This window comes from Apus apus, chromosome 26 (genome assembly GCF_020740795.1).
Source record: "Apus apus isolate bApuApu2 chromosome 26, bApuApu2.pri.cur, whole genome shotgun sequence".
NCBI classification, from domain to species: domain Eukaryota; kingdom Metazoa; phylum Chordata; class Aves; order Apodiformes; family Apodidae; genus Apus; species Apus apus.
The window spans coordinates 2,016,222-2,152,066 of record NC_067307.1 but is presented as its reverse complement, the minus strand read 5'-3'; the positions used below and the strand labels follow the sequence as shown (position 1 = coordinate 2,152,066).

At 53.4% G+C, this 135,845-nt stretch overlaps 7 protein-coding genes across 12 annotated transcripts in view; 3 read left to right on the top strand and 4 right to left on the bottom strand.

Moving 5' to 3' along the window:
• LOC127394760 (ectonucleoside triphosphate diphosphohydrolase 4-like) overlaps nt 1-2,338 on the top strand; it is a 3,000-nt gene extending 662 nt beyond the window's left edge. Inside the window, exons 1-3 of the mRNA XM_051640943.1 lie at nt 1-77; nt 288-449; nt 1,269-2,338. The exon at nt 1-77 is cut by the window's left edge and continues 662 nt beyond it. Coding sequence (XP_051496903.1) covers nt 1-77; nt 288-449; nt 1,269-1,494 — 465 coding nt within the window. The 3' untranslated portion in view covers nt 1,495-2,338. The remainder of the gene's footprint in view (nt 78-287; nt 450-1,268) is intronic.
• An 11,828-nt stretch (nt 2,339-14,166) lies between these two features.
• LOXL2 (lysyl oxidase like 2) lies at nt 14,167-68,252 on the top strand. Of its 2 annotated transcripts, XM_051640891.1 has the most exons (14): nt 14,167-14,275; nt 19,804-20,225; nt 22,921-23,096; nt 41,156-41,367; nt 47,336-47,558; nt 50,885-51,068; nt 54,100-54,251; nt 55,308-55,475; nt 59,272-59,437; nt 60,103-60,346; nt 63,901-64,016; nt 64,463-64,599; nt 65,253-65,364; nt 66,439-68,252. In XM_051640891.1, the coding sequence occupies exons 2-14, from the start codon at nt 19,883-19,885 to the stop codon at nt 66,516-66,518; spliced, it is 2,313 nt and encodes a 770-aa protein (XP_051496851.1). In that variant the 5' UTR covers nt 14,167-14,275; nt 19,804-19,882; the 3' UTR covers nt 66,519-68,252. The 2 variants fall into 2 exon arrangements, with proteins under 2 accessions (XP_051496851.1, XP_051496852.1); XM_051640892.1 differs by lacking the exons at nt 14,167-14,275; nt 19,804-20,225; nt 22,921-23,096; nt 41,156-41,367 and adding an exon at nt 44,943-44,974.
• On the bottom strand, nt 68,232-78,160 carry R3HCC1 (R3H domain and coiled-coil containing 1). Of its 2 annotated transcripts, none has more exons than XM_051640898.1 (8): nt 78,099-78,160; nt 76,324-76,453; nt 75,277-75,414; nt 73,428-74,631; nt 73,039-73,211; nt 71,741-71,811; nt 70,891-70,986; nt 68,232-68,726 (listed from the first exon to the last, which is right to left on the bottom strand). In XM_051640898.1, the coding sequence occupies exons 2-8, from the start codon at nt 76,416-76,418 to the stop codon at nt 68,578-68,580; spliced, it is 1,926 nt and encodes a 641-aa protein (XP_051496858.1). In that variant the 5' UTR covers nt 76,419-76,453; nt 78,099-78,160; the 3' UTR covers nt 68,232-68,577. The 2 variants fall into 2 exon arrangements, with proteins under 2 accessions (XP_051496858.1, XP_051496859.1); XM_051640899.1 differs by lacking the exon at nt 78,099-78,160 and adding an exon at nt 77,751-77,829.
• Nucleotides 78,161-81,640: 3,480 nt separating this feature from the next.
• On the bottom strand, nt 81,641-83,006 carry LOC127394748 (D(1) dopamine receptor-like). Its single transcript, XM_051640922.1, has one exon. The coding sequence runs from the start codon at nt 83,000-83,002 to the stop codon at nt 81,641-81,643; it is 1,362 nt and encodes a 453-aa protein (XP_051496882.1). The 5' UTR covers nt 83,003-83,006.
• Nucleotides 83,007-87,647: 4,641 nt separating this feature from the next.
• CHMP7 (charged multivesicular body protein 7) lies at nt 87,648-97,844 on the bottom strand. Its single transcript, XM_051640923.1, has 10 exons — nt 97,511-97,844; nt 96,561-96,735; nt 94,508-94,693; nt 93,374-93,507; nt 92,960-93,008; nt 92,153-92,272; nt 91,803-91,901; nt 90,907-90,967; nt 90,092-90,253; nt 87,648-89,462 (listed from the first exon to the last, which is right to left on the bottom strand). Exons 1-10 carry the CDS (start codon nt 97,798-97,800, stop codon nt 89,398-89,400), a joined length of 1,341 nt encoding a protein of 446 aa, XP_051496883.1. The 5' UTR covers nt 97,801-97,844; the 3' UTR covers nt 87,648-89,397.
• Nucleotides 97,845-100,687: 2,843 nt separating this feature from the next.
• LOC127394752 (tumor necrosis factor receptor superfamily member 10B-like) lies at nt 100,688-115,119 on the top strand. 3 transcript variants are annotated; one of them, XM_051640927.1, is made up of 11 exons: nt 100,688-101,034; nt 105,250-106,209; nt 109,936-110,068; nt 110,608-110,736; nt 111,286-111,400; nt 111,486-111,574; nt 111,685-111,777; nt 111,907-111,947; nt 112,300-112,440; nt 112,961-113,037; nt 113,513-113,691. In XM_051640927.1, the coding sequence occupies exons 2-11, from the start codon at nt 106,150-106,152 to the stop codon at nt 113,586-113,588; spliced, it is 954 nt and encodes a 317-aa protein (XP_051496887.1). In that variant the 5' UTR covers nt 100,688-101,034; nt 105,250-106,149; the 3' UTR covers nt 113,589-113,691. The 3 variants fall into 3 exon arrangements, with proteins under 3 accessions (XP_051496887.1, XP_051496885.1, XP_051496886.1); XM_051640925.1 differs by having other exon boundaries at nt 100,690-101,034; nt 112,953-113,037; nt 113,513-115,119; XM_051640926.1 differs by lacking the exon at nt 112,300-112,440 and having other exon boundaries at nt 100,691-101,034; nt 112,953-113,037; nt 113,513-115,119.
• Nucleotides 115,120-115,155: 36 nt separating this feature from the next.
• RHOBTB2 (Rho related BTB domain containing 2) lies at nt 115,156-126,675 on the bottom strand. 2 transcript variants are annotated; one of them, XM_051640893.1, is made up of 10 exons: nt 126,351-126,675; nt 121,221-121,422; nt 120,976-121,079; nt 120,674-120,859; nt 119,538-120,562; nt 118,512-118,630; nt 118,275-118,425; nt 118,071-118,159; nt 117,681-117,786; nt 115,156-117,602 (listed from the first exon to the last, which is right to left on the bottom strand). In XM_051640893.1, exons 1-10 carry the CDS (start codon nt 126,380-126,382, stop codon nt 117,364-117,366), a joined length of 2,253 nt encoding a protein of 750 aa, XP_051496853.1. In that variant the 5' UTR covers nt 126,383-126,675; the 3' UTR covers nt 115,156-117,363. The 2 variants fall into 2 exon arrangements, with proteins under 2 accessions (XP_051496853.1, XP_051496854.1); XM_051640894.1 differs by lacking the exon at nt 126,351-126,675 and adding an exon at nt 124,781-124,872.
• Nucleotides 126,676-135,845: the final 9,170 nt, after the last annotated feature.

Genomic DNA, 135,845 nt, shown 5'->3' with positions numbered 1-135,845 from the left:
GCCACCAAGTGGTCTGTCCTACGGGAACGTTTTGACCGTGGGCTTTATGCCTCACATGCTGATCTCCACAGGCTGAAGTGAGTGTTTTTGTCCAGCAAATCCCTTCATGCACAGCTGCCAGGGAGAGGTGACATCCACATGATCTATATAAATCATGGAAGGTGTGAATATAACCAGAAATATTCCACCAGCCATCAGAAAGCACTGATCATTGTGTCTAATCGTGCTCTTCAGTCCTCTGGGATTCTCCAACCTGCTGGCCTGACTTGATGCCACTCTTTCTGTAGGTACCAGTGTTTCAAGTCTGCCTGGATGTATGAAGTATTTCACAGTGGCTTCTCTTTTCCTGTGAGTTACAGCAATTTGAAAACAGCTCTGCAGGTTTATGACAAGGAGGTGCAGTGGACCCTGGGAGCCATTCTCTACCGGACCCGGTTTTTACCTTTAAGGTACCAGTTGGTCACTCCAACCTGTGGAAAGAGGTTCCCACCCAACCTTGGGTGGGAAGTCTGGGGTTTGAGAAAGGGAAGACTCAAAGGGTTGGAAGGGAGCTCTGGAGATCAGCCAGTCCAACCCCTCTGCTAGAGCAGGATCCCCTAGAGCAGATCCCACAGGAACACGTCCAGGAGGGGCTGGAATGTCTCCAGGGATGGAGACTCCACAACCTCCCTGGGCAGCCTGTCCCAGGGCTCTGTCACCCTCAGAGTCAAGCAGGATTTTCTCCTCTTCAGGTCAAACCTCCTGTGCTCCAGTTTGTGCCCATGCCCCTTGTCCTGCCCTGGACACCCTGAGCAGAGTCTGGTCCCCCCTCCTGCCACCCCCTGGAGATACTGATCAGCACTGAGGAGATCCCCCCTCAGGCTCCTCTTCTGCAGCTGAGCAGCCCCAGCTCTCCCAGCCTTTCCTCCCAGGCAGATGCTCCATCCCCTCAGCATCTCAGTGCCCTGTGCTGGCCTCTCTCCAGCAGCTCCTTGGCCTTGAGGAACTGGGGAGCCCAGAACTAGGCATGCTTTTCCAGCTGGGGCCTCATCAGGACAGAGCAAAGAGGGAGAACTTGGGAATGGTGCTAGCAAAGCATCTGACAGGCAGGGGGAGACATCAAGTCGTTTCTGGAGCATTATGTAAAGCCTGAGTCCATATTTCAGGTACTTCCAGTCATGCTTCATAAAAGTGTTCAGCCAAACTGGGCTGTGTGTCTTGTCCTGAGATAGTTTGCAGGCCAGGTTTGGTTTGCAGCTGATGCCTCTCATCCCTCTGATTCTTTTCAGAGACATCCAACAAGAAAACTTCCGGGCAAGTCACTCCCATTGGAGGAGCTTCTCCTTTGTTTACAACCACTACTTGTTCTCAGTGTGTTTCCTGGTTGTGCTGCTCTCCATCCTGCTCTACCTGCTGAGGCTCAGGAGGATCCACAGGCGGATGCTCCGCAACGGCTCCTCTGCTTCCCTCTGGATTGAGGAAGGTCTCCCCCCACAGAAGATCCCAGGACCCTGATGAGATGCTGTGCTGGGGAGCTTTTAGTGGACATGCAACTCAAAAAAAAAAGCCATTTTTGCCTCAGGGTTCCTCCTTTTTGTCCCTTGAAAGCATTGGAGAAGATGGCTTGGAGGGTGTCCTGCAGCTGGCTTTGGAGTCGAAGGAAAATGGGGTCAACTTGGCTTAGTCTCATTAGACAAAATCTGCCAAAAATGACTTTTCTTTAAAATCTTGCACTTTTGTGTGTCATGGGGTGAGCAAAGACTCATCAGTAAGTGAGCAGCAGCAGCTTAAGCTGGGTATGGTAAGAGAATGAGTGTGAGTTCTCATCCTTTGGGTGAGATTGTGGACTTCTGTCAGCTAGGATGAATGAGGACTGGTTTTTATTTCCTTTTCCAGGTTCCAGGATGGGTATCACTTGAATTCTTAAATTCTGAGTCTCTTCAAAGAAAAGGAAGTGCAGGGTTTTCAAAAGCAGTAAGGAAACAACCTCTTAGGAGCTTCATCCGAGTTAATAATCTGGGATAAATTCTGTGCTGGAGAAGGAAAATCTATTGCACCCAATGCTGTGCTTCCATAGAACTGCTTGAATCAGTTTATTTGTGAATTTCCCCTTTTTGTCTTGGAATCTCTAGCCTCCTGGTGGCAAAAGTTGCTACTTTTTAATCCTTTGTTTCTGGTTTATGATCATTCAGATCTCTCTGGAGCTCCAGAGAACTGGAATAGACCTTTGTTCCTGCTAGAGTAGCCATGCACAGTGTCTCTGTTTTTGAGTCCTCTGATTTAATTTATATTTTATTTAAAACGGTTGATTTTACTTGAAAGTCAATTTGTCCATGATTAAAAGTGGGATTTATATGAACCTTTTGGTGTGTGGGTATTTTATTGCACAGTAGCACTTGGCACTGGATCCAACTGGCAGGACTTGCTTCTCTTCTAGTACGTGTGAACATGTTGGAAAACTGGAGCCTGTTGGAGAAGTAGACACATGGATCCCATTTCTATCATACTGAAGGTGCAGTTTTAGTTAAAAATCTAGCTAGTCTGGATTGTTGTTTCATTTTGATAAGCTTGCTTTTGCCTTTGGATAGGAAATTTAGGTTTGAACTAAATTTAGGTGCTCAACATCCTGCTCCTTCCATCCAGTGTCTGGTAGGTGACTGGAGGGATTAACTGGGTAAGTGGTGACATGTGGGAAGGGCAGTGGGGTCTTGAACTGAATGTTCAGGAGTAACTAATAGCTTCTTCCTTTGTAAAGCTGAATTTTATATCTATTTTTCATGTATTATTTTATCTCCTACCCCACTGATCCAAGCCCTTCACCAGCTGAGTCTCTTTGGCACTGGGCAATTTTTGGAGCAGCATCTGAGTGAGTGATGAGATAATGAACCTCTGACTTGTGATGTCTGGAACTGAGCTCCAAACTTGTTGCACTTGGAGGCTGATAAAGACTTATCAGGCAAGTGACACTGGCAGTTGGTGCAGAGCCTGTGCTTCCCCTGGCAATTAGAGCAGGGCCTCTAATTGCATGTTTAGATAGAGCAGTCCCCTTTGGACAAGAGCTGATGTGAGGGGAGAAGTGGAGAGGAATTATCATCCAGGCACCTCTTAGCAGAAGAGATAGTGTCTCAAATGCAGCAAAGAAAAAACAAACAACCCCAACCAACACAAAAAATGCCAGGAAGAAACACAGGAAGATCATAAAAGCATTAAGTTGTAGGAAAAATGTTTCAAACCTACAAGAGTTTCCTTTTAGATGCTGCAGTTTTTTTCTCTTAGTGAAGCTCTTAACTTGTAACAATGCCAAAAAAATCTTAGTTGAGCTTCACAATTGAGTCTTAAATGAAGCAGGATTTAATTTTGATGAATTGATGGCCAGTTCCCCTGGAGTTGATTGGTATTAAATGCTGGACAGTTGTGCAAAGAAACCTGTTGTGGCCTTGCCTGGGGTGGTATAAACATTTCTGAAAGGAAAACCAATTCTCTGAGGATCCCCACAAGATTTCAGTGTTGCTGTTTTTATCTTGTAGGATGGACTGTGCACATGGAAGTGTGTGGGTTTGAGAAGGTGTTGGTGGGAGAAGGTGCAGCCAGCAGCTTGGTGGTGGCACTAGGGACAGACAGGTACAGCTTCTGGGGGACAATAGCACAGACTGAGCTTGTGCTGGAGAGTTTCCACACATTTCCTTGAAAGCACAGACTGGGGGGTGAAGATACCAAGTTGTGTGGAACATGAAGGAAGAGAAGATGAGGGTGAGAAAGTGATCAGGGGAAATGGGACATGACTGGGAAGGAAACTTCCTCATCCCCTGCCTGCTCTGAACTGTACACTGTCTTTTTTTTCCCATTGATTATTTTGTCTCCTCCAGGATCCTAGCCTTATTTTCCTGCTTTTTCTGGTGCTTTGGTTCAGGAAGGGCAGAATAAAGATGACCCACCACCCCACCTCCTCCTAGAATGGTAAGAAGGCACTGGCAGCAGAGATGGGTTGTGGGAGCAGCTCCTGTTCATGATGAAAATGTGTGAAGAACCAAATTCAGACAAGTCTAGAGCTAAGAGTTTCAACAAGCTCTTCTAATTTATGCAAAATAGTGCAGAGAGGTCTGGTTTGTATTAATTTTTCCCCTTCTTTCAGGTATCAGGTGGTAAATTGATAAGTTGAGCAGGTGTTAGGGTGCTTGAGGGTGACATGGAGGTGAACACTTATCTCCAAAGCTAAAAGCAGCTGCCTCTTATCTCCCTGGGCACTTGCTTTCCTTTTTTGCTGCTGCTTTTATGTCTTGCCTGGTGTGGTGTTGATCTAAGAATTATGGGGAAGGGGCTGATTCACTGAACCTTTGCCCCTCAGCTGTTCCATCCATGGAGATGTGGAACATTCTGTGAGCTTTTGGGAGCTGAGCACTGTGCAAAAGCAGCACTGGGACCCAGTTTCCTTCCAGCAAGGTGGGAGTTAAGTCCCTTCATCTCACACAGAGGCAGCTGAATTAATTAAGTGTCCTAAAAGTGCACAGGAGAAAACCATCTTACTAATTAGAGGCAAGAACCTGTAAGGGCTGGGAGAGGAGAATGCTGAGGAGGAACAGGTGGTGCTGTGCTCTCACCTGGTGCTTTTTGGCAACATTTCTGCTTCTCTGAGGTCTTTAAGCTTCCAAGTCAAGTTTTTGGGGCCCTGTTGGAGAAGGGATGGGATTTTCATGGCTGTGGAACCACAGGAAGGTGCAGTAGAAGAGTGGTGGGATGCTGTGGAGGGGAGCTAAGTGGCTGGCAGTGAGGAGCTGAACTGGAAAATGAAGCCCAAAGCCAACTGGTGGCTTTGGATGCAGTTGGCAGCAGCCCTGGGGTGCTTTGCTTGGAGAAAAGTGAGTGGATTTCAGCTGATTTTTAGATCTAAAAAGCTTGATGATGTTTTACTCTGTGCCTTTGGAAGAGTAGAGCACCCATGACTTGGAGCTTCTGGTTTTGTCTGTGTGAGGTCCATCCTGTGCCAGCTTTGGCTGAGTTTGTCACGTTGCTCTTTGCTGTGGAATGGTGGGGAGATGCAGGAGAAGTGGGGTTGGGAGGCTGTGGAGGGGAGCCAAGTGTGCAGAGTGGTTTCTAGTGAGCAACTCCAGTAGAAAATGAAGCCTAAAACTGGGGGGTTTGGATTGATTTGGCAGCAGCCCTGGGCTGGGCTGGTGTTGCCTGAGGAGAAGTGAGTGGGCTTGATGAGACCTGAGTCTGGACTTGATGATATTCAAGGTCTTTTCCAGCCTTGGTGATGCTGGGAGTGTGTTGAGAGGGGTTTCAGCAGCTTTTTGGATTTCAAAGGTTGATTGGCCTTTTGCCTTGGGGAAGAGAAGAGACTTTTGGAGCCTGGCTTTATCTGCATGAGGCCCATCCTGTGCCAGCTTGGGGTGAGCTCCCTGCCTGCTCCTCTCTGCTGAGCCTGACAGGACCCTGGGTGCCTTGAATTGCTGTGAGAGCTTAAAGCCCACAAGGCCCAGGGAGGAAACACTGATTTTTTTTTTTTTTTTTTTTTTTCCCAAGCAATCAGCTAAGTGCCAGACCCTGCATGCCTGGATTTACAAGTCTGCTGTGCTTTTTGGTGCTTGGACTATCCTGTGTTTGCACATCCAGCTCTCAGCTTCTTGGAAAATCTGCCTGCAGTGACCCAATCATTAGACTTAGTGTGTGTGTGTGGTGGGTTTTTTGGTTTCATTTTCCCTTCTCCTCCTCACCCCCTCCAGGGTTTGCAGGATGGAGCTCTGGAAGAGGAAGTTTGTGATGTCTCCTGAAAAGCCTACTTATTCTTCTTGCAGCTCCAGATGAAGCCTTTCCATCCCACCCCTGGACAAACCTGCTCTAAAGAAGCTGCACTGACCCCACCAGGGAAACATGATTCCTTGGAGAGACTGAGCAATACCTGTTGTCACTCAGCACCTGCTCCTGGGCTCAGATTCCCAGTTACAATGGTAATGTTGATCTGTTTAGGTTTCTTTCTGCATTAACATGCTTTCTTTTCTTTGTTCTGCTTCTCCTATTCACCTTGTCCTTTCTCCAGGTCCATTAAGGCCAGGGAAGGCATGTAGGAGAGCAGAGAGGGGAGGGAAGGGCACTGCTCTTTGACCTGTCCCAGTGACCTGAAATGGACAGGGAGTGATCCTGAAGCTTTTTGGCTTCATGGCCTCTTAAATGCATCACTCTTCTTTTTGTTGGTGTGTGGGGAAAATGTCTCAAGCAAGAAAGGCCCAAATGTGGCCCCTCATGGAAGAAGGGGTTGGGAGACAAAAGTCTATTCAGGAGAGAGGCTGAGTGTGATGGGGAGTGTGGGGAAGGGAGGAAGCACATGGCTCCTCCAGGAACACCAGCCCTGGGGAGCAGCTTGTGGAAACAAAAGGGTTTTCTGTCCCTGCAGCCACTTAGTGAAGGGGACAGTCAATAGTGGTGACTTGATAGCTGAGCAGGGGCACCTTGTTCTTGCTTGTCCCATTGTTTCTGCCATTGTTGCTACTAAATAAGGCATGAAGCTCATTGAGAGCCAAAATGAGCCTGGTGAGGACTTGCTGTGTCCTTCTCCCTGGGCACCAGCTTCTTTCTGGGCAGTGTTCAGGGGACCTGGTCCTGGCAGGTGTTTTTCAGGTCACCCTCCCTTTTGAAGAATGGGAGAATGACAGTGACTTTCTCACCTGCTTGTGTCTAAAGGTCTTTGGATTGGTGGGAAGTGGCTTGGGACTGGGTTGGTGGTGTCCTCCTGGATGGTGGGTGCTTTGTGCTGCTGGAGATAGGTTTTTAGAGTCCTGATCTTACAATCATGAGATGGTTTGGGTGGGAAAGGACCTGAAAGAGCATCCAGATCCAACCCCCTGCATGGGCAGGGACACCTCCCACCAGCCCAGGCTGCTCCAAGCCCCATCCAACCTGCCCTTCAACACTGCCAGGGCTGGGGCAGCCACAGGTTCCCTGGGCAGCCTGGGCCAGAGTCTCACCACCCTCACAGCACAGAATTTCCTCCTCATGTCCAACCTCCATCTCCCTCTCCCAGTTCTTAATCCTCAGAAGGGAGTGCTCAGCACCCTGGTACCAGGCAACACAAATGCACTGAATTCACAGATGTGATGTCCAGGTTTTCCTGAGCTCCAAATGCTTTCCAGGGTCCTGGAAGTTCATAGCTTCGTGGTCCCTGCTACAGGTAATGTGCAGAGAAGGGCAGAATGTGAACCTAGAGATTGCAGATGTTTTCTATTCCAACATCCTGTGTGTATGGCACTTGCCCAGCAGTTCTGTGCTGGTGGCTCCAGTGGTGACTTGCAAACAGGATTCCAACAGTGCCAAGTTGCTTCCCTGTTAGGTGAGCACTCTGGGATGCCCTGGCTGAATTCTGGCAGGCAGTGATTTTGGAATAACTCTTAGGGCATCACCTGCATTGAAAGCTGGGTGTCCTAAGCACCTTGTTGGTCACACAGACATGAAGGGTGTTAATGAAATGGTGGGATCAGACCCAAGGGGGTTGAATCCATCTCCTTCCCAGCTGTTCCCTTCTGGATCCCATGTCCTGCCCTTGCAGGGAGCCCTTTGCACCCTCAGCAGCTGGAGTCTCTGTCCTTGAACTAATTGAGCTTCTGCAGAAGAGCAGAGACTGTCCTTGTTAGGACATGTTCTTTGGCCTGTCACAGTGAATCAGCACAAAAGATGTTCCAGCAGATGTTTCCTTCCTGCCTTTAAAGGCTGAGGAGGGATTTGCTGCATTTGCCTGGGAAGAATGGAGACAAGACACTGTTCTTGAGCATCCCCCCCTTTCACAACCAAAAAGGCTTTGTTCTGTCCAGTTCCTCCCCTCTTCTCCCTTGCTCCTGGACAGAGCTTTCCAATCACAGCAGGATGAATCCCCACAGACTGGATGGGAGGGCAGTTCTGTCTGCTCAGGGCACTCCAGGGCTAGAAATCCCTTCTCTGCCTCTTGACCCCTGGACACGAGTCTGTGCCTTGCTGGTAGGAGGGGAACTCTTGCCCTCTAGCGGGAGGGGATGGGAAGATTCCAGCACCTCTGTCATTCCTCAGGATAAGAAGTAATTAAGTGCAGCTCCTTCCCAGACATTCAGTATGTGGATCAGTTCACTGCACGGGTGGGATCAGCTCCCCACGGTGTTGCCACTGCCTGGAATGGGTGAAGCTGGGCTTCTCAAACTCTTCCTTTCTAGAAATCTCAGTCTTTACATTTTTTAGGAGCAGAACTTTTTGTTTGGAGCCTTTTATACTCATCTCCCTGATGGCTGAGTTGCATGGAGGGGGCCATGGAGATGGTCTGAGAGCTGGAGCCCCTCTCCTCAGGGGACAGGCTGGGAGAGTTGGGGTGTTCAGCCTGGAGAAGAGAAGGCTCCAGGGAGACCTTAGAGCAGCTTCCAGTGCCTGAAGGGGCTCCAGGAAAGCTGGGGAGGGGCTTGGGACAAGGGCAGGGAGGGAGAGGACAAGGGGGCAGGGATGGAAACTGGGAGAGGGAGATGGAGGTTGGAGATGAGGAGGGAATTCTTTGCTGTGAGGGTGGGGAGAGCCTGGCCCCAGGTGCCCAGGGAAGCTGTGGCTGCCCCATCCCTGGCAGTGTTGAAGGGCAGGTTGGATGGGGCTTGGAGCAGCCTGGGCTGGTGGGAGGTGTCCCTGCCCATGCAGGGGGTTGGATCTGGATGACCTTTCAGGTCCTTTCCCACCCAAACCAGTCTGTAGGCATGGGGAAGGATACTGGTGTTGCTTGTCAGGCCACCTGTGTGTTGTCAGGAGGTTCCTGAGGGGAAGTTGCCTTTCAGCAGCTGACTCCTTGGATCAGTGCTCAGAGACAGGCAGGATCTGTGAGTAATTGCTCTTACAGATGGAGAATGAGAAGTGCTTGCCAAGTATCCTGCTTGGGAAGCTTCCTTAGTCTAGGAAAATCGGAAGTTCACATTCCAGTTGGGACATTTCAGGACTAAGTGGCCTCTTCCCCACCCCTACTGTGAAAGGTTAAGGAGAGAAATGTGAGGAAGATGTATGTGCTGCTCTGCTGTCCACACTGCCTGGGACTGAGCAGGAGCAGCTGCTCTTGTCTGCAAGGACAAGCAGCACCTCTGAGCCCCTGTGGCTGCTCCAGAAGTGTCTCTGGAGGTATTTCACTGGGCATTAGGTTTTCACCCCCCTTGGTGTGTGAGCCCTTTGCTCAGAGCCATGTCTAGTGAGTGGGTGGTGGAGGTGTCACCCTCTAGATGGTGCCTCAAACAGAGCTGAAGGACATGGGTCAGTCACAGATCATAGAATCAGGGAGTGGTTTGGGTGGGAAGGGACCTGAAAGATCATCTAGATCCAACCCCCTGCATGGGCAGGGACACCTCCCACCAGCCCAGGCTGCTCCAAGCCCCATCCAACCTGCCCTTCAACACTGCCAGGGATGGGGCAGCCACAGCTTCCCTGGGCAACCTGGGCCAGGGTCTCACCACCCTCACAGCCCAGAATTCCCTCCTCATCTCCAACCTCCATCTCCCTCTCCCAGTTTTCATCCATCCCCCTCATCCCATCCCTCCCTGCCCTTGTCCCAAGCCCCTCCCCAGCTATTCTGTAGGAGGCTGAGCTGTGCTTCAGTTCACATGTTGCTCAGATTCTGGTTCTCAGCAGAGGTCTTGGTTTGCAGTGTTCCTGTAGAGCAGTCAGCTCATGTGAATGGCAAGACTGAGGCTGAGACCTGCAGGTTTGAGGGGGTGACTCTGCAAAGTGTGGAAAATCAGGTGGGTGATGAGAAGGAAGCTGTGGTGTGGTCATGGTCTGCAAGGCATGGGCCAGGGGGCTGGAACACATGCAGAGGAGGAGGACTTGAATCCTTTTGAGGTTTCTCTTAGGGAATGGTTTTCATTCTTCCAGCTTTGGCTGCAGACAAGCTGGGTCATGCATGGGTCCCTCCCTGGGTGGAAGCCACCCAATTTGACAGACCCTTCAGCAGCAACCCTGCAGTGACCCAATGGCAGGGAATGGAGTCTGGGAGGTCAGTTCAGCCACTGCCAAGCTCCTGGTGTGGAAGTCCTAGTAATTCCAGCAGGGATTCAACACATATGCCTCTTTTGAAGGCGATGTTGACACACTTCTCCAGAGTTGCTGGTGTTTCAGCCATCCTGCAAGCTGGAAAGCAAGATCTTGCTTTCCAATCACTCACAGCAGGAACTTCCCATCAGGGCCAATTGCTGTGAAAACTGCCACGTGTCATTAACACCCCTGCAGAGCAGCCAGGTCCTCCAGTTGTGTAGCTATCACCTAGATCATCTCTGTGTGGAGCAACTTTCAGGAGCTCAGTGTGTCTGCTTTGTGAAGTTTTGAAAGGTCAAGTCAACCTGTGGCTCCAGAGAGTCTACAGGGTGAAAACAGAAGGTCTGGGGAGGCAATGAGCCTTCCCTTTTTAAAAGAACTGAAAATTGGAGAAGAGAGATTACAGAACCTAATAGTGTGTGCCTAATTTTTGGGAGCATAGACCATGACTGATGACTTGGTCAAAACCAGTCTTGACTTGTCCATGTGGAAAGGTGTGTTCTTCAGGCCACGTGCAGAAGAGAAAATATGTAGGCAAGGGATGTGGAGCTGAAATGGTGGCTGGGAGAGATTCAGGGGTAGTTGGTGCTTGTAGAAGTGTTTTGTGTTCAAAGATTGATGTGTGGGGTAGCTCCTTGTCCTGGTTTGACACTCCTCAACACAGCAGCACTTGCTGGGCCCCACACAACTGAGGAGATGCTGCTGCTGCCTGCTTAAATCATACCTCCTGTTCCCAAGACATCCTGTGGATAGACTGGGGTAAGATCCAGATGTCCTAGGGTCAGTTCTGGAGGCTGAAGCAATGCCTTCAAGTTCCAACTAGCAGAGAGGAAATAAATGAAGCTCCCAGCTGGATGGGGCCAGCTCAGCAGTGGTGGGTCCTGCAGATTCACATGGAGTTTACCTGTGGCATCATGAAATCCAGCCCCTCCTGACAGTAATTAAGTGATGTCAGTGAGTTTAATAGGATGCTTTGGATGCCAGAAGTTGGGCTACCTTCAGAAATTCATGGTAGAAAAGCCTGTTGAGGACTTTTAAACAAAGATCATGGGATGGTTTGGGTTGGAAGGGACCTGAAAGATCATCCGGATCCAACCCCCTGCATGGGCAGGGACACCTCCCACCAGCCCAGGCTGCTCCAAGCCCCATCCAACCTGCCCTTCAACACTGCCAGGGATGGGGCAGCCACAGCTTCCCTGGGCAACCTGGCCAGGCTCTCACCACCCTCACAGCCAAGAATTCCCTCCTCATCTCCAACCTCCATCTCCCTCTTCAGTTTCAATCCATTTCCTCCTTGTTCTCTCCCTCCCTGCCCTTGTCCCAAGCCCCTCCCCAGCTTTCCTGGAGCCCCTTCAGGCACTGGAAGGTGCTCTAAGGTCTCTCTGGAGCCTTCTCTTCTCCAGGTTGAAGATGCAGGTGAAACCAGCTGCTTGAGGCAGAGTGATGGCTTGGAGAGGTTTTCTGATTCTTTTTTCCTAGGTGCTTTTCTTTTGGTCTTAACCAGCTGCAATATGAAGGGGGCAGCAAATTCCCAGAATCTAGGCTGTTATCTGGGAAGAGCTTTGCTGCATTCCTGTGGAATGTTTCTCTTGCTGCAGCCAGGAAGCTCTTCCACCAGCTGGAAGCCTGCATGGCATTTGCTGCTTGTATCCTTACCCGACCTGGGCACTGGGCAAAGTTCCTCCTGCAGGCTGTGATGTTTCTCCATGCTCTGCTCAGCAGATACTCACACATTCCTTCCTCTGGCCAAACTGCTCCCAGACTCCTGCCACTCTGAAATAGCTCTGCTCTGTGGAGCTGCTGCTGGGACATGTTTCTCTCCTGATGTCCCCAAGACCTCACGAGGTGAGTTCAGCCAGGTTGGCCTCACCTGGTGGGTGGTGCTCTGCTGATGGCTGTGGTGCTGGGCACAGTTTGCAGCATTTCAATGGAACAGGTTGCCCAGGGAAGCTGTGGCTGCCCCATCCCTGGAGGTGTTGAAGGGCAGGTTGGATGGGGCTTGGAGCCACCTGGGCTGGTGGGAGGTGTCTCTGCCCTGCTCATAGCAGGGATGTTGGAACCTGTTGATCTTTAAGGTCCCTTCCAAACCATTCCATGACCTTGTGAACTTCTAGGAATGTGTTCTTTTTGTCCCAAACAAGATTATCAGTTGGGGTAGCCTCCTCTAGGTGAGGATCACCTTAGAAGCCATGAAGTAATGGGTCTGTTCTTGCCTTGTGCTGAACCCTCCATTCTGGACTAGACTTCTCTATGTCCAGAGCTTCTGAAACAGCAGGAGACTGTGCTGAACAATTTCCAGTCTCTTGTAATCATCATAGAATCATGGAATGGTTTGGGTGGGAAGGGGCCTTCAAGATCATCCAGATCCAACTCCCCTGCATGGGCAGGGACACCTCCCACCAGCCCAGGTTGGAAGCAGGGCAGAACTTCTCTGGTATTGTCAGTTTGGTCAGTAAAGAGCCATGACCTTGCTGAAATGATGCAGGGCTGCATCCCCCTGCCAAACTAGCTTCCTTGGTTTCCAGCACCTGGGAGTCTCCTCCAATGTTGGTCCCTAATTCAGTGCAATATCCTTTCCTGATCAAAGGTGGCATCAGAGAATGGGGAAGCTCAACACACCAGTGCCAGAGCAGCTGGGACTGGGAAGAAGTGCTGCTTTTCCTGTGGTTGGGGTGGAGGTCATGGAGTTGAGCTCTGAGCAGGAAGCAGGGAGCCCTTTCTTGGGGGGGGGGGGGGGGAAATTGTGTTTAGGAAGTGATGAAAAGCCTGGGAACAGGGAGAAGTCTCCTGACAGACACCTTCTTGTAGGGCTTGGTGTTACATTCCTGGAAATGTATCCAAAAGTAGGGATTAAGCACTTGAACTTTTCACATTCAGTCCATTCATTATTTTGAAAGGACTAACCTGGAAGGATATGCTGGAGGCAGCATTCCTGTGCTTGGGAAGGGCTTGCTAGAAAGTCCTTTAAAAGATGGATATACTGGGGAAAAAATGGGGACTATCCCTTCAAAAGCAGCTTTTGGGAATACCTGCCCTTCCTTCTGTGCCTGTTTGAAACACCCATGGAACTCAGACTTAAATCCCCCAGGTCAAAGCTGGTGGAAAAACTCACCTTCTACTCTTGGGGAAATGCTGACACTTCAGGATGTGTTGCTGTCAAAAAACTGGGGCAGAAGACACCCTTTCAGGGACCAGAGATTTGAAGGCCACTGGTTTTTTTTTCTTGTCACTGTCACCCTTCCAGAAAACAGGAGTGAGTAGAATTGTTAGGATGCATGAAAAGCCTGAATGAGGGGAGGGTGAGAAATGAGGCTGTCTTAAAAACAGCCTTCCCTCTGGGTGAGAAGCTTGCAGGAGTTCTACAGTGACCTCAGAATGATGTTTAATTGTTTCTTAATTTGAAATTTAATGGATTGAGCAGCTACTTGTTGATAGGAGAAGTGTTCCAGCTAGCTCAGAGCAGTGTTGCTGTTTCCCTGCTGGCCCCACAGATGCTCTGGATGTTCTGACCCAGCCTAGGTCAGGTTTTTGTGGGGTGTTTTTTTTTTTAATGAATAACTGATTTTTTGGGGATCTGGTGGGTCCTCCAGGAGTATTTCTTGCTGCAGCCTGGGTGGTTTTTAAAGGTGGGCTTTGGTGTGAGCTGCTGTGTTTGCAGCTTGGAGGGGTTTTGGGCTGCTGGAGGGGTTTTGGGCTGCTGGAGGGGTTTTGGGCTGCTGGAGGGTTAAGGGGTTCTAGGAGCTTGGAGAGCTGCAGACTTCACCAGCTCTGGAGAGGGGGGGGAGTGATTTGGGAGCTCTAAAACCCTGCACCCCTCTGGACTTGGAGAGTGCTCAGCTCTGGGAGGCTCTGAATCAACCTGGGGGGCTCAAAACCTGCCAGGATCACCCTGTGCTGTTCAACACTGATGGGATTCTCTGCGTTTTGTTCTCCAGGAACGGCCCGACGAAGCGTTTGTTCCCAACCCACCTCCTTCCTGGCGACTCCCTCTACATTTTCACCCCTTCCCTTCCATCCCTGCGTGCAGTCCCGCTGCTCAGATTACAAGGCAAGCCCATGATATCACCCGTTAGGGGCTGGGGCTGAAGGGGCTGGGTCTTGGGAGGGGTTTGCTGGACTAACTCGAGTGAAATCTGCCAGGAAGCAGCAGCTTCTTGCCGGTATTTCCCCGGCTGCCGAGTATTTTCCAGCGCAGAGAGGAGCCCTCAGCTGAGAAGAAAGAGCTTCATGAAGCAGGACAAGACAGAGGTCACCCCCTGCCCAGCCTACCACTAATTTCAAGGTAAAACCGAGCCAGAATAGTGGCATTATTGTTAAGAGATGAAGGGGCTTGAGAAACTAGTTTCAAGACTTCTAACCCTCTCTTGCTGAGGGGCTTAAGTTTGATTTCACTCCCCCCCCCCCCCCCCCTCTCATTTTCTTTCCCTCTCTCATCTGTTTGTTGGAAAGTAGACATGGATTTGTTACATTTCTTGAGGCTGGGAGGGAGGTAGATGTTCCTTCTAACTCCTGTCCCCTGAGACTTGACTTGGCAGGCGTGGGACAAGAGAAATATTCAGTGTCACTTTGCAAAGATGTTGTGACCCAGTGAAGGGTTTTGCTCTCCTTTCTTGCTCCCAGGCAGGCAGGAATGAAGGGAAAAAGGCATGTTGCATGTCTTCCAGGTTCAGGCAAAGCAGATGTTGGGCTTTTTATTCAAATCTGCTTGAATTGGGCCAGAAGGTGACACACATGCCACCAACCCAGTGTCAGTGGCACCAGTTAGACTTCAGCAGCAGCTTGAATCCTCCTCTGTGGATTTTTTCAGAGGAAAAGGCTTCAAGGCAGATGTTTCCTTCCCATTGGCACCAAGTGCAAAATAGCTGTGAGTTGAGAAACTTTTCTGTGGTCACTGCTTGGCTTTCACAGCCCCTTGCAAAGCAGCCCTCAGCCCCACCAGTAGTTTGCAGGATGACTCCAGGACGTGCAGTGGGGGGGATCCACCTGAAAAGCTGCAGCACAGGAAAAGGGGGATGTTTGTCTGGGTTTGACACAGCCCAGGTTGAGTTCTGATTCTTCCCCGTGCACACAAATAGCTTGGCCTTCTTTTAGAGTCATTTTTGTTGTTTAAATTAAACAGATGTTACTGTGTGGGAGGTAAAGAAAAGATCTAAAGGCTGTGATAGTTTAGAAGACTGTAGAGAAAGATCCTTCATCTCTACAAGCAGCTCATAAAGATGACATTGCAGTGCTTTAAATCTGTGCTGAATAGGGGCTGGAAAGAATTGCTTGAGGGCTCCTACTTGAATATTCATCTGTACAACCACCCACAGTGGTGGAGTTTCCTTGGTTGGAGCTGGAGAAGAGTTAAAAAGTGAAATATTAGCAAAGCCTGACAGGGAGAAACCACTTCTTCCAAGGTCATGTGCTGAGTCCTTGTTGCTGCAGGAGTGGATTTCTTGGGATCTTAGGTGTAAGTGCAGGATGGTATTGGAAAGCAACCCCCCAGAATGGGTTAAAATATGAAGTTGAATCCTTCAGCCAGGTGGTAAGAGAGCTCAGATTGTCTGCTCTCCAGTCTGATCCAGTGTGGTGCTTTGTGAGTGCTGGGGCAGGAGGGCAGGGATGAGGTCTTTGGGGGAAAAACCTCCAGGAATGTTTTTAGCAGCTTGGAAAAAGCACCAGGATTGAAGGGGAATGTTGATGATGTAGGGAGGACAATGCCTGTGTCTTCAGCAGGGTGATTGAATAAGGACACCATCCAGTTTGCTGGAATTGCAGGATGTAGGATCCAGGCTGTACCACTTCAAGTGGCTGAAGAGCAAATGTTGGGCTCTCCTGGCTGAGAGCCAGGCCTGCTGCAGTGCTCAGAGTGCTAAGTGACTCTTCCTCCTGAAGCAAGCAGGGCATTGCTGCATCTCCAGTCACAACAGACTCAAGTCAATCATTGGAGAGTTTCCTTTTGGTGTCTGGATAAGGATGGGAGCAGGAAAGCTGGTGTTCCTGGGTTGGTCTGAGCTGATCTCTCCTTAGGATGATTGGGTGAAATTAAAGGGGTCCTTGCTGGTAGGAGCAAGCTTTTGGTTTGGGGAGAAGACCAGCCTGTTAGTTTCACCTGGTCAAGTCTCTGAAGCTCGGTGTGGTTTTGTAATGACACTTGCACATTTCCTCAAGCCTGCCTTCCATCTCTTCCTTTCCAGACTTAAAGCTGGAGTTGTGAAAAAGGGCTGAGTCAGCAGCCAGCAGGAGCATGCCTTGAAGCCTTAAATTATATGTTAATGTGGTGATGGAGAGTCATCTCATGGCCTGAAGTAAGGATGGGAAGCCAGGAGACCTGGAGTGTTTTCCTGGCTTTTCCACTGACTTGATTCAATAGGTTTTTAATCTTCTGTCTTGGATTCTTGTGAATGGAGAGACCAAAATATAGACTTGGAGGATGACATCACTATTAATAAGTCTGGAGGCAATTAAAGAGAGGATGAGGGGAGGATGGATCCCTACAGTCAAGGGAGTAGCCAACACAAACCTCATGTCTCACAAATCTAAGGCTTGTTCAGCATGTGCAGCTTTTGAGACTAGAGGAAAAAGTGTGTTCAGATCCTGGTCAAAGCAGCAGATGAGTGGGTTTACTTCAGTATTTTCCTTAGTAAATCTTGGGTTTGTGGCTTATAATGAAGGTGCCCAAAATGTGTATGTGCAGTGACCAGTGACCTCCTGTCTGATACTGTCCCTGCTTCCTTCTTTAAATGCTCTTTAAGTGACTGCATAGAATCATGGAAGGGTTTGGGTTGGAAGGGACCTTGAAGATCATCCAAACCCAACCCCCTGCATGGGCAGGGACACCTCCCACCAGCCCAGGTTGCTCCAAGCCCCATCCAACCTGCCCTTCAACACTGCCAGGGATGGGGCAGCCACAGCTTCCCTGGGCAACCTGGGCCAGGCTCTCACCACCCTCACAGCCAAGAATTCCCTCCTCATCTCCAACCTCCATGTCCCTCTCCCAGTTTTCATCCATTCCCCCTTGTCCTCTCACAACACTGTCCTCACTGAGGAGGAGTCAGTTGGCTCTGTTTACAGATGCAGTACAACTAACATCTTGGAGCTAAGGGAGGGATTTCAGGAGGAGCCAGGAAAGAATAAACCCAGCAGTCAGGTGGCTGTGGTGCTGTGGAGTGAAAGAACTGGTGTAAGATCTTCTGTGCTGCTTTATCCATCCTCTAGACTGGTCTTGTCTTGCCTCCCAGTGAAAACTGGCCCAGATCACACAGCTGGATGCCTGAGCCTCTCCAGTGCCACAGCTTCCAGTGCCACAGCTCCCTGCTGTCCCTCCTGACTAAGGAGATCTGGCTTTGTCTCCTTGGATCCCTTTTCAGTACTGCAGTGCTGGGTGGGCTCCCTGGGCACACTGGCCTCCTGAAGTTCCCCCATTGTACCTGAGCTGCTGTTTCTTGTGGAAATACCATGTTGAAATTCCACTGGATGCTGCTTTTCCTGACATGGTGACTTCAGTCTGAATAGTTTCTCTTAAGCACCTCAATAAACAAGAGCTCTGAGTATGGAAGGTTTTCTTCCTGGGGCTGTGCAGACACTGTGAGAGCTTTGTCCCTTAATGCCTGAATGTGTCAGTATTTTGAAGGGGATGGTAACATGACCTGAAGGAAAAGCAGACTGTGGTTGGCAGTGCACACTGCAGGGTTGTCTCCTGAAGCCTTGCTGCTCTTCTGATCTTAGGGGGAATTCCTCTGGGATTCACTTCTGCAGGTGGAATTGGGACTAAAAGGGAGGTGGCTGAAGGTTTTTGCAGTTCTTTCCCCTCGAGGAGCCCCTCCTGATCCTTCCAGGATCCTGACAGAGATGAGGGAATGGATTGAAGCTGAAAGAGGGGAGATTTAAGCAGATATTGGTAGGAAATTCTGGGCTGTGAGGGTGGTGAGAGCCTGGCCCAGGTTGCCCAGGGAAGCTGTGGCTGCCCCATCCCTGGCAGTGTTGAAGGGCAGGTTGGATGGGGCTTGGAGCAGCCTGGGCTGGTGGGAGGTGTCCCTGCCCGTGCACAGGGGGTTGGATCTGGATGATCTTTCAGGTCCCTTCCAAACCATTCCATGATCCTCTGAGAAATGATGCTCTGTGACCTCAGCACAGAACATGTGTGCCCTGAGTGATTTTCCTGAGCAAAGATCTGGGACTGTGTTCACACAGGCTTATTAAGTTTCCTTTTTGCTAGTCCAGTTTCACTCTGGGGCAGAGGCAACTCCCCCTCCCTCACCAGGTTTTTCTCACTTCTCTGGTAAATGGTGGAGCTTTTCCTTAGTCTTACTTGACTCCAAAAGTCTCTGAGCTTTTAGGGAACAAAACCCAACCCTTTTTCAGTTGGCTTTTGAGGCTCCTGGAGTGTCTGATTCAGGAAAGCTTTGCCAGGAGTGAAAATAACACCTATTGTATTAATAAAATTAAAGTAGCATCTCCCCCACGAATCTTGGTATCAATTCAAGTGACCAGGAAGTCTGTTGTGACCCTCCCCTCCCCTCCAGATGCTCCTGGACCATGAGGTCTCCCAGTGCTGTGACTTTTTGAAAGGCTCTGGCATATTTTAGTGGTGTCTGCTTGATTAGTTCCCCCTTCAGGGAGCAGGACCACTCTTAGCTGGTAACTCTTACATCCTGCCTCGCAATGGTTTCCCCAAATGGTTGTGTCTTTTGGCTGAATTCCTTCAGTGAAATGACTCGTGGGCTTGAGTTTGAATAGAAAGCAGTCCTGGAAACTGGATTGTGCAGCTTGTTAGTTATTCCTTGGCTTCTGGTCCCCAAAGCCCCCTGTGAACCTGAGTGCAGAGCTGGCTGCTGCTCCCTGTTTGCCTTGGCACAGGAGGGATGAGTCAAACATGCTGACCTGCTGGTTACACACTTGGTCCATCCTTTTCTCCTGTGAAATATTTAAATTGCTGTTGAGCTTTCTGGAGTATCATGAGAGGATAAAAGCCTATGCTAGAGGGGGAATGGGGCATGTTGTGTTCATTAGGCTGACCTGCCTTCACTCTTGGGAGCTAGAGGTCCTTCAGGGCAGGACTGCAAGGCTGCTCACCACACTCCATCTGCCTCTGCCTTCCCAAAGAGCCTTCATGTGGCTGCCTGCTGCACAGCAAGACCATCCAGATGCTTCAGAAGGTCTCAGCAATATATAGACTCAGTGTTCTTGTGCCTGTGGGACAGCCAAGGGGAGTTGGAATGACTTCAGAAACCTGTGTGGCTTTAAGCAAGTCAGAGAATCGTGGGATGGTTTGGGTGGGAAGGGACCTGAAAGATCATCCTGCTCCAACCCCCTGCATGGGCAGGGACACCTCCCACCAGCCCAGGCTGCTCCAAGCCCCATCCAACCTGCCCTTCAACACTGCCAGGGATGGGGCAGCCACAGCTTCCCTGGGCAACCTGGGCCAGGGTCTCACCACCCTCACAGCCCAGAATTCCCTCCTCATCTCCAACCTCCATCTCCCTCTCCCAGTTTTCATCCATTCCCCTCATCCCATCCCTCCCTGCCCTTGTCCCAAGTCCCTCCCCAGCTTTCCTGGAGCCCCTTCAGCTAACTTGATTTTCCAGATTTTACCCTGGGAAGGTTTTCCTGCTACAACTATTTAGCAAGATGCCCAGAGCTTAGAGCTGGTTTTCATGGATGTTTTTCTTTACAGTTTGTTCTTCCACCCCTGAAGAAATAACTTCCTTTGGTTTTTACAGGCATCATGGGCCATAGTCTGTTCCATAGCTCTGTCCCCTGCTGAAGAAGAGGATAGCAAGTCCAGGTTGTTCCCAAGGCCTGACTCAACCTTCCCTTTCCTTCCAGGACAGCCACAGGGTACCTACCTGCACTGACTGGCAGCTGCCACCAGCGACCTTGCCTCTGAGAACTGGGAGCACTGAAAATGGCACCATTCCTGGTTTTCACCCAGAACCACTGTTGGATCCTGCTGTTGTTCATCTCCCTGAGCCTTGCCCAGTATGAACACTGGCCCTACCTCCCCGAGCCACCCCCACAAGTGTACCAGCCCCCTCAGAGAGCAGCAAATGTCCCCAAGATCCAGCTGCGCCTGGCGGGGCAGAAGAGGAAGCACAACGAGGGCAGGGTGGAGGTTTTCTACAGTGGGGAGTGGGGCACCATCTGTGATGATGACTTCTCCATCCATGCTGCACATGTGGTCTGCAGGGAGCTGGGCTACGTGGAGGCAGTGTCCTGGCTGCCAAGCTCCAAGTATGGGAAAGGAGAAGGTAAGGAGACCCTCAGAGCAGCTGTAGGAGCTGTCTCTGCATCCCCAATAGTTCTTGGCCTGGCAGTCCAATTTAGGATGGAGATGTTTAGATGTTTTCCTGCAAATGTAACTGAAGTAGCCTCCAGGTAAAGCAGTGGCTCTTGAAATCAGGGTCCCATTAGGTTAAACAGCTTAAATAATAGTCAGAGTCATCCGGGTTGGAAGGGAGCTCTGGAGAGCAGCAAGTCCAATCCCCTTGCTAGAGCAGGGTCACCTACAGCAGATCCCTGCAGGAACACATCCAGGTGGATTTGGAATGTCTCCAGGGATGGAGACTCCACAGCTTTTGTGGGCAGCTTGTTCCTGTGCTCTCTTACCCTCACAGTAAAGCCTTCCATTATGTGTAGTTTGAACCTCCTGTGCTGCAAGTTGTGGTTTGTAGTGAGAGGACAAGGGGGAATGGATTAAAAGTGGAAAAGGGGAGATTGAGGTTGGGCATGAGGAGGAAATTCTTGGCTGTGAGGGTGGTGAGACCCTGGAACAGGGAACCTGTGGCTGCCCCATCCCTGGCAGTGTTGAAGGGCAGGTTGGATGGGGCTGGGAGCAACCTGGGCTGGTGGGAGTTGTCCCTGCCCACGCAGGGGGTTGGATCTGGATGAGCACTTCCAGGGAACAACTTCCCAGGTGACCTGTTCTAGTGTCTCATGATTGTTCCCATCATGTTAATGGCACTGCCAGAGCTTGGAACTCCAGCATCCATACGAAGTTGTTCTATTTACAGTAACTTACAAACAGTGGGTTGCTTCATTCTGATCCTGAACATCTGAACATGGGTTTTCTGTCCATTCTTCAGCTGTCTAGGCATGCTGTGAGCTCAGTGTTGTCCACAGAGGGTTGTTTCTGCAGCCACGAAGCCTGGCAGACTGAGAGATCATTTCCACTGCAGCAGGGATAAACCTGCTGTGTCTCTAAACTCCACTCATTAATGCTCACACCTCTAAACTTGCCCTTAAAACAGCCAGCAGACCTTAGCAGTGCTTGGCCTGAAATGTGAAACCTTGAATGTTCCAAGCTGTGGATTTTTGGCTCTTGTGGGAGAGGAGATTTCCGAGCGAGAAAGAGGTTGTGACATTTGAAAACAAACCAGAAACTGATTCCCAAGTGATGTAACAGGAGGGAATGTTCTCTGGGCTGGGTAAATCCTGATGCAGAGGAACCTGGGCAGGGGGATTTGTACCCTCCTCAAACCTCAAGGCCTTGTAGGAGCTCTTCCTGGTTGGGGAGCAATGAGAAGACTGGCAGATCCATCTGGAGTGTGGCCAGCAGGTCAGGGAGGTTCTCCTGAGGCCCCTTCTGGAGCTCTGTGAGCAGTTCTGGGCTCCCCAGTTCCAGGAGGACAAGGAGCTGCTGGAGAGAGGCCAGCACAGGGACACTGAGATGCTGAGGGGATGGAGCATCTGCCTGTGAGGAAAGGCTGGGAGAGCTGGGGCTGCTCAGCTGCAGAAGAGGAGCCTGAGGGGGGATCTCCTCAGTGCTGATCAGTATCTCCAGGGGGTGGCAGGAGGGGGGACCAGACTCTGCTCAGGGGTGTCCAGGGCCAGGACAAGGGGCAATGGGCACAAACTGGAGCACAGGAGCTTTGACCTGAATGTGAGAAAATCCTTCTTGACTCTGAGGGTGACAGAGCCCTGGGACAGGCTGCCCAGGGAGGTTGTGGAGTCTCCATCCCTGGAGACATCCCAGCCCCTCCTGGCTGTGTTCCTGTGGGATCTGCTCTAGGGGATCCTGCTCTAGCAGGGGGTTGGACTGGCTGATCTCCAGAGCTCCCTTCCAGCCCCAACCATTCTGTGAATTTTATCTTCTGGTGATGAACCAAATGAACCTCTTGAGCCTCCTGGAACAAAGCTGGGACATGCAAGGGAAACAGCTACAGGATCTCCTGGTGGCTCTAAAGGTCAGGCAGTCCTGTTTGTCCAATGGACATCTTGTTCTCCAGACAAGCAAAGCATCTGGGATCCTAAAATATGGGAATTGCTTGTTGGCCTTTGCTCCTTGCACTTGAGGGGACAAATTGCAGGGAGCAGCATGTGCCCAGCACATAGAAAGGGAGAATGGGCACTTGGTCAAGGTGAATCTCAGGGATGTTGTTGGGTCTTCTGCCCTCAGCTGCTTCCAGGAAGCCATGACTTAAAGTTTGGAGGTGGCACCTATTGATTCCTGTCTGTTTATCTTAGGAGTGAGGTCTGAGGGGTCTGATTTTGTTTTTTAAGTATCATATATATGGACACACAGATGCTCATGTGCATATGGACACGTTTTTTGCTGGGGGGGGAAAGTGGTAATTAGAGTTTGGGAAGTGGTAATTGGAGTTTGGAAACTGGATCTGCCAGCCCAGTAACAGGAGGTTCCAACCAGAGGTGGGTTGTTTAAGCTTTTGTGAAAAATCTGCTTTTAAAAAGTTCAAGGATTTAAGCAGAACTCAGAGCTGTCACCTGCCAAAGGTTTAGTGAGGGTTTGAGAAATGATGTCAAGAGCCTGAAATGCAGAAGGAATGATTTCCTGACTGTTCAAAGAAGCTGTGGATTCCAGCTCACTCTTAGCAGTGATCTCTCCCCTTGATACAAGAGTCCAGCAGCTGAACTTGCTTTCCTAGCAATCCAATCTCGATTCCTCCTCCTCTTTCTGAGTCTCAGTCCTGTTTTTTTCCCCTTCAGGGAAAATTTGGATGGACAATGTCCACTGCAATGGCAAGGAGAGCACCCTGGCAGCATGTACTTCCAATGGCTGGGGAGTAAGTGACTGCAAACACACGGAGGACGTGGGAGTGGTCTGCAGTGAGAAGAGAATCCCTGGCTTCAAGTTTGACAACTCCTTGCTTAACCAGATAGAGGTAAAGACACTTCAAACTACAAGCTGCTGATCAGGAGCTTTCTGTGGGCAGGGGTGGCTGCTGCTGCTGCTGCACATGATATCCCAGCTGAACACTAGGATAAACTCTTGAGGTTGCTTCTAGGTGCTGGTTAAAGATCACAGAAGCACAGGATTAGCTTGGCTGGAAAAGACCTTAAAGATCACTTGAGTCCAACCATCCAAACCAAGGTGCAACTCTGAGATTTGAATTTCAGCTGTGGGGAGCATTGTATGTGTAGTGAGAATTGGAAAGGGGTTTTTCTAGCAGAAGTGTGGAGAAAATGATATACTTGTTCCACAGGCTTTAGATTTGGAAGAAATATTTGCTGTGAGGGTGGTGAGAGCCTGGCCCAGGTTGCCCAGGGAAGCTGTGGCTGCCCCATCCCTGGCAGTGTTGAAGGGCAGGTTGGATGGGGCTTGGAGCAGCCTGGGCTGGTGGGAGGTGTCCCTGCCCATGCAGGGGGTTGGATCTGGATGATCTTTCAGGTCCCTTCCAACCCAAACCAGTCTGTGATTCTATGAAAATTAACTTCATATCTGAAGGGGCAGGATGTGCTGCACTCCTTGACCTTACCCCTGGGTGCCTTTGTTCACAGTACTGCTCAGTTGTCTTTCCCTGCTGCCTCCCCTGGGGTCCTGGAGCAGCTTTGGAGGTCTCTGGTGTATCAGTGGGATCAGGAGGCAGGCTGGGATCTGGAGGTGAATCCAACCATGACTTCAGAGGGGTGGATTTCTAAGGAAAGATATCAAGAGACTTTTGCACACTTGGGCTGAGCAATGATACCTCTATGGAAATATGTGTGGGGATGGGGGGTTAGTACTGGAAGTGATGGGAGGAAAATGTGGGCTGGTCCCTGGGGAAAAGGTACTGGGTTAGACTGGTGGGCTGGAGTTTGACACTTGAGAAATGAGAGAAACAAAATGCTTGAATCACCTTCCAGGGATTTCTGCAGGATAAAGAGCCAGGGGAATGTTGGGCTGGAAAGAAGTTGAGCCCTTGCTTTGCCTTGAAATCTCCTTTCTTGAAAGAAAAAAAAAAAAGGACTTATTTTTGTCTCCTTTAGCTTCTCAAGTTGGAAAGTATTTGTGGGGACTGGGCTGACATCTCCCTTGTTTGGGATGCTCTGGTGTTTCAGGATGTGAATTCAGTGGTTGCTCTTGGTCAAAATTGATACCCCAGAGCTTACCCAGTAACCACAGACAGATCTCACTTGGAGCAGGCAGGGAATCCAGGATGTGCCACATCCCACAGGGTGGTTTCCCTGGCTGAATCGTGGCTTTGTTCATGATTGGAAACAAGGGATCCAGCTGCCTTTGTAACTTGAAAACAAAATGATTCTAGCAGCTCCTTCAGAGCTGCTGATTCAGAAAGGGTCTCCCAGCTTTTTGTTCCACCAGCTTGCTCCATTGGAGGCTAATGCAGTGCAGGATTTTGGAGAGAGGGAAGACAATGTGCTCAGCCAAACCTTTTGTGGTCCTGCTGAGGCTTTAGGAAGGACAGTGGATGGGTGAGCAGGCAGCATCCCACCCTCCCATGGGAGGCTCCTCTTGCAGAGGGGCAAATACAGACACTGGAACAGGGAAGCTGTGGCTGCCCCATCCCTGGCAGTGTTGAAGGGCAGGTTGGATGGGGCTTGGAGCAGCCTGGGCTGGTGGGAGATGTCCCTGCCCATGCAGGGGGTTGGATCTGGATGATCTTTCAGGTCCCTTCCAACCCATTCTATGGAATGACAGCTGAACCTCTCTTCCTTGCCATGACCTCACTTTGCTTGGCTAAGGAGGGAAATGAGGATTTCCAGAGGGCTCCCAGGTTTCCTTTCTCAATGACACTGTTGTTCCTCAGGGAATGAGACGAGCTCATGGAACAGCAGTGATGGCTTTGGCAGATGTGGCTTCCCCAAAGCCACAGTGAATCCTTAAAACACAGCCCTGGAAGAAAAGCTGCTGTAGAGTCTAGACAGAGGTCACTTCACTCTGAGATGCTTCAGATGTGAATCATAAAAGCTTTGGAGGGCTCTGCTTTTCCATTAGCTAAGCACTGGAGGCTGACTAATGAGTTGAACACGTTGGGTAATTGAGGGCTGGTTGGTGCTGTGTGGGGGCTTCAGCTCCACATGTGGTTAGTGACATGAACTGGGAGGCTGAAGGAATTAATGTACCAGGAGCCTGACTCAACAGGCTTAGGATAAATGGGTGTAAAAAGTCAGTTTCCCAGTCTCCTGGCAGCTCTTGGGAGTGATGTATGGATGAAGGCATGGACTGGATGATGGGAGGGCTGGAGCAGCTCTGCTCTGGAGCCAGGCTGGGAGAGTTGGGGTGTTCAGCCTGGAGAAGAGAAGGCTCCAGGGAGACCTTAGAGCAGCTTCCAGTGCCTGAAGGGGCTCCAGGAAAGCTGGGGAGGGGCTTGGGACAAGAGCAGGGAGGGATGGGAGCAGGGGGGTGGGAGAGGGAGATGGAGGTTGGAGATGAGGAGGGAATTCTGGGCTGTGAGGGTGGTGAGACCCTGGCCCAGGTTGCCCAGGGAAGCTGTGGCTGCCCCATCCCCATCCAACAGCCTTCCTGCAGTGTTGAAGGGCAGGTTGGATGGGGCTTGGAGCAACCTGGGCTGTCCCTGCCCATGCAGGGGGTTGGAACTGGATGATCTTTCAGGTCCCTTCCAACCCAAACCACTCCATGCTTCAGTGGTGACTGACGTGACAAGTAACATTCTCAGCCATTGCTGAGGGGCACTGGGGACTAAAGACCCTGAACTGATAAGGGGGGGAAAGGAAAACAGAACAATAAGTGTATTTCTAAGTACCTGCAGGAAGCTGGGAGCTGTCATCCTGCCTGTCCCTGGGACTTTGTCCTGGTGTTGCATTTTTCTGGGCAGTGGTGCTGTCCCCCTCAGCTCTGTGTCCCTGCTTCTCCCTATCCCTGCCTGTATTTTATTCCCAACTTATTCCCAGACTGTTGCTTCTCCCCTGCCAAACAAGCTGATTTTTCTTACATCCCTAGAAGATCCCTGGCAGCTGGAGGCTTCTTTGTCCCCTGCTTTCATTGCAGCAGGGTTAGGGCTGGAGGTGATGTGCTGAAAATGTTTCAGATGCCTTTGTGGAAGCACTTTTCAGTCACAACTTGCTGTCAAAACTCTTTCCCCCCCTCTCTCAGCTTTCCTTCTCCTCTTAATCTTGGTTTTATCCCATCAGCAGCTGGTGTGACATAGTTTGAGTCAGAGATGATGAGCAGGGTTAGTCAGAGGGTCAGAAACTCCAAAATAAGGGAGGTTAAAAGCCTTGTGTGAATGCAAGTTGAAAGTCTTTGCCCTCTGTAACATGCCTGGGAACTCTGCACATCATACCTCACATTCATCAGAGGAAACATCACTGGTTTACAAGCTGCTGGGTTCTTCAGTCTGCAGCCCATAACTTGTCCAAGTGATGCTTTATTTTTGGGGTGAGATCAGAGGTTGAGGGGCTTGGAATTGTTCTGCTGAGCTGCAATGCTGTGGTCAAGTCTCTTCCCCAGTCCCACTGGCTTAAGCTGATTGCACTCATTGAGCTAAACCAGTTAAAACCCCAAACCAGTTCAATCCAGCTAAACTAGTTCTGGAGCCCTCAACTTAAAGAGAACATGGAGCTCCTGGAAAGAGTCCAGAGGTGATCTGTGATGATCATCTGAGGGCTGGAGCAGCTCTGCTCTGGAGCCAGGCTGGGAGAGTTGGGGTGTTCAGCCTGGAGAAGAGAAGGCTCCAGGGAGACCTTAGAGCAGCTTCCAGTGCCTGAAGGGGCTCCAGGAAAGCTGGGGAGGGGCTTGGGACAAGGGCAGGGAGGGAGAGAACAAGGGGGAATGGATTGAAACTGGAAGAGGGAGATGAGGGTTGGAGATGAGGAGGGAATTCTTGGCTGTGAGGGTGGTGAGAGCCTGGCCCAGGCTGCCCAGGGAAGCTGTGGCTGCCCCATCCCTGGCAGTGTTGAAGGGCAGGTTGGATGGGGCTTGGAGCAGCCTGGGCTGGTGGGAGGTGTCCCTGCCCATGCAGGGGGTTGGATCTGGATGATCTTTCAGATCCCTTCCCACCCAAACCATTCCCTGATTCTATGACATGTCCCAGTGAGCTTTTCAATGGAGGGTATTTCAGTTTGCCCTGGAGCTGCTTTCCCAGCCAGGCTGTGCTCACAACAGACCTGCTTTAGGATGATCCCCAGAGCTTATGGATGAAGTGGCTCCTTCTGTTGATGCTTCCCCACAGCAGTTAGTAACAGCTTCCATGATTCCCATATGGATCTGACTCTGCAGACTGGTTTTACAGCCAGCAGATGCACAGGAGCAAGCAGTGTGTTCATTCATCTGCCGGGGTGGAGACTGGGATGGACCAGAAGCAGTTCCTTTCTGCTTGCCTCTTGCCAGTTGGGCAGGGGAAACGTGTGCCTTCAGCAGCCTGGTTAACCCATCACCAAACCCCTGCCATTAGTTTTCCCTAACAGGGAGCTCTGTGTTCCCACTGCCAGGGACAGCCAGACCAGCTCAAATCCATCATTTAGAGAGTGTCTTAGAGCCCCTTTAGTGCTCAGCCCTCTGGGGCTGCCAAGTGCTGCTAAGATTTAAGGTGGAAAACCAGCAGGTATAAGACAACATCTGACTTCATTTTGACAGGGCTCCAGCTCAGAGGGGCTGTGCACATGGACTTGTGCTCAGATCTCCTCTTGCTTCCTAAAATCTGGCAGGCAGGGAGTTCAAACTCTTATAAAAGCAACATGATAGCCCTTGAGCAGAGTTTATTTTTATTGGACAACATACATCCCTCCATTCCCCAGTTTGGAAATGCTGCAGATAAGTAGTATAGGATGAAATTTTCCATCACCATAAACCACTTGGCTTATATATCTGCTCAGACAGAACCTTTTCCTGTCACAGCTCATATTTGGAGGGGTATGTCATATCTCTTCCTGTCCTTGAGCTTTTCCATTCCCTGGTGGGAAGGGGTAGTGCCTGATCCTTTCTTCTCTTGGGCAAGTGGTCACAGGTCACAGTGAAAGGTTTCAGGCTGGGGTGAGGGATGGAAGATCTGTGGTCAGATCAGGATCAGGTCTGTGAGGTCAGGTCTGGGGGGTGAGAGGAGAAGGTGAGGGTCAGGTCTGGGGGGTGAGAGGAGAAGGTGAGGGTCAGGCCTGGGGGGTGAGAGGAGAAGGTGAGGGTCAGGCCTGGGGGGTGAGAGGAGAAGGTGAGGGTCAGGTCTGGGGGGTGAGAAGAGAAGGTGAGGGTCAGGTCTGGGGGGTGAGAAGAGAAGGTGAGGGTCAGGTCTGGGGGGTGAGAAGAGAAGGTGAGGGTCAGGTCTGGGGGGTGAGAGGAGAAGGTGAGGGTCAGGTCTGGGGGGTGAGAGGAGAAGGTGAGGGTCAGGTCTGGGGGGTGAGAGGAGAAGGTGAGGGTCAGGTCTGGGGGGTGAGAAGAGAAGGTGAGGGTCAGGTCTGGGGGGTGAGAAGAGAAGGTGAGGGTCAGGTCTGGGGGGTGAGAAGGTCTGGGAAAAGATGATCAGGGTTAGGTCTGGGAGAAGACAGGAAGAGGTTAAGTCTTCTAGCAGGAGCAAGGCTGGGCAGGGCTGAAACCCATCAGTCTCTTGCTAAAGGGCAGAGAAACTCCCATCATTTTTGCTGCTGTTTTCCACAGCCACTGCAGCGTTTAGCCTTGGGGCTTGTTCAGAGGATTATTTCTTGGAGGGTGATGAATGTGCACAGCAGGACAGCCCTGCCACGGGCTGCTGCCTGGCCAGAATTAGCCTGATAGCCCCTTAGCTCAGTGGCTGCCTCAACCTGGAAAACTGTTCCCCTCCTCAGAGCCAGGAGAGAAGTGTGACATGGATGGGCCACCTTACACAGGGGCTTCTGCTCCTCCTCTCTAAAGTGTGCAGATTAAATACAGACTAAGTTAGTGGAGAGAGGAGAGTTTGTGTTTGGTTTGGTTTCTTGTTATTACCTGTTTGCCTCTTGGAGCATCAGGAGGGGGAAAAGCAGGGACATCTTGCTGGTATCCCATCATCTCTCTTCCCACAGAGCCCAGCTCTGGAGGAATAAGCCACACACCTTGAAAGGATTAAAAAAAAAAAACCCAGTAGCTGCTTCTTAGGAGCCTGCAAGTGTGGATTGGATGTGTGATTGTGGATGTGAAGGCTGCCCACAGCCCTGGGGGTGGTTGGGAGCTCCAAACTGGTGCTGAACTGCTTGGTTTGATCTTGTGGAGGCACAGAATTATGGGATGGCTTGGGTTGGAAGGGACCTGAAAGATCATCCAGATCCAACCCCCTGCATGGGCAGGGACACCTCCCACCAGCCCAGGCTGCTCCAAGCCCCATCCAACCTGCCCTTCAACACTGCCAGGGATGGGGCAGCCACAGCTTCCCTGGGCAACCTGTTGAATCCTGTCTGATGGGACCAAGGTTGTTAAAATAACCCTCTTGTTTGACTGGGAGCTTGATTTTGTTTGCATTCCTTCTTTTTTAGCTACATCCTGGAGTTCCAACTGTTTTTCATACTCAAATTCACATTAGGGGCTTGATGGATGACTCGGGTCTAACCATGAGGGCAGAGTTACCCACTTGATTCAGAATAACAGCTCTTGTAGGCATTAAATGTGGCAGGCAAATAGAGAGTGGCTTTTTGGGAGCTCAAAGGGCAAGGGAAGGTTCATCATGTTGTTTTGAAGTGCTCAGAGTGAGAACTCAGAGCTGCTTGGTGCCTCTGCTGGGCTCTGGGAGGGCCAGCGAGTGCTGCAGATAGACACACTGAGCTGCAATGATTCAAGCTTTGTAAAACACAAACAGTGACTCCTCCTGCAGAGGTGTCGTGGCCAAGGGTGCAAAGATGAGGGTCAAGTGGATGCAGAAGGTGCAGCACAACTGGGGGTTGTCTCTTGGCTGGCAGTTCACAAGTGTCTGGAAGTGTTGGGTGGGCTGCAGGGACCTGCTTCAAGGTTCCTTCATGCAGTGCCAAAGCCTGCAGTGTGAAATGTCTGCACAGCCTGCAGTGTTTTCCTAAGTCTTTGCAGGATGCCAGAAGCTCTGAAATCAACATAATTTAGTGTGTGTTCTCCAAACCATGAGCAGGGAATGCAGGATTTGCTTTCTCAAACACTCCATGGAGCCCCTTGGTGTGCCCACCTGTGACTGCCCTACTGGTCATTTCAAAACCACAGTAACTGACTCCTACTTTTAATATATTTCTTAAATAAATGCACTGTAGGTATTTTATTTTAACCTATCCCCCAAAACATCCTTAACAAAATATTTGTTGTCCACCCTCTTCCTCTCTTTGCACACAGAGGCTTCAAAGGGGACATACTCTAAATATATCCAATTTCTGCAGCTCACAAATAGACCTGGGACCTGAGACTAGACCTTAACTTTGGCCAGACAGTGGGCAGACAAGGTCTGGCTAAACATACCAGGCTGTGCTGCTATTTCTGTCCTCCTTTTCCCTTCTGGGCCTATGTGAAGCAGAAAGATCTCACTTCAAAGCCCAGGGATGATGATGGCAGGTGAAAAGTGGGTTGAACTCTCTTGTCTGGGCTTGTTCACCAGTGGGGAAGGGAATTGCTGAGTCCTTGCAGTTGACTTGGGCTTTCTGGATGAGGCCTTGGATGAGGGGTAAGGAAGGGAGCAGGACAGGGACATGGTGGCTTGGCACACAGATAAATCTTCTTCTTCTCTCACTGGGTCCCTTGGAGCCTCTCTCTGCACCTTGGGGAGTTGTAACTGAGGCCACCACCATGTGAGGCTTCAGCTCTGTCTCCACTGCCCAGTTCTCAAGAGTGTGTGACAACATGAGGTTGATTTGCCTGTTTGTTATGACAACTGCACTTGAATTTCTTACTGCTTGGTGTACCTGTTTACTTCTCTGCCAAAAGCCCATGTGGAAGAAATGCTGGTGCTTTGTGTGTCTAGAAGGAGTCTCAGCATCTCTTTTGGTGTTAACTCCAGGCAAATAGTAATTAAGCTGCTGTTGGAGTGAGCCACTCTCTTACTTTGGTGCTATTATTTTAAAGGATGTGTGACCAGCAGGTCAGGGAGGTTCTCCTGCCTCTCTCCTCTGACCTGATGGGGCCCCATCTGGAGCTCTGTGAGCAGTTCTGGGCTCCCCAGTTCCAGGAGGACAAGGAGCTGCTGGAGAGAGGCCAGCACAGGGCACTGAGATGCTGAGGGGCTGGAGCATCTGCCTGTGAGGAAAGGCTGGGAGAGCTGGGGCTGCTCAGCTGCAGAAGAGGAGCCTGAGGGGGGATCTCCTCAGTGCTGATCAGTATCTCCAGGGGGTGGCAGGAGGGGGGACCAGACTCTGCTCAGGGGTGTCCAGGGCCAGGACAAGGGGCCATGGGCACAAACTGGAGCACAGGAGGTTTGACCTGAAGAGGAGAAAATCCTTCTTGACTCTGAGGGTGACAGAGCCCTGGGACAGGCTGCCCAGGGAGGCTGTGGAGTCTCCATCCCTGGAGACATTCCAGCCCCTCCTGGCTGTGTTCCTGTGGGATCTGCTCTAGGGGATCCTGCTCTAGCAGGGAGTTGGACTGGCTGATCTCCAGAGCTCCCTTCCAGCCCCAACCACTCTGTGATTCTGTGATAGTTCCTCACTGCTTCCCTCTGTGGTTCCTTTGTGATGGTCAGTGGCAGGTCAGGGGGCTGGACGTGCTGGGCAGAGAGCTGGTGGTGTCATCTGGCAAGAGGTAGGAGCTCTAGAGCTGTTTGGGCTGAGGAAGCACAGAGGGTAGCCCTGGTTTGCTGCAGGCCCTGGGGGGGCAGAGTTAACTTGTTTGTCTCCTTGCACTGACTGTGTCCAGGGCTTGAGCACCCGACAGTCCTGCTGGATTCATGGGATCATAGCAAGCCAGGTTGGAAAGGATCTCAAGGATCATCTGGCCCAACCTTCAATCCAGCAAACACAGAAGGGGTGATTTTTCACTCTTGGCAAAGCTTTGCTCAGTCAGACCCTCCAGGAGCCCCCACACTTCCCAGGCTACTGCAGAGGGGTTGGGTTTTGTGGTGCTCTTTGGTTTCTCTGTTACTCAAGACAGCGTTGAAGCCTGAGAACAGAGAATGGTCTTGCTCTGCTTTGCAGTGTGGAGTTCAGGTACTCACCTTGGCCAGCTTCTGATCCAGCTTGGCTTTCAAGTAGCTCAGCAGAAAGGAAAGGGAGAATGTCAAAAGCTTTGCTCATCATGCAACCCTCAGGCCCCAGAGCAGCATCTCCTCAGCTGAGCCTCCCACCCGTGCCAAAGTATCTCCAGGGTTCAGTGCTCCTGCTTTCTCTGCCTTTCTTTGGTGCTTTTCATGAGCCTGTTTTGCACTGGCAACCAGGAGGTTGCTGCCAAGGCCTTTCATGGCTCAGCAGAGACCCAGCCTTTTGTCATGTAGAGTCTGCACTGCTCCTGCCCCTCATCCTGGGCTGCCCTCCCCTCCCTCCCCCTTTTGTCCTGCACAAACCCAGAACAAAAAGTGCTTGCAGCCCAGTGCAGAGTGATGTTCCCAGGGCACTGCTTTTCCCCCCCTGATGTCCTGCAGCATCTAGCCCACCATGTTTATTTAGTGACTCAGAGACACAGCTCCAGATGTTGAAATCAAAACAGATTCCACCCATTCCTGTGTCTGTGAAGGGATGGCTTCCTAAAAAGTCATCTTCAGGAGGAAAGGCTGAGACTTCAGTGGGAGGGAGTGAAGGGTTGAAATGCAGGAGAGAAGATGCTGCTGGGAGGAGGAAATTCTGTGTGGAAAGACTTTATGTTCTTAATGGAAAAAAGACAATCAAGTCATTTCTTGTCCTAGTGGCAGCCTTTAGTGTCTTGGTGTCTGGGGAGCCAAGAAGGGCTGCAGCTCCACTGGCAAGGAAGAATGTTGTGGGTGGGTTTGTGCCTCCAAGGGGCAGGGGGATAGGTCAGGAAAGGGGAGGAAAGAGCAGCTGGAGTGGATGATGGGGAATCTTCCAGCAGAAGAGCAATGACTGTGGGCTGGCAGAGGCAGCACCCAGGCTCCTGGTGTCTGGGACATCAAGGATGTGTGACAAGAAGTGCAGCCCTGCCCAAGCTGTCTGCTGGGACAAGCACCTGGTGAGCAGAGAGCTGCCAGAGCCAGGCTTGACCACCTCTGTTCTGCTGCTCTGCCAGCTGGAGCATTGCTCATGGTGATGGGTTTTAAAAGCCAGTAAAATACAGAGCAGCAACTCTTCATTCTGGTTCCCTTTCTGCCTGATGTGACTAGTTTCTCAGGCCACAGGGGAGGCCCACAGAGCCAGGGCTGTCCAGATCCTCCTGCCCCATCACAGCCTCTGGCTGGTTTCTGTGTTGTCACTGAGGGTGTGGGTGTGTTTAAAGTGAGTGTTGAGATGCTCTTCTGAAAGACCCCTCTGAAATGTACCTGGAATATTGTGTCCAGTTCTGGAGCCCCCAACATCAGAAGGACATGGAGCTCCTGGAGAGAGTCCAGAGGTGATCTGTGATGATCATCTGAGGGCTGGAGCAGCTCTGCTGTGGAGACAGGCTGGAAGAGTTGGGGTGTTCAGCCTGGAGAAGAGAAGGCTCCAGGGAGACCTTAGAGCAGCTTCCAGTGCCTGAAGGGGCTCCAGGAAAGCTGGGGAGGGGCTTGGGACAAGGGCAGGGAGGGATGGGATGAGGGGGATGGATGAAAACTGGGAGAGAGAGATGGAGTTGGGAGATGAGGAGGGAATTCTTGGCTGTGAGGGTGGTGAGAGCCTGGCCCAGGTTGCCCAGGGAAGCTGTGGCTGCCCCATCCCTGGCAGTGTTGAAGGGCAGGTTGGATGGGGCTTGGAGCAGCCTGGGCTGGTGGGAGGTGTCCCTGCCCATGCAGGGGGTTGGAGCAGGATGATCTTTCAGGTCCCTTCCCACCCAAACCATCCCATGATTCTGTGAATCCCAGCAGCTGTGTCTTGCCTTCAGCCAGGACTCAGTGATCCAGAACCAGGGCAGTATCTGCAGTTGGGTTTCTAGGAATGGGATCTCCTCCTTCTGTTGGTTACTGTGCATCCTCAGGGCTCTTGCCAGAAGAAGGGCTATCACTGAGCTTGGGATGTGGAGGAAGACTCAGACATCCTGTCCTGGGCCTGATTATTCTGCCAACAGAAAACAGATGGCAAAAGGTAAAAGGAAATGTTATGAAAGTGGTGTCAGTTTTTGCAGTCAGATCTGAAGCTGGGGTGGGGGGGGAGGAGTGTTTGGTTCAGAGGGTGGAAACAAAAGGGACTGAGGCTCATGTGAAAACTTTCAGAGCCAGGAATCCTTTTGTGAAAGCTCAAAAACAAACCCCTTTTTTTCCCCTGTCTCCGGGCAGGCCCCAGCTTTCTGAGGCTGAGATTCATGGGTTTTGTAACAGAGCTCAGCATGTTGGCTTGGGCTGGGATGTTGTGTCCAGGACTGAAGAGGAGCAGCAGTGCAGGGCTTGGATGTGGCTCTTTGGCTGGGAGAGGAGCAGGGTGGAGGGGAACAGGACCCAACCAGAAGAGTTGGACCCTTTTCCCCTTCATTCTTGTGCTCATTTGTTCTGTAGCCACATAGTTGTGTTGGGCAAATAGATGTTCCAGCCTGGGTGCTGAGGCTGGTCAGAGCAGGTGAGATGGGTTTTGTTGCCTTCCTTTTCCAGAAGGAGTGAGGAGGTGTGAGCAAGAGACCAGAGGTAACAAGGAGGAGAAGGTCGGGGTATCAACTTGGGTTGAAAATACCAGGGAGATCTGTGGCAGAACTGAGCAGGATCTCTTCAGCCTCACACCCCCCTGTTATTTTAAGCTTTGGTCTGATGTTTATATCACTGTATGCAGGGAAAAGCAGGTTGGTGTGGAAGCTTGGGTTGCATGCAGGAATAGATGGCCTACACTTCCTCCCCCTGCCCTCCATACCCAGCTTGATCTTGCTGTTCCTTCACACCTTTCAAGGCTAAGGAGGCTTAACTCAAGCAGAAGAAAAATGCCATAGGATTTGTTGTTGCTTGTTCCCTTCCTGGTGTTTGTCTGGGCCAGAATGGATGTCTTTGATTAAAGCAAAGCTGCAGCTCGATGAATTAATCCAGCATGATGGAGCAGACCTGCCAACCTGCACAGGGTCAGCAATGCAAGACTTGGTGTCCTCTGAACAAGCAGCTTTTTGGAGAGCAGGGAGCAAGGAGCTGATTCAGCCTCAAGTATGTGGGTGGGATTGTTTCAGAAGCAAAGGAGAGGCTGGAGATCTGGGTCTGAGTTGTGCTACTAGCTGAATTCCAGGACTTGGAGTTTAGGGGAGGAAAAGAAAAGAAGGAACAGGGCTGGCACATCCATCTCCACAGCTGTTGGCCTGAAGGGGTGGAAACTGCACAAAGCTAGCTGAGATGAGGAGGGCTGCCAGGCCTGAGCCAGGACTTAACACTTTCTGGGCTTGGTTTCTTCTCTTTGTGGCTAGAAATCCTCAGCAGCATTTTTCCCTGGTGTTTGAAGGAGCTGAGCTGTGAGTTTGGTTTTGTCCCTCAGAGCAAACAGTGTCCCATCAGCTTTGGGGCCTGGGCCTCTCTTATCCTTCCTCTAACCTGAGGTGCTGTCTACCCAGTTTTACTTCCTAGAGGCAGCATTGCTGTGTGCTGAAGAGCTGTGGGGCTCTTCAAATTCAGTGGAGGGCTCTACTTAAGGGTTGGTGGCTGAGATGGGAGCTTGGCAGAGGTGCTTTCAGCTTTGGAGTTGCTTGCAGGTACCTTCTTAGTGATCCTCAGGTGTCCTTCAGAGGATTTACCAGCTCTGCCTGGGAGTTTGTGTGTGGCTCTCATGTGAGCTTCAGTGAAGTCTTCAGAGATCATAGTCATTGCAGAATCATGGGATGGTTTGGGTGGGAAGGGACCTTGAAGGTCATCTAGATCCAACCCCTTGCATGGGCAGGGACACCTCCCACCAGCCCAGGCTGCTCCAAGCCCCATCCAACCTGCCCTTCAACACTGCCAGGGATGGGGCAGCCACAGCTTCCCTGGGCAACCTGGGCCAGGCTCTCACCACCCTCACAGCCAAGAATTCCCTCCTCATCTCCAACCTCCATCTCCCTCTCCCAGTTTTCATCCATCCCCCTCATCCCATCCCTCCCTGCCCTTGTCCCAAGCCCCTCCCCAGCTTTCCTGGAGCCCCTTCAGGCACTGGAAGGTGCTCTCAGGTCTCCCTGGAGCCTTCTCCTCTCCAGACTGGCTTTCCCTTGCTGATGGGACAGCTTGCTGTAGGCGTTTGTCTCCATGTGTATATAAACTACAGAGAGGGTGATTTTCAGACATCTGCTCTAGTTATTAAGTGTAGTTTGCTTCTGGTTTTTATGTGGAATCTGTTTTCACCATTAGCCCAGCTCTGCACATTGGTGCTGGGAGATATTTAAAGTCTGCCTGGATTTGCATTATTGAATAATCCCAGAGTAGCACAACTCTGCAGTGACAGGAAACCATTCCAATCTGTAAAAAGTTACCAGGAGAAAGCTCTTAGCAGCCCTTTCTCCTTGAGAAACCTGCAGGGTGCTGCTTTTGATCCTTTGTTTCTTTAATCTTTCCATCTAAAGCTGAAGTCTCCAACACTCTGGGTTCTGGATGGTTTGTTCAGGCTCAGAGCAAACCCTGGAGTTGCTCTATCAAGGATTCTCTGCTCCCAGCCCTCCTGGCTGAGCAGAAAGGGACGTGGGTTGGTTTTGCTCTCAGACAGATGATGAAAATGTCACTGTGTGCTGGTCTGCTACAGCTATCTGCAGCTGAAATACCCTCCAGGGACTGCAGGCAGGCCTTATTTCCTGCTAGTTTGCTCCATTTTTAAGGTTTTTATCCCCCCCCTTCCTTGGCAAATACTGGCAAAAATACCACAATAAAAGTGTTGGATTCCCTGAACTGCAGCCCCAGCTCCAAGCAGGATTTGTCTTTGTGTGGATGTCAGCATCTCTGGGGGAAGAGAGATGTGTCATGGGACCTTGGGGCTGGAGCCTGCAGCACCATGCTGGCTCTGCCAGTGTTTTCTCAAGTCCAAGAGCAAGCCAGGCAAGTCTGCATCTTACTTCTCTCTTGTGTGAAATGGCCAGCGAGGACAACTCAACCCCTGGCAGGCCCAAACACCCAGCCTGGCATAGGGAATGTGGGAATCTTGAGTCCTAGACTGGGTCACAGGTGCCACACTAGGTCAGGGTCCTTGACAGGGAGCCCAGCATCCCCAGCCCTGCAGTGCTCAGAGCTCTGTTGGAAGCTGATGGAGCAACTTGTTTTTAATTGCTGAGCTGCTGAACTAATTGCAAAACCAACAGGCAAATCATAAGGTAGGTACCTCACAGCATTCCCAGGCTTTCCTTTTTTTAGGAGTTCTTATTTCCTCTCACCCTTGTGTCTTTCCTCTCCCCTCCTCTGACTCAGTGGGCTGGTTTCTTTCTTTGCCTGTTGCTCTGGTACCATAAATCCTGGTAAGGGATTTTCAAACCTATCCAGGGTTTTGGAATATTAAAGTATTCCCTCTGGCTTGAAGAGTCTGAGATCAGATGCTTGGAAGCTGCAGGAAAAGAGCAGGAGGAAGTTGTTTGCCCTGTCCAGGTACTCTTTGCTCAGCAGCTGCTGGAGACAGGCTGGATGTCTTTGGGAGTGTGTGACACAGCTCCTGCCAGGCTGGTGGGGTGGGAAAGGCAAAAAAAAAACCCAAATGTGCATGGTCAGAATGTGCTTCAAGTCTGGGGGTTCAGCTGGTGTTCCCTGCTGGAGGAGGGGTCTTGGTGTGAAGTTGGAGTTGGGGCCTCAGGACACTTGGATGTGGTTCCCTGCCCTTGTGGTCCCCGGAGAAGTGGTTTGGTCTCTCTGCACCTTGTTTCTCAGCCTGGGAAAGGAGGCTGGGAATCATTGGTTCTTCCATCCTTGGAGTGTTGTGTTTGATCTTCGAGGCTTTTCAGGTTTGTCACCATCTGTGGCAGGTGCAGACCTGGTTGGTGCAGTGGGGAGAGGAGCGAGGGATGAAGGAGGAGCAACAGGGACAAGGCGGGAATAACCATCCCGCTGCTTCTCTGCCACCAGGCAGCTGGTTCACACCTGGCATGGCACTCTGCACCTCTCACCTGGGGCCAGCAACTGCTCTTGTGCAGCTTCCCCACAGAACAGCCATTCCTGAATGTGAAATCCCAGCTGGATTCCCAACTTGGTTCCTCCTCCCCGTGGCGCCCAGGACCGGCTGCAGCCTCCGGCCGCGATGGGAGTGGGTGTCAACTCAACTCCAGGGCTGGATTTGAGCACGTTGCTGATGTCAGGTCTAGTCAGGGAAAAATGTTCCATTTCAGCTGGTTTAACACACAGCAGGGCTGGGACTGACACAGCCATGTGCAGCAAATGCACTTAGGGCTTTAGATCAGGTACCTCCTGCAGCCACAGAGGGACTCGCCCACCTTCTCGGCTGTGCAATCTCAGCTTCTCAGTGCAAATTTCCTCCTTAGTTATTAGCTTTTCAGGTGCTCTCCCACTGCAGCTTTAAGCTTTGGCTTTCTGGCCTTTGGGTTAATTCTTGTGAAGAGGCTTTTCGTTAAAAAAGCTAAGATCTTCATATCATAGAATGGTTTGGGTGGGAAGGGACCTGAAAGATCATCCAGATCCAACCCCCTGCATGGGCAGGGACACCTCCCACCAGCCCAGGCTGCTCCAAGCCCCATCCAACCTGCCCTTCAACACTGCCAGGGATGGGGCAGCCACAGCTTCCCTGGGCAACCTGGGCCAGGCTCTCACCACCCTCACAGCCCAGAATTCCCTCCTCATCTCCAACCTCCATCTCCCTCTCCCAGTTTTCATCCATCCCCCTCATCCCATCCCTCCCTGCCCTTGTCCCAAGCCCCTCCCCAGCTTTCCTGGAGCCCCTTCAGGCCCTGGAAGCTGCTCTAAGGTCTCCCTGGAGCCTTCTCTTCTCCAGGCTGAACACCCCAACTCTCCCAGCCTGTCTTCCTAGGAGAGCTGCTCCAGCAGCCAAAGCAATTTCCAGCTGGATTTAAGGCTTTGATTGCCTCTTGTTTCCTGGTGAAGAAAGGTGGAGGGTGCAGAGCAACAAGGTGCTCTCTCAGGCAGCAGCTCCAGGTAAACGTGCTTTCTGCATCAAGTGAAGAGGTGGAAACATTGCATCAACTGTACCAAGGGCAAAAGTGAGTTTGCAAGCTTTGGAAACCAGCCCAGGGAGGCCTGTGGTGTGCAAAGGCTCTGCTGCTTTCCTGACAGCACCTGGTCAAAAGCTGTGCAGTATTTGAAGAGAATCTGCCAAATTCGGGAGGAACTTTGTGTTGCAGATGGACTTCCCAGGCTGCCCGGGAGGTGGGCAAGTTTCCTTTTGCTTCAGACCCTTGTTTTGAGCACCTGAAAGTGTCTCAGATGTACCTGACTTTGATATCATTGTGGTTTTTTTAATTCTTGAGGGCGACGAGAGCATTTAAGACCCAAACTGGGAGCCCTGTATGAGCAGCACTGGGTAAATGGGAAGGTCCTGGTTTCCAGGGTTGCTGTGGGGGTCTCGTGGGACCTCCAGCCAGGCTGCTGGAGGACTCCTTTCCTGCAGCAGGAGGTGAAAGGAGGAATCAGGGATCTGGTTTGGCTGTAAAAACTGGGTGGTAAAATGTAGGCAGTTGCAAAAAAGGAAAACAGAATAAGGAAAAAGGTGGAGGGAAAAGAATTAAGGGACTTGGCCAGGGGGCTGCAGGCAGAGCTGTGGGTGAGGAGGAGGTCCCTGCCCCTTTCCCTTCCCCAGCAGCTCCTGCTCTGCAGTTGGTTTCCACTTGCCCAGGGCCTGTTAGTTGCATCAGTGTGGGTGAAGCAGCTGGAGAAGGGATGTGCCACGTGGAAGGTGCAGGACTCTGCAAGTCCTGCTGTGATCTCCCTGACCTCAATACCTGCCTGGTAACCTCAGGCCCATGGCTCTGAGCATTCCAAGTGATCAAATTCAAGGGAAGGGAGGGGAGGATTCCTCAGCTCTGATGTAACTCTCTGCAGAACCACGTGGTTTTCTACATTTTTTGATGAGCAAAGCTCTCCTGGAAGCAAGGATGAAAATTTTCAGTAGCTCTTTTGTAATCACTTGCCACAGCAGCTATTTTCCAGCCAGTCTTTGGGTCCCTGCAAGGTTTGTTTGGGCAGTGTCCTCACGTAGGCTCCAAATGGGAAACCCATCCAAGCTTCCTGACTCATCTGCTGTCCCAAGCAGGAGGAGAAGCCTGGCTTGGGGAAGCAGGGAAATGTCAGTGTCAGCACTTTGGGATCTCAGCTTTGAAGGGCTGGGTGAGGAAGGGGTGCCCAGGGGCTTGAGAGCCCCAGATCCTGCCCTGCCACGGCTCCCACTTCCCTGCAGCCTGCCAGGATTAACCTGGTCCTCACAGAGCTGAGCTTGGTTCACTTCTCTGGTAGCTGAGACCAAATGAAGGTCTGAAAAGAGCACTTCAATTGATTTCAGGATCAAAGGAGTTTTGTTAGGTAGCAATTTGTACAATAATGCCTTTTTTAATGAGGAAAAGCATCTTTTTATTCAGGCTGGAAGAGTTGGGGTGTTCAGCCTGGAGAAGAGAAGGCTCCAGGGAGACCTTAGAGCAGCTTCCAGTGCCTGAAGGGGCTCCAGGAAAGCTGGGGAGGGGCTTGGGACAAGGGCAGGGAGGGAGAGGACAAGGGGGAATGGATTGAAACTGGAAGAGGGAGATTGAGGTTGGAGATGAGGAGGGAATTCTTGGCTGTGAAGGTGGTGAGAGCCTGGCCCAGGTTGCCCAGGGAAGCTGTGGCTGCCCCATCCCTGGCAGTGTTGAAGGGCAGGTTGGATGGGGCTTGGAGCAGCCTGGGCTGGTGGGAGGTGTCCCTGCCCATGCAGGGGGTTGGATCTAGATGATCCTTCAGGTCCCTTCCCACCCAAACCAGTCTGGGGTTCTATGGTCCACACGAGCTGGAAAGGTTTGCTCGCTTCCCTGGTGTGTGTTTTCCTTCACTTCTCTCCTTCCTCGCTCTGCTCAGCTATAACCCTGAACAGAACTGGTTTCTCTTCCCTGCCTTGAAGCTGCACTCCCAGTTCCCTCACAAGCCAACCTCCCTGGTGTTTTCTTTGTTTCCAGAACATGAACATCCAGGTGGAGGACATCAGGATCCGTGCCATCCTCGCCACCTACCGCAAGCGGGTCCCTGTCACGGAGGGCTACGTGGAGGTGAAGGATGAAGGGACCTGGAAGCAGATCTGTGACAAGCACTGGACCATGAAAAATTCCCGAGTGGTCTGTGGCATGTTTGGATTTCCCAGCGAGAGGAAATACAACACCAATGTCTACAAGTAAGAGCAAAGCTTTGTGTCAGACACCAGCCTGGGTCTTGGAACACTCGGGGCCTTGTTCCGAAATGCAAATTGTCAGATGACACTGGAGACCTTGGGGGAGAAAAAGCTCCAACTGCTTCATTCCTGCAGGTCAGGTTTTCCCTCGGTGTAAATATTTGGAATGTCAAGCATTTCCCTGTGCAGACAAGGGGAGTTGTTTGATCTCTCTCTGGCTGCAGACCTGGTGCGGTATCAGCTGTAGGGTTTGGTAGGTCCTGTAGTAGGAGATGTGGACAGTCAGCCCAAGGAGGTCTTGTTTCCAGCTGATTTCCTTCCCCTGTGAAGGTTTAGGTTCTGTTTTGTGTGCAGGGGATGGATGGAAGTGGCCAAACTGCTTGCTAACCTAACCACTTGCCCCATCCCTCTGCAGAAAGGCAGCTGTAGGATCCGAGCTGGTTGGATCTGAAAGCTCCCATGAGGAATCTTGGGATCAAAAAGGCCTGCTCTGAGCTGGGGACTAAGCTCAAAATGCCTGTGGTGCATCCCAGCTGCTGCTCCCAGGGTTGCTGCTGGCTGTGCCTCTGAGGCAGTGCTTGCAGAAGGCTGCAGTTGTGACTTCAGTGTTGTTTTTCCTTCCTGTAATTGTAGCTTGCTGTAAAATGAGGGAAGAAGAGAGTGATCCATAGGGAGAAGGTTGTGTCTTTGAGAGCTGCAGGCTGATCAGTTCCAGCTTCATTTCCTGAAAGCCAGGAGCTCTGGTGGTCTTTGTTGTCATTGCTTCAACTTGCTCTTTGTCACCAGCCTTCATCACAAGCTTGCTGCTTCCCACACTGTTCCCTAGAAATAACACCCTGGAGCAGATGCAGAAGAATGGAAGTGAAATTCTGCCTCATTTCTTTCCTGCTCTGTGACCTGGAGAGTGGGAAAGCCTTGACTGGTTAAGGGGAAGAACTGAAGTCTCCAGCCAGGAGTTGTGGTTTTCCTGCCTGCTCCTTTTGGCCTGTGATGGCTATTTCTGAAAGTTCCCTCTGGAACTGGCCTGGCCACGTTTCAGTTCTTTCATTAGCAAGATGGTGATCAACTGAAGAGGTCCCCTTGGGGTTGGAACAGCATCAGGCCACATAGCAGCACAAAGAATACAAAATAAATCACCCAAGTGGAATTTGGTTGCCAGGCTCCCCAGGGGGATGAGCAGGGAATTGCTAATTGCTACCAGTTGGTCCAGTGTTTTGCCATGGACACCAGTTAGAGGTGGATTTGCTCCCCTCAGGGCAGCATATCTCCCTCAAGCTCAGCTCTGAGATTCCCATCCTCTGCTCCAGAGCAGGAGGGCAGAATAAATCACCTCTAGGAAGACTAAGATTTTTTTTTTTTTCCCTGCTTCTCAGTTGTGGTGTTTCCAAGAAAAGCATTAACTGCAGCAGCTGGAGCCATCTGCCTGAAATGAGAAGGTGCCTGGTAACTGGCCTGTCTCTTGCAATAGTGCACGTAGAGATGGAAAAACTGAGGCCCAGTTGTTCAGCAATGTTGAAAATCCCATTCAGTGGAAGCTGGAGTTGGGAATCTGCAGTGTTTACAAATTCCAGGCTTGGAGATCTCTCCTGCTGAGCCAGATGGATCAAGTACCCTCAGTGTCCTGATCCCTCCCTCACCTTCTCTCATTGTCAGGAACAGCCTGTTGGCCTCCTGCACCCCAGAAAGTTGGGAAAAATGCCTTGAATATGATCCCAGGTTGGAAGAAGAGATGTTTTATTGGAAGGAAGAGACTTGTGAAATTCAGTCAGCTGGGCAGTTTGGGTTAGCACAGTTAAAAAAGCTGTGCTCTTTCTTGGTGCTTTGTGTTCCATCCCACAAGCCCAGCATTGCTGGTCACTTTGCTGGGGAGGGAAACCTCCCAGTTCTGAGCTGGGAACTGGACAAGTGATCTTTGCTCCATGATGGAGGTACTGGAATGGCAACCCTGCAGCTGGGCCAGGAGGGCAGCACTGCTCTCTGCTCTGTCCCACACACCTCCTGCTCACAGCCTCTCCTGGGGAGGGGAGAGTTCACCCCTGGCTGTTCATTTGAGCTCAACCCTCTTAGTGTGAATGTGAAGCCTCAGAAATGTTTTCTGTTTGTTCAAGCTTTGCTCTCTGGAGATGGGCTGGAATCAGGGGGGGTGGCTGCAAGTGCCCCCTTCCCACATCCCCTCCAGTCCCACTCCCCACAAACTCCAGCTTGGCCTGCTGAGCCAGCTGATCCTCTGCTTCTGCACAGTGGTGGGAGGTGAAATGATTTACAGATGGCTCTTGCTTGAAAGAAAACAACTTAGTTCATTGTTGTCCCAGTGCCAGGGTTTTACTCCTGCATGTAACTTAGACTCTGCAGTTGACAGCAGGATTTATGTTAGGAAAGGAAACAAATCTCCATGTTGTTTCCATGTTCTTTGTTCATTCTTCAAAGTGATTTTTATATAGGCACTACTTGTTAACTCCTCCTCCCAACTCCTGCTCTGGTGGAGGAAGCAGAGTGGAATTAAATGCATTTTGCTGCTGGTGAGAGTAGAAGTTTGTGGCCAGAGATGCTGAAGGCAGAGAGACCTGATGCCTTCTCAAGGCTTGCAGCTTTGGGATCTGTCAAAGAATGGGATGGAGGGGCTCAGCAGTCCCAGGGAGCTTTGTCCAACATCACTCCAAGCAGATCTCCCAGTTTAACCCCTCTGCTCACAGCATTTTTAAACCTGGTCAGATGTGTAGGTTGGTTAAAAGCCTCTATGCTTGTCATAGAAATCCTCATGGTTTGGGTTTTTCTCAGCAAAGCCAGGATCTGAAGGGCTTTGGGAGAATCATAGGATGGTTTGAGATGGAAGGATCATCCGGATCCAACCCCCTGCATGGGCAGGGACACCTCCCACCAGCCCAGGTTGCTCCAAGCCCCATCCAACCTGCCCTTCAACACTGCCAGGGATGGGGCAGCCACAGCTTCCCTGGGCAACCTGGGCCAGGCTCTCACCACCCTCACAGCCAAGAATTCCCTCCTCATCTCCAACCTCCATCTCCCTCTCCCAGTTTTCATCCATCCCCCTCATCCCATCCCTCCCTGCCCTTGTCCCAGGCCCCTCCCCAGCTTTCCTGGAGCCCCTTCAGGCACTGGAAGCTGCTCTAAGGTCTCCCTGGAGCCTTCTCTTCTCCAGGCTGAACACCCCAACTCTCCCAGCCTGGCTCCAGAGCCTTCTCTTCTGCCTTCTTGAGGCTGAAGGCAGCAAATTGTGAACTTCAGTAAATGCTGGAAGAATTGCCTCAGGGTAGGACCTTCATGCCTACACCCCTGGAGAGGAGTCCACCAGCTCCTGTTCAGTGTTAGGGATGAATTTTCCCAGCAGGTATGTATGTCATGATGTGTTTGTGCTCCCCAACCCCTCTTCTGTAGTGAGGTTCCTTCAGCTCAAGGCTCAGCCCCTTCCCACAGCCCTTGACCTGTGCCTTTGTTTAAAGCTTATGTGCTGAAGGTCTGTTTCTCCTGACCAGTGCAAATGATTTGGGTTCCAACTTGACCTAGAATTGGCTCAGTTCTCACAGCATGACTCTTCACTCACACCTCTGACCTGAGCAGCAGTGCTCTTGGCTCTCAACAAGGCCAGTGAGAGGTGGGTTGCCCCCTTTCTGTCTTAAAAAATAAATAACAAGAAGGCCCAGAGTTTCTGTCTGTGAAGGTCATCTGTGTTCTCATCCTTTTTTCTATATATTTGGTCTGGGGAAATGAGGTGGGGCTTTCTCTGGCTGTTTCTCCCCAGCCTACCACAGGCTGTTAATACCAACCAGATGTTAATGCCTCATGAAATTTCCAGGATGAGGTCATTGTTTGCTATTCTAAGGCATCCCCATCATGACTCCTCTAAAAGAGGCTGTTTCTTGTCTGCTTTGGAGTTGCAGAAGCTCCTCACACACATCTGAGGAGCCCCCCCTCAGTGAAAATACTCCTTCAGGTTCTCCCTCCATCCCAAGCACACAGACAGGGCTGGTGGAGCAGAGCTGGGATGTTCCTGGAGAGGTGGAGGTGCCTCCAGATGCTTCCCAGTGTGTGTCCCAGCACTCTGAAGTCCAAGAGGGCAGTTAAGGTTCATGTGGGACCTTGGTGCTGAGCTCCAGCAGGCCCAGGGCAGAGGCTTTCATGGCTTTCTGGGAGCTGTGTAGTATCCTGAGTAGTTGAACCAAAAGAAACATGTTCAGGGTTTGGTCTCAATTGCACCAGATGTTCGAGCTGAGAAGTATCTGGTACTTTCTGCCTGCATCCTCCCTGGTTCTACTTCTCATTGTTTAACTTTTAATTTGTGTTTCCACTCATTTTCCATGGGTTCAGGGTCTCTGACTGCTCTGCTTTGGCAGACTTGGAGTTTGACAGCCAGTGTTTGACCCCAGGACAGGCAGGTTGTCCCTTCCTGCCCCTTAGCCCTGCCCCATCCTCCTCCCTTGCCTTGACTCCCCATCACATGGTGCAGTTGCATCTGTCTCCTGGTTCTAACCTCAATCCAGAGATGTTTGCTTCCAGAAGGTGAACCTGGACAATTGCTGAGCTTGGCAGCAAAGCTCACCAAGCAAAAGGGGGAGAAATCTTTCCCCCCCCCCCCTTATCCCCCCAGAGATAGACCCCTCAAGCAGAGATGGTGCAAATTAGCCCTCACGGGGACCACCAAAGGATGAGGCAACCTTGACCTGTCCATTAGTTTCAAACCAACAGCCTACAGAAGGCTCTGAGTTCCTTCCCCAGATCCTGTCCAGGCTCTGTCCTGCATTTCACCAGGATTGGTTCCTCTTCTCCCAACAAATTCCACCCTCCTCACTGTCCTGGTTGTCACAGCTGATCATGGATGGCCGGAGCTCCGTGGCAGCTGCTCCTGGATTGAGGAGCAGCAGAGGGATCTCACCAAGCCACGTCAGGATCACAGCAGGGTGTTGGCTCCTCTGGGCCTTGACTTTTTCTTTTTTTGGGTCACTTCTCATGTTTCCCTTTTTGCTCAAGCTCTGACCCACATTTCTGTTTCCTTGACTCTTTTAGCTCCGCCGCAGCCATCTGAGCAGCCTTACAGTGCAGCTGGGCTGAAGCTGGATTATTTCCTCTTCTCCTTGATCACACATGCCCCTTCCCCCTTAGGAATCCCTGGAGCAACTCCTGGCAAACACTGGAGTTTGGGAGCAAGAAGCAGAAGCTGCTGCCAATCTCCTCTGCTGTGAACATCTCCTCAAGGGGGCTGCTCGTGCTCTCAGAAATTGCTTCCAGGCTCAGGTTGTTAACACGGCAGCACTGAGGGGAGCTGGAGAGCCCTGGGTTTATCCCAGTCTGCCATCTCCTCAGGGCTGATCAGGTGCTGGCCAGCAAGGAGAGGTCTTCTGGGGGCCTCCCCAGTCCCAGCTCACTGGGGGTGTTTGCACAGGCCCTGTTTGGGCACTGCCTTTTGGGTGAAGGGATCTCTGAGCCTTAGAAAATGTAAGGATCTCAATTACCTTTCTCTCTTAAGTGCTTAATTGTTGCTCTGCCTGCACTGTTGATGTTGATTCATTCCCTGCTCTGTAGCTCTAGCAGGTGACCTTTTTACTCCCAGGTGCCACCTCACCAGAGTCCTTGTGTGTGTGAATAGATCAGTGTCTGAACAATGCTGTTCAGTCAAGGCTGGTTTGATCCCAAATTGAGCTACATCACTGCAGTTCTTATGGACTAATAGAGTCATGGGATGGTTTGGGTTGGAAAGGACCTTAAAGATCATCTAGATCCAACCCCCTGCATGGGCAGGGACACCTCCCACCAGCCCAGGCTGCTCCAAGCCCCATCCAACCTGCCCTTCAACACTGCCAGGGATGGGGCAGCCACAGCTTCCCTGGGCAACCTGGGCCAGGCTCTCCCCACCCTCACAGCCCAGAATTCCCTCCTCATCTCCAACCTCCATCTCCCTGAATTCCAATTCCTAACCGGTCTCGTATTCCTCCTTTCCCTGGTCTCTTATCCCTTTCAGGATGTTTGCCAGCAGGAGGAAGCAGCATTACTGGGCTTACTCAATGGACTGCAGTGGGAATGAAGCTCACATCTCCAGCTGCAAACTGGGCAATCACCTGAACGTGGATGCAGAGAAGAACGCCACGTGTGACAGCGGGATGCCAGCCGTGGTCAGCTGTGTCCCTGGACGTGCCTTTGCCCCCAGCAGCCACAGTGGCTTCCGAAAAGCCTTCAGGCAGGAGGTGAGCAGGGAGAAAAATGCCTCCTGGAAGCAGGAAAAGCCTGAGGGGCCTAAATATGTGTCCCCTCTTGGTGTTCCTTCCTCGCTACGTGAGAAACGTTTGCGGCGCCAAGGAACAGGCCCAGCCTGATCCTTCAGCAAAGCAGTTTGTTTACACTCCTGCAAGAATGGGTGACCTAAACAAGTAGGCACACCTGTAGTAAGGTGAAGAGCTGTTTATATTCCCTGTTCCCCATGTCAAGTTCCCTCCCCTGTTTCCCCACTGGCTGGGTACTCCAGGGTTTACAGCCTCTCCGACGCTTCTAATTATCCCCTAAGTTTCCCACCCCTGTTTACACATTCCATTCTAGCAGGTCACTTTTCACCTTTTCAGGTATAATTCTGCCCTTTCTTACCCATCTTCCCAATCACCCAAATGATCTGTACCTCCTGGTGTCACCCTGCTCCCAGGAGCAAGACAGAAGTGACTTTGTTGGGTCTGATCTTGGCCATCAATCCTGCTCCGTGTTGGGATCCCCCAGATGGAGCCCAATTCAGTCCCTCAGTTTCTTGGACCATAAACCACCCCAGGTGTCATTGGAAGGGGCAGATATCTCCCTTCTCTCAAACAATTATATTCCTAACACTAGGGTATATAAAAAAAAAACCCCAACAATGTCCTTCTAACACTAGGATGTGAAAACAACCCTCAAACCCAACACTGAGCTTCTAACACTAGGGTGCAAAACCAACACTACATTTCATTTCTAACAACTACAAGCCCAGCTCAGTTTGTCCTCAAATTCCTGCTGCTTTGCCTCTGTCTCCAGGCTCAGAAGGGTGGGAGACCAGCTCATTGCTGCAGCTGGCAAGGCTTGGAACCAGGAGTAAGAAAATCCATGTGTCACGTTTCTCTTGGAGCTGTTCAAGCCAGCTGAACCTGTGCCCAGTTGCTGCTGGGCTTTGCTGTCTCACGGTCACTTAAATGCTGCTGGGTTGTCTTTCCCAGTTGAGGTACAAGGGAAACAAGCTGGTATTTCCTCTGCTCCTGTGTCTTCTGCAAAGAAATGCCCTGAGAGACTGGGAAAACACGGCCTGCAGGAAAGGTTGGGAGAGCTGTGTTTGTTTAGTCTAGCAAGGAGAGAGGGCTGAGTGAAGTGTAGAAATGCCAAGGTAGGCAAAAGGTTGTTCTGAAGTGACCCTAGAGGGAGTTCTCAATGTCAGTGGGGCAGCTGAACTTGCAGCAAATGGAGCTTAGGGAACTTTTCTAGCTGTAAGGGATGTGCAGCCTTAGGACAGAGGGGTCATTGCAGGGGCTGGAGTCCATGAATGTTGGGTTAGAGGGTCTGTCATAGAATCACAGACTGGTTGGGCTTGGAAGGGACCCTGAAGATCATCCAGTCCCAACCCCCCTGCATGGGCAGGGACACCTCCCACCAGCCCAGGCTGCTCCAAGCCCCATCCAACCTGCCCTTCAACACTGCCAGGGATGGGGCAGCCACAGCTTCCCTGGGCAACCTGGGCCAGGCTCTCACCACCCTCACAGCCAAGAATTCCCTCCTCATCTCCAACCTCCATCTCCCTCTCCCAGTTTTCATCCATCCCCCTCATCCCATCCCTCCCTGCTCTTGTCCCAAGCCCCTCCCCAGCTTTCCTGGAGCCCCTTCAGGCACTGGAAGCTGCTCTAAGGTCTCCCTGGAGCCTTCTCTTCTCCAGGCTGAACACCCCAACTCTCCCAGCCTGGCTCCAAAGCTGCTCCAGCCCTCCCATCACCTCCGTGGCTCCTCTGGACTCTCTCCAGAAGTTCCATGTCCTTATGTTGGGAGCTCCAGAACTGAACCCAGCCCTGCAGGAGGGGTGGGTCTCACAAGCAGAATTAAGGGGGAGAATCCCCTCCCTTCACCTCTTCTTTTTACAAGCTGCATTTGGTGCTGTAGATTTTGCCTGTTGCCCTTGGCTTTAGGAGTGGGCTTTCTCTTGAGAAGAAGACCCCTTTCTCCTGAGAAGACCCCAGCAACCACCTCCAGCCACTCTGGAGGGAGCAGTGCAGTCCTCTCCACACTTTGCCTGCCTGGAGCTCAGGCACCACTGACTGCACGAGAGCTCCCAGGATCTAGGCCTGGAAGGTGAAAGGTCTTGTAAATGATTACTGATCTTCTGAGCCCTGCACACTGCCAAGTAATTCCTTAAGCCTTTGTGTAGGCTTTGGATGTCCTTCCTGTGACCCCAGCATGGAGAGCTGTAAATGCTTCCAGTTTTACAAGTTAAAGGTTTGGGTTTGTTTTATATTATTTGGCTCCCAGGCACAAATCTCTGGTTGTTCCTGTGTTTAGGACTCAGCTCCCACCACAACACATCTCTGGGGTGCTGGTGGGTCCCTCAGCTTCCTTCTGGGGAAGGGTGTGAGGGGTAGGCAGGGACTAATAGAAATGGAAGGATAGAAATGGAAGGGACTGGACCTGCCACTTCATGGAATCCTGGAATGCCAGGTTGGAAGGGACCTCAAGGATCATCTGGTCCAACCTTTCTTGGTGATAGTTTAGTTTAAATGAGATGGCCCAACGTCCTGACAAGCTGTCTTCAAACTGTCCAATGCAGGGGAATGCACCAGTTCCCAGCTCACTTATTCCACTTGTTGGAACTGCTGCAGGTGGGTGGGTTTGTGTTCCACGTTGGGTTAACCCAGGACCTCTGTCTGGAGATGGGTGATTAATCCATCTAGTGGCTGAGCCACAGCCAGCAAGTGGAGCAGAGCTCCCTGGGATTCCTCAGCCTCCTAGCAGGCTCCCAAGAGGACAGGGAATGAGAGGTGGGATGTCACAAATCCAGCCCCTAAGTCCAAGCACTAAAGCTGCAGAGAACTGAGATGTCTCCTCGTATTCTCTGCCCATGTTTGGGGATGTGAGAATCAGAGAATCCCAGGCTGGTTTGGGTTGGAAGGGACCTGAAAGATCATCCAGATCCACCCCCCTGCATGGGCAGGGACACCTCCCACCAGCCCAGGCTGCTCCAAGCCCCATCCAACCTGCCCTTCAACACTGCCAGGGATGGGGCAGCCACAGCTTCCCTGGGCAACCTGGGCCAGGCTCTCACCACCCTCACAGCCAAGAATTCCCTCCTCATCTCCAACCTCCATCTCCCTCTCCCAGTTTCAATCCATCCCCCTTTTTAGCAGATCAAGATCTCCTTCCACCCAGCACTTTAAGCCTTTTCTATGGTTGTTTTCAGGTGCCTCAGGGTAACACTTTTTAGGCCCCAATTTCCCTTTTAGCTGGAAATAAGGGCTGGCAAGCAAGAGAAGCTTCATTCCTAGGCTGAGGTGTCACCACTCCTCTCTGTGTCTTCCAGCAACCACTGGTGAGGCTGAAAGGAGGAGCCAACACTGGGGAAGGACGAGTTGAAGTGCTGAAAAATGGGGAGTGGGGGACAGTTTGTGATGACAACTGGAACCTGGTGTCAGCCAGCGTGGTGTGCAGGGAGCTGGGCTTCGGCAGCGCCAAGGAGGCCATCACAGGAGCAAGGCTTGGACAAGGTAAGAGCAGGGAGGGCTCTCAAGACCATCCAGGCCTTGGCCACCTCCAAGACCCCTTTCATGTTTCAGGCCTGAATGTGTTTTTACCAGGAGGTTTGTTTTGAGGACCAGGAATTGATTCTCTACCCTTAACGAAGCCTCCCGAGCGCAGGAGCTCGAGGTCAAACTGGAATGGGTGACTTAAAAAAAAAGAATCATGAGGTTTCTTGAAAGAAATGTGGTGATGATGAGTTTAACCTTTCCCTCAGGCAGCTGTTCCAGTAATTACTTCTTCATTATCACATCCACTGCCCTCAAATTCTCTCTACAAGTTCTTTAGATCCACATCATGGTGTCATGCGTTATTAGAAGGTTCCTGGCAGAAATGGGTCCTGGATCTTGACTTCAAACATTCTTCATTTTAAGACCAGAACATGAATTTAGCCCATTATAAACAGAAGGGCATCTGAACAGCTCAGAGCCAGGTTTGGGTTTGGATTTCCTGTGTTTGGGAGTTGGTTGAAATCCCAAACTGTGGTCAAGAGCAACTCAAAGCCTCTCAAACCACCTTCTGCTTCCCACTCCTTGCTCCCCTAGTGGAAACCCTCCAGAAAATGACACCAAACCCTTGATTGTGAGACTGAATGAACAGGTGACATTTCATCAAAGCAAACCCTTTATTGTGAGATAAATAAAAGGGTGAAATGTGTTCAACCCAGCACAGCCTGGAGAAGAGGGAGGAGAATCACACAACACGTGTGAAGCACGGTGGTGGTGTCCACAATCTGGAAAGCTTTACAACATGACCTGGCCATTGGATGTGCCAAAAAAACTGTTGTGTTGGGTTTCAGGGATCTGCTGATGTGTTCCACTGCATTTCAGAAACAGCAGGATCATCATGGGGCAGGGGGAGCATCTGCCACGTGAGGAGGAGAACACACTGTTCTGACCATCTCCTGCAGCCTGGGAACTCTGAGCAGAGCCTGCCCATTCCCACACATCTTCCTTTTCATGTCAAGCCCTGGCAATCAATCAGTGCACCCTGTCCAAGCTGTCCTCTGGGATGGCAAGGAGCTCCTTTCAACAGCTGGATCATCACGTTGTGGGAAGGAAAAAAAAAAGGAGCTGCTTTTTTGGCCCAAACTCAGCTCCGAGCTCCTGCTGCACCAGGGAGCTGTTCAGCTCCGTGTCCACGTTGGAGCTGCATCTCCCTGGGTTTCATAGAGCCATGGGATGGTTTGGGTTGGGAGAGACCTTCAAGATCATCTAGATCCAACCTCCTGCATGGGCAGGGACAGCTCTCACCAGCCCAGGTTGCTCTGAGCCCCATCCAACCTGCCCTTGAACACATCCAGCACCTCAGGTTTCCTAGAAACTGCTGGAGACCAGAGGTTCTACATCTGCTGCTTGCAAGCATCTCCTGTCAAAAGTATCTGGTGTGTTTCCATCAGTAATTACTCATGGATTATATGGGCTCCAAGAAAGACTCTGGTTGTTCTTCTGTGATGAAGATCATCTGCTGGAACCTCTGATTCATCCCCCCCCAGTAACATTTCTTTCTAACCAGCTTTGGAAACAGGACCTGAGAGCTTCATTGGCAGGATTATGGTGCTGAGCCATCTCATATCAACCATAGCATCACCTAGAAATTTTTGGACCAGTTGATCCTTGAGGTCCCTTCCAACCTGGCATTCTATGATTCTTCTCACGTGTGTCTCCTCTTGCTTCTCTTGGGTAGGAAGGACAATTTTCTGCTGCCACTTGTCCTTGGGAGGAACCAAATGCTTGAACTTGGCTCCCAGCACCTTGAGTCTCTGCAGGATGAGATGATGTTCTCCCTCTTGTTTCCATCATGGGGTTGGAGTCTGGGACACACACCTGCCCCCAGAGTTCCAGTGACTTCTCACGCCTCCCTGGGGTGTTTTGTTGTCCCAGCAAACATGTCCCTGTCCCATGGAAACATCAGGGCTCCAGCAGGAGCAGATCCCAGCAACAGACCCAGCCAGAAGCTCATAACTTGCAGATTCCTCCAGCTGAAGTTTGTAAATGATGCAAGAGTGGAAACTTGGCTTTTTTTGGGTGGCTCTTGCATGTTTGAGTCCCAGGAACCGCTGGAAGGAACGTAACAGTCAAACGAACAATCATCTGGCAGGTTTTGTTTTCTTCTTCAAGAAACCACTGGCATTTCTTCAGGATGACCCTGTTGTGAAGGTGCTGGAGGCCAGTGGGATGTCTGCAGGGCATTCACAAGCTGCACCTGGGAAGGAGCAACCACATGCACCAGGACAGGCCAGGAGGTGATCTGCTGCAGAGCAGCTCTGTGGAGAAGGACCTTGGAGTCCTGGTGGACAACAAGTTCTCCATGGGACAACAATGTGCCCTCGTGGCCAAGGAGGCCAATGGTACCTTGGGGTGCATCAGGAGGAGTGTGTCCAGCAGGTTGAGGGAGGTTCTCATCCCCCTCTGCTTGGCCCTGGTGAGACCTCACTTGGAGTGTCTGGGCTCCCCAGTTCCAGAGGGACAGGGATCTGCTGGGGAGAGTCCAAGGGAGGCTACAAGGATGATGAAGGGACTGGAACACCTGCCTGATGAGGAAAGGCTGAGAGACCTGAGGCTGTTCAGTCCAGAGAGGAGAAGACTGAAGAATGAATGTCTCTAAATACAGGAGGGCAGCAAGAAGGCAGGACAAGCTCTTGTCACTTGTGCCCTGGGACAGGACGAGGGGCAGTGGATTCAAACTGGAGCCCGGGAAGTTCCACCTCAACATGAGGAAGAACTTCTGTCCTGGGAGGGTGACAGAGCCCTGGGCCAGGCTGCCCAGGGAGGCTGTGGAGGCTCCTTCTCTGGAGACTTTCCAGACCTGTCTGGGTGCCTTTCTGAGTGACCTGCCCTAGGGTTTTGTGGTCCTGCTTTGACAGGGGGGTTGGACTCGATGATCTTTGGGGGTCCCTTCCAACCCCTGACATCCTGTGATTGGGTGGTTTTTCTCCACACAGTAGCACAAGCAGAAGGTAAGGACTCTTGTTTTCTTCTTCTTCTGTCCCCTCTCCAGGGATGGGTCCAATCCATCTGAATGAAATTGACTGCACAGGCTTTGAAAAGTCAGTCACAGACTGCAAGTTCAACACCGAGTCCCAGGGCTGTAACCATGAGGAAGATGCTGCTGTGAGATGCAACGTTCCAGCCATGGGTTTCCAGAACCAGGTGAGAAGTCAAGTGAGATCCAGCTGGGGTCAAGCATGGTGAGGTCTTTTCAGCCCAGAGCACCTTCTGCCCTCCCTGGCTGTGCAGCTCAGGGTGTCTGGGTTGGAATCATCTCACCTAAGGCAGGACCATCCCATTTGGAGTTTAACCTCTGTGTTGTATGAAGCAGGAGGGCAAAGAAGGATGATGCTCCCAGTTTGCTTTGAGTTTTGAGCTCCTCCCAGGAAGATGGGGCTTCTAAAGGAGTGAAGTGCCTGTTAACCTGACGCTGACCAGTCCTTAACCAAACCATCTCCCTAAGTACAATGTCTATGCAACTCTTCAATCCCTCCAGGAATGGTGACTCCACCACTGCCCTGGGCAGCCTGTTCCAATCCCTGACAACCCCTTCAGTGAAGAAATTCTTCCTGACATCCAATCTAAGCCTCCCCTGCCACAGCTCGAGGCCGTTCCCTCTTGTCCTGTCACTTGTGACTTCACTGAACAACCTGATCCCCACCTCTGTACAACCTCCTTTCAAGGAGTTGTAGAGAGTGAGAAGGACTCCCCTCAGCCTCCTTCTCTGAAGGCTGAACAGCCCCAGCCACTCCTCAGAAGACACCTGCTCCAAACCCTTCATCAGCTTGTTGCCCTTCTCTTGTTCAGCCTGGAGAAGAGAAGGCTCCAGGGAGACCTCAGAGCACCTTCCAGTGCCTGAAGGGGCTCCAGGAAAGCTGGGGAGGGGCTTGGGACAAGGGCAGGGAGGGATGGGATGAGGGGGATGGATGAAAACTGGGAGAGGGAGATGGAGGTTGGAGATGAGGAGGGAATTCTTGGCTGTGAGGGTGGTGAGAGCCTGGCCCAGGTTGCCCAGGGAAGCTGTGGCTGCCCCATCCCTGGCAGTGTTGAAGGGCAGGTTGGATGGGGCTTGGAGCAGCCTGGGCTGGTGGGAGGTGTCCCTGCCCATGCAGAGGGGTGGGAATAGATGATCATCAGGGTCCCTCCCAACCCGAACTGAGACGATGGTGACCCTGGGGTGCTCCAGGGCCTTCACTCCCCTCCTCTCTCTGCCCACAGCTGCGTCTGAGCGGCGGCCGCAGCCCCTTCGAGGGGCGGGTGGAGGTGCTGGCCGAGCGCAACGGGTCCCTGCGCTGGGGCACGGTCTGCAGCCAGGGCTGGAGCACGGTGGAGGCCATGGTGGTGTGCAGGCAGCTGGGCCTGGGCTTTGCCAGCCACGCCTTCCAGGTGAGGAGCCCCTGGATCACCTTCTGCACACCTGTGGGCTGGGGGGGGGGGGGAGCGCGGGGAGGAGCGGGCGAGGGTCCCTCGCTGCGAGGGTGGCCTGGGAGAGGGGTCCCTGGCTCTTGCCAGCACCCAGTGGGTCTGGGTTCTGTGGGACGTGGGGTGAGTCGAAGGGAAACGTGGTCATCAGGAGCCTGCCTGTTTGGTTTTGGTCTGCTCTGTCAGCTGAGCAACAGCAGCAGCAGCTCAGACTCCCTTTCTGTTTGTTCCTTTTCCTACCGAGTCCCAAAAATGCTTCCAAGGGTTGGAAAGGAAGAAAAAAAGAAGAAGGTTTGAGGAGACACTAGATTTGAAGTTAGACACGAGGAGGGAATTCTTGGCTGTGAGGGTGGGGAGAGCCTGGCCCAGGTTGCCCAGGGAAGCTGTGGCTGCCCCAGCCCTGGCAGTGTTGAAGGGCAGGTTGGATGGGGCTTGGAGCAGCCTGGGCTGGTGGGAGGTGTCCCTGCCCATGCAGGGGGTTGGGTCTGGATGGTCTTTGAAGGTCCCTTCCCACCCAAACCAGTCTGGGATTCTATGAAAAGAGGAGCCTCCAAGCACAACAGGAGAGAGGAGGAAAGGCACAGGAAAAAGAGGCTGAGCTTCCAGTTCTGGCTTTTATGGAGGGTGGCAGGAAATGGGGGGGAATCCTGCTCCCCCTCTGCTCTGACCCTCCTGGGTCCTTCAGGGTCTTAAAGACCTTCATCTCTAGTTTCTCCCATTGATGCCAACAAATTATCTGGGCCTTCTCAAACCATAACACTTCCCCTGCTTCTGTCTCAGGTGGGGTGGCATGTTGGGGTTGGGTGGGGGCTCCTGGAGGAGGAGAAGGGCTTATTTAAAGAAACCACCCCCCACAAACCACAGCATTCAGCTTCAGAACCATCCCCTTCGAGGAGCTTCAAAGCATTAGTTGGGGAGGCCCTGGAGGTTGAAGCTCATTGCACAACAACCAGTGGGGGAAATCCAGAGCAGAAGGAGCTCTGGGCAACACTGCTGTGTCCATCCTGCTCAGGGGTCAGGTTTTTTTGGGGGAGCCCTGGTTGGGCTGGGGGGGTTACCTGCAGTTTCTTGGCCCTCCCAGTTCAGTGGGGAGTTGAACTCCTCAGGCTGACTGATGGGTGGCAGCCAAGTCCAACCTGGAGTCAAATCACTTGGAAACAATTAGATTTCCCTCCTGTAGCTCCTTCCCAGTGCACTGTGCTCCCAGATGTTTCTTGTTCCTCTCATGACCAGTGCCCCAAAACCCTCCCTGCTGGCACACGACTAAGAGTGGCACTTAATGAAGGGATAAAAGCTCCCAACTAATGAGCTTGGGGTGACCACCAAGGAATTTAAGTGTCCTTTCCCAGTGAAGCTCCTTGGCACAGGGAACAGCAGCAAGCAGCAACCCCTAAGAGCTTGGAAAAAGGGGAGGGCAACAGCTTCCCACCCAATTCCCAGGTGGAGAATCAGGAATATGTAGCTGGTGTTGGCCACTAACCCTGGTGCAAGAGGCTTGTCAGTACTGATAGAACCTTCAAGGGTCACCAGGTGAAAGAGGGACAGGCAGACCCAGGACCTCTGGGCCTTTATTGCACTTCCCAGGCCCCCAGAACATGGGGATTTGGGCTCCTAAAAGAAATTGGTTTCTCTGTAGGACAAAACAATCCCCTGGCAGAGCTTGTTCTCTTGCTGTGCTCTGGAAGTGCAGCCCCATTTGGGGCTGAAAATCAACCATCACCAGCAGCTTTGGGGAAACTCAGGCTCAAAGAGCCACTGAATAAATAAACTTCATTTTTGTTTATATGCATGGAAACCTCCAGACAGGAAACAGCCTTAAATCAGCTCTGGAAAGAAAACTGGTTTTGATTTCCAAAAATTGTTTGGGGAAAACTTGGGCAAACAAGTGAAAGGGGGTTGGGAAGAGCAGAGGTTGTCCTTGTTCTCCAAGCCCCTCTGCTGTCTTTTGGTGCTGGGTCTGGCCTGCTTGGCACTCAGATCCAGGGATGAACCCAGGGAGAAGGAACATCTCTGCTGCCTGCCTGCTGGTTTTGTGCTGGGGGGGACAAGAAGGCCCTGAAATGGCCCCCTCAGGGCTGGAGGTTGAGAAAGCAGGAGAGACAGTGGGGCAGAAATGGGCAGCTAAATCTCTGCCTGGAGAATCATGAGGTTGTCTTGAAGACTAAGCAAGCTGGGATCCAGGAGGACACAGGCAGATTCCAACCAGTTATCCATGGCCAGGGAGGGGATCTGTAGGTCCCTGAGGGACACACCAGGGGTTGACTACCCAGGAGGAGGGAGAAGGCTGGAGCTGCCCGTGCTGCTGTTGCAGCAAGCCCTCTGTGCAAGCTGGTTCCTCCAGCTGTGATTTCCTCACGTAGCTTCCCAAGCAGAGCATGGGAGCTGAGGACAACCACGTCCCCTCCACACTGGCCTTTCCAACTGCCTGGCTCTATTGACACAGCCCTGGGAGCCCAGCAAGAAACAAGACATTTTTTCCTTTAGCTGAGACTGTTGGTATTTAGAGCAGAAAAGGCCCTTCTGTGTGTCCCAGCTGCACCAGCTACGTGAGCATAAAGCTACTCTGTGGAGAACAGGGCAGCCCTGTGTGCTCAGGGGGTTGTTAACAGGGTTAACAAAGAGCCTCTTGCCCTGGGAGCACTGGTGCAGCTGGGTTTTCCTTTCCTGGAAATGTGTTCCCAGGTTTGACACCAAGAGATCTGATTTTTAATATTTCCCCCCCTTTTTTTTTGTTTTGTTTCCCCTCCCCTTCTCCCAAGTTTTCCAGCTTCACCAGGGTTGAGCCCACCCGGTTTTGTGAGCGGGTGTCGTGGTGGGAGTTGATTTTCTGGCTTTGCCATGAGTTTTGTAAAATGGGGTGATGAAGTGAGCAGGGTTTGAAGCCTGAATCCCTGGATGAACTGGTCCCATGAGTCCTGGTGCTCCTCAAATGCCTTCCTTCCATTGGTATTTCCAGCCTGGCTCCTAATTCTGCCTCCCCTCCTCGTGCAAGCAGGTGCTCCAGCACTACCTGGGACTCCCCTACATGCACAGATGTCACAGGAGAAATGTGGGTGAGCTGCTGGACATCTCTCCCAAAGGCACAGCCCGGATGGTTTAAGGCAGCCTGGGGGTGAATTCAGCAGCAGGATGGGCAGAGCAGGGTGGAAAAGCGAGTTTAGAGCTGGGTTAAAAACAAGCAGAGGTTTAAACCAGCTCAGAAGTGAGGAGGGAGATTTGCTTAATAGGGAGAGATCGTGGAGTCATAGGATGGTTTGGGAAGGGACCTGAAAGATCATCCAGATTCAACCCCCTGTGCACGGGCAGGGACACCTCCCACCAGCCCAGGCTGCTCCAAGCCCCATCCAACCTGCCCTTCAACACTGCCAGGGACGGGGCAGCCACAGCTTCCCTGGGCAACCTGGGCCAGGCTCTCACCACCCTCACAGCCCAGAATTCCCTCCTCATCTCCAACCTCCATCTCCCTCTCCCAGTTTCAATCCATTCCCCCTTGTTCTCTCACTTCTCTCTCTGGTGAAACGGTGCCCTGATGTTCATGGTGAGGAACATGCTCAGCCTGGGGTTTAATCCCAGGCTCCTGCCTCCACAGAGCTGGGCTCAATCCCTGAGTTACTCTCCTCTGGCAACATCTGTCTCCTCAATAGTCTTGGCTCTGGCGTTGATCTTCCCTGGAGGGAGGAAGCCCATCAGGTGGGGGTGGAGATTCCTCCAGCAGCTCCCTGAGCGCTGAGGAGTGTGTGAAATGTCTCCTTCTACCCAGGAAACCTGGTACTGGCACGGAGATGTCAGTGCTGACAACGTGGTGATGAGCGGGGTGAAGTGCTCGGGGACAGAGATGTCCCTGTCCCACTGCCGGCACGACGGGGCCCACGTCTCCTGCCCCAGAGGAGGGGGCCGGTTTGGTGCTGGGGTGTCCTGCTCAGAGAGTGAGTAACTGGGGGTTTGTTTCATGTGGGAGACGTGGGGTGGATGTCCCAGAGTCATGGATGTGTCACAGAGTGGTTGGGGCTGGAAGGGAGCTCTGGAGATCATCCAGTCCAACCCCCTGCTAGAGCAGGATCCCCTAGAGCAGATCCCACAGGAACACAGCCAGGAGGGGCTGGAATGTCTCCAGGGATGGAGACTCCACAACCTCCCTGGGCAGCCTGTCCCAGGGCTCTCTCACCCTCAGAGTCAAGCAGGATTTTCTCCTCTTCAGGTCAAACCTCCTGTGCTCCAGTTTGTGCCCATGGCCCCTTGTCCTGGCCCTGGACACCCCTGAGCAGAGTCTGGTCCCCCCTCCTGCCACCCCCTGGAGATACTGATCAGCACTGAGGAGATCCCCCCTCAGGCTCCTCTTCTGCAGCTGAGCAGCCCCAGCTCTCCCAGCCTTTCCTCACAGGCAGATGCTCCATCCCCTCAGCATCTCAGTGTCCCTGTGCTGGCCTCTCTCCAGCAGCTCCTTGTCCTCCTGGAACTGGGCAGCCCAGAACTAGACACACTTTTCCAGCTGGGGCCTCATCAGGGCAGAGGAGCAGCAGAACCTCCCTGACCCTCAAAGGGGGGGGGGAGTTTAATTAACCCCTCAGCTCATTCCAAACCTTCTTTCCAGCTGCCCCTGACCTGGTGCTGAACGCCGAGCTGGTGGAGCAGACAGCCTACCTGGAGGACCGGCCCATGTTCATGTTGCAGTGTGCCCTGGAGGAGAACTGCTTGGCCAGCTCGGCCGCCAACACCTCCCTGACCTCGGGCTATCGCCGCCTGCTCCGCTTCTCCTCCCAGATCCACAACAACGGCCAGTCCGACTTCCGGCCCCGCAACGGCCGCCACGCCTGGGTCTGGCACGACTGCCACAGGTCAGTGCCACCCCCACGGGCCTGCCACACCTGGAGAGGACCTCTCCAAGCTCCCCGAGTCCTGCTCTCCACCCACAAAGCCACCCCCCAGAAGCCAAGGCCGCCGATGTTCCCTCCGTCCCGTGCCCGCTGGGAGGTGCCCTGAGGTGCCACCTTGGCAGGTTTCTTGAAGCCTTCCAGGGATGGTGACTCCACCTGTGCCAGGGCCTGACCAGCCTTTGGGTGAAGAAGTTCTTCCTCATGTCACAGGTTCATAGAATCACTGAATGGTTCTGGTTGGAAAAGACCTTTAAGATCGTTGAGTCCAACCACAACCCAACTCTACCCAGCACAACCCAACTCTACCAACCATTAACCAAACTCTAACTAAACCATGTCCCTCAGCACCACATCCACGTGACTTCTGAACACCCCCAGGGATGGGGATTCCACCACCTCCCTGGGCAGCCTGTTCAGTGTTTGATCACCCTTTCAGTGAAGAAGTTTCTCCTAATATCCAATCTAAACCTCCCCTGGTACAACTTGAGCCCATTTCCTCTTGTCCTCTTCAGACCCAGACACGTGCCTGGTTTGAATCTGGAAAATCTAGTCTAATGGCCCTGAACTAGGGCAGGGGAGATTTAGATTGGACATCAGGATGAAGTTCTTGACTATGTGGGTGGTGAAGCCCTGAAACAGGTTTCCCAGAGAGGTGGTGGAGACCCCATCCCTGGAGACATTCAAGGTCAGGCTTGATGGGACTCTGAGAAACCTGATCTAGTTTAAAAAGTGTCCTAGGTGGTGGACAAGGTGTCCTTTAAAGGTCCCTTCCAAGCCCACACATTGTATGATTCTGTGATTCTAAACCTCCCCTGACACAACTTCAGGCCATTTTCTGTAGTCCTGTTGTTATTTCCTTGGGAGGACAGGTCAGTGCCCACCTCACTACACCCTCTGAGGGTGGTGAGACCCTGGCCCAGGTTGCCCAGGGAAGCTGTGGCTGCCCCATCCCTGGCAGTGTTGAAGGGCAGGTTGGATGGGGCTTGGAGCAGCCTGGGCTGGTGGGAGGTGTCCCTGCCCATGCAGGGGGTTGGATCTGGATGAGCTTTCAGGTCCCTTCCCACCCAAACCATCCCTTGTACCCACGGTGTGTAGGAGGGTGCAGTCATCTCAGCTCCTTCCCTCACCTGGGAAAGGACTCAAGAACTCCTCACAATTCTGCATTTTTTTAAATGCACCTCAGTCCTCCTGGAGCTGTGGACACCTGTGGGACTTTGGTGCTTCTTTTTGACCAACAGCAAATCCCCCCCCATAAATGCATCCTTTTTTCAGGGGGCAGCTGATGGTTTCAGCCCAAGTGAAGCAGGGGGAGGACAAGCAGGAGAGCAGTGAATTGTCAAACCCAACAGGCTGGTTGAAGGTGACACCTGGAGCTCCTGGGCTGAGGATCAGGAAGGAGACCCAGAATCATCTGGGTGCTTGCAACTGGATTCTGTTTATAGACAGGAGGATGAACTCAATTCCTCTTCAGTCTTTCCAGTCTGTCAAAACACCAGAATGTAAACACCTCTTGGAGTGGCTCAGAAATATTTCAGAAACTGAGTCAGACTTGAGAACCTCCAACTTTTCTCAGCCAGATGAGAGAAGTTCCAAGCCAACAGCTCAGCCACTGCAGGAGGCCTCTTCCCTCCTCACTGCCTTTTGATGTGGAAGCAGAACAAAAACTGGGGCAAGACCTGTAGCAGGGAGTTGAGAAGGGCTGAACTTCTGGCAGGTGGGGGTTTGAGTTTTGGTGGTTAAGGGAAAGGCAGGAAGAGGGAAGAAGAAAAACACTCTCCACAGGGAAAAATCCCCCCCCCCCTTCTGTCCTTGCTCCTCCTTTAGCTGTAAATACTCGTGCAAAGTGATGGTGCAATGATGAAGTTTTGAAGCCATGATTGTTTTAACAGCTGGAAGGGAGAGGATTTCTGCATTTTTTGGGTATTTTTTGCATCCCAGCTGCTGGGCACTGGAGGTTGAGTGGGAGCCTGTGTGTGTGGTTGCCTCACCCCTCAGCTGAGCTCCACAGGCAGGTCCTGGTGTCTCTCAGCTCAGTGATCCCATGGCTGGGGCAGAACACAGGGATTTGAGGAGCCCTGGGTGCTCCCCTGTTCCCTGCCACGTGCTGGAGCTGTGGGATTGCTCCCAGTTCCAAGGCTGGGATCCAGTTCAGTCTGTTCCATCAGTGTTTATGTGCCCAGCTATGACCACGTGGAGCACTCAAGTGTTTGACTCAAGTACTTCCAACTGCTTCCTGCTCTCCAAGTCCTCTGGACTTCAACTGGGCTGAAGCACAGGCTTAATTTTTTGCTGAACCAGCAGTGTGGACAGAAAATCCTGGAATCATGGGATGGTTTGGGTTGCAGAGACCTGAAAGATCATCCTGCTCCAACCCCCTGCATGGGCAGGGACACCTCCCACCAGCCCAGGCTGCTCCAAGCCCCATCCAACCTGCCCTTCAACACTGCCAGGGATGGGGCAGCCACAGCTTCCCTGGGCAACCTGGGCCAGGGTCTCCCCACCCTCACAGCCAAGAATTCCCTCCCCATGTCCAACCTCAACCTCCCTCTCCCAGTTCCAATCCATTCCCCCTTGTCCTCTCCCTCCCTGCCCTTGTCCCAAGTCCCTCCCCAGCTTTCCTGGAGCCCCTTCAGGCACTGGAAGCTGCTCTAAGGTCTCCCTGGAGCCTTCTCCTCTCCAGGCTGAACACCCCAACTCTCCCAGCCTCTTTGTAGGTCAATATCCCCAAGTTGCTCACCCCCCAGCTCTGCTGTGCTCCAGATTGGCTCATCAGGCCCTGCAGCAGAGCTTTGCCTGCTCCTTCCCACCTGGTTCTGCACCCAGCAGAGCTGGAGAGTCCTGGTAACAGCCTGAGTTGACCCTCTCACACTTCCCAGTTGAAAATGATGAAATGTACCATGTGTGACCCCAGCTGTGACCCCAGCTGTGACCCCAGCTCTCAGGCTGTTCAGCTCCGAGCAGAGCGAGTGCTGAGAGGAGCTGGTTCCATCTGCTGTGGAGTTTTCTGCCAATAAATCGAGATCCTGCTGCTTAAATAAAAAGCAGAAGCAGCCCCAGGTTGCTGCTCTGGGTGCAACCAGCTCTGGGTGCAACCAGCTCTGGGTGCAACCAGCTGTGGTTGCAGCACCTGCTTAGGGAGAAGGTGGAATATCTCCTGATCTGGTAAATTACAGGCCACCAAAGGGGGATTGTCCCCCTTTACTGGACTCTCTTGAGACCCCCCTGCAGGACTGGGTTCAGTTCTGGGGCCCCCAAGATCAGAAGGACATGGAGCTCTTGGAGAGAGTCCAGAGGAGCCAGAGAGATGATGCCAGGGCTGGAGCAGCTTTGGAGACAGGCTGGGAGAGCTGGGGTGTTCAGCCTGCCCTGAGAGGTGGCACAAAGTTGAATCTGGGCTCCTTGCCTCCAAGTCATTGTGCCCACTGGACCATCCCTGCCTGGGAAGCCCGTGAGACTGATGATTAAAGGGTTGTGTGTTTTCCCTGGAGATAATCCTGCCTCTCTGTGCCTTGCAGGCATTACCACAGCATGGAGGTTTTTACCCACTATGATCTCCTGAACCTCAATGGGACCAAGGTGGCTGAAGGACACAAAGCCAGCTTCTGTCTGGAAGACACAGAATGTGAAGCAGGTGTGTTGGCCCTTTGTGCTGGGAATTTGTTGCTGTCCCCACACAGGTGTGACTGGCTTCCCAGGTGTCCTGGCAGGAGCCAAGTCCTGAGTTGGTACCTGCACGGAGAGGTCTCTGCAGGTCAAAGAGAACCCCCCAAAGCCCCGTCTGTGGAGGTGCTCAGCTCCCAGCATCTTGCTCTGAGCTGCTCTGAAAACCTCCATGTGCATTTTCTGGTTCCTGGGAGGTGAGAAGTGCCCAGAAGTGCCTGTGGGTGCTGAGGGGTGGGAGGTGGCAGCTCCTCCCGTGCAGGTCGACGTTGAGCGAGACGCTGTTGGATGAAACCTCCTCCAGAACCTTGAGCCTGCAGCTTGTCACTGTTCGTGGGAGCTGGAGAACAACCAGCCCTTCCTCTGACTGTCCAGCCTGACTTGCTGTGACCCTAACCCCTCCCTCTTCCCCCTCAGATGTACAGAAACAGTACGAATGTGCCAATTTTGGAGAACAAGGAATCACAGTGGGATGCTGGGACGTCTATCGGCACGACATCGACTGCCAGTGGATCGACATCACTGATGTCCCACCCGGGGATTATCTCTTCCAGGTAGGGCAGGCACAGAGGGTTGGAGAGCTCTTGCTTTTGCCTTACCCATCTGGGGTGCCAGGAATGTCATTAACTGGTTTATTTGCATGTCCCCTACAAAGAGGTGGTGTCCCCAGGATAGCTGACTGACCCAACGGGGCAACAAAGTGGTCCCAGCTCTTGTACTTCCCTAAGTGAAAACCACAACTTGGAGATGTCTTAAGAGCTCCTCATCCAGCTAACCCTGACACAAGTCCCACACAACCCCCGTGCAGATACCACAGGGATTATTACCCTGTTGTTATCCACGTGCTGGACCAGGCTTTGGAGCAGTTTGTAAGCAACGCCTGCTCCAGGTGGGGATGAAACAGACCTGCTCTGGGGTTGGCACGTGCCTACAGTCTGCTTGGTGCAAGGGGAGGGGTCTAAAACCAGCCACTTCAACTGGAGAGGAGGGAAGAGGAATTCTATTTTTGTCTGTTACCCTGGAAAATGTAGAGAAATGTGGAGAAGGTGGTTGAGGGTTCATCTCAGTGTGTGGGGGAAGGTGTGATCCATCTGGCTTTAACCAAGTCGCTTCTCTCCCCTCACAAAAGAAGCTGGGGTTTTGCTGTAAGAAAAAAATAGATTCTGGCCTGTCCACCTTCAAATAACTCCAGGTTGTGTTTCTCCAGGTGGTCATCAACCCAAACTATGAAGTTGCTGAATCTGATTATTCCAATAACGTGATGAAGTGCAGGAGCCGGTACGACGGGCAGCGCATCTGGATGTACAACTGCCACATAGGTGAGAGGGGAAGGTTCCTGCTTCCTCCTTTGCTCTCTGCCTCTTTTCTCTTCTGCTTCTTCTACCACCAACCTGGGACTGACCTCTTCAGACCCCAGAGCTTCTCTGTTCTTGGAAGGCAAACAAGCAGGGGGGGGTGTGAAGCAGAGCTGGAGAAGATCCCTCTGCTCAAGCCAGAAACGCTCTGCTGTCCTTTGAACAGGAAGGGAAACTCTACATTTTCTTTAATAGTTATAAAACATCAGCATTGGGAATGGTTGTTTTGGTCTTGGAAAGATCAGAGCCAACCTAGTTTAAATGTGCATGGACACTCAACTGTCAAAAGCATTTAAAAATGGAATTAATGTGGGGGCTTTGAAAGATAAACTGGTTTTAACACGGGAAATCAATTAACAGCAAGTGCCTGTTCCAAGTAACACCAGTGGTGGAGACAATTGCCAGAGTTGGCTGGAAGTCCTTCAAGGAGTGTTTTTCCTGGGGGAAAGAAAAAAAATAATCCATGTAACTGCTGGGGTTTTTTTTTCCTCATTCATTTGTTGGTTTTTTGAAGAAAATACTCGTGTGTGTCACACTTCAGCTTGTGACCTAGTTGAGAAAAGCCAAACCCACTTCACTGGGCTGAACAGGCACTGAAGTGTTGGATGGGTTCTTCAGCTGAGCTTCTAAAGATTGGTATTTAAAAATAAATGTATTTAAGCTTTCATTGCCTCTCAACTAGAGTCAACAGACCCACTTGCCCTCAGCCTGGAGGAGACCTTTTCACAGGTCCTGCTCAGTCATCACCTCATTTTTTTTAAGCCACAACAATTAGCAGTGAAACTGAGGGTCATTTCTAGTCTTCCCCATCCAGGAGATTACTCCTGGAGGACTCTTGGCTGGTCCTTTTCTGGCAAGATTTAATGCTTCAGTTAATTAACCCAGGAAGATCTTTGCTCTTCTAGTGCTTGTGTTGAGCCTTCGTTTCCAAAGCACCTTGCGTGGACGAGGTGGTACCTGCCGTGTTCTCTGCCTTGTGTTTCAAGCTGCCTTTGCTGCCTCCTGCTCATCCCTCTGCTCTTTCTGTGAACCCCCCAGGTGGTTCTTTCAGTGAGGAGACAGAGCAGAAGTTTGATCACTTCAGTGGACTCACAAATAACAAGGTGTCCACCCGATAGAAGAGCCTCCCACCCCACTATTTAAAGAAGCGAAGTTCCTGCTTCGGTGATTCCCCTCAACCACTGCAAGAAAATCAAGCAAACAATCAAAACCCTAAGTTAGCAAGGTAAATTATTGTCTAAAGATGCCTTCCTTCCCAGTTTAGGTGCTCAGACCACATGTGTTGCTTTCAACTCCAGTCCCTCCTACTTGAGATAGTCAGGAGCAGGCTCTGAAACTCTTACTTGGCTCCTTCAGCATTCCAGCCTTCTCCATAAAGGTTCCTCCCTCCACTTTGCAGTGCCATCTCTAGTCCCAGATGTAGGTCCAGGCTGCAGCAAGTCTTGGTTTGGCTGCCAACAACCTAGATCTGTCTTGATTTCCTTCAAGGCATTAATTCCTTCGAGGCATTAATTTTGGTATCTTTAAGCTCTTAGAAGGCACCGTTGACGCCAACGCCTCCGTTGGTGACACTGCTTCTCCAGCACAGCCAATCCTCACTGCTGCCATCTCCTGACTCCATTTTAGCCAAGAAATACAGGAAAGGAACAAAAAAACCCAACCAAACACCACGAATTGGAGCAGCTTTTTCTGAGCAGAAGAACATAAAGCATCATTTAATCCTGCAGCGAAAGTCTCGTCAACGCCCAACGCGTGCTCGGAAGCAGAGCAGAACTGTTTTCTAGGGGTGCATCAGGGCCCTGTGGAGCTACAACTCCCTGGTCACACCTAGAACATGTAGAAGAACATCATCTAGAAGCACACCTACCATCGCTGCAGATCTCCTGATGATGAGTCCACTGGGCTGTGAATTTCCACTCCACGGGGAAGCTGCTCACCCAACAGATCCCACGTCTAAATACTCCCTTCCAAGCTGGATATTCCCTCTTCTCCTGAAAGGATTCATGTAAGTTCCAGCATTTTGTCATCACTGCACCTCGCAGAGGTAGCTTCATGGCTTTCATCCCCAGGGATCTGGCTGCTGCCACAGACCCACCTGTGTCAATTTGTCTGTCAAAGGCTTTTTTTTTGCCCCCTCAGTTCACCATGGTGCTACGTGTGCCCCTCCGTTGCTTTGAGGCCACACATTGCTGCACATTTTCAGACACAGCTACTTGAATAAAACATGGTTTACCCAGAAAACCCACCTTTCAGATGCCAGTTGTGTATTTCTGTTCCATGAAAACTGAGGGCCTTGTTCACAATGCCTGGGTTTTTTTTTTTCTTCTCCCTCTGTGTTTGTATGGAAGACTCCTACAAGCAGCTGGAGTTGAGTGACCATTTCAACCCCCAGGGGGGACTGAAACTGGTTCCATTTCACTTGTCCTCTCCACGACCTACCTCACAGGGGTGTTGTGAGGCTTCAGGAATGCAGAAGTCCTTTGCTCATGCCTGTCATAGCTCTGTCATTCATCCAGTGGCCCAGATGGTGGCATCTAGGGAAGGTTTTCAGCCTGCTGGGAGCTGGGCAACTCCATTTTGTTCTCAAGATGCTGAACTAGGGTAGGAAGAGCAGAGCCTGAGATGGGGTGAAACTGCCACAGGGGGTCTTGGAGCTTCTCTTTTAACACCACCAGGCTCAGAACTGGCAAGTTTGGGTTTTCATTTCCTCATCAGGAGGTGACAAGTTCCCTTGCAACAAGACAAGTCACAGAAAGAAGGAAAAACTCTGCAACTCATTCCAATCCTTGTCAGTTTTGTGGGATATTTGAACAGTAACATGAACAACAAAATGAACATTCAACAGATTTATTTCTTTTGTTCACTCCTGCTCTTGCTTACAGATGAGTTTTGGCCAACAAGACACAATTCCTTTATTCTAATGTATTTTTTTTAATTTATAGAGCAGGCTTCTCTCTCTCAGCAGCCCCAGGAACAGAGCAGGGCAAGATGCTCTCTGGGATAAAGAGCTAAGAGCCCTCCCAGGCCTTGGCTCTTCAGCTCAAGATCTCCCTAAACAACAAACTTTTCAGAAAGAAAATCAACTGTGAATCCAGAAGAGAACATCCTGGTGGCAACTCACTGTTCTGCATGCAGTTTAACAGCACAGCCATGCTCATCTAGACATTTTAATTGGGTTTATTCCTCCTGGTCCAGGTTTTCTGGTAGGAACATCTCAGGACCTGAGTTGTCCTGCTGCTTGTGCTTCAGCCCCAGTGCCCGGGTCACCAGCCTCTTGGCCACTGCAGTGTCAGTCTGGGGTCTTTCTTTTGCAAGATGAAGGAGTTCTAGGTTCAAAAAGAAAAAAAAATGGGGGGGGAAATCATCAGGTTAGTGTTTGTTCAGGTGGAGCCTTGTGGCTAAATTCTAGGAGCACAGCCTGGTTTCTTGGTCCTTATTTCTTTTACAGAATGAGCCCACCAGCAAATCATTCCATCCCTGCCCAGTGAATTGGTTTTGCTTTTAGACATGAGGAGGGAATTCTTGGCTGTGAGGGTGGTGAGACTCTGGCCCAGGTTGCCCAGGGAAGCTGTGGCTGCCCCATCCCTGGCAGTGTTGAAGGGCAGGTTGGATGGGGCTTGGAGCAGCCTGGGCTGGTGGGAGGTGTCCCTGCCCATGCAGGGAGTTGGATCTGGATGGTCTTTCAGGTCCCTTCCACCCAAACCACTCCATGGTTGTGATTTTCCAGTTCAAGAGCTGGTTGGCTGTGATGAAGCTCCAGGCCCTTTCTGCAGAGGTGGAGAGAACTTCCCCCTTTGCTTTCAGGAAGAGCTTCCTCATCATTCCTGGCTAAATTCAGCAAGTCCCATCTCTGAGAACAAAATGAAGGCAACACAGCCCCACCCTCTTACCCATGCACAGCAAAGCCTGATCTCAATTGAGACTAATCAAACCCCACACTCTTAAATCCTCAGAAAATAGGAAAACCTGCATTTCTGAAAAAAAGAAAGACCTAAAGCTGTCAGCTGCTTTGGGAAAGCCCTTTGGCCAGTGACCTCCATGTCCTGGTGGTCACCTGGCTTGCTCCAGTTTCATCTTAAAATAAATGGCTAGATCAAAACTTGACCAAGTCCACAGTAGTCTGGAGTTGGCAATCAGCTAACCATTAATCAGCACCTGATGGCAAATGTATGATCCAGTTGGCAAGGGGGGCTTTGCTTGCTTTTGTTCTTAAGTTCTATTAATCAAGGCAGTTCAGCAGCAGCTTAAAAAAGGGGCACTCAAAGCACCCACAGCTTGGGGGATGAACCTGCCCCTCTTCCTTGAGACAGCTCAGAAAAAAAACCCCAAAGAGACACTGTCAGCTAATTAAGATGCAATTTGTGTGTTGAAGCCAAGTGGTAATTAAATGCTGTTATTTACAGAGTGTATATAAATATCAGGCTCCCCAGGAGGAGCTGATCACCTGATTCAGCACCAAGAACCAGGGAGTGTGAAATGAGAAAGAGATGAAGGGGAGAGTGTAAAAGCAAATCCAATTCTTTGCCACTTTCATGGAAATTCCAGAGCCTTAAACCCCTCAGGAACTTCTCCCTGTGACAGTGTCCCTTGAAAACCTGTAAAGCAAATTTCTTCCAAGTGCAATGTACCCTGGGAGCACCAAAAATGGTTGTACCTGCAGCCAAGTCTCTACTGCTACAAAATTCCTGGCACTTCTTTACTGTGGCAAGTGTAACTGATCACAACATGATTTTCAAAGGCAATAAAAAGAAATCAAACAATGTTCATGGCTAAGCTTAACTAGTTGTTTTTCCTTCACCTGATCCTGAATAAAACTGTGCCAACCACAAAAATGTAACAGCTGTGGGTGCTGTTTCACCTCTGACCTGTACTTGCTGGTCTCTGTATTATTTATTAGCTTTATTATCTGGTATTATCTGCAGAGAAACTTGCAAATAACTCCAGACAGACCAGGCCAGCAAAGCACTTAGAAGCTGCAAAGTCAACAAAAAGCAACAACATTTGATGTTTTCATCATTCATTCTTCATGCAGAAGGGAGAAAGTGACTGAAAACTTAAAACACAGGTAACAACTCTTAAGTGATATATGATATAATCCTATTTTCTATCATCAGATTCACCTTTTCCAGCCCCTCACACCTGCTGCAAAAAGGCATAAACCAGCAGCACTGACCCAGGAACTGAAATTATGACACAAATTGGCTGAAAAGACTGTGAAAAAATGCAGCTGGGGGATTGTATGAAAGGCTTTACAAACTGCTCACTGCCCTGCAATGCCAAGAGAAACAAATATGTCAACATATCCTGTGTATTTTATAGATACATGTGTGTATTTGTACATCACAACATATAGAAAAACCCAAACAGAAAAGAAATACTGGTCCTTAATGTGTATTTAACTTGTCCAAGTGACCACTCAGGCTACAGAAGACTGGTAAACAAAGATAGAAAGTTAATAATCATAATGAAAAAGGTCCCAGATTGTCTTACTTGGTCTCTGAAGGGCCTTGACCTTGGACTGCTTTGTGGCATGGATCAGTGGTCGGATCTTTAAGGAGGGGTAACGTCTGCCCAGGGCTTGGGATGCTGGAAAGAACAAAGGGTTGGAATGAGCAGCCTGCATTTGGGTGGTTTTAAGAATAAAAATCACAGGGTTATCAGCCCTGCTTCATGTCACCTTCAACAGCTCAGGGTTTGAGCTCAAGCAGCTGGATTCTGCTCACCTCGGGTGACCTGGGGTCGTTCCTCACCCAAGAAGAAGGCCCAGGAAAATAGAAATCTATTTTAAAAACCAACTTGGTCTTTTTAAGACTGAATCCCAAAGGAAAAGGGACTACAGACAGTGCTGGATGGAAACTTCCCCTGGGATGGCCTTTGTCCCCAAGCCAGTTTGCCAGGAGGTGTCTTCCCCACGTGCCACCACAGCCCAGGAGGCTCCTGTGCCCTTCCAGGAATTCTCCAACCAAGAATAAAAAACCTGGGAGCTTCTAGAAAATGTACCACGAGTGGCTCAGGAAACAAGAGGTGCCCCTGGTGATGATCCAAGCTAATTAAAAACCTGCTGCTCCTGCACAGGAGGAGTTTCCACGCATCATCACAGCAGTTCCAGCTTCTCAAGCCTCAAAAGCTTTTCAAGCTTGAAGGAGGAAAGTCAAGATGAACACAACCCCCTGTGGCCACAGCTTGGCCTGAGTGCAGGGCTGACCACTGCCCAGGGGCCCTGAGGACCCCAGCAGCTCCATGGGACCCTCCATCAGCCACCAAGGGTGTCACAGAGTCCTCAGGGTTGGAAAGAACCTCTGAAGATCATCTAGCCCAAGCCCAAGTGGAGTCACCCTACCTGCAGAGGGGCTGGAGAAGATTCCCAGGGCGTGTGTATCGTCCACCCACTGGATTTTGAAACCCCCCTCACTGCAAATGGAAAGACAAAAGATGAATATTCTTTACTAAGAAATGGAAAAAGCAACAAAGCAAACCCCACAGAACAAACCCCTCAGCCACCTCGAGTTCCCTGGAGCACTTTGGGGTTTTTATGTAGCCAGCTGGTGCTTTTCAAAGCATTAAACCCGAGGTTACATGGGGGGAAAGAGAAGGAAAGGAAGGAACAGAACACAAGATGTGCTCCTTTCAAGGCAACAATCTGCAATTATCCCATCAGCTGCCCCCAGGAACTCTCCTTTTCCTCTAAAAAAACAACCCATGGCCAAAATGAACCTTCATTTCAGGGCCTGTCAAGAGAGTGGTTTGTGTCTTTGTGGCATCAAAATACACCTTGTCACTTAGGTGGTGCTTTCCAAACACCACCCTTCAGCTCAGACACCCACAACAGAAAGCAAGGGATTTATAGAAGTGGTTTTATAAAGCTGAGGGTGAAGAGGCTGAGGTGACAATCTAATAAAGTGTCAGTGGAAAATGGTAACTGGGGAGCAGGGAGTTCAAAGCTTTTCCTGCAGCACAGGAAATACCAATAAAATCGACTGCTCAGATTAGATCCATCCATTTCCAGCTCAGTTTCTCTCTCCCAGCAAGTGGAAAAAAAGACATGAAACTCAGACACCAGACAGTGGCTTATTGAAAATGTGAAGAATGGGGTTTAATTTGAGGATCCACGGAGGTGAATGTTCCCATCTCAGCTGGCAGGTGTAGCAAGAGAGGAGGAGGGTGGTGGAACACAGGGAGAGGTGCCTGCAGGTGACACAGTGAGCACTTTTATCACTAATGTGGGGCTGAACTTTGTTCTGATCCTGCTGCTGATCCTGTGTCACTCCATTCCCCAGAATTCCACCAGAAATATTATCTCTAACAGCAGGATTGAGCCCTTTTCCTTGCAAAGACTTAGCACAGCATTTCACTCCAGCCCTGGGACCAATTACAAAGAAGCTCCAAGACTCTCCCTCAAGCCAGAGCAGCAGGAATAAACCTGCATGTAGGAAACTGTGTGACAAGAGCCCTGGAGAACCTGGTTGTGTTTTAAATAATGTATCAAGTGCAGGAGAGTCCCCTTGAAGGTTCAGAAAGACTGAGCAGGAAGGTTGGAACTGAAATTCAAAACCACATCAGATCCTGTGGTGTGTTCAGGTCTGGCTGCTGCTGCTCCCCTCCTGGCCTTGATGTGCTCAGGCTCTCTGAGGTACTCACTGGAAATCTGAGAACACTTCCAGCAGATGTTCTGTTTTCACTGCTGGGGAGAAGTCATAGATCTCAGTGACGTGGCCAAAATCCCCCTCGCTGAGCTGAGCGTCTCCGTAGCTGGAATAATCGACACTGATCCTCTCAATGTTGATGTCCTTCACTGTTAAATGACCCATAATCTGAGGACAGTAACAACAACAAAAGATGAGCCAGACAAGATTTCACTTCCTAAAATGATCCCCCAAAGCCCCACCTTGGCCTCTGCAAACCATTTCTGTGGCCACACTCCTGCCCGGGGCAGGGACTCTCCTCCCACGGGTTGATGCCACCTCCTGAGCCACCCTCTTTTTTCCCCAAAGTTGCTCCCCATGGCAATAGCTGTGGGAAAACACTACCTCTGCCAGGAGCTCTGGGGTGCAGTCCTCCTCCTCCAGGCCTCCCTGCCCACGGGCAGCCACGCTGTCCTCCCTGGAGAGCTCAGGCCATGGTGCATCAGCCAAGCCTGCATGCTCCTTCTCCTCCTCCTCCTCTGCTCCAGGGACCTTCCTGCTGGGAGCATCCACCCAGGACTCCTCAGGAGCACAGGGGTTGGCACCACGGACCAGCTCAGGTACAGCCAGAGGCTCATTCTGCCCTTCTGAGGGGTCCTGAGCAGGCTCCACCTGGGCAACACTGGGACACTCTTGATCTTGGCTTTCCAAGTGGGAGGAACTCTCGCCTTCCTCCACCGCGCCGCAGCTGGCGAAGTCCTTGCCCTGTTCTTCAGGCAGTGACACGTTCCCACCACTCTCCGGGCTCCTGGCAGCAGCTCTGCTCTTATCTTGGTTTTCCAGCACCAGGCACGTCGTGCTGGACTCTGCTGCAGCCAGGGCTGTGCAGCAGCTGCTGCTGCTCCTGTCTGACAGGGAGGGATTTTTGCCGCACTCCAGGACACCGGCATCCCGGCTGCTTTGGTCTTCAGCTTGCACTTGGCACAGGATTTTGCTGCTTTCTGGTGTGACACCATTGTCACAGCTCTGGTCTTGCTCTTCTGCTTCCATGGCCTTTTTATTGTGCACAGGAGAAAGGGAATCTGAACAGTCTTTATCTTGACTTTCCTGCCCAGAGACACCCTCACTATTCCCGAGCGATGGGACACCCGCAGGGCACGGAGGACATTCCTTGTCTGTGCCATCCTTCTTTTGGCCTGACACACACTCTTCACCAGGTTCCTGCTGCTTGCCAAGGGTCAAGGAGAGACCACCTGGGCTGGATTCTGCCCTCCCCAGCTCCTCCTGGATGTCCCCAACTGAAACTTCAGGGCAGATCTCTTCTCCTTGGGCCACATTCCCAGCGGAATCAGTGCTGGCTGCTCCCGGGCTGTCCCACTTGCCCCACTCTGCCTTCTTGCGCATGGCCTTGGGGACATAAAGGGCCTTGTCTGGTTTCTTCCAGGGTGGCCTTTTGATCCTGCCAGACCCCACACAGGCTCGAGGGTTGTCCCCGTGCATCTCCCCACCGTGTCGCAGCCGCCCGCCCCGGCCCCAGGGCTGCGCAGCCCTCGGGGGTCTCGTCGGGGGGTTGGTGCTGGGTTTCTGGTCGTTGGTCTCACTGGGAAGCCTGGGATCAGGAGAGATGAGCAGAGGAAGCCAAACAATGTGACATTTGTGAAAGAGAGAGAGAGAGAGGAGGAAAAGCAGCAAATCTAGGGGGAAGGCAGCAAATAGGAGCATAAAAAATAAAAAAGAGCCTCTTCCTTCTTCATGACTGAGATGTCGTGGAGAAGAGAAGGCTCTGGGGAGACCTTGGAGCACCTTCCAGTGCCTGAAGGGGCTGCAGGAAAGCTGGGGAGGGGCTTTTCACCAGAGAGGGCAGTGACAGGACAAGGGAGAATGGTTTTATACTGGAGGAGGGGAGATTTAGGTTGGACATCAGGAAGAAATTCTTCACCATGAGGGGAGTGAGACCCTGGCCCAGGTTGCCCAGGGAAGCTGTGGCTGCCCCATCCCTGGCAGTGTTGAAGGGCAGGTTGGATGGGGCTTGGAGCAACCTGGGCTGGTGGGAGGTGTCCCTGCCCATGCAGAGGGGTTGGAACTAGATGATCTTTAAGGTCCCTTCCAACCCAAACCATTCCATGTACTATCCATAAGAGACAGCCTCCTCTTTAAGGAGAAGCACCACGCCAATGTCATGCTCGTAAGCTGGAACCAAAAGCCCCCAGCCATGGAAGAAGAAGAACCATGCCATGTAGGAAGCACACCACACCTTACAGCTGAGTGACAGATGACTGTCCTCCTCCTCCATCCTTCTCCCACTGAAAAGCTGCTCAACAAATCCACATTGTCCACGGTCCGATGGATCAGGTACCTGAGGCGACTGGAGAGGGGGGGGAACAGGAGCACCCTGGAAAGAAAGGGGGGCCAGGGCATCAGCAGGAAGGCCAAGAATGGGAAGGCAACAAGACTTTATCAACCTCTCTTCCCCAACTCATCCCCAGTGCAGGGTTTGAATCTCAGCCTAAAAGCCAAGCAGGACTTGATGACACTGAAGAGCCAGGATCCCTTCTCCATCCTGGATGTCCAGACAGACACCCTCGCTGTGCACCTGGCACCACGGGGCAGCTGAACTGCCAGGTCCTCATGGGACCCCCACGGAAGCACCAGCAGAAGGCTGCACCCACTCCCCTTTCTCCCAGTCTGAGTGGGCTCCAGAAACCAGCAACTACAAGAGTTTGAAGGGATGAATAAAACACCACGTTGCATTTGATGGCACGAGGCAGAATTTCACGCTTCCGGTTTCCTTCCCAAGCATTTTACAATCACACGGGCACTTTCTCTGCCAATTTTTTTTTTAAAAAGCCATGAAACAAATATTTAAGGTCATTACAAGCTGCCAGGAAGCTGCACTAAGCAATCCCTCCCCCCCCGACACTCTCTTTTAGGCCATTTCAAGGGCTTGAGAGGTCAGCGGATCAGGGACCATCTCCTGCTAAATTCAGCCTGGCTAAAAAAATGATCCAAGGCAACAGAGTTTGATGCCGTGGAGGAGGATCCAGGGCACAGGAGGATCCAGGACACAGGAAGCCCTGGGCTGAGAGGGGAAGTGCAACAAATTTGATGATGGAACTATTAATTAAAACTGCTCAGGCTGAGTGGGGAGCAGCGGCTTGGAGCCCAGATGGTGTTTCCGCTGATGGGACAAGTGTCCCCACGTGCCATTCCCAAGGGACTGTGTGGTCAGCAGGGAAGAGGGGGTGTGTGTTTACTCGTGCACTGAGCCCCCTGGCACCCCTGCCAGGGCAGAGCACCCAACCTGTGGTGCTGCCCCTGCAGCAGGAACTGCTCCAGCTCCTCCGCGATCCTGCCCACGAACTCATCCTCGTTGGGTGAGAGGAAAACGCCGTCCATGCAACGCAGAGCCAGGGTGGCAGGGGACAGGAGGCCTGGGGGGGACACGGGGACAGGTGGATGCAGCTCCCTGCCCACCCCCCCCCAGGGGTGCCCAGTACCCCCCAACAAACCCACACACCCCCCCTCTCTGAATGGCTGCGGGTGCCCGGCTGCAACTTGGACCCCCCTACCCTGTGCATCCAGGGCTGCTCTGGGCACCCCGTCCCTGCCCTGGGCACCCCCAGACCCTGCTCTGCTCCCTGCACCCCATTATCCCTTCCCTGGGCACCCCCAGACCCCTGTTCTGCTCCCTGCACCCCATTATTCCTTCCTTGGGCACCCCCAGACCCCTTCTCTGCTCCCTGCACCCCATTATTCCTTCCTTGGGCACCCCCAGACCCCTTCTCTGCTCCCCATTATTCCTTCCCTGGGCACCCCCAGACCCCTGCTCTGCTCCCTGCACCCCATTACCCCTTCCCTGGGCACCCCCAGACCCCTGTTCTGCTCCCTGCACCCCATTACCCCTTCCCTGGGCACCCCCAGACCCTGCTCTGCTCCCTGCACCCCATTACCCCTTCCCTGGGCACCCCCAACACCCTGTATGGCTCCATGAACCCCTCAACACCTCGTGCACCCTCTGCTGCTCTGTGTACCCCCAGCACCCCACAACCCCCCACTGTTCTTTGCACCCTCCCCCCCTTCCCCTGCACCCCCAGTTCCACGTGCAGCTGCGGGCGCTGCTGCTCCCCCCCCCCCCGCCTTTTCCCCCTGCCCCCCAGCACCACGTGCTGCCTTTTGCCCCCCCCCAGATCACCCCAACACCCCCAGGATCACCCCCCGATCCATCCCGGGGCACCCCCAGCGCCCCTCCCGGCTCCGTGCCCCCCAGATCCCTCCCTGTGTCCCCCTGGGCACCCTGCTTGTCCCAGGCCGAGCCCCCCATGCCGATCCCCCCATATCCAGCCCCCCACATCCAGCCCCCCAGGCCGATCCCCCCATGTCCAGCCCCCCACGTCCAGCCCCCCATATCGATCCCCCAATTCCCAGCCCCCAACAACCAGCCCCCCAGGCCGATCTCCCCATATCCAGCCCCCCATGACCAGCCCTCCCCATACCCAGCCCCCCACCTCCAGCCCCCCATTCCCATCCCTCCACCTCTAGCCCCCCATTCCTAGCCCCCCACATCCAGCCCCCCATTCCCAGCCTCCCATGTCCAGCCCCCCACCTCCAGCCCCCCATTCCCAGCCCTCCACATCCAGCCCCCAACCTCCAGCCCCCCACATCCAGCCCCCAATTCCCATCCCTCCACCTCCAGCCCCCAATTCCCAGCCCCCCATGTCCAGCTCTCACCTCCAGGCCCCGCCAAGCGCCACTTCCCGGCGCCTGCGCCCGTTCCCGGCTCCTCCTCCCGTTCCCGGCTCCTCCTCCCGTTCCCGGCTCCTCCTCCCGTTCCCGGCTCCTCCTCCCGCTCCTCCTCCTCCTCCCGCCGCTCGCACCTCCTCGCAAACCCCCGCAGCATCCCCCGCAGCACCCGCTGCCCTTCCCTGTATCCCCTCCCAGGTGGGGAGGGGGCGGTGGGACCCCCCGTTGTGTGTGTGTGTGGGGGGGGTCAGTCCGCCCAGGCCGGCTCTGACGCACCCGCAGCGGGACCCCAAAATCCCACCCAAAAAAAGCCCTTTTCTTTCCTCGCGGACTCACCCCGGGCAGCCGGCAGGTGCAGATCCCACCCAGAGGAGCTTGAATTTGGGGCATCTCGTGTTCGTCCTTTGTCCCGAGCTCAGTTTTCCAATCATTCAACTCTTGTCACGGGTAGAAACAAATCCCCAGACTCTTCTGGGATGGCAGATCCCTCCGGGAAGAGACCCCAAAGGTTTTTTAAACCCTCGTGGGTTGTTTTTTTTTCACAGAAAGGGAGGCAGTTCGAGCAGTCTGAAGTAACCTCTGATGCTCAGTTGGAGTTTTGGGCTGAAGAACTGGAGATTTGGGCCTGTCTCAGAAGCACCAGGTGAAGCCAACGAGACTTCCAGGTGCTGGGTATTTCTAAATTGGTCCTTGTTTATTCCTTCCTTAATGAGCTGATGTATAAATCCTGGGAGCAGGTTGCCCCAGCTAGTAGTTTCTGGGAGAGCTGAGAAAGCAAACAGGTCCTGGGCTGCATTAAGAGAAGCATGGGCAGCAAGTTGAGGAGGGGGGCTTTCTCCTGCTTCAATCTGGTGAGACCCCCTTGCAGGGCTGGGATCAGTTTTGGAGCCCCCAGCACAGGAAGGACATGGAGCTCCTGGAGAGAGTCCAGAGGAGCCACAGAGATGATCCCAGGGCTGGAGCAGCTCTGCTCTGGAGCCAGGCTGGGAGAGTTGGGGTGTTCAGCCTGGAGAAGAAAAGGCTCCAGGGAGACCTTAGAGCAGCTTCCAGTGCCTGAAGGGGCTCCAGGAAAGCTGGGGAGGGACTTGGGACAAGGGCAGGGAGGGAGAGGACAAGGAGGAATGCATTAAAACTGGGAGAGGGAGATGGAGGTTGGAGATGAGGAGGGAATTCTTGGCTGTGAGGGTGGTGAGAGCCTGGCCCAGGCTGCCCAGGGAAGCTGTGGCTGCCCCATCCCTGGCAGTGTTGAAGGCCAAGCTGAATATGCTCAGAGGTAACTAAAAATGACCTTTGTTGTTTCTCTTGTAGGAGCAGAACAGAACTGTCCCTGGGCTCCTTCACATGCTCCACACACACCAAGCCCTGGGCAGCACAGCTGGTACATCAGAGCCACCCTGGAGAGGCCCTGCTTTGCTTTCAGAAGCTGCTCCTCAGCAGGGTTAACCTCTCCTGCCTCTCCCCCTTGTCTGACTGATTGCTCCAAATTACCATATAGATTGAGAAAGCCAGGCCTGTGATTTCACAAGGGCTTCTGCCAGGCTCCTCCAACCATCTGGAGGAGACCCTCATCCAGTCCTCATCTCTGGAGCTGCTTTCCCTGCCCTCTGCCTGATGAGAAGAGCAGCTGATGTTCTCCATCAGCACAGTGAGGTAAGACAGCGACCTGCCCCAGCCTGTTCCTCTCCCCATTTCCCCTTGTCTCTGCTAAATCCGTTCCTCCTAAACCTGAAAAACCACTTCAGGGCCAACCACCATCCCCTGCCCCACACTGTCCCTCCTGAAACCCAGCTGGGACAGGAGCAGGACCTGCTGCAGGAATGGCACTAGCCACCCCCACACAGTGAATTCCCAGAGTCTTCCCTAGGCCAGCATGATAAAAGGTGCTTTGTTTTTAGGGACATGGTTTAGTGGTGGCCTTGGCAGTGCTGGGTTGATGGTCTTAGAGGTCTTTTCCAACCAAACCAGTTCCATTATTCTGGCTTGTTCCTATGGTTTTGTGCTTGCAGGGTAAGGCAGTGCCCTTGTCAGGGGCTCTTCCAACCAGGGAAGCACAACTCCCAGCCTGGGTTTGAGACATGAAAACCCTGCTCCCCTTCTCCTTTAAATCCAGGGTGAGATGCAGGAATTCAGGATTCCTCCTGAAGGCAGGACCAGCAGCACAGGATCCCAAAACAGGAGTGGGACCTCCAGGACACACAGTGCTACCATCCTGTGTCTTTAAACCACAGCAGGGACACAATCCTCCCTGTGTCACAGCTTCTAGTGTGGGTAATTCCATGTCTAGCAGCAAAGTTCAAATGGAATCCTTTGCTTTGGACCTAAAAATGTGCCAGGTGATTGTCCCCCTCTCCCAACAAGTCCTCCTTCTCTACACTAGGCTCTGCTGTCTTGCCAGAGCTGAAGAGCCCCAAACTGTCCCAGTTCTGGCTGCCACACCAGGAGGTGGTTATGAAGGGAGCTGAGTCCTACCAGTGCTTCCCCAGAGCTTTCCAAGCATCCACCTTGGAGCCAGGATGAGCTCTGCTCAACCCCCAGCACTACTGAACAATTACCATTACTCTGTAATTAGCTCTTGCTGATTTTTTTTTTTTTGTCTCTTTGTTGGGGTTTGCCAGGGATGGGGGAGAAGGTTTTCTGCTGTGCCAGGGGGCTGAAGGTGTCTGGGATTGGAGAGGAGGTGGATGGGCAGCTTGGCTGCTGCTGGGCTTAACCAGGCAGGGATCAAAACACCTCCTGGAGTCACTGGTGTCACCTCCTGCCTCTGCCCCCAGCTCAGCAGATACAATCATGGCTCAGCAGAAGCTAATTAAGGAGCAGAGGTGAGCAAGGGCTGTGTCTTCATTAGCCATTGACATTGAAATGAGGGGGGGGAAAGGGAACTTGGAGGGAGAACAAAGCAAAAAGGGGGAAGCAGCAGTTTAGAAAAAGGAAGGGGGAACCTGACCTCTGGGGACCTGGTGGAGGCACAGAAACCCAAACAGCAACATTCTTCTTGCTTTAACAGCAGAATTTCTCCTGAAGGGCTCACACACCCTCATTGCCAGCAAACTACCCCATGTCCTGGGGCTAAACCAGTGTCTTCTTCATCCCAGACTGCCCTCGGCTCCACATGGCCCAGCTTAGGGAGGTTGGCTCTTGCTCCAGGGCCAGAGGGGACCTTTACCATGCTAAATCCTTCCCTGCACCGAGCTCCAGACAGGCTGCTACCAAGCACAGCCTTGGAGCTCCAGGAAAGGTGGCTGCACCATCCAGACTTGCAGGATCATTCACCTCAGCAACAGTCAGAGATGAACCTGAGAGGGTTAACCCAGCAAGGCCATCACCTCCTTCCTGCACAGCCCACCAGGAAGATGGTTTCCCAAGCTAAAGGCTGCCATTCATAGAATGGTTTGGGTGGGAAGGGATCTTAAAGATCATCTAGATTCAACCCCTGCATGGGCAGGGACACCTCCCACCAGCCCAGGCTGCTCCAAGCCCCATCCAACCTGCCCTTCAACACTGCCAGGGATGGGGCAGCCACAGCTTCCCTGGGCAACCTGGGCCAGGCTCTCACCACCCTCACAGCCAAGAATTCCCTCCTCATCTCCAACCCTCATCTCCCTCTTCCAGTTTGAATCCATTTCCCCTTGTCCCAAGTCCCTCCCCAGCTTTCCTGGAGCCCCTTCAGGCACTGGAAGCTGCTCTAAGGTCTCCCTGGAGCCTTCTCTTCTCCAGGCTGAACACCCCAACTCTCCCAGCCTGGCTCCAGAGCAGAGCTGCTCCAGCCCATTGATCATCTCCAGGGCTCCTCTGGACCCTATTAAACAAGTCCATGTCTCTCCTGTGCTGCTTCCCATCTCCCCTTGAGACCATCCCACCACCCTCTTCCCAACCCCATCTCAATGGAACACATTGCTGGGGAGAGGTGTGATCTTCTCCAGTGAGAGAGTGGTTTCACACTCCTCGTGCATCACCACAGGCAAGGCATCCAGAGGGCAGGTGTTGTGAGAGGGCTGGGAGACCTGAGAAACCTTGTCCAAGGACTCCTTGTTGTTTTCCATCTGCAGAGCAGCGTGGGGAAGAAGCTGGGGATAGCTGAGGGTCACCACCTCCTTCTGATAGGTGGTGTCGTGGTGGTAGGAGACCAGCTCATTGCTGATGTTCACTGTCTCCACTGCATTGCTGGGGCAGAGGCAGCCACAGCCCAAGAGGATTGCAAAAGCTCTCCTGAAATCTGCATTGAAGGCATAGATGATAGGGTTGAGGGAAGAGTTGGCCCACCCAAACCAGACAAAGATGTTGAAGACAGTCTTGCTGACACAAGGGAGCTCTCCTGGCTGGTGGAGGTCAAGATCACAGAAGGGCACCATGCAGTTGAGCACAAAGAAGGGCAGCCAGCAGAAGACAAAGACCCCCATGATGATGGAGAGAGTCTTGAGGACCTTGGTCTCCTTCTTGAAAGAGTTCTTCAGGGAGGCCTCGTGAGGGCAGTTGATGCTGGGGCAGTTTGGGGCACGTTCCACTGCCCTCTCCTGGGAGGAGATCCTGCGGATCTGCCGCCGGGCGATGTGGAATATCCGGGTGTACATCCCAACCATGATGGCAACAGGGATGTAGAAGCTGATGAGAGAAGATGAGATGGCATAAGTCCTGTTGAGGCTGGAATCGCAGTTCTCTGCTTCCCTGGTGGCATTAAACCCTGGTTCCTGGTGGCTCTGGAGCCCACCATCCTTGTGCCACTCCAGCTGCACGGGGATGAAGGAAATCAAGAGGGACAGTAGCCAAGTCACCCCGATCATGGTGAGAGCCACGTGCTGGGTCATGTTCCTCTGGTAGCAGAAGGGGTTGGAGATGGCCCAGTAACGGTCCACGCTGATGATGCACAAGTTGAGGATGGAGGCTGTGGAGCAGGTGATATCAAAAGCCACCCAAACATCACAAAAAGCTCCAAAGGGCCAGGATCCCAGCACCTGGGTGGCAGCCTTCCAGGGCATCACCAGAACAGCCACCAGGAGGTCAGAGACTGCCAAGGAGATGACAAAGAAATTGGTGACCTTTGAGCGCAAGTGTCTGAACTTGACCACGGCCACGCACACCAGGGTGTTGCCCAGAAGTGTGGAGAGGATGAGGAGAAAGAGGAAGGCAGCTGTCAGCACACGGAGGGACAGCTTGGAGTGGCCTTCCTCTGCCCAGCTCTTCCTCCTGCTGCTGTCATCCATCACATCCTGCACATCTTCCTCGGAGGAGTAGAAACCATCCATGGGGTCCTCCCTTTATTCCAGTCCCTTGGGAGGCTCCACAACTGTCCAGCTCCTCAGCAGCCTCCAAACCCTCTCTTTACAGCTCTGCTGGCATCTCAGAAGAACCACCTACAATCCTTCCAGCTCTCACACCCGGCCAGATCACCCAGCACCAGCAGAAGTGCTGGAAGCTCTCACTCGTTTCCAGCTCTCCTGCTGACAACCTGGTGCTTGTTTCTTCCCCCCCCACACACCCCTTTCCTCCCACCCCACTTCCCTTTCCTTGCAGCCTGCTGCTCACGGGGAGCCAGCACTCACCTCCAGCACTGGAGTGAGCTGGGAGGGCTGTGTTGCAAACCTTCCTCCTCCTCCTCTCTCAGGAGCTTTTCATCTGTTGTTGATCCGTTACCTGCTCCAGAATCCCAGTCATTCCATTCTGGCCAGGCTGGGACTTGCTGGCAAATGCCAGAGGGAATCAGAGCTCTCTGTTCTTGCAGATGGACCTTCTGTGCTCACAACCAGGCTGCTCTGCTGGCTGCTCTTCCCTCTGGATCTCACTGGAGTGAGATCTTTCACTGCCTGCACACCAGGTGAGTCCCTCTGCAAACCAACAAGGATGTGGAGCCTGCAGCTGGCAGGGGAAGTTGCTTGGGAATTAGGTGGTAGGACTGAGGGGGCGGGGGGATGGAAATAATGTTCAAGTGGGATTTGAGGGTCTTCAGTGCAAAGCAGGATGGAAATTTCCTGTGCTTCATCCTCCTAAATTTGCTGAGCAGACACTGGGTCCCAGCTCACACGTCTGACCCCACACCAGTTGCTCCCCTCTGTTCCCAGCTGCAAAACTGGCATTTATTTTCCACTACAAAATTCCTTCAAGTCCACAGGGAAGGAAAAAAATAAACCAAGCCAACAACAAACACTACAACCTACAAACCCACCCTTGTACCAATCTGGAAGGCTTTTCATTCTGGAAGTATCAGACAAAGCAGAGTTCTCAGTGTTTCTTTCAGCAGAAGTTACATGTGGGACCAAAGAGGGTGTTGAACATCACTTGGATAATTTTTTTTGTTTAATCCTGAATGAACAGGAGTATTTTCAGTCAAGTAGAATAAGATAGTTTGTCTTTCAAGTTCATCATTCTTCCTTTTACATGGAATTCCTAAGTACTTCCACATGATCTATCAACTGAGAGCTGAAAATATTAACCAGAAGAATGAGGATGTCTTTCCCAGCAAACAGGGGTCACCCCAAGAGGTCTCCCCCACCACCACCATTCCTCCAGAAGCACAGGAACAGCTCTTTCCACACCAGGGCTGAGCAGAGATGACAGCTCCAGCCTGTCACCTCCTCCTGTCCTGCCAAAGGTGGGCACATAGCCTGGGATGGGAAGGCAGCAATCACAGGTACTGCAGGGCTGGAGGAGCAAGCTGAGATCCCCCTCTAAAATTTCTCCTTTCTGCTCTCACTCCAGACTGACAAGCAAACAGCTCTGCAGGACCCTCCCCTCTTACACCACAGTTTGAGGAACCAGGTCTGACCTGGCACAATTCAGCCTTGGAAGCAAGAAGCTCCCACCCATCCCTTCATAACCAAAGCCCCTCTGTAAGGAACAGGCTCCTCTGATCAAAGACATGCTGGACAAATCCTTCAGGACACAAGTTTCCTTGAGACCTGCTCCTGAGGAAAGCCTGGCTGGGGTAACAAAGGTGGGAAAGAGCAGCAAAAACTTTCCAAACCAAACTGAAAAAGCAACCAGGCAGTTCAGTGTTTGTCCACTCATTGCACTGACAGTTGCTGTGGTGTATCTCGATGATCTCTGCCTGTCACACCCAGACAGTCTGTCCAAACTCAGCTCAGATGAGGTTTAATTAACCTGACCCTCTGACCCAGGCTTTAAGCCCAAAAGAAGCAAGAACTGCCCCAGAACAACTTTCAAACAAGAGCACAATTACTCTCCTGAAGACGCAGCGCCGAGAAGCTTGTTCCTAAAGTCAACAGCTTTGTGACGGGTCAAAGCAACTTGTTGCCAGCATGTCACAGTGTTTTCTTCCGCGGGCTTTGCTTAATTAAGCCTCATTAGTTCCGCCGTCTGCAGCCGCCTCCTGCCAAGCGCCTGTGCCAGGAGGAACAGCTAGATGGCACCAGCAGCCAGCCCGGGCTCAGCAGCTCGCTCGGGTCGGTGTCAGGCCAGCTCTCACCAGCCCTCCCTTGCTCCTCACCATCATTCCATCTGAGGAAAAGGAGGATCCAACTGCCTGCCCAGGACCCTGGCACTGCCATGGGCACTGCCCTGTCCTCTGTGCCCCAAAGGGCATTTTATTTTCTCATATTCCCTAGACTGAGCACAGAGATTTTTCTCCAGGCTGACATTTGAAGATACCAGCAAGATGTTCTCACTCTGATGGGAGATCATTTGTCACCCAGCATTAAGTGATGGCAGAGCTGGGAGTGGGAGCTCATGGCACACTCAGGTCACACATGCTAAGCCAAAAGCATTCCAGGAGGAACTCATTCCTTGAGGTCCAAGGAAGCCTTCCTCCTCCTGAGGAGCTTAAAAGCATCCAAGAAAGGATCTCACCATGCACACTGCTTGTTCAGAAGCAGCCACTGAAAGCTGGGTTTGCAGGAGAAAATGGGATGGAAAGGGATCCAATGCATTACCCAGTTTATGTGCATCCCTAAAGCCCCTAATAGAGAAAGGACCTTTAACTGCTGCCACAGGCAAAGAACATACTGGAACAAAACAGGCAGTTATTATGTTCACAGATTAACTCTTCCTGCCTGCTAGATGCCATCTTCTCTACTGAGAAACCCCTTCTGGAGCATCCAGCATTCCCAACTAGAGGGTCACAGAGATGATCCGAGGGCTGGAGCAGCTCTGCTCTGGAGACAGGCTGGGAGAGTTGGGGTGTTCAGCCTGGAGAAGAGAAGGCTCCAGGGAGACCTGAGAGCAGCTTCCAGTGCCTGAAGGGGCTCCAGGAAAGCTGGGGAGGGGCTTGGGACAAGGGCAGGGAGGGATGGGATGAGGGGGATGGATGAAAACTGGGAGAGGGAGATGGAGGTTGGAGATGAGGAGGGAATTCTGGGCTGTGAGGGTGGTGAGAGCCTGGCCCAGATTGCCCAGGGAAGCTGTGGCTGCCCCATCCCTGGCAGTGTTGAAGGGCAGGTTGGATGGGGCTTGGAGCAGCCTGGGCTGGTGGGAGGTGTCCCTGCCCATGCAGGGAGGTTGGATCTGGATGATCTTTCAGGTCCCTTCCAACCCAAATCATTCCATGACTTTGTCATTATATTACTAAACAGTTGCTACATTTCCTCACACAAGCAGCTAATTTTTTCCTGCGAATCAAGTTAAGTACTTGTGGGAAACTTGTAAACAGCACTCAAAGATGATAAGATTCCAGTTTGGTGGCAATTGAGCTCTAGGTTTTTATATTTAATTTCCTCACCCAGCAAGAAGCTGCCCTCTATTTCCCTTCCCTGCTGGCTCACCAAAATATACTTAAAATTCTCTATTCAGCCATCTTGATTGCATTCCCCACTTTGCATCAAAGGAAGAAAATTACAAGCTACTTCAAATAAAGCAGAAGCTGCTTGGGTTTAACTCTTCAAAGCCTCTTCCAGACTGGCTGCCTCAGTCTGATGCTTTACAGAATTACAGGAGTGTTTATTTCTAGAGAATCATGGAATGCTTTGAATTAGAAGAGACCTTCAAGATCATCCAGATCCAACCCCCTGCATGGGCAGGGACACCTCCCACCAGCCCAGGCTGCTCCAAGCCCCATCCAACCTGCCCTTCAACACTGCCAGGGATGGGGCAGCCACAGCTTTCCTGGGCAACCTGGGCCAGGGTCTCACCACCCTCAAAATTACTTTGCACTTCCAGAGAAGATTATAGGGGGGGGAAAGACAGCTGAGGGGAAACCAGGGGCAATCAGATCCTTTGACAAAAGACCCTACTGGCTGTGGGCAAGTCCTGCACCTTCCCAGAGCTGAGTTGTAGACAGCACAGGAATAAAAAACTTCCTCCTCCCTGCCTGTCCCTGTAAAACACCACAGTAGCTTTCTGGGTATCAGCTCAGATCAAACCTCTTGCCAAGGGAAACAGTCTCCAAACAAGCTTAATTCAGGCATCTAAATATCAGAAGGAAGTAAGAGTCATGTGAGTAGTTTATACACCATGTTCCTCTGTCTACATTCATTGTCTTTAGGAAGGAAAAAACAATACCAGCCCTCAGGGCTGCACTACTTCATTACAAGCACAAGGGGCTGGAGGAGAACTATCCCAGAATAAGGCTGACGTTCTCTCCAGTAAAAAACAAAGGGGTCAACTGGGAGACTTGGTGGCATGCCAGTTTCCTGCATGGCCACACGACTGTGTCATATCTGAGCCTTGAAACTGCACCTTTGTGGGATGCACAAAGATGTGGAGAGATAAGACTGAAGCTGAAGCCAAGATAAAGCAGGAAACCTTTCCAAAAGGATCCAGATGAAGGTTGTACAACCCAAAACCCAGCACAGGCTGCTTGGTTAAAACCAGACATTTTGAAGTTAAAACACAGTGACTGCTGGAGTGGTTTTTTTTAAACAAAGACTCTGTGAGGTCTGAGTCTGGTACAGAAGTTTCTCACTTTGGTTTTTTTGACAAAGAAGCCCAGGAATCTGCCTGTTTTCTTTCAGCAGAGAAGCTTTATAGATGCAGAAGCACAGCTGGAACAGCAGGAATATGGCAGTGATCTGTGGCACAGAGAAAAGGAGGCACTACAAAGGACTCTGCTTCCTCCCCTCCCCTTTATTACACGTAGGCAGAAAACAGTGTTTTTTCTCCCATTTACTTCCAGAGGAAAGCAATACAGAGCTTCAAGTCATTTCACATAATTAATTCCATGTGCAGCCTGGATAAACTGTGAGCTGGCACAGCACACCTTCTCTGGCAGGAGCCTGCACCCTCAGACAAAGTGACAAAGAAGCCAGAGCCAACGCAGCACCCTGGTGACACCTCTTCATTTCTTCCCCTGTCCTCTGGGGCTAAAGCTGGGACATCAGGAATTAACAGGACATGAGAATTCCAGCCTTAATTTACCACTCACCCAAGCTGCATCCTCATGGCTCAAGCAGTGGAGCTTGGGATAGGAGGCAGAGTGGAAATGGATGGTTAGAGGAACACATTCCCAGTCAGGGAGAGGAGGACTGGTCATAAATCAACCCCTCCTCAGTCACTCCCCTGCCAGGCACACGTTCTGTGCCCAGAAAACCCAGTTAACAGGACATTATCCCTTCCTGAAATTTATTTAGTCCTGGTAGGCATCAGACTTCCTGCTCTTCCATGTGCATGCGTGGAGTAAAAAAGGGACCTGCAAAAGATGAGGATTTCACTTCCCAGGGTATAAGGATGGCTCTAAAAACCATCCTCAGTTGCTGTGCTTGGGTGGTTTGGCATTTAGAAACATTCCCAGGGGTTTTGTTTTGGGGCTTTCTGGTAACTTGTGGAAAGATTAAGACTGAAGGCAAAGGCAAGGCTGTTGTAGGAAACCATCCTCCGAGAGGGAAAATGAGGCACCCCTTTCTCCTTCCACCCCAAATCCCTCTGCATGAGACCTCAAAGCTGCTCATCCTGCAGCTTCCAAGAGGTTTTGCAAACAGGGAAGATACAAAAAAAGAGCAAGCAGCTCCAATTTCAAGTAAGAGCAAGCAGAAACTTCTTAGATGATGATGACTGCAAGCCTCCATCACAACAGGCAGCAGCAGAAACTCCTTCATTTCAAGATCTTTTGCAGGTCTCCCTTTTAAGGCCTTAGTGTCATTACAGAAAGAGGAATTATTTTTGTCTTGTGCTTGGAATTGCTGCCCTCTAGAGCAACAACATCTCCTACAATGGAACAGTTACAGTGTCCAGCTGTCCAGGACCGTGCAAAATACAGACAGGGAGGGGTAGAACTATCACCAGGTGCTTAAGCTTGTTGCAGAGAAGGACTGTCCTTGACAAAATTCATGTGCCAAGTGTTTGAAACAACCACACAAACAGCCAAATGTTGAGCAACTCCAAGACTTGCTGCAACTCAGGTTCTCAACATCAGCCACAGCAAAGAGAGGAGAGAAACAAAACCAAACGAGCACTGTTATGGATAGAGTTGATCTTCACTGGGCAGGACAGTGAATTGAATTCCCAGAAGGGAAGATTGGATGTCACCAAGTGACCAAGTCAAATTGAGACCAGTGCAGATGTTGGCACAGGGATGACAAACACCAGCTGGGGCCAGTTCCAGAGTGGATTGTCATGGCAGGAGATCCTGTTGCTGAGCAAAGTGATATCCATGAAGAACAGGGGAGCGTTGCCCCTCTCCCCAGAAGTTCCAGTCATTAGTTAAGGAACCTTAAGACAACTCCTCAAACTGCAGCAACAGGATATTGTTGGGTCTTTAGAGATTCAGTCCCAGAGCTGTTTTGGGTTCAGAGGAAGCAGAGGGAGCCTTTTGTGCCAAATCTATAAAGAAAATTGCAACAGAAAGAGGTCAGTTTTCATCAGGAAGAGGAACTAGATCAACCACGTCCATAACCAACAAGTTCAGAGCACCTCAGGGCTTCAATATTCAGCTTAATTCCCTTGGAAATGCACACTTCAGGTTTGGAACGGGATGCTGAGCATCTTCCTGCCCTGAAACTGGGGAGTATCAGCTGCCCAAATAGGAAGAAAACCACATATATGGACAATCCTGTCTAACTGTTCACTAACAGATTCCTGAAATGAAAATTCAAGGCTATTTCCCCCTGCCCAAGACAGGTCTAAGGAAACTCAGCATGCACTGCAAGTCCTTAAGCTCTGGTCACTCACTAAAGACTAGTTCTAGTTTAAGCAGACATAACTAGAACAGATAATATACATAGTAAGCATTCCAGGACAGAGAAAAAGCTGCACACTTGGCAGCAACAGGGATGAAAATGCTGGTCTGGTTTTTCACTATTAACAGAACACACAAACAAACCACTGCCTGGCTTTGTTAAACAACAATTAGAAATAATTAATTCAAGCACTAACTCACTCCTAGAGCCTTCAACCTGCCCTGTATCTCATGGCAAAGAGACCAGGCTAGCTAACACAACTTGCTGACATACCTCCATCAGAAACAGAGAGCTTTTCCAACTCAGCTTCAAGCTCAGCATCAGAAATGGGTGGGTTCAGCACCTTCTGGGGAACGGGAGGCAGATCTACAGGCTCTTTAGTTGAGTCCTGGAGGAGACTGTCCAGCTCCTTCTCAAGTTCCTCAGTGTCCATCTCTGCTGACCAAAGAAAAAAGTCAGTTCTCAGCAGAATTAAGTAGGACAGACTCAAGTCCATGTTTAGCAAAGATATTATTACTTCCATCCATCATTATAGTCAGAAAGTCCCTGTGCTGCTGCTAAAGGTGAAGATTCAGCCCTGATCCCAGGGAGAAGCTGTTCCTTTAGAAGCCCTGGTGGCATCTCAGGGCAAGGAGACATTTCAGCAGACACAAACAAGCTGCAGCAACACACAGGCCAGAGGAAAAAGATCATCACTTCAAAAAGAAAGCAGAAGCCACTCTGAAAATAGATTTCAATTCCACAACTCTGAACTGAAACCCACCAGCACTTCAGAGACTGCAAGGGTTGGGAGATGCACAAATGCTGGTTCCCCTGCAACCCATGGTCAGAGAACTCCTTGTCACTCCTCACTCCCTCTCAAGGCACAGGTAGCAAAAGCCTTGGAATTTCAGGAAGTGCTTATCCCCCCCAAAAAATGAGGGGGACATATGTCCCCATATGTGGGGAGAGTGAAGGGAAGTGATCATCATCATAGAATCATCATAGGTGAGTTGGAAGGGACCTTAAAGATAATCTAGTTCCAACCCCCTGCATGGAAAAAGAGAACAACAACAACAAAAAAAAGGATGAAAACCCCCAAAACATACCTAGACCATTGATTCCCACTCCAGCCAGAGTCTGGGCTACTTCATCTTGAGTATCACAAAGCTGAGGGGAAAAAAAAGACAGGGTTTGATATAGAAGAGAAGGTCATCTTATGTCTCACTGTAGCCACCTGGGGCAAAAGGAGAAAAAAACCAAAAGCAAACAAAAAAAAATTGAAATCCAACAGTTGACTGAAAGGTGTTAGTGCAAAGAGACTAACAACATGACTGTTTTTTTTCACTAGTGAGAGCAGTAAATGGAAGATTATTTAATAAATTGCTACAAGACCAAGTAGCATGTTTGATGATCAAACTTGAAACAGAATTTTATATTAAAAAAAAAAAGAAAATCCCCTCAATTTGAGCTTTTTCACAGAAGTAAGGAGCTTATCTTGCAGCTTAGGCTACAGACAAATATATCTCAGCTATGAAATTGTACAGGCAGCCCCTCAGCTCACTAGTTGAAGTCACTATTGAATTACAAGGAGCTGAAGTTGCTTTAAAAATAATCCTCCTCCATTTTTTACAGCAGCTTGTGCAGAAATTGTTTCTTCATTTCAATGAATTCAGAATAAACTCATCTCCCTTCCCTTACTGAATTTCAGATTATGGGTTAGACAGTTGCAATACACTGTTTTTATGTACATGGTTGCATCCCAGCTTCCAAAGGAATGAGTTTTAATACATCTCACTGAATACTTTCTAGGGGAGTTGTCTGCTTGCACCACCAAAAGAACAGACGTGCAGAAATTTAATGACAAGTTGTGATTACTGGCAATAAATGCACATATGTAAACCCAAAGACAGCCAGTTATCTGACCACTGATGGCTGGGTGAGCTTGCTGTGCACATCTACACACCACCTGCTTGTTTATTTAGCTGTGCTCTTCTTTCAGTACCTCTTGGATCTGATCCACCAGGTTCTCTGCCTTCTCCACAGTAACATCCTTCATGGACAGTTTCAGGGCTCCCACACCAGCCTGATAGGCATTAAATACCTTGAAAAAAAAACCAAAGTAAGATGCACAATGCTAAGAATAAACACAATTCAAGCAGGATCCTCAGAGAAGTATCACATACAAGAAGAAAATGGAGCCACGAGCAGGTTTATTCAGAGAAGTATCCACGAAAAAATCGCTGTTTCCTGGATGAAGGATAAAATCCCCCCAGACAGAAACTCTTGACAAGCAGGAATGAGAAGGGTGAGGGTGAAGTGAGAGAAGCAGAAGGCAAAAATGAAGCCTCTTACCATCTGGTCAGTCTGGGAGGCGTAGATCCGGTCCAGGATGCCCTGCACTGCATCCAGCTTGGAATGCAGCTCCGCGATGCGCCGGTCCGTCCTGCGCTTGGACTTGAGACATCTCAGAGCCTGGAGACAAGGGGAATCAAAACCTGGGCTCAGAAAGCAGGCAAAGGAAGTGGGGAAAAAAAAGAGCAACCCCTGTGTAGCAGGGCACAGCAAGGGCTGGCTGGAAGATGGTCCCATTCCCTTTGAGCACATCCCTCTGGACACAGACTTATTGCCACCTTAAGGAGAACTTTGGCCTCAGAAATAGCACTTCATCTCATTTTAGGCCTTCAGGAAAGCTGGGGAGGGACTTGGGACAAGGGCAGGGAGGGAGAGGACAAGGGGGAATGCTTTTAAATGGAAAGAGGGGAGACTGAGGTCGGACACGAGGAAGAAATTCTGGGCTGTGAGGGTGGTGAGAGCCTGGCCCAGGTTGCCCAGGGAAGCTGTGGCTGCCCCATCCCTGGCAGTGTTGAAGGGCAGGTTGGATGGGGCTTGGAGCAGCCTGGGCTGGTGGGAGGTGTCCCTGCCCATGCAGGGGGTTGGATCTGGATGATCTTGAAGGTCCCTCCAACCCAAATCATTCCATGACTTTGTCATTATATTACTAAACAGTTGCTACATTACCTCACACAAGCAGCTATTTTTGGATCTAGATGATCTTTCAGGTCCCTTCCCACCCAGACCTTTCCATGATTCCATACTCAATGCCTAACCCAGGTCATTACCTACACTTCATCTGCAAGACATTTAACTTGCAGCACTTACCAATTGCTTTTTCCCAGCTCTACAAGCACTCCTGGCATCCTCTTTACATCTGTACAGACACAACAAGGACCAGAAGTTAGTTCCTTGGCAAGCAGGACTTATTTTACAAAGCAGGAACCATCCTCACTACTTTACTGTAATCCAGAGGTGTCCATTCAGGACACAACCACCCTTCTTAGAATTGCTTGTTCTTAGAATTAGCCCTTGAACACCTTCCAAATCTTTGCAAACACTCCTGACATCCAGTCACTCATGTTGTTTTCATGGGGATAGGAAACAAAGTCTGGAAAATCAGCCCTATCACAAGGGCTACTATGTTTAGAGAACAGGAAAGGTTCTGGGAAAGCAGCAGTCACAGGAATACAAAGTCTTAAACTACAAAGAAGTTCTTCCCACCACCCTTCCCCAAATTACTTCTCTGCTTCCTGCGAAAGGGACTCCACCTTCTGGGACAGCAGCTGCTCACTCTGCATCAACTGATAAACGCCGATGTCCACATCGTTCATTGGGGAGACTTTGGCATGAAGACCTCGGGCAAACTTCACTATCTAAAGGAAGGGAACAAAGGCTTGAGCTCTTCTCCAGGATCTGTGCCTGCTCTAGAAATAACTGCACTCTGATGGGAGGAGAAGATGCTTTAAACCCCCAGGTTAAGGCTTGTAGCAGAGTGTTGAGGATATGGCAGTCACCATATCAGCTAATATTAAACTAGAGAGGACCAAGTGCTTTTGACAAGGGTTTGTGGTGAGAGGACAAGGGGGAATGGATTAAAACTGGGAGAGGGAGATTGAGGTTGGACATGAGGAGGGAATTCTGGAGTGTGAGGGTGGGGAGACCCTGACCCAGGTTGCCCAGGGAAGCTGTGGCTGCCCCAGCCCTGGCAGTGTTGAAGGGCATGTTGGATGGGGCTTGGAGCAACCTGGGCTGGTGGGAGGTGTCCCTGCCCATGCAGGGGGTTGGATCTGGATGATCTTTAGGGTCCATTCCCACCCAAACCATCCCATGAGTCTATGATTCCATGAAGTGCCATCAATGTGAAAACAGAAATAGAGAGAACAGAACACCCTGAAGGTTCAAAGCTGTCCTGGTGCTCTGAGCAGTGTGTGGCCCTGTCACACTTCCCAGTACCTCAGTACTGAGGTGCATGGTGCAGAACATGCAGGGAAACCTGCCACCTCAGGGACAAGAGCACCTGCATCTCTGCAGGTACTGACAGGCAGGAAAACTTTCTCCCAGCAAGTGCAGCACTGATTCCAGTGGCATGGAATGATTTTAAGGGGGGTAGCTGGGAACATTCAAGCATAGACAACTACAGTAACTGCCCATTTCCCAGCTGTTCAGTTACATAAGTAACATTTGATGGGGAAAAATAAGAACCTGTCATGCAAGAAATGAGGATTTAATCTCATCTAGAACCAGGTTACAACCTTGGAATTGGCTTTTCCAATCAAAGAACACCCATATTGAGCCAATGAAGTATTCCCTCCAGCCAGATGAAATGCAAGACAGGGATTAAACCACCCAAAAGCAGTCACCTTTACCCTGTACCTTCTCTCCATTCTGTTCCAGGATCGTGACCCTCTTTTCCTTCTGCAGCTGGAGCAGCAACAAGTAGAAGGTCCTTTCATCTGGACAAACATTGGCACAGAGGGAACGCAGCTCTGAGAGGGCAACAACAGGGTGAGAAGAAAGTGCAGAGTTCTGATAGAGCCGATAAACTTCCTCTGCTTTCTCCTGAAAGGAAGCAACAAGGGTTGCCAGTTAGTTTCCACAGGACTTTTACTTCTCTCCCAACAACTGCCAAGTCCACACCTGCTTCCTCCCACACACTAAGGGTCAAAGAAGTGAGATGGATCATGTCTTTGGGTGAGATGCTTTCAAAATTAATTGTCCCAGTGCTTTAAAAAGATCAGCATGAAAGGAGGGGAAAAAAATAGTACAGTTTTCCAGGAGAACCAAAACTGCACTAGTCACATTCCCTGGGCAAGAGCTACAGAACATCAGAAGCTCAGAGGCAGCAAGGTGGCCTTCTCTGCTCATCTTGAAGTCCACTCCCCACCCCAAGTTTAAATGCAGTGACTGCACATTGTGATTGAACTGAGCATCTGGAGGCCACAGAAATGATCCGAGGGCTGGAGCAGCTCTGCTGTGCGGACAGGCTGGGAGAGTTGGGGTGTTCAGCCTGGAGGAGAGAAGACTCCAGGGAGACCTTAGAGCACCTTCCAGTGCCTGAAGGGGCTCCAGGGAGAAATTCTGTGCTGTGAGGGTGGTGAGACCCTGGCCCAGGTTGCCCAGGGAAGCTGTGGCTGCCCCATCCCTGGCAGTGTTGAAGGGCAGGTTGGATGGGGCTTGGAGCAGCCTGGGCTGGTGGGAGGTGTCCCTGCCCATGCAGGGAGGTTGGATCTGGATGATCTTTCAGGTCCCTTCCCACCCAAACCATTCCAGGATTCTCAGATTCATGTGGGAGCAGAGGGACAAGAAAAGTTCTCCCCATTTCAGCTGAGAGCTCCTGTCCACCTCAGACTACACAAACAGCTCTTCCCATCCACCCCCAGATTGTACATCAAGGCTGGTGGTTTTCCAGACACCTTTTCCAAAGGTTTCTCTCCTCTCCCATGCATGTGGGAGGGCATGCCCACTGCAAGGGCACTGCCTGCTACCAGGGGAACTGCAAATAAAGGAAGACATCTAAAGAGCTCTTGGATTTCTGGCAGTTCCAGTCATTTAGATGCCAATCACATGCAACAGCTAATTTTGGTGCTAATTTTAACACCACTGAGAAGCAGAAGAGGGACCCAGGCTCCCTGTCAGTGCTGCCCAGCCAAGCCAGCCTGAGCAACAAGGATTTCCATGAATTCCCAGAGGAACCCACAGCTCTATCACTACCCATGTTCCACAGAAAAGGGTCTTTGGCAGGATCCAGGGGCAGCTCTGTTCACATCAAGCTGGAAGCACAAGTTCCAAAGGGAAAACTGCCTTTAAGAACACGAGGTCAGCTCAATGACAGCCTGGACTGACAGCAGGAGACTTCTGTGTCCCCTGTTTTCACCTTCAGCAGATGGCACTTGGGCTGCAGGGCTCTCTCCTGCTCCTTCCATGAACTCACACCTGGGATTTACAGCATCCTACTTGTCTTCCCTGACAAGCCAGCCAACCTGTCCCTCCCACTTCTTGGAAGTCAGTGAAAAGTCATGACCTCATTTTCAAGGAACATCAGTAGGTATCAACTATTTCTTATCTCCAAGTTATTCCATCCATCTCTACCATCACCATGAGGGTGGTGAGACACTGGAACAGGTTGCTCAGGGAAGCTGTGGCTGCCCCATCCCTGGCAGTGTTGAAGGGCAGGTTGGATGGGGCTTGGAGCAACCTGGGCTGGTGGGAGGTGTCCTTGCCTATGGCACAGAAGTTGGAACCTGTTGATCTTTAAGGTCGCTTCCAACCTTCCCCATTCCATGATTCTATAATTCAATAGAATTTTAAACACCTAAGAAGTACAAATGAAAGTCTATTCCATCCTGATCCTTCCTTGCTAGCACATCAACCAAATCATGATTTTTCTGGAGATGCAAAACCTTGAGAAAGTTTCAACAACACCCACCTGAAGCAGCTCCACATAAATCAGAACTTCTTCTTCCTCAGGTATTTTACTGTCACCCAGCACACTGGAGAGAGTCCACTTCAAGGGCTTCAGAATGAAGACTCCCACACCCCAGGAGATCCAGCTGCTGTCTACACTGGCCATGAAGTCTGACTCCCTCTGCAGCTTCCCACGTCTAGAGAAAAGACAGAAGTGAATCAGGTCAGTCCTGAAACCTTCCTATAAACCTTCTTCCCTGTGAGGGTGGTGAGACCCTGGCCCAGGTTGCCCAGGGAAGCTGTGGCTGCCCCATCCCTGGCAGTGTTGAAGGGCAGGTTGGATGGGGCTTGGAGCAGCCTGGGCTGGTGGGAGGTGTCCCTGCCCGTGCAGGGGGTTGAAACCTGAAGATCTTTAAGGTCCCTTTCAACCCAAACCAGTCTGGGATTTGACAATTCTGATTCTTTCAGCCCTGATTTTCTCCCCACTGAGAGGATGTTGGGCTCTGCTCCCTGCCCCAGGAAAGCTGGGGAGACACTTGGGTCAAGGGCAGGGAGGGATGGGATGAGGGGGATGGATGAAAACTGGAAGAAGGAGATGGAGGTTGGAGATGAGGAGGGAATTCTTTGCTGTGAGGGTGGTGAGACCCTGGCCCAGGCTGCCCAGGGAAGCTGTGGCTGCCCCATCCCTGGCAGTGTTGAAGGACAGGTTGGATGGGGCTTGGAGCAGCCTGGGCTGGTGGGAGGTGTCCCTGCCCATGCAGGGGGTTGGATCTGGATGCTCTTTCAGGTCCCTCCCCACCCAAACCCTCCCACGATTCTGTGAGATCCAGGGCACAAAGCTCCCTCACACCCTGTCCTTCTGCAGCCAGCTCTCCCCAGGCCTCCCCTCCCTGCCTGCCGCCCCTGTCCCCTCACAGAGGCCCCGCTGAGGCCTCCCCTCGGTTCCCAGGCCCGTCCCACCCCCAGCCCTACCTGAGCAGCTCCCGGAGGACTGTACCGAGCCCTAGCGGGAGGCTGCCTCTCCTCTCGAAGCCCTGCTGCAGCTCCCTCAGGCAAGTCCGGACGACCCCCCGGCGACGCCCTCGGCTCAACACCAACCCGGCCCAGAAAGCCATCTTGCTGTCCCACTCGGTGCTGTTCACCTCCCGGCTCTGCTTAAAAGCCGAGAAGAGGAAAGCCATCCGCTCGTCGTCCGTCTCCCATTCGGGGGGCAGGTCCCCAGCCGGGGCCGGCCCAGGGGGGTCCCTCCCGGGGCTGCACATCGACGCGAGGCCCCCGACCCCCTGACAGACGGGGAGACAGGCGCACTGCGCATGCGCAACCACCTCCCCCTACCCCCCCGCGCTGCGGTCATTGGGTTGATCCAACCCCCCCCCCGCCTCAGCGCTGTGGTACAGCCCCCGCGCATGCGCACTGCGCGACACCGCCCGCGCCTCAGGCGTGGCGGGAAAAGAAAAGCTCGTTGGGGGGGGGGTAGGAAGGTTCTGCTGTGATTTTTGGGGTTGTTCTCCCCCTTTTTCTGCACCTCAAGAGGGGGGAATGTGTGCGGGAGGAGGGAAAGCTTTGGGAAAGGTGTCTGGAAAAGCCGCCGGTCTTGATGTGGAGCCTGGGGGGGGGGTGGGTGGGGAGGGGTGTCTGTGTAGGTCTGAGGTGGACGGGGGCTCTCAGGTGAATGGGGGAGGGCTTTTCTTGCTCCTCTGCTCCCACACGAGTCCTGGAACGGTTTGGGTGGGAAGGGACCTGAAAGATCATCCAGATCCAACTCCCTGCACGGGCAGGGACACCACCCACCAGCCCAGGCTGCTCCAAGCCCCATCCAACCTGCCCTTCAACACTGCCAGGGATGGGGCAGCCACAGCTTCCCTGGGCAACCTGGGCCAGGGTCTCACCACCCTCACAGCACAGAATTCCCTCATCTCCAACCTCCATCTCCCTCTCCCAGTTTTCATCCATCCCCCTCATCCCATCCCTCCCTGCCCTTGTCCCAAGCCCCTCCCCAGCTTTCCTGGGGCAGGGAGCAGAGCCCAATGTCCTCTCAGTGGGGAGAAAATCAGGGCTGAAAGAATCAGAATTGTCAAATCCCAGGCTGGTTTGGGTTGGAAGAGACCTGAAAGATCATCCAGATCCAACCCCCTGCATGGGCAGGGACACCTCCCACCAGCCCAGGCTGCTCCAAGCCCCATCCAACCTGCCCTTCAACACTGCCAGGGATGGGGCAGCCACAGCTTCCCTGGGCAACCTGGGCCAGGGTCATCAGTGTCCTTCTCTTCCAGGGCTAAAACAGAACCTTTGGTGTTGATATTACAGACTCAGGGACTGGTTTGGGTTGGAAGGGACCTGAAAGATCATCCAGATCCAACCCCCCTGCACGGGCAGGGACACCTCCCGCCAGCCCAGTGGGGCAGGGGTTTCCCCTCTGCTGGAGAACGGGAAACTGAGCTGGAGGTGATTGGCGGGTGAGAAGCTGGACATCAGCCACCATTGTGCAGCTGCAGCCCTGAGGGCTAAGGGCACCCTGGGCTGTGTCAAGAGTGTGGCCAGCAAGGTCAGGGAGGGGATTCTGCTCCTCTGCTCTGCCCTGCTGAGACCCCGAGTGGAGAAGCCAGTACAGCTCTGGAGCCCCCAACACTGGAAGGACATGGAGCTGTTGGAGTGAGTCCAGAGGAGGGCACAGAGATGATCCCAGGGTTGGAGCAGCTTTGGAGCCAGGCTAGGAGAGTTGGGGTGTTGAGCCTGGAGAAGAGAAGGCTCCAGGGAGACCTGAGAGCAGCTTCCAGTGCCTGAAGGGGCTCCAGGAAAGCTGGGGAGGGGCTTGGGACAAGGGCAGGGAGGGAGAGGACAAGGAGGAATGGATGAAAACTGGGAGAGGGAGATGGAGGTTGGAGATGAGGAGGAAATTCTTTGCTGTGAGGGTGGTGAGAGCCTGGCCCAGGTTGCCCAGGGAAGCTGTGGCTGCCCCATCCCTGGCAGTGTTGAAGGGCAGGTTGGATGGGGCTTGGAGCAGCCTGGGCTGGTGGGAGGTGTCCCTGCCCATGCAGGGGGTTGGATCTGGATGATCTTTCAGGTCCCTTCCAACCCAAACCCATGATCATTCCATGATTCCACAACATGGTGAGGGGCTGCTTTGGCTCTGGGGTCTGTCTGTGCTCCAAATGTTGAGGCACTGAGTTCAAACTCAGCTGATGTCACTTCTATTTGTGTTTATTGGTCTGGCTGCTGTGGCCCAGCCAGGCACAGAGCCTTTTTGCAGCTGCATTGTTGTTGGGTTTTTTTTTTCCCTTCCTCCATGTGACAGAATAATTTGAGTTCCCCCCCCCCCTCAGGATGCAGAAGAGAAGTTTCTTCATGGAAAGTCTGATGTTTTCAGAGCAAAGCTCAACACTGCTCAAAAAAAAGAGAGGGGGAACAGTGTTGCTGAAGCAGAGCTGCCAAGTTCTGGGTGTTTCTGTATCACTGGGTTGCTGGGTGTGATATTTCTTGCAGATCAAGGGGGAACTGGCTGTGGTACTGAGGTGCCTGGTGGGCACAGGCAGGGGTCAGTCAGTAATGAGGGTGCTTGGGCTTGCCAGGTTTCTCAGAAGTGTTTGGCTTTGGTGGGTCTGCTGAGCTGTGAGTCAGAGCAGCCTGTGCAGTCCTCAGCTTAACCCTCTAGCTGCTGGGATGCCAATCCCGCGCCGTGCCTGCAGGTTTCTCCAGAAATCCCGGGAGAAATCGGCCAGGCTGTGCCCTCAGGGACACAGGAGGTGGAGCTTTAACCTGCCTGTGTTTCAGGAGGTGTTTTCTGGGGCTGCTGAGCCGTGGGTGGAGCCGGTGCAGGCTGTGGTGTGCTCACCCCAGGCTGCTCCCAGCCACGGCTGGTTGCTGCTGCTTTCATTTTCGAGGAGGTTGTTTCATGTTCCCTATCAGCCTCTAACGCAGACAAACTGACTGACAGTGTCGTGGTGACAATGACATTGGTTCAGCCCGAGTGCGTGGTGGCACTGCCTTGGATGTCTTCTCCTGGCCAGCCCAAGCTGCTGCAGGAAGGCAGCAGGTCTTGGAGCAGCCTTTAAACATCCCCCACTCCATGTTTTACATCAGGAGATGACTCAGCAGAGGCAAGTGGCTATTTTTATCTCCTTCCCAGCTTTCTGTGTCAAGCTGGAGTTTTATATTCATCCTTTCAGAGCTAGCTCCAGAATAACATTGCCTTCCAACTGCAGAGCCATTCATACCTGAGGAGCTGTGACCTCTGGGAGCCCTGCTGCCAAAAAAATCCAGCCTGGCTGTTCTCTGGGAAGCAGGGAGGGCACATTTTAGCCCAGAAACAGCATGTGATCACAACCAAAGGAGCCGCCCAGGGCTTTGTTTAGACACCTGAGGAAATCAGCCTTGAACTTGAGGCTGTTAAAGCTGGAGTGTCACATGTTCGGTGATGAAAAGAGCCAAATGATGGTCTGATCCCTGCTCCAGAGGAGAAACTCCCTCCTGGAAATTCCACTGTGGAAAAAAACAAGGTGATACAAGATGTAAATTACTGGCTGAAGAAAGTATCCATGTGCTTGAGACATTTGGGGAGCAGATTGAAGGTGCCCTCAGTGTTTAGCCCCCAAAGCCAATTTTTAGTTTGCTTTTGTAGCTGGGAAAGGAGATAAAACAAGAGCAGCTTGATCCCTTCATGGAGTCTCCGGGATTATGTGTGGCCAGGGATGAGATTGGTCCCTCTGGACAGTGGTTTGGCAGGAGGTGGCTTCACACAGACTTTTCTAACGGTTTTTATCATCCTAGCTTTGCCCCATGGAGACTTAACCCAGGCTGGGACTCTCCAAAGCTGGATTTTATGTGAGATCCATCATTTCCATCCTTGGACCTGCTGAGCCAGAGGTTTCTGTTCCAGTTTGAAAGCAGGCAAGTGTCTTAGTTTGGACAGGACAAGAGGAAATGGGCTCAAGTTGTACCAGGGGAGGTTTAGATTGGATATTAGAAGAAACCTCTTCACTGAAAGGGTGATCAAACACTGAACAGGCTGCCCAGGGAGGTGGTTGAATCCCCATCCCTGGAGGTGTTCAGAAGTCACGTGGATGTGGTGCTGAGGGACATGGTTTAGTTAGAGTTTGGTTAATGGTTGGTAGAGTTGGGTTGTGGTTGGACTCAACGATCTTAAAGGTCTTTTCCAACCAGAACCATTCTGTGATTCTGTGGAGAGGGAGCCTGGGCTGCAGCTCAGAGTCCTCAACACCCTTATCCCTCTCCTTCATCCCAGAGCTCCTTTTAAGCCCTGGTTCAGGGGGAGGAGGGAGTAGATCCTAGTTCAGACTCCACATTTGCTGTTTAAAGTTCCCCCTTGGTCTTAGGAGCCCTCTGGGCTGGCAGAGGAAGGGGAAGCATTTCACCCCTTCCCCTGCCCACCCCTGTGTGCTCAGAGGCAGGGAAGCTGTGTTGGGAAAGGTGAAGGGAGAAAGGATGAGGGAATCCACCTGCTTGCTCTGAGCTTCTCCTGAACCCCAGAGATAAGGCAGGGGAAGGGAGTGAAGACAGAAATCCTTCTACCACAGAGGGGAAACTGAGGCACTGAGGGACAGGGTGGCTTGGTGCCATGGTGCAGTGGGGAACTGAGCTCCCTTGTCATGAAGTTCACAGCCTGGACTTGGCTACAAGACCTTTTGCTCCCTCTTGGAAAGAGGAACCAGCCATTTATGAGACAAATCATTTGTTTATCCCGAGATGGGAGGGAAGGTCAGAATTATCAGGCAGCTTCAGAGCCCTCCCAGACACAACAACAGACAAGAGGCAGCAAGAAGCTGAGGGCAAAACTGAACCCTGGAGTTCAAAACTTACAGATATATTTATATATAGGCACGTACCCTGGGGTGTGCTAGGATCACAGTTAAAAGCAAGATGCTCTGGAAGGGGAAGATTAGAGCCACCTTTGCCCCCCTGCAAGTCTCTTTTAAAGATGAAGGCTTAGACAGGACGTGAATTTCAAGGGTCTGAAGAGCTGAGTGCCACAGGGGCAGCCAGCTCGGTGAGGTTAACCACCAACCGTGGCTGATAAGGCTGGGCTTTCCCCCAGAGCTGTTTGTTCCTGCTGTCTCTGTGGTCAGTTTGGGCTCAAATCTCCCTTCTCCTGGTGGAGAGGAAGTGGGAAGGAAGCCACGGTCCTGCTCAAACCCTTGCACTCGTTTTATTTTCCACTTGGAACAGAGCTAAGGGTGGGTTTTTGCCACCCCAAAACCTTCTTGTATTATGTCCAGTTCTGGAGCCCCCAAACCAGGAAGGAAATAGAGTTCTTGGAGCAAGTCCAGAGGAGGGCATGGAGATGATCCCAGGGCTGGAGCAGCTGGGCTGTGGGGACAGGCTGGGAGAGTTGGGGTGTTCAGCCTGGAGAAGAGAAGGCTCCAGGGAGGCCTTAGAGCAGCTTCCAGTGCCTGAAGGGGCTCCAGGAAAGCTGGGGAGGGACTTGGGACAAGGTTAGGGAGGGAGAGGACAAGGGGAATGGATTGAAACTGGAAACGGGAGATTGAGGTTGGAGACAAGGAGGGAATTCTTTGCTGTGAGGGTGGTGAGAGCCTGGCCCAGGTTGCCCAGGGAAGCTGTGGCTGCCCCATCCCTGGCAGTGTTGAAGGGCAGGTTGGATGGGGCTTGGAGCAGCCTGGGCTGGTGGGAGGTGTCCCTGCCCATGCAGGGGGGTTGGGACTGGATGATCTTCAGGGTCCCTTCCAACCCAAACCATTGTGTGATTCTATGATTCTTCCTCGAGTGCTTAACTCACCGCTGCTGCTCCCTTCTGGTGCTCCCGGGGGGGCTCTGGTTCAGAGGGAGCCGCAGGGATGAGCCGGTTGTTGGTGATAAGGAGTGTGGGTGCCTGCCAGGAGGCCTGTCCTGGGGTGATAAAAACACACTCCTCTCTGCCCTGTGACCAGAGCCTGCCCTGCAAATCAGCCTTAAATGGAAGCAGTCGGCATGTCAGCACGGCCGGGCTGGAATTTCTTGCTTGGCGGGTGGATGACGTGTCTGCTGGGGTGTCCCACCCCTTGGGATGTCCCACCCCTCGGGATGTCCCACCCCTGGGGATCGGGCGGCTGGGCAGCGGGAGAGGGAGAGCATCCCAGCCTGGCTCCGAATACCCAGGGGCTGGGGATAAAGTTGCCTTTGTGTAGAGCCGTGTAAAAACTCCTCTTGTGGTTTGGCAGCCCAGACAACTCCATTGGTCCCGTTTTACAATCGGGGAGGTTAAACCAGATGGAGAAGGCAGTGCAGGTTCCTCAGGAGTGCTTGGCAGGAGGAGGGGGAGATCACAGGGTCTGGATGCTGAGGGTTGTCCTCCCACTGCTGGGATGTGTCTGGAGGTCCAGTATAAACTATGGGGCAAACTGGGAATCTGCACTTCTGCATTCCCCTTCCTCCCATCTGAGTTTGTGCACAGCAGTTCCCTAAAGGTTGGGGTTTTTTTTTGGAGAGTGGACAGTCCAGGTCCTTCCCCAACCCACTAAATATGCACATGATATGCAAATGCAGAGGAGTAGCTTTTATTCTGACAGAATTGAAAACTCAGTTATTCTCAAAGGACCCAAATGACTTCAGCTGAAGTCAGTGGTATCTAGAGTGTAGAACATATGGTTTTGGTTAAACAAAAGGCCCTGCATACTTTTGGGGCTTGTAATAGAAGTACCCACCCAGGAAACAAGCAGGAATTATTCCCCTTTAAGTCATGTTGATTATTTTCAGCATGGACAGGTCCTGACTTCTGCAAGGAGAAAAGCAGGTGTCCATTGCTCAGCATGGCTGGCTGCACAAGCATGGTCACCACAGGGGAGATGCTGGAGCAGCTCTGCTCTGGAGCCAGGCTGGGAGAGTTGGGGTGTTAGCCTGGAGAAGAGAAGGCTCCAGGGAGACCTTAGAGCACCTTCCAGTGCCTGAAGGGGCTGCAGGAAAGCTGGGGAGGGGCTTGGGACAAGGGCAGGGAGGGATGGGATGAGGGGGATGGATGAAAACTGGGAGAGGGAGATGGAGGTTGGAGATGAGGAGGAGATTCTTTGCTGTGAGGGTGGTGAGACCCTGGCCCAGGTTGCCCAGGGAAGCTGTGGCTGCCCCATCCCTGGCAGTGTTGAAGGGCAGGTTGGATGGGGCTTGGAGCAGCCTGGGCTGGTAGGAGGTGTCCCTGCCCATGCAGGGGGTTGGATCTGGATCATCTTTCAGGTCCCTTCCAACCCCAACCATTGCAGAATTCTATGATTCTATGCAACACCCACATCTCCAGCAGGTTAGCTGTGGCTCTGCTGCTCCCCTTGGATCACAGGAGTCTCTCTGCCTTCCTCCAGGTCCTAGGGCTGCATTGATCTGCTCTGCAGCCCCCTTTTCACCCAGATTTTAATTCAATGAGCCCTTTTTTGCCCCTGCAGCCCCACCTGAGCTCTGCCTTTGCCTCGGGTAAAGCTTTAGCAGGCCAAGTTTTTTACTCCACAGCCTCCGGTGAGTCACGGGAATGTTTGGGAGGAAAGAAGGGAGCCTGCTTAGATCCTTCTGGCATTTCCCAGGGGAGTGAGCTCTTAGTTCAGGGGTAGGAAAACATTAACAGGTCAGCATGTCTCTGCTTCAGTTTTCTTCTGTCATTTTTCTTACACACTGCCCAGATAACCTGACTGCGGAAGAGCTGGTTGTGAAATGGCAGAAAGTCCAAAGGTTTAACGTTTTGATTTCATTATTTATTTCTTTATTTTCCTCTTTTTCAGCTCAAGTTCCCTCCTCGCAAATAAATAAAGAAATAAACAACAAAACAACCCAAAGCTGAGGTGGAATTTCCCCACTTTCCAGCTCAGAGGCAAGAAGGTGACTGTTGAAACACAGACGAGTGACTCGGTAGAGACTTTGCACCTTGTGCTGCCTGGGCTGGGATCTCTCATTGCTGTGGATTTGGGAAACTCTCTTTTTTTTTTTTTCCCCTGGAAAACTAAAACCTGTGCCTTGCTCCCTTGAGATGGCTGCTGTGTGATGGGGGGAAAAAATGCAACCTAGGAGAAGCAGGAACAACTCGAACACCTTGGGAGAGGCAAGAACACCCTGAGAGAAGCCAGAACATCCTGGGAGAAGCCAGAACAAACATTTTGGGAGAAGCCAGAACAAACATTTTGGGAGAAGCCAGAACATTTTGGGAGAAGCCAGAACATCCTGGGAGAGCACCTGAAGAGAACCATTCCTGACAGCTTCTGATTTGGGAGCTTTGTCATCAATTTTAGCACAGAAGAAAAAAAAAAAAAAAAAAAAAGAAAAAAGGAGAGAAAAGATGTGGTAAAAAACCCAAAGTGAATGAAAGTTCATCTTCGCCGGCAAACCGAGCTGTTACTAAAACCCCACACTGAAACTCTGCTGTGGTTTTTTGGTGGTAGAAAGAGTAAAAGAGGAGTTTGGTTGTCTTGGGCCAGCCCTCCCCTTCCTCCTCCTCCTCCTCCTCCTCCTCCTCCTGGCGAGGGTATAAAAGGCGGCTCCTCTTCCTGCTGTTGCTCATTCACAGCGGCTAAAGTGCCTTGTCCCGGGGTGCCAAAGCCGTCCCCAGGCCTGTCCCCAGCCGTCCCCTCTGCCGTGCTCACCCTCGAACCGCGCCCGCTGCTCCGCTCCGCTCTCCCCCGCGCAAGATGCGCGGCTCCCTGCCCTGCGCGCCCCGACGCCTCTGCCTCCCGCTGCTGCTTCTCGTGGTACGTAGGGCTGAGGAGCGATCGTGGGGAACCCCCGGGAGAAGGTTTGGGGGGGTCTTGGGGGTCCCGGGGATCCCAGCGGGTGCTGCCCGCTGCGCTCGAGGCATGTCCGGGCTTGCCGCGCTGTCGAGGGGCATGATCCGCCGGGTTGGGAAAGGGTCCTGTGGGGCTGGGGGGCAGGTGGGGAGGGGGCAGCAGGGGTGTTTGGGGGGTGCTCTGGGCTGGGGGGGGGGGGGTTCAGGCAAGCGGGGGGGTCTGTGAGAATCGAGGGTGTCTCTGGGTGTGGGGTGGAAGCGGGCTGGCGGATCACTTGGAGGGGAGCAGGGGATTGGGGAGGGATCCCCCTTTTTATCAGCGATTCTGGGGGGGGGGGGGATGATCAGGGGGTAGGAATCCGAGGCTATGGGGGGGGGGGAAGCTGGGGCTATAGTGGGGTTCATGTGGTCCACGGGGGGGAGCAGGGGTTAGGGGGGGCTGACGGGATCTGGGGCTGTGGAGAGAGCAGGGACTGCAGGGGGTTCAGCAGGGCAGGGGGGTTCAGCAGGGCAGGGGGTCTCAGCAGGGCAGTGCCCACGGGAGGGGGGCTGGGCTGGTGGGGGGGTGTGGGGTGGTATTCACCTGGGCAGGCTTTGCAGGCCAATGGGGGGGGTGTGGGATTGAGGCCGTGGGGCAGGGTAGGAGAGGCAGCGTGGGGGTGGGGTGGATGGGAAGGGTGATCTCAGCCCTCGCGGGTGGGGGGCAGGGGGGGGCAGGTGCACACGTGTGCGTGGTGTGAGGGGCTGGGCCCTGCGGCGCCACCGAGGGGATTCCCGTCCCCTTCCCTGCCTCCTGCTCCGGATGCAATGCCAGGACTGTACGGGCTCCTCAGGGTCGGACTGGGGCAGCTCTGGGCAGCCTGCTGCAGGAATTCTGCCTCTCTGACCTGCCCGGAGGATGGCCCAACCCTCAGTGCCCCTGGTTTTTTTGGGATAGAAAATCCCTTCTGTGCGGATCGTGTTTCCCTGTTGCTACAGGGCTCGGAAATACCTCAAGTCTTGTCTCACCTGAAGGGAGTGGGATCCCACCCTGAAGTTTATCCCCAGGGATATCCCACCCTGAGTTTTATCCCGGGGCTGGCCTGCAATCCACGTGGGAGCCTGGCCCAGCTGTGGCCCCAGACTTCCCCGTGGTGGAATTGCTGTCCCCAGAATCAGTAGTGACGTGAGAGGTTTTCAAAGCATGTCAGCTTCTCATTCATTTCCTTCCCTGTACTGATCATGAGCGTTTATTCTCACCAAACCCATCACTTGTGTCACTTGACAGCCTCTTTCTTTAACTTTTCCTACCTTCTTTTGTTGAAGAGGAGGGAGAACCCAGGGTGATGTCCCACGTCATAGTCTACAATACCGCGGCAGCGGTTCCTTCCTCTGATACTTGTTGCATCATGCCTGGACCTGGGCCACTGGCTCCTGAGGAGGAATGTTGTTGGATCACTGTGGGAGCTCAGATTCCATCCTCAGAAAGTCTTGGGGTGGGGTGGGGGGGACACCCTGGTGTGTTTGTCAGGCCTGTCCCCATGGAGCAGAGGCACATCGGGTGTCTGCCTGGCATCTCTTTTAGCCCGGCTCCTTCACACTGTTGGCTAAAAGCCTTTCCTGCTGCCATCAAGGCCTCACAGGTGTTCCTTTCTGGTCAGGAGTTCAACAAGGGGTCTGTCTTCTTCTCAAGGGTCCAACCCCTTCCTTGGGATCCCTTCAGGATTAAAAACAAATCAAGGATAGACGAAGGGAAAGTTCGAAGATTGATGCTTCCCAGAACTTTCTCCCAAACTTGAGCATCCAGAAGGAAGAGACTTTCAACAGCTGAAGGGTTTGGGGATTCCTCTGCCTGGTAATTCCTCTGCCTTGAAGCAACGTTGCTTTCTTGGGATGTTTACTGTGGGTGAAAACTCCTCTGGAATCCCACTGTGGCTTGCCCACGGCTCCCAGCCTGGTTTTTCTCCCCGTGCTTTGCAAGACTGATGGGTTAGTCAGGGATGTGGCCCTTGCCTGCCAAGGGCTCTGTGGTGGGATGATGCACTTGAGCTGCACTTGCTGGGGAAGGTGGTGGGAGCTGATAAACCTTATCGTGCACTTGTGTGTGAGCTCTGCTGAGTTGTTGTTTGGTGAAAGGCAATGGAATCCTGTGCCTCAGGGGCCTTTCCAAACAGTAGATAATGGGTTGTTGTTGCTGTGATCACCTTCACAGCCTGGCTGAGTTTGAATGGGGGGGGAAAAGCCTGTTATTTTTTATTCCCCTGTGGGGACAGTGAGGTGGTGGGACAGGTTGCCCAGTCTCAGTCCCTGAAGACTTTCAGGACCAGAGTGGAAAAAGCCCTGAGAGCTGCTTGTGGCTGGGAAGTTAAGGCAGAACTTCTCTCTTAAGCTGGATAGAAAAGCATGTTACACACTTGCAAACCCTCCCAGCTGGAGGAAGCAGCAGCAGCAGCAGGAGATGCAGAGCCAGAAGCTGTTGAAGAGATGTGAATTTGGTTTCTCCAAGGCTGGGTTTGGAGATGATCCTGTACCCAGGCTGGCCAGGGCTCGAGGGGTCTGTGCTTCTCTGTGTCTCTCTCCAGGCCAAACTGGGTGCTAGGGGATGTGGGGGGGAATATTACCCTCTCGGTGGCCTGGCTGCTCTCAGTGGTGGTGTGGTGGGTCTTTGTCCAACCTCTGCAGCCAGACCTGCTCGAGCTGGCTTTGACACACACCCCCTTCCTTGGGCAAGTGCTGGAAGCAGTCTCTGGAGGAAGGGGGGGGGCAGGGGGTGGGAATCAGGTCTCTACATGGCCTGGCTGGCTGCGAGGAAAACTCTATTGTTTGAGCCTTTCAAGGCAGCTTCTGACTCACAGGAGAAATATTTGCAGTTAAGAGGCAGGTTTCATGCCCGAGTATGGGAGGGAAAGGAGAAAGTGTCTCTGCTGAGACTTTCACTGCTGTACCACACACAGCATCCCTGCCCAGGCTTGAGGGGCAGAGGCCAGAAGCTGGGGCAGGTTTTGTGTCCCTGGAGCAGCTGTGCCCTGTGCAGGCTGAGCTGCCAAGGGCACTGTCCCCATTAGGGACATGGGGTGCCTGAAGGGCCCCAAGCCCTGATGGGATGAGTGGCCATTCCTGTTGAATATCATCCCCCTGGAGCTGGAGCATCCCAGCAAAAGCTGAGCCAGCAGAAAGGAGCCCAGTGAGCTGGCAGAAACGGGGCCGTTGCTTCCCGATCCACAGCAAGATAACAGGGATATTGTGGAAATGCTGGAGCCTGTGCTTGTCCCCTGGGACAAGGGGTGTTTCTTGTGGGCACAGGAGCCACGTGCCAACCTTGACACGGGGCTGGTTTCCTCCCCACAAACGCCCTCCTTGTTCCTCTTCCTCGCCCTTCCATTTTCTTCCGTGCCGTTGGTTCACGTGCTCAGAAACTGGGGAAGGAAAGGGGGCCTAAGGAAATGTTAGTGAGCCTTTGCCTTGCTGATGACCTGGCACGTGGGAAGCCCTCTGCATACCTCCTCCTTATGCTTTGCCAAGGAAATAACCACCCTGAAGCTGGGAAAGTGCCCTTCACTTGCATCAAGGTTTGGCTGCCAGGTCCAGTGGCTCTGAGCTCTCAGAGCTCCTCTCCTAGTTCATCAGGGCAGCTCTTGCCCTTCTCTTTCTTCCCTTGCCCCACGGACTTGGAGTGGTTTTTAATCCAGGTTTTTCTGTATTTTTTTAACAGGAAGTTACGTTGGGAACTCCTGCAGCACCACTGAATAGGAGGGACAAGTTGTATCCCTTGGACCCAACCAGGGATGGGGAAGACTTTTATCAAGTCCAGGACAGTCATCTCTACTGCAGGAAGTGCCCTGCAGGTAGGATGGGCTCAGACATCACATCCCATGCTGGGATTGTGCCTGTCAGTGCTCCAGCTCTCCCCTGCTCTGCTGTCAGGAGATCTAAGGAGTCATTATGGGAATGTTTTCCTTTTGATGATTCCTAATTTGCCCTTTACCTTCACGGGCAGCACAATCAACTCCCTTTCTGCAAAGATATCTCTGTCCTGCGTTGTGTCACAGAGCCACAGAGTGGTGGGGGTTGGAAGGGACCTCTGGAGATCATCTAGAGCAGGATCCTCTAGAGCAGATCCCAGGGATGGTGACTCCACAACCTCCCTGGGCAGCCTGTCCCAGGGCTCTGTCACCCTCAGAGTCAAGAAGGATTTTCTCCTCTTCAGGCCAAACCTCCTGTGCTCCAGTTTGTGCCCATGGCCCCTTGTCCTGGCCCTGGACACCCCTGAGCAGAGTCTGGTCCCCCCTCCTGCCACCCCCTGGAGATACTGATCAGCACTGAGGAGATCCCCCCTCAGGCTCCTGCGTTCACCCTTCTCTTTCTCCTCCACCCCTCCTTGCAGGCACCTATGTTGCAGAGCACTGCAAAGAGCAGAATGGCTCCAGCAAGTGTTTGCCATGTAAGAAGGATGAATACATTGAATATCCAAACGACTTCCCCAAGTGCCTCGGCTGCCAAACGTGTCGGGAAGGTATGAGAGGAGTGAGAGGGTGGTGCTGGGTGGTGGCACAGGCTGGGTTCCTCTGACCACAGGCTTTTAAGAGCATGTGTCCCCAACGAGTGGCTCAGGCTGCAGGGAGCAGGCTGGGTCTGGAATCAGTGTAGTGGCTAGACCTACATCTCCATTCAATGCAGCATTCCAGCTTGGACACCAGACCTCCACCCAACAAGGACGTGGAGGACCAGGTTCAAGGCAGTGTTGTAGGCTGCTGGTGGAGCTTTGATGCAAGCATTGCTTTTCTCTGGGGCACGGTGAGATGTGGGGCAGGAAAGGGTAAGGCTGAAAGGCTTTGAGCAGCCTGGTCTAGTGGGAGGTGTCCCTGCTCATAGCAGGGAGGTTGGATCCTGATGATCTTCAAGGTCCCTTCCAGCCTTCACCGTTCTATGATTCTATGAAACTCAACACCAGAGGGCCTTGCTTGTGGGTCAGCTTGGGTCATTAGCTGCCTTGACGAAGGAAGAGGAGGATGAGTGTGGTGTGGAGGGGCTGAGGTCGAGCTGTGTCTCCTCTCACCCACAGATCAGGTGGAGCTGAGTCCCTGCCGAGCCACCAGCAACACCCAGTGCGTCTGCAGGAACGGCACCTTCTGCTCCCCTGACCACCCCTGTGAGATGTGCCAGAAGTGCCGGCCTCGGTGAGCTGGGCAACACGGTGGCTCCCACTGGGATGGGTGCTGAGATTCCTGGCCACTGAGCCTGCCCTGTCTCTCCCTTTCCCAGGTGTCCCGAGGGAGAAGTGGAGCTGGCTCCCTGCACTCCGCACAGCGACCGCCGCTGCGGTCCTGCCACCACCACCTCTGGCTTAGCTGGTGAGTGGGGGCTGCTGGAGGGGGGGGGAATGGGCTGAGGGAGAGGGGTATGAGCTGCTGCTGAGGGCACCAGGAGCAGCTCCTCACACCCCCTGATTTATCCACTTTAGGACGCTGGATTGTGTTGATCGTACTTGGGCTACTTGTAGTGGTCCTTCTTGGGGTCTTCGTCCTGTGGCAATGCTACCGCTGCCATTCCTCAGGTGAGCACCAGGAGTGGGGGACCCCTGGGGTGCTCATCCCCAGCTAGAGGCTCTGCATGGGTGGGGGCTGGGTGGGAAGAGGGACAGCCTTGGGGGAAGAGGGATCACAGCATCATTTTCATCTTCCAGGAGATGGGAAGAACCTGAGTAGCAAGTCCTGCAGCGTGATGGTGAGTTGCTGGGATGGTGTGTGGGGGTGGCAGCTCTGTTTGTGGGGCTGGGGTGAGGTCCCCTCTCTGCTCCCCACTTAGCCTGCAGGTCCTGGGAAGGCTGGAGGAGCAGGAGGATAAGTCTTATCCCTGCAGGGATGTGGTGGAGCTGGGCCAAGCAGAAGAAGGTCTTTTGTAGTGCCCTGCTGTATGTGGGGGGCTTGCAGCCCCCTCCCCAGTGCTGTCATCGCTCCCCTGGCAGAGGTGCCAGCACATCCAGGGTGGAGTCCCAGGGTTAAAGAGAAGGCTGTGCTGGACCTGAAACCACCAGGACCACCACACTCAGCTGCTTTGTGCCTCTCTCCTGCCTCAGGACTACCTGAGGCAGCAGCTGAGGAAGCTCCAGCAGGGAGGCCGGGGGACCCAGGACAACATCCGCAACGAGCATTTCTGGCAGGACCAGCTGCTCCTCGGGGCATCAAGTTCAGTGACTCCCAGTGCTCCAGGACCTGAGGTACATGAATGTGTTCCTCTCTCCTGGTTGGCCAGTTTCTGATGCTTTCCTCTGCCTTCACCAAGCTGATCAGCTTCAGGGGCTTCCTGAGCTGGACAACAGATTCTGCATGGAGACAGCAAGGAGTCTCCTGTCCTTTTTCTGGTTTCAGGACTGCAAAATCTGTCATCCCAAAGCTAGGAAATGATGGGTGTCCTGGGGGAATGTGGTGATCTCCTGCCCCAGCAGGAGAGACAGAGATGGTCTTCAACCTCTTCCTCCATTGTTGGAGCTTAGGGACAGTGTTTGAGCCAGGGCTTGGTGGGTCATAGAATCATAGAATGGTTTGAGTTGGAAGGGACCTTCAAGATCATCTAAATCCAACCCCCTGCATGGGCAGGGACACCTCCCACCAGCCCAGGCTGCTCCAAGCCCCATCCAACCTGCCCTTCAACACTGCCAGGGCTGGGGCAGCCACAGCTTCCCTGGGCAACCTGTTCCAGGGTGGCTGCTATAGGACATTATCTTTGCAGACAATTAGAAGATCATATCCCACTGCACCACCCAGGAGGAATCTGGTTCCAGGAAATCTGGTAGAAGGAAAAGACTCCATGTACTGTAAGTGTGAGGCCCAGGGGGCAGGGAGGGGGTGAGCCTGCAGGGTGAGCTTTTGGGGCAAAATCCTTTGTGGCCCAGCTGACCATGCTCTCCCCTGTTATACAGAATCCCCTTGGTTGGAAAAGACCTTCAAAATCATCCAGTCCAACCATTAACCTGACACTGACCAGTCCTTAACAAAACCACCTCCCTAAGTACACTGTCTCTATGACTCTTAAATCCCTGACAACCCTTTTGGTGAAAAAAACATTCTTCCAGACATCCAATCTAAACTTCCCCTGGCACAACTTGAGGCCGTTCCCTCTTGTCCTGTCTCTTGTATCTCCATTGAACAGCCTGATCCCCACCTTCTTACAACCTCCTTTGAGGGAGCTGTAGAGAGTGAGAAGGTCTCCCCTCAGCCTCCTTCTCTCCAGGCCAAGAGAGGAAGCTCTCTAGCTCTGTTCTCTGAGCTTTTCCCTTTTCCCCCCTCCAGGTTTGCGACGCTCTTTCGACATCTTTGCCCAACAAGTGCCCTACAAAGACTGGAAGAGGTTTGGCCGAGCCCTTGATCTGCTGGAGAATGACATTGCCCTTGCAGAGACAAATGACAAGGCTTCTGTGGAGCCCTTCTTCCAGATGCTCAACACCTGGCTTAACAGACAAGGGATCAATGCCTCTGTGAACATGCTGCTGGTTGCCCTGCACGACATCAATCTTGGAGGGATTGCAGAGGACATCTCCTCCAAGCTGGTCCAGCAGGGATATTTCCAATATGAAGTCAGCTGAGGTCCTCCCCACTTCAAGCTGAAGTTATAAATACCTCTGAGAAGACTTGAATTTTCTGTTTATAACTCTTCTGTGGCTCTTCTCTTTTTTAAGCCATTGTACAGTTGAGCTGAGCCCAGAGGAGTTGATCCACTCATGACGTACAAACCTCATGGTCCTCTCTGTAGCTATGGACTCAATATTGGTGCTTCCTTATGAAATCCAAGCTGGTGCCTTCATTCCAGAGTCAAAGCACAGGGCCTGAAACTATTGCAAGCTGCTTGTGGGACTTTCTCACCTGGAAGCACTGGTACTTACATGGACATCTTCAGGATCAGCACAGAGAAGGGCCTGTGCAGGACATAGGCATCCCTGTGGGTTTTATCTGGCTCATCTTCAGATTCTTGGCATCATGCAATGGCTTCTGCTTGTAGAACATCTCCTAGGTGGCTAGCAAGCTTCATACTGTATGATTGGTGGGCAGATGTTCTGGGGTTCTTGGTTTACTTACTGTTGTCTAAATTGCTTTGTAGCTTGTGGTTGTTCTGCTTGTTACTGGGAGTCGGTTTGAAACTGGACTTTGAGGAGAGGGTGGGAATCCCAGTGGTCTGGGCTCACTGGGCTTGCCCAGGAAAGGCTGAGGAATGTGGGCAGCAAAGTATTGGTGTGCCAGAAACCTTCTTTCTCTGTGACCTTGGCCAAGTCAGTTCCCATTCCCTTGGCCACAGGGTGGCTTTGCTGTCCCTTGTCTGTCTCCAGCCACCATGGAATGGTGATTGCACTGAGGTCTGAGCAGGGTTGTGGGGACCTGCCATCCATCCACCAGTTGGATGGGTTGCTCCTCAGCCCCTTGGCCCCTTGCTCAGGCTCTTAAGCTCAGGGACAACTTGGCTGGAAAAAACTCCTCCAGTACTTGAGCTGGCTACACAGGCTGCCACCCCAGTCCAGCCCAGCCCACTGGGACCTCACCAAAGTGAGGACAACATCACCAGCCCCTCTCAGCAAGGCAAGGGTACTGCTGTGGGCTGGGATACAGCTCTTTTTTTCATCACAGTAGCTGGTTTGGGGATGTTTGGGCTGCTGGGAACACTGGGATGTTTTAGTCATTGCTGAGTGGTGCCCAAACCACACCCTGTTCTCATCCCTCCCACCTCTCCTCCCCCCTTCCTCATTTAGAAAACACAAGCAGAAGATTTGTATTTATGTATTTATTTAGTAATAGTAAACTTATACATATATTAACTTAAAACCTAATATAAAAATAGTGGTTTTTTTACTATGCATTATCATGTTTTTATGGCAAGCTCTGGCCCAGCGAGCTTGCTCTTCCCAGGTTTTACATGTCTTTTTATGAAGGAAGAATAAACATTTTAAAAAAACCTTCCCAATTTCTCACCTTTCTCTTTTTTTATTCCCCCCCCCCACACACTTTGCTCTGCCATAACATTGACCATCATCTGTTCCAGGTGTCAGGGGGCACCAAAAGGAGCTGGACCCTGATGCTCAGCAGCTTGTTCCGCGTGGTACCCGGGACCCAGCCCGTGGCGTTAGTCCTCTCGCCACACTGGAATCCTGCCAGGAATGGGCCCCACCAGTGATGCTTCCACCAGGGAAACTCCTCAGCAGCCAACCTGAGCTCTGCTTTTTACACCTAAGCCGTGAGTCCCACCATCTTAAGTCACCTGCAAAAGTTGGGAGGCTGAAATCTCAGTCCCTGGGCGCGCGCGCTGGGGGGGGGCTGGGACCCCTTCTCCCCGGGGGCCAAGTGATGCTGCTGACCCCCCTGATGAGGCTGCTGCTGCTGCCTGGGGGGGGGCTGTAGTGCTCCCCAAGCCAGGGCTCTGTGTGCTGCAGTAGCTGCAGTAGCTGCTTTGCAAAATCCATGCAGTGCTCAGTGAGAAAAGGGGCTCCCAGAAAAGCCCCCTCGCGCTGCCGTCGGGTTTGTTTGTAACGCGGGCAATTTCTCAAGTGCTGAAAGCAGGAGGTCTTGGTGACCTGCCTTGTGCCCAAGGACGTGTCCTGGGCAGCCTCCTTGTGCCTCTCAGGGATTCAGACCTTGGCAGGTAGCTCCCACAGAGCCAGGCACGTGCAGGGTTTAATGCTGGGACATGGAGGCTCAGGTCCTGGCCTGGGGAAGGCAAACGGGACTCGGAAGCAACGGCGAGTGCCCGGATTTGAAAGGGAAAGAAACTTGTCATCCTGCCTGCTGGCTGGGGCTGCAAAGTGGGCAAACATGGAGTGATAGTTTGCTGGAGCTGCAGCCCTGCTCCTGCATCCGTGGCCAAGGATGAACGTGTGAAATGAGTGACTCCCAAAGTGCTCTACTGGCACCAGCTGGGACAAAGTGGGAGGTGACACCACCAGGAGCATCCCTACGTCCTCAGTCCAGCAGCAGAGATGGGCTCAAAGGAGCTTTTCCTCTTCCCAGCTGGGAAGGACAAGCAGAATTGTGGCTCCCTCCCTGCCTGACAGTCCTACAGACCTCCCTGGGGCAGGTGGCTCTGCCCTAGCACCTCCTGCCACGGACATTCATGCACCTACAAGGACACAGGTGGGACATGCAAAGTGAGTCTGATGGCAAAGCCACCTCTACAGGGTTTATTTGATGGTTGGATCCTTTTCCACTGTCCCTGTCCCTCCTGGGAGTGCTGGTGGAGGGGTGTGGGTGTCACCCCATCCAGGGCACAAAGCTGCCCTGTGTCCAGCTGCTTCCTCCCAAGCACACAGGGATCACGCTGGGCTTTTAAAATACCATTTATTACAATGGAACCTTCCAGGCTTTAAAATCCCAAGGCCAGGGCCTGGGCTTGGTTTCTGGTGTGGCAGGTTGAGGGGGGTGGGTTTGGGGTTGTTGGGGTCATGGGGTTTGTTGGCTGGTTTTTTTTTGCTTTTAGTTCTCCTTTTTTAAAAAAAAGATGCCAAGTTAGTGGCAGGGAGGAGAGGGCTCCTGTCCCCTCCCCGAATTAGATCCCACTTGTGAGCAAATAGAGGGATGATGCTGCAATGCCTGGAGGCATTTGGGGACCAAGGTCCCCTGCACCCTGCCCTGACCCTGCTTCAAGTCAAAGAGGGGGACAGGACCCCCTTGGCAGCAGCTCTGGCTGCTCAGGGTGGTGAGATGCTGTTGGACAAACCAACCGTATCCCACAGCTTCTGGTTACAACTCCAAAGTGGAAGCAGGATGGGTTTCTTCTTCTTCTCCTTGTCCTCATGCTGCTGATGTTCCAAATTAAAAAACAAACCAAAAACCAAACCAGGAAAGAACAAAAACCAAACCCAAAATGAAACCACGACACAGCCCTCGTGCTCCTGTAAACATGAGTTTCTCCTGCTGCTCAGTCTCTGCCAGTCCTTGGGCGCGCTGGCAGCCGCGGCGTGGGGCGAGCAGGGCTCCAGGAGCACCTGGGGCTCCTCTGCAGGGCCAGGCCCCTGCTGCCACCCCTGCTCCCACCATCTCCTCTGGAACTTCAGCTGGTGGCATCCACTCCACGCCTGGTGCTGGGGCAGGTCATCCCACCCTTCCTCCTCCTCCTCCCCGTCTCCTCCCAGGGATGCTGGAGCCAGGGCAAGGACGGGCTTTCAAACCACAGCCGAGGAGGAGGAGGAGGAGGAAGAAGAGGAGGCTGTGGCTGCCGACGATGAAGGAGAGGAGGAAGGAGAGGAGGAGGCATTCCAGAAGAGCCACCTCCTCTTGGGCTGCCGTTTGAGGTGGAGGTAGTCTTCCTTCTCCCGCTCCTTCTTCGCCCGCTGGTAGTGATCCTCCTCCTTCAGGTACCACACCGGCGGCCAGCGGTGCTTCTCAAAGTACTCCTGGTTCTCTGCAGGGAGAAGAGGGGGTGAGGACAGTGCTGGGACTACCAGGACCCCCCCGTCACCCCACCCTGGTCCCTGCTCACCTCCTGACATGGCCTTCATGTCCCGCGGGAACTTGCGGCAGACGTTGTTGTAGTTGGTGCAGATGTGGTGGAGGCACCAGTCGGCCAGCTGGTAGGCGCAGTGGAACTGGAAGAGATGGAGCCCACATCAGAGCCACCACCAGCCCACATCAGAGGAACCAGCAGCCCACATCAGAGGAACCAGCAGTCCACATCAGAACCATCACCAGCCCACATCAGAACCACCACCAACCCACATCAGAGCCACCACCCTGTTCCTCCATGGACATCCAAGACCTGGTTGCCTTCTCTGCCAGGGCAGCACCATCCCCCTGGAGCTGCTGGATGTGGCATCACCCAGTACCTCACCCCACCCCTGCTGACACAGGGCTCTGTCCCATTCTGTCCTACCTGAGCTAGCTCCAGGAACACGAGGACGTCCCCATCGATGTCCACCATCATCTGCGCCGCCTCCATCAGGCCAGTGACAGTGTACTGCTCTGGGGGGACACACACACAGGGTTATGGGGTGGCTGGGATGAGGTGACAGCAGGAGCACCGTGCTGCCAGCGAGCCTGGGGACAGGAGGGGACTGCTGCAGCCACCCTGACTCACCAGTAAGTGCCACCAAGTGCGGCAGGCAGAGGCGGTTGGCGAGGATGATGAGCTTCATGTCGTCGAGGTCGGGGCTGGAGCTGAACTGCCCGGTGTACAGGTACTCCAGGACCGCCCGCATGCAGCTCTTGCTGGTGTAAGGAAGTGCCACCTGCCAGACACACACCTGCTGTCACCCCACGGCTGATCCCACCTTTCCCACCCATCCCAGGACGAGTCCCACAGGCCGTTCCTCACCTCGTTGGTGGAGCTCTCCACGAAGGGGCCACCGAACATGGCAGCCATCCAGTCGCAGCTGGAGATGAGCAGGGGCTTGTGGGCACTGATAGCACCATCATCCAGCACGAAGGTGACATCTGGAGACAAGCAGAGGGATGCTACCAGGACTGTCCCCATCACCCAGGACTTGGCCACCACTCCCTGCTACAAAACATCTCACAGCAGGGGACAGCGGAGGGAGGGGGACAGAGCCTGGCATATGCTGGAATTTGTCCTAAAGACCTCTTTTTTGTTTTGATCTCAGCATCTTCCAGCAGCTCAGAGGAGCTCAGGGAATGGTCCCAGTGGGGCTCCAGCTCTCCTGAGGGGTTTTCCCAAGTCATAGCACCACACACTGGAAAGCAAAGGGAAAACCCCAGGAATCAAAGGTCTCGCCCAAGCTCGAGTCCTTGGGAGAGGCCGGGAGGGACACTGGACATCTCCTGCCTCCTACTCTGCTCTCCACCCTGGATCAAGGCTTCTCGCCGAGGTCGCTTCTCCTCGCCAGCACACAATCTATCCCCTGGCAGTGACAACTTGACCTCGTCAGGGTCCATTGTTGTGAAATAAATTCAGGCAGAGGGAAGCTGGAACTTTCACACCCCACCCCCCCTGAGGACGTCACCTCCCAGCTGGGGCTGGGGAAGTCCCACCAAGGGCCCGTTGCTCCTCATCAGTCAGATGACCCTGTGAAAATCTAGGCCCAGGAGGGAAGGAAGTCGCCTGTGCTGCTCTTTGGTAAACAGAGATGTCAGGAGAGCAGGAGGCCCTGAGGAAGAGCCACAGCTTCTCACACGCTTGCTGGGCAAAAAAAGCTCTCAAGATCCCCAAAATGCAAAGCGTGACCAAACCCCCAGGGAAGGAGACTCAGCAGCACCTGCTGACCCACGGCACGGCCACCCCGGGGTGAAGGCAAGAGGTCTGAGCCCCCCATCCAACCCCCACAAGGGAGAAGGGGTGCTAGAGGGGGGGGGGGTGCTCCTTCCCCTTGGCTTGGAGTGGTACCTGAGAAAGTCCCCTTGGCCAGGCATTCCTTCACCCGGTTGGTCCTCCGGACGTGGAAGGCTTTGGTGATCTCCTGGTTCATGAACGCCTCGTTGTTGAGGATGTTGGCCACCATCATCCGGAGGTCGAAGACCTCCAGCAGCTCAGCAATGTGAGCAATGTGCATCAGGTCCCTCTCGTTCTCATCCAGCTCCCCTGTGTACAAGTACTTCAAGACAGCCCGGAAAGGACCCGGTTGAATAGAAGCATCCATCTTCACCACCACCATCAGCTTGGACTTGAAGGTCAGCGGATCTTCTGCCATCTCCTCCTGGATGCTGGTGAAAGCCCTGCTCCAAGAGGAGAGGTCCCTTCCCCTCCTCAGCCCACGCTCCCCGTTCTCGTAGCGGTTACCCCGCAGGATCCCGTCACTGGTGGAGGCTCTAAGGCACGGTTTTCTCTGGCCAGGTCCGGCCTCCTCGGTGCTCTCACAGATATCAAAGCTGGCAGCTCGGAGGAGGAAATCCCTCCCGTGGTGCCTCTCCTCCTGGTGCAACATCCGCTCGGCGGCCGCGGTGACGGCCACCCCGAAGCCGTGCCCCGCCACGCTCTGCTGGTCCTCCTCGCTCAGGTCCATGAGGAACAGGTCATAAAACTTGGAGGAGGAGGTGGAGAGGTAGATCTTGTGTGCGTAGATTTTGATCTTCTCTTGCAGCACCAGGATGACGTCCGCGCACAGGGGGTCCTCCAAGAGGTGGGCCGGGCGTTCCTCGTTGTTGGAAGGAGGGTCTGGGACGATGATGATGGGTGGTGGGGGTTTGGGGGGTAGGAAAGGGGCTTGGAGCAGGGGTCTCTGGACGTTGCGGAGGTGGGACTTCCAGAACTGGAGGTGGCGGCGGGAGATGAGGGCGGCACGGATGGCGTTGTCGAAGACATCCTTGATGCCAAACTGGGCCACCACGCTGGTCTCGTAATAAGGGATCCCCAGCTCCTTGGCCACCTCCCTCCCCTTCTCCGGGGGCAGGATCTCGTTAGGTTTGATTGGCCTGAAAAAAAAAAACAACAAAGAGGGGAGATGATGAAGAGACCTCTGGGTGGTGAGGAGGAAGCGTTGGGTAGGCATGGGCAGGGGGTGGGGGGGAACAAAAGAGTCCCACCTGGCCAAGGGGCGCCGTGCCCGGTTGACGGCCTCCAGGTCGGCGTAGCGCAGGTCGAGCTGGCAGCCCACCAGGATGACAGGGGCCCGGGGGCAGAAGTGCTTGATCTCAGGGTACCACATGGTCTTCACATGGTGCAGGGAGTTGGGGTTGGCGATGGAGAAGCACAAAACCACCACGTCGGACCTGCCAGGGGAAGAGGAGGGGTCGAGGTCCAGCTTGGTGATGAAACCAAGCCCACTTGAGGTTCAGCGTTGCCCTCCCTCCTTGCGCAGGGTGGGGTGAGGTTTCGCCCTCCCTACCTGCCATAGGCGAAGCGCCTGTCTTTGTGGTGGTCACCAAAGGTGTCCCAGAGCCTCAAGGACACACTAACATCATCTACCACATCCCGGGAGCGCTCCAGCACCTGCAGGAAGAGGAACATCATCCAGCTCCTGAGTCCTTGAGCCTTGCCGTCCCCACCGCATCCCGTTCCTGCAACTCCATCTCCTCAGGATTCCCGTGGGGTATCTCTTGAGCCCAGCCACCCCAAGATCCCTGCCCTCACCTCCTGGCAGACACGGTACTGGTCGATGGCCCACACGGTGGGGACGTGGGTGGCCAGGAGCTGGTACTGGGTCAGGGTGGCGTTGCAGGCGCGGGCACAGATGAGCCGGGTCTTGCCCACCGCGTTGTCCCCGACCACGACGCACTTGATAGTTTCTACGTTTGGCCTCTCATAATCCATGTCAGAATCCATTAATTGGGACCTGTAACGGCGGGGGGGGGGGGGAAAGGGGTGTCAGCACATAGTGGGGAGGTGTCTTCGGATGGGGTGGGGTGGCAAGATGGGGTGAAGCAACAAGAAGATGCAGATCCTCCTGCTCGGAGCCCCCAGCCTCTCACAGCCTGGGAGCAGGGGGTGAGGGCAGGGGGTGAGGGTTGGGGGTGAGGGCTGGGGGTGAGGGCAGGGGGTGAGGGCTGGGGGTGAGGGCAGGGGATGAGGGCTGGGGGTGAAGGCAGGGGGTGAGGGCTGGGGGTGAAGGCAGCTCCCACCCTTCCAGTCCCCTTTAAAATGCAAGGCTCTGGTGGCAGCGTGTGCTGCTCTGCCACGCACCAGACACGTGCCCTGCCTGAGATTCCTCCCTGCCTGTCTCTCCAGCCCCAGCTCATGCTTCTTCATGTGAAATCAGCCTTTGCTTTTTTTTCAGCCTTCCTTCCTTCCCTTCCGTCCTTCCTTCCTTCCCCTCCTCCTTTCCCCTTTCTGCCTCTCCAGCGTTTGCAAGCGAAGCTTCCAGATCTGAGCCACACACCCGGGCACTACCATCCTCTCCAGCTGCCTCTGGAGAACCAGCTCTGTCCCTCAACATCGGCCTGTCCCCCTTCTCCCACCCTGTTTCCTAAGGGGCTATTTGCTCCCAGCAGCAAAGGAGAAGGAACACGAGGCTCACTGGGGTCGGGAATGCTCCCAGCATCCCCGTTCTTCCAGCACCAGGCATGGCCTGGACCCTCCTGGGAAGGAGGTTGGAGCTGTGGGTGCTGCAAATCCAATGTGGAGCACCCTTATCCTGGGGGCAGATGTGCCCAGGTGTACCCTCCTCTGCCTCCTCCGACTCAAAACCCACCAGAATCAACTCATCCCAGCACTAAGCCAGGGATTTGGGAGCTTTCCGGGGGGAAGAGCAGGGAGGAGATGGAGGGGAGGGGAAAAGGACACAAAAACCCACCACATCCCAATCACCACGAACTTCCCCAAAGCCACAGATTTCTATCCCCCCACCCCCTTCTGGCACTGTCCTCCTGAGCTGCTATAATAAACCACCAGTGCAAAGGCTGAGGGAGCTAAAATACCCAGTAACGATGGCAACCGAGCCCGGCACGGGGGACCAGGGGAGGCAGCTCCCAGAAACTACCAACCTGGCAAGGACTTCCCAATGTTAGCACCTCCCTTCCCAGCACACCTGGCTACACCAGCCCGGAGGAGGCAGCTGGTGAGAGGGCTCAGCACCCTGCAGGATTGGAGGCAAAGGAGGGTGGCACTGATCCAGGTGGCTTCGGGTGCCAGAGCATAGGGAGCTTCTGGTCCCAAGGCAAAACTTCTCGGAGCAGTTGTCACCACATGCCACGTCCCTCCATCCTTTGGGATGCAGGGAATGCTGCCTGCTGAGGCCATGGCACAACCAGGAATAAACCTCCTCGGGCTCTGCATGGCAGAAAGGAGGCAGGGGCAGGTTCTCTCCTTCCCCGTTATCCCTTGGAAAGTCGCTTCCATCTCACGCGTCCCCCTCCATCCTAGTCCCCTGCTCCTCCTGGGATCAGAGCCAGGAGCTTCCCAGGGGGGTTGTCAGTGCTCAGGGAGCTTTGCTGCAGTTATTTTTAGGGCCAGCCGTGCTCCCAAGTCAGCCGAGCTCGTTTGGATGGGGAAGGGAAGGCACATGGAGGTGACAACTGCGGCTGGCAGTTTGGATGCTTGCCCTGCCTGGGGAGCTCAGCCCGTACCCAGCTGAGAACCAGGGACTTGGGAACCCGCTCAGAAAGTCTGGAGCTCCATGGAAATTCAGGGCTGAATCCTCATGGAATCGGTGCCTGTGACGAGGAGGGGGAAGAGGGGGACAGGCACAAAATGTGGGCTCCAAACAAAGCAAGAAGCGCTTTGGGGAACTCTGGTGGTCCATGGGGGGGGGCTGGCAGCATCCCCCCCCCCCCACCTCCCCCAAGACATCACCCCGGGAGGTGGCTGAACCTCTTCACAGGGACAATCTGAGCAGCACCAAGCCACCTCCTGCACAACCCCCCCCTCCCCATCCTGCCCCCCCACCTCCTATCTCCTGGGGATGAAACCCACCAGAGAGCAAGGGATAACCTGAGATGAATTATCACACCTCCCCCCCCCCCAAACAAAACCCCTTCCCGGGGCAGCAGGGCTGCTCAGCACAGCAGACCCCCTCCCCCCCCCCCCCAAACCACAGGCACCCCAATTCACACACACCTCCCCCCCCTCCCAAGGAGAACCCCAAAAATCGCTCCTTCCAGGCTGCCCAGCCTCCGGTTGCCACGGCAACCGCACCATCACCCGTCTCCTAGCAACCCCCCGGCTAAAAAAACCTCCATCCCGCACCTCCCCAGGGGACGAGAACCCCCAAAAAACCGGGGGGGGGGGGGGCAGAAACTGCCCCGAAACGGCAACAACGCACATTAAAAAAAACCCCCACAATAATAATAACAACGCGGCACTTCCCGACCCCCCCTCCCGGCTGCTTTGGGTTGGGGGCGAGTTTTGGGGGTGCGGGGCCCCTCCTCCCCCGCGGAGGGGGCTGGGGCTGTACAGGCCGCGGCGGGAGGCGGTGCGGGAACCGGGGGGGGGGGGGGAGTGGGGGGGTGGGAAACCGAGCGGGGCTGTGGGGACCGGTCACCGCACCGGAGCCTTGGGGGGCGGGGGGGGGGATACGGTGGGAGCTTTGCAAAAGGGTCTGGGGTAGCGGGAATGGGTAAAAGGGCCTTGGGGGGGGTGTTGGGAGCAGCCAAATGGAGGGTGGGGGGCATCGCAAGTTGAGTCCGAAAGCACCGGAACGGGGTGTGGGGCTTTGTAAAGGGGTCCGGGGGGTGTTGGGAGCACCCAAATGGTGGGTGCGGGGGTCGCCAGGGGGTCAGGGAGCAGTGGGATGGGGTGAGGGGCATTGCAAGGAGTCTGGGGGTGCTCGGAGAGCCCAGGTTGGGGGGTGGGGGGCATTGCGAGGAGAACGAGAAGCAGCGGGCAGGGGTGCGGGGCATCGCAAAAGGGGTCGAGGGTGCTGGGAGCACCCGGAACAGGGATGCGGGTATTGCGGGGTGGGGGGGGGGGGGGGGGGGGGGGGGGGGGAGCTAGGCCGTGTTTGCCGAGCATATCAAGGGGGTTCGGGGGTGAGATCTGCAGCGGGGACCGGCTGCGGGACATCAGAAGGGGGTTTTGGGGGTACTCGGAACACCCAGGCCGGGGGTGCCGGGCATTGCGAGGCTGCGGGGGGGGGGATCGAGGCGGGGCCGGGCCCTGCTCGTCCCCCGCGGCCGGGCAGGATGCGGGAGGCGGAGCGGGACGAGAAGGGAGACAACGATGGAGTGGGGGGGGGGTGGGATATCGGCGGTACTTACACCAACACAGACGAAGAGGCGGCTCCCAGGGGCCGGGGCCGGGCTCGCCCCTCCGGACATGGCCACGGCGCAAGTTGCGCGGGTGGGTCGGGGGCGGGTGGGTCGGGGGCGGGTGGGCGCCGCGTGGCGGGGCTCAGGGCCCGGGGCTCGGGGGCCCATGGCGGCACCTCGGCCGCCCCGATCTCCGCATCCGAGGCCCGAACCGCTGCGCCGGGTTGCGCGGAGCCCTGCGCGCTGCAGCCCGCGCCGCCCCGCCTTTCATTCACAAAAAACACAAGCGGCCCCCCCCCCGAGGCCCCGCCCCCGCCCCCGCCCCCCTCCCCTCGCTGCCGCTCATTGGTTGGGAGAGATTTGGAAAGGGGGGGGGGGTACCCCAGGGGGGTAGGAGGTCGGGGCGCAGTGGTGGGACCCCCCCGCCCTGCCCTTCCCTCGCAGGGGTCTCCATCCTGCCCATCCCTAATCCTGCCCTGCCTTGGGGACCCCCATCGTGCCCCCCTTAGTCCTTCCCCCGGGAGAGGGGGGGGGGGTGTCACCATCCTGCACCTGCGTGGGACCCCCCCAACCCTGCCCTTCATCATCTGCTGCATCCGACCCTCCTCCATCCTCCTCCTCCATCCTCCCTTTGCATCCAACCTTCCTGCTCTCCAACCTCCCCAGCTCACTCCTGGGCCCCCCGGGGAAGGAGGTACACCCTCTTTCAGCCCCCCGGGGAAGGGGGTACACCCTCTTTCAGCCTCCCGGGGAACGGGGTGCACCCTCTGCCAGCCCCCTCCCCCGAGCACCTTTCCCCCTCCCTTTCTTTGCACGGGGGCTGCCCAGGGCTGCCAGTCACCCCCATCCCCAAACTCCCCACGCACGGTGCTGGTGAAGCTGCCAGGAGGAGGGGGGGGGGGGGGCTGAGCCGGAGGAGACCCCTCGACGTCCTTCCCCCCCCCCCAAACCCCCCCCAGCCCCTTTTCAGCAGGGCTCTCCATCCCCAGCTGATCCATCCATCCACCCATCCCTGCTCTCCAAGCACAGGCCACGCTCTGCAGCGCTGCCTTCCAACCCCAAGCCCTCAACACTCCTTGAAGCCCCTTCCTCACCCTTTCAGCCCCCTTATCCCTCCCTCCCGAAACCCAAAAACCCAAAACCTTGCCCCCCCCAGGGCATAAATACAACTCAAAGGAGTCAGCTTTGCAGCGCGGCCGCCCGGGCGGGCGCTTGGCTGCCCTGATCCCGCACATCCGCATCATGTGATGGCTCCGCATCCTCTCCCAAGGCTTCGGGCTGCCTTTTTTTTTCCTCCCCCTCCCCACCACGTCCATCCCACCAACCCCCCCCCACCCCTCCCCAATCACACCAAGCTCAACCCCTCTCTTCCCCTCCCTCTGGGATCAGCCGGTTCTGATGCAACCCCCGCGTCAACCGCGCGTCAAACCTCGGCGCTGGCACCAACAAACCCCGGCAAACACCCCCAGCCCCCCCTCCCCGCACCCTAGAGACCCCCAGCACACAGATAGACACCCCCAGCACACAAACACCCCCCCAACCCAGCCCACTCCCCCCCCAGCATCACCCCCTTCCTCACCCAACTCGCAGGACGGGGATTTCTCTCTCCATAGCAGAAGGAGTCGCTTATTTTGGGGAGGGGGAAAACCTTTGGGGTTTTTTCCAAGCAGCAGCTCCGAGGCTGCCTCTGTACCCCGTGAGCTGGTGAAGAAGCTCTCTCGGCTTCACGGAGGAGCTGTTTTTATTGCCTGGAGAGCAGCAAGAGCTGCAGCTTTGGAGCTTTTCTTCTCCTCGGAGTGGGTCACGGGGGGAAGGAACACGGAAAGCTTGTTTGCCAGCCGCATGATTTGGCTTATTTGCTCTTTTGGAGCAGGTGCTTCATTGTGGCAGAAAGAGTTCCTGGCAGCTTGCTGGGCAGCCCAGTTCCCCGCCTGCTCAAACCCCCCCCACCCCCCCACCCCGCCTTCCCTGCCCGGCAAAACAAAAGCACGATTGTCCCTGGAAACGCGGGCCCCTTTCCCAGCAGGAGGAGTGAGCTGGGAATGGGGGGGGGGGGGGGGAGGAATGGGGAGGGTCTGGGTGAGGAAGGGGCTTGGGAGCATCTTTGGAGCTGCCGGCAGCCCCGCTGCTCCGTGGGAGGAGAAACACCAGGCTCAGCCCACTCGGTGTGTGCCCAGGGCTTCCCGGTGAGCCCAGGCTGTGGCGTGGCACGGAATGGCACGGAATGGCACGGAATGGCACGGCACGGCACGGCTGCAAGGCCCCAGTTCCCCTCCCTCAGCCCCCCTGCCCCTGTCATGCCTTTTTCTCCCTGCTCCCTTGTCTCTCTCTCTCCCATTTTAAGCCTCTTGAACTCGGCCCCCAGGGCTCCCATCTGGCCAGCTCCATAATCACCCCTGTTCCCAGGCACAGAGCTCCAAATCCAGCTGCTGGGAGGGGTCCCGCCGGGGGGGTCACTGTGGGGAGGAGGGGAAGGAGGCAGGGGGGAGCTATGGGGTGAAATGGGTTTCCTTGCACCCTCCTGCTTCCCTCTCCTCCCCCCCCCCCCCCCAGCACGGAACGAAGAAGCTCCCTGGTTGCTGGAGACACAAGTGGACATTCCTCCAGCTGTGGCCTCCCCATAAACTCGATGGATTCAATGCCAGGAGCTTTTCCATCCCTCCCAGGTGCTCCCCATGTCCCTGCTCGCTGGGGGTCAACACGCAGGCTGCACCCCCTCCCCCCCCCAGGGATGCAAATCCCTTTTCCTTTAGCCAGCAGACACTCTGCAGCCCTCCCAGCTCTGCCCCCCCCCCAGCACTGCCCCCCACCCTGCTGCCCAAATCAAGCTGAGCTCAGCATTCTTCACCTTGCAAAGGCTGAAGGGCTGGACAGACCAAAACAAAGCCCATTTGCAGCAGGAAGACACCCGGACACCCCCCCCCTGGATCACCCCTTTTGCAGCAGCCCCTGATTCCAGGGCCCTGCCTTCACCTGACTCTGCCTCAACCCCTGCCATGAATTTTCCACCTCACCCGTGGGGGAAAGAGAGTCGTGGAGGTGGTTCGTGCCAGAAGAGAGCAAAGAGCAAAGTCCCCTGGAGAAAGAGGCTGGAGGAAAAGCGCCTGGAATGGGAAGGTGGAGGAGCCAGGGCTGCAGAGGGGGGGGTTACTTACAGGCTGTGAGCCATGGCAGTCATCTTCCCAGCAGGGCTGCCCTTCCCTTGGGTTTCCATCTCTTTTCTCTTGGCAGGCTCTGGAAGGAGAGGGCAGAAGGGCTCTGTGAAAACACCCCCAAGCAGGTGGCTTCACGTCCTGAAGCCACCCCAGCTCCTCCTGCACGGTGCCACTCCCCTTGCCCTGGGGACAGAAAGGCAAGCACTGCAAGTCCTTGCAGGGCCTGGCCCAAGAGGTGTCCTTGTGTGGGGAGAGGGTTGTCTCTCTGGATGGGACAGCCTCCCTGCCAGGTCTGCCCTCCCTTGTGCCACCACCTTCACCATGCAAAGGAGCCAGGAGGGGGTTGTGTTGATCCAAGCAACAGACCAGTCCCTGTCACCAAAGCCCTCTGCTGGGCTTCTCTAGGCTGGTCAAGGAGTCCTCACCCCCTGTTCCAAACACCTAATTTTTGGGCTAAGAGCCTTCATAGAGTGGTTTGGGTGGGAAGGGACCTGAAAGATCATCCAGTCCCACACTCCTGCATGGGCAGGGACACCTCCCACCAGCCCAGGCTGCTCCAAGCCCCATCCAACCTGCCCTTCAACACTGCCAGGGATGGGGCAGCCACAGCTTCCCTGGGCAACGTGGGTCAAGGTCTCACCAGCCTCCCAGGGAAGAATTTCTTCCCTCCAGGCATGTCCCCCCAGGCAGTGCCAGGCTCCTGGGGTGGCCAGCAGACCACCCAGCCCACTTTGGGCAACGTTCCCTTCCTGAGAGCCCCAGGGCTGGGGGGCTGTCCCCTCCTTCTCCTGTCGCCAGATCTATGGTGCCTGCAGATGTCAGGCTGGAGAAGAGTCCTGGGATTCCCTCCAAACCAGCAGCCTCCTGGCTCCTGCCCAGGGGTGGGTTTTGGAGCCCCTGGATCCACCCAGGAAGAGCAGTTGGAGTCACCCCTCCATTTCATTCCTCTGAAACCTCCCCTCTCCCCCCCAACCTGCAGCTTTTCTTTCTGGGTGGTGCTACAAGAGGTCTCCTTGCTCAGGGCAGATGCATCCAACCAGCCCCACCAGCAGGACTGGGAATGCTCAGCATTCCCTCACCAGCCAGCCAGGGACACAGCAGCTCAGAGGGTGGTTTTTATGGGATCCACATCCATTTGGACCCAGCAGGGAGGAGAAACCTCCAAGCAGCCAAGTCTCCAGCTGGCCAAGCCCAACCTGACCACCATGGGGGATCCAAAGGGCTGGAGGGATGTGCCACCAGGCTGGTGGGGAGAGGACTGGGAAGGATGGGCCAGGGAACCACCAACACCAGAAAGAAAGGTCTAAAACAAGCCAAAAAGAGCATTTCTGCACCTTCCACCCCCTGTCCTGCCAGTGCAGGATTGATCCCTGCACCCAGGAGGTTGGGGAGCTCTGGAAATTCACTGCAGACACACACTGTGACCCAGCCCCACAGTTGGGTCTTGTCTCCCAGCCCTGAGCCACAGCCACCTGACACCCCCACGGGTGGCAGCTCCTCCTGCCATCCACACCACTGGGTCTTCATCCCTCCCTTGATAAATATTTAAACCCAGAAGGAGCCACGTGCTCCTGCAACGTGCTCTGCAAGCACAGCAGCTCTGCCTTCACCCCACCACGGAGCTCCTCAACATCTTGGGGCTCTCCAGCTAGATCCTTCTTATTTTGTTTTTTGCAGAATTGCAACTGGCTCTGGGCAAAACTCAAATCCATGAGTGCAGGATTCCTCCAGCTGGGAGAGGTTGGATTTTCTGGCCCTGCCTGGTGCAGAAAGAGCTGCTGATAGGAACTCACAAGCTAAGGATGTTCCTCCAGCTGCTTCCCAGCACCACCACCTCAACCAGTTGGGGTTTTTTTGGGTAGATGGAGCCAGCCCTGTGCTTGCAGGAGGGTTGCAGCTGCAGCCTGAAATATTTCCAGGCTCCCTGCCTCCTTCATGCAGTATTCACAGCTTCATCCAGTGGTGAGAGCTGCTGAGGCCTCGTGAGCAAACTGTGAAAAGCTTCTATTTTGGGGAAAAGTTCCTCTCAGAACGGTGCATCTTGGGGCTTTCTCTGGTTCCCCTTTTCTCCTGGTGTGAAGAGCAGGCTGAGAAGGTGGCCAGGAAACCTGGGGTCTTCATCAGAGGAGGAAAGGAACACCCTGAGCAAAATAGCCCGAGGGGTTAATTCACCCAAGGGGTTAATTGTCACATCACCCCCCAGGGAGATGTGGTGGGACACAGCTTGGGGACCTCAACAAGAAGGGGGAAAGTGGGACCTTCTGGGTCTTGTCCCTGGGTCTGGCAGCAGCACAGGGCACAGTGGGGGGGCTGGGGGGGCTGGGGGGGGCCTGAATATCTTCATATTAAGGAAAGGAAGTCATTAACAAAACAATAATCAAAGAAGAAGGAGTCTTGTTTCTAAGCAACTGTCTCCAGTAGGGATGGAGAGCAGAGGAAGGAGAAGCAGCTGTGCTGGGTAGGGTGAGAACTTTTGGGGTCCCAGAGCACCCAGCAGGAGCTGGAGGGTGTGGGATGGAGAGCAGGAGCTGCCTGGGTCTGTGGCAGCAGGGCTGGGTGTTTCAAGGCAGGAAAAGAGGGGACATGGGGGTGTCAGCCCAGCAGTGGGGCAGGCCAGGACCCCCCTGGAGCACAGGATCAGGGGGTGGGGAGTGGGATCATCACCCCCTTTTCCCCACTGCAGAGCTTGGCTACAAGTCACAGCCCCCGTGGATCCCCCCCCCCCAAAGAAACACTTTCTACCCCAACAGCTCCAGCCCCAGCAAGGGGCAGCAGGGCTGCCTGTCCCCAGGAGGGGACATTGGGGTGGCTGGGAGGATTGTCCTGACCCCCTGCCAGGAGCCATCACCAGCCCCCAGGTGGAGCAGCTTGTGGAGCTTCCCCAGCTTGACCTGCCCCCCTGTCCCCTGGGGACAGCAGGGTGACATCTGGCCCGTGCTGGAGGGACACTTCACCCTCACAACTCGGTGTCTTCACCCACCTGGCTCTGCCCCGACCTCCTCCTCTCTACCCAACCCCACCCTTGTGGCTCCTTGTTAAAGCCACCAACTTCTTCCCCCCCCCAAGGAGCTCCAAGGGGGTCTGACAGCTCCAAGGGGACCCGAGGGGCTGGGCTCTGTCCCCTCCACAGGGTCTGCATCCAGCTCCTCCTGTGCCACCACCCACCTCTGCTGCATCCCCCCCACCCCTTTGCATCCCCCCCAACCTCCCACCCCTTTGCATCCCCCCCCAAATCCCCAGGGAGGGGGTCACTAACCCCTTCACCCTCCCCTGGCTGCTCCCAGGACCAGCCCTTCCAAACCCTTGGGGACAAACCCAGGGGGAGAAACCTCCTCCACCCTTACCTGGTGGCACCAGCTCTGCCTCTTCCCTCCGGTCCTTGCTTTTTTCCCAGTTGCTAACTGGTCCGGATGGGTAGGACCCATTTTTATACCCTGCCCCATGTGATCCAAACAAATGCCCCAGGGATGAGTTTTTACACTGACACAAAGAAAAGGGGCAGGGACTTAAAAAAAAAAAAAAACCAACACCAAACCTGTTGGACCACAATCCACACTCAAGGGAGAGGAATTTTCCACTCTGGAGGCCTTTGGGCTGGCTCTGGGTGCCCCCTGCTCCTCACATTCCCCTTTTCCCCCCCATCCCAAAGGTTTTCCAAACCCGTTCCTAGATGTTCTCCTTGATGGCAGCTGGAGGGAAAGGAAGAGGGGACATGAAAAGTGTCCCAGGGTCCATCTCCGTGCTGAAATCACTTGCCCCGTGGGAGAAGTGACAGCAGAAGGTGCTGAGCGGGGTGGGAAATGGGATGGGGAAGCCTTTTCCCCCTGGGAAAACCGAGTGGTCCTGCAGCCCTGGGCTTGGCCAGGGCACTTCTGCACCAGGGGGCTTTTTGGAGCCATGAAGGGGCGTTTTTGGGAGCCAGCAGGGTGATCTGGGGAGCCAGGAAGGTGCTTTTGGGGGCCAGCAGGGTGTTTTGGGAGCCAGGAAGGTGCTTTTGGGAGCCACCAGGGTGTTTTGGGAGCCAGGAAGGTGCTTTTGGGAGCCACCAGGGTGTTTTGGGAGCCAGGAAGGTGCTTTTGGGGGCCACCAGGGTGTTTTGGGGGCCAGGAAGGTGCTTTTGGGGGCCACCAGGGTGTTTTGGGAGCCAGGAAGGTGCTTTTAGGAGCCACCAGGGTGTTTTGGGGGCCAGGAAGGTGCTTTTGGGGGCCACCAGGGTGTTTTGGGAGCCAGGAAGGTGCTTTTAGGAGCCACCAGGGTGTTTTGGGGGCCAGGAAGGTGCTTTTTGGGGGCCATGAAGGTGTTTTTGGGAGCCAGCAGGGTGATCTGTGAAGCCAGGAAGGTGCTTTTGGGAGCCACCAGGGTGTTTTGGAGGCCAGGAAGGTGCTTTTTGGGGGCCATGAAGGTGTTTTTGGGAGCCAGCAGGGTGATCTGTGAAGCCAGGAAGGTGCTTTTGGGAGCCACCAGGGTGTTTTGGGAGCCAGGAAAGGTGTTTTTAGGAGCCACCAGGGTGTTTTGGGGGCCAGGAAGGTGCTTTTGGGAGCCAGCAGGGTGTTTTGGGAGTCATGAAGGTGCTTTTGGGAGCCACCAGGGTGTTTTGGGGGCCAGGAAGGTGCTTTTTGGGGGCCATGAAGGTGTTTTTGGGAGCCAGCAGGGTGATCTGTGGAGCCAGGAAGGTGTTTTTGGGAGCCACCAGGGTGTTTTGGAGGCCAGGAAGGTGCTTTTTGGGGGCCATGAAGGTGTTTTTGGGAGCCAGCAGGGTGATCTGTGAAGCCAGGAAGGTGCTTTTGGGAGACACCAGGGTGTTTTGGGAGCCAGGAAAGGTGTTTTTAGGAGCCACCAGGGTGTTTTGGGGGCCAGGAAGGTGCTTTTGGGAGCCACCAGGGTGTTTTGGGAGTCATGAAGGTGCTTTTGGGAGCCACCAGGGTGTTTTGGGGGCCATGAAGGTGCTTTTTGGGGGCCATGAAGGTGTTTTTGGGAGCCAGCAGGGTGATCTGGGGAGCCAGGAAGGTGCTTTTGGGGGCCACCAGGGTGTTTTGAGAACCATGAAGGTGCTTTTGGGAGCCACCAGGGTGTTTTGGGGGCCATGAAGATGCTTTTTGGGGGCCAGGAAGGTGCTTTTGGGAACCATGAAGGTGTTTTGGGGAGCCACCAGGGTGTTTTGAGAACCATGAAGGTGCTTTTGGGAGCCATGAAGGTGTTTTGGGAGCCAGCAGGGTGCTCTGGGGAGCCATGAAGGGTGTTTTGGGGAGCCATGAAGGTGCTTTTGGGAACCATGAAGGTGTTTTGAGGAGCCACCAGGGTGTTTTGAGGAGCCATGAAGGTGTTTTTAGGAGCCACCAGGGTGTTTTGAGGAGCCATGAAGGTGTTTTTAGGAGCCACCAGGGTGCTTCAAGAGCCACCAAGGTGCTTTTGGGATCCTGTGTGTCCTTTGGGCTGCTCTTTGCAGCCCAAGCTGGAATGCTGCTGGTGTGGTGCAGGTGAGGAAGGAAGCAGGTAGCAAGGCAAGGGGAGTCCAAGTGACCAGAGATGACCAGGATGGGAACTTGGAATAGGGAGCTGTGAGTCAATGGGAACCAAGGGACCAGAACAAATAGCCCTGGGGCCACGGAAAGGAGAGGTGGTTGAAGGGGATGAGTCAGTGGGACCAGCTGGTGAGTCAATGGGAAAGGAGGGAGTTAATGAGCTGATGAGCTGCAGGTGCTTGTGGGGCTTAAAAGGGGCAGGAGAAGACCCCTTTCCTGGGCTCCACGTGGTTTTGCTGAGGCTGTTCCTGCAGGATTTCTGGAGAACTTTGGCTTCAGGTACTGGTTTGGCTGCTCCTGGGCTGCCAGGGGTTTGTGCTGGTGCAGTTTTGGCCTCCCCTTCTTGTGGAACTTCTGCTGTGCAGGGCTGGTGTGGTCCCTCAGGAGCTGTGTTCTCATGGGGGGGGGGGTGCAGACCCATTTTAGCACCCCCCCCTCCATAAAATCAGGTAGAAAACCCCCCCTGGCCTTTAGGTAGAAACCCCTTTTCAGCCTCAAAAGGAAGCCAAGGGGGTTTTAGACCTCATTTTATTGGGGGTTGTCCTAAAGTGGTTCCTGTTCTGCTGGGCTGCAGAGTGAGGGAGATGTTGGTGCCTGGTTTGCTCTCTGCAAATGGGCTTGGGGTTCATCCTTGCGGGGGGGGGGGAGGGTTTTGCCAGCCTTTGCTTCTGTAAATTGCCCCCCCCCACCACCCCAAACCTTTGCTCAGCTTCTGGGTCAGCCCCACCAGGGAGCTGGGTGGGCTCTTCAGCTGCTGGGGGTGCTGGTTGTTTAAAGAAGGGGAAGATGGAAAAGGGTTTGGGGTTGGGGGGGGGGGGTTTCTGGCTGGTTTGTTGTGTGCTGGGGGGGCTGGTTAAGGCTGCTTTGCCTCTTGTTTGGCAGCTGGTTGGTTTGTTGGGGTGTAAAGGGGCTCAGGCAGAGCCAAAATGGGGGGGGGAAGCAGTGAAGAGGGGTCACCTTGGGGCCCCCTTCAGAGTTAAGGGTCGGGGGGGGGGAGGAAGAATCTTCTGGAAAAGGGGTTCAGGGGTTCCCCCACCCCCCAACCCTGGGGGAAGTGCCCTCAGCTCCTTCCACCCCCCAAACCAGTTCTGGGGGGGGGGGGGGGGGGGGTGGAGCCAGTTGTGATGGGGGTTCAGGGCAAGCAGCCCAGCTGGGCTGGTTATAACCCTGCCTGAGCTCCCCCCCCAGGTGGAAAACCAGTTCAACCCATTTAGGGAAAGGTGAAAGGAATTCAGTGGAGGTTGGTGGTCTTCAGGAGGTGAAGGTTGAGCTGGTAGAGGTGCATCCCCAGTGGGGGTTTGGACTCGTTGAACTGGTCTCCCTGTTTTTTTTTTAACTGGTGTGGGTGACTTGGTGGAGGGTCCAGCTTGTGCTCCCCGTCACCCAGGGCTGGAGGGAGAGGGGGGCAAATCAGGACCCAGGGCTGGAGGGAGAGGGGGGCAAATCAGGGCCCAGGGCTGGAGGGAGAGGGGGGCAAATCAGGGCCCAGGGCTGGAGGGAGAGGGGGGCAAATCAGGGCCCAGGGCTGGAGGGAGAGGGGGGCAAATCAGGACCCAGGGCTGGAGGGAGAGGGGGGGTAAATCCCCCCAGGGCTGGGGGGGGGGGGGGGGGAAAGGGACCCAGGGCTGGAGGGGGGGGGGGGCAAAAAAGGACCCAGGGCTGGAGGGGGGGGGGGGGGGGGGGGGGGCAAAAAAGGACATGGGGCTGGAGGGAGAGGGGGGAAAAAGGACCCGGGGCTGGAGGGAGAGGGGGGCAAATCCCCCCAGGGCTGGAGGGAGGGGGGCAAAAAAGGACCCGGGGCTGGAGGGAGAGGGGGGGGGGAAAAAAGGACCCAGGGCTGGAGGGAGAGGGGGGGCAAATCCCCCCAGGGTTGGAGGGAGAGGGGGGGGGCAAAAAAGGACCCGGGGCTGGAGGGAGGGGGGGGGGGGGAAAAAGGACCCAGGGCTGGAGGGAGAGGGGGGCAAATCCCCCCAGGGTTGGAGGGAGAGGGGGGGGGCAAAAAAGGACCCGGGGCTGGAGGGAGGGGGGGGGCAAAAAAGGACTCAGGGCTGGAAGCAAAGAGCCCCAGGCAGGTTGGAGCTGCAAGGCTGCTGTTCCCAGCCTGCCCAAATTCCCTGTGGATCCCTGTGCCTGGCTGGCTCTGGGGGGGGGGGGCGAGCAGGGTGGGGGGGTTTGCACCTTCCTGGGGTGAGTGGGGGGGACCCCCTGAGGCAGAGCAGAGGCTGCTGCTCCTGACCCTGCTGCCCCCGGGGCTGTTCCCAGGAGGATCAGCTGTCCAGGAGCAGGGATGGGTGTTGGTTGATTGATCCCTTGCTTTGCTGGCAGCCCCTGCAGGGCTGTCCTCACAATTAGGGCATCCAGGGAGGGGGGCAGGGATTGACTTTTAGTTAGTTAGTT

Excerpts from the sequence above, each read along its gene's own strand:
- LOXL2 (XM_051640891.1), top strand. The coding sequence starts at position 19,883 with ATGGCACCATTCCTGGTTTTCACCCAGAACCACTGTTGGATCCTGCTG. Across the intron at positions 20,226-22,920 it reads CAAGTATGGGAAAGGAGAAG|GGAAAATTTGGATGGACAAT; the intron begins GTAAGGAGACCC and ends TTTCCCCTTCAG. Across the intron at positions 47,559-50,884 it reads GAAAAGCCTTCAGGCAGGAG|CAACCACTGGTGAGGCTGAA; the intron begins GTGAGCAGGGAG and ends TGTGTCTTCCAG.
- R3HCC1 (XM_051640898.1), bottom strand. The coding sequence starts at position 76,418 with ATGGACGGCGTTTTCCTCTCACCCAACGAGGATGAGTTCGTGGGCAGG. Across the intron at positions 75,415-76,323 it reads CTGCAGGGGCAGCACCACAG|GGTGCTCCTGTTCCCCCCCC; the intron begins GTTGGGTGCTCT and ends CTTTCTTTCCAG. Across the intron at positions 68,727-70,890 it reads CAAGGCCCTTCAGAGACCAA|AACTCCTTCATCTTGCAAAA; the intron begins GTAAGACAATCT and ends TTTTGAACCTAG.
- LOC127394748 (XM_051640922.1), bottom strand. The coding sequence starts at position 83,002 with ATGGATGGTTTCTACTCCTCCGAGGAAGATGTGCAGGATGTGATGGAT.
- CHMP7 (XM_051640923.1), bottom strand. The coding sequence starts at position 97,800 with ATGTGCAGCCCCGGGAGGGACCCCCCTGGGCCGGCCCCGGCTGGGGAC. Across the intron at positions 93,508-94,507 it reads TGGAACAGAATGGAGAGAAG|ATAGTGAAGTTTGCCCGAGG; the intron begins GTACAGGGTAAA and ends CCCTTCCTTTAG. Across the intron at positions 90,254-90,906 it reads AGTGGGAATCAATGGTCTAG|AGATGGACACTGAGGAACTT; the intron begins GTATGTTTTGGG and ends TTTGGTCAGCAG.
- LOC127394752 (XM_051640925.1), top strand. The coding sequence starts at position 106,150 with ATGCGCGGCTCCCTGCCCTGCGCGCCCCGACGCCTCTGCCTCCCGCTG. Across the intron at positions 111,948-112,299 it reads GCAAGTCCTGCAGCGTGATG|GACTACCTGAGGCAGCAGCT; the intron begins GTGAGTTGCTGG and ends CTCCTGCCTCAG. Across the intron at positions 112,441-112,952 it reads CCAGTGCTCCAGGACCTGAG|ACAATTAGAAGATCATATCC; the intron begins GTACATGAATGT and ends TTATCTTTGCAG.
- RHOBTB2 (XM_051640893.1), bottom strand. The coding sequence starts at position 126,382 with ATGGAGAGAGAAATCCCCGTCCTGCGAGTTGG. Across the intron at positions 120,563-120,673 it reads GCACGGCGCCCCTTGGCCAG|GCCAATCAAACCTAACGAGA; the intron begins GTGGGACTCTTT and ends TTTTTTTTTCAG. Across the intron at positions 117,787-118,070 it reads TGTTCCTGGAGCTAGCTCAG|TTCCACTGCGCCTACCAGCT; the intron begins GTAGGACAGAAT and ends CATCTCTTCCAG.